The following is a 143052-nucleotide window of genomic DNA, read 5'->3' on the forward strand; positions in this document are numbered from 1 at the left end:
TCCAGGCACCCTGGGCTCTCCTGGCCGATGCTAGGAGGGCAGGGGGCACTGGAGGAGGGTGAGGATGACAGACCGGGGAGAAGGGCCTGGAAAGCTGAGGAAGACTCTCCACACAGGCAGTGAGAGGGATGGTTCCAGGGTGCAATGGGGGTGGGGCGTGGTGGGGTGGGTGAGGCGGGGCCCTCGCTGCCCTGGGAACGCCTCGGGCCCAGGCTTCGTCCCCAATTCTCCTGCCAACACACGCACTACTCCCATATGCCTTCAGAAAAACCAGAGCCCAACACCTGTCCTCCCATCCTTCCCCTCATACTCCTTCTTCACCACGACCCCGTCAGGTACCTCGCCAACTTGTCCCAACACCACCCCTGATGTCAGGGCACCTGAGATCATCTCTCTCCCCAAGCACACAGACGCCTATATTTTCCAAGCCCCGAAGGGGGACCAGTGGTTTGACTGTGGACGGAGTGTCCGGAGCGCTACTGGCCAGGACCTGCTGCACCTGGGCCATGCCACACACTCACCGACACCTGCTCTGAGCAGAGAGTCCTGGGGGGCTCAGCGCACCTCCGAGAAGGGGAGAGCTGAACCACGGTCAGCCAGCAAAAGCGCAGCCCAGGTCCCTTTGTCATCCAGGCCTTGGAGAGGCTGCCAGGGCACCAGTGTCCCCAGAAAGCGTTTGGCTGTGAATACGAAGGATCGCTCTGCAGGCCCTGGTGGGGCACCATCCGTCTCAAGGTGATTCCTGGGTGGGGACTGTCTTAGGGCTCTCAGGAACCCAGAGGTTCGGGATCATGAAGAGCCTCAGATATAATGGGATGCAGTCCTGCCACCATTGCTTGTGGCTGGAGGAAAATCCTGTTATTGAAAACTAAGCCTCATCTCAGATCTGCTCAGAAGTCATGGGGACTGGTCTTCTTTGTGGGGGGGGCGGTTCCACTCTGTCTATGCCATCCTTAGCGAGCATTCCTCGCCTCTCCTTTGGGAGGACCAGGGAGGTCAGAGGCCCATCCCTCAGCCGCTGCCCTCCCAGCCTGGGAGCCCCTGGTTGGGGTGCTAGTGGGGGTGAGGAAGCCCCTCCTCCACGTGACTCAACCTCAGCTGTTATCTGCCCAGCTGTCGGCATTAATCTGGGCATCCTGCCCCCGGCTCCAGCTGGGTCCCTCACGGAGAGGGTCCACGCAAACACCAGGCAGCCGCTGGTGGGCCAGGCACCCTCTTGGGGGTCAGAGACCTGGCAGTCACCATTGTGACTTGTTCTCCAAAATTTCACAGAAGGGGGTTGTCCTAAGTCCTTATAGTAGCTCCCTCACCCCTTCCTGGCCTCAGCTTCTTGACTGCACAGTCTTGCCAAATACTTAGGAACCAAACCAAAAAAAAATTAAACTCTCGGTGGCAGTCTCAGAACCTCCCTTGGGTCTAGAACCCCCTGGCATCCCTGATGAGAGCCCTGTGCTGTTGGGTGAAAGTGCTGGACTTAAGGTAAGAGGACTTGATTGAATCTACTACTTCCTGCCTTGGGCAAGTTATTTCATTTTTTTTCTGAGCCTCAGTTTCTCCATATGTAAAATAGGGCAAATGGCAGCTTAATTTATGTGAGGCCCCCAGCCAGCAGAGCCCAGTAACTGTCTTCTCCCTTCCCTCCTCTCACACCTCAGGGATCCTAAGAGCTGTTTATGTGGCCTCCAGTGTAGACCTTGTTCCCGGATCTGCCACCAACCTTCCTGGCTGATTCTCTGCCTTCCTGTTAATAACAACAGCAACTACCTGTGGGGAGTCTGTGGTTGGCCAGGCACTGCGCCACGTGCTTATTTCATGCTCGCATTTACTCAGAGTTGGCACAATCAAAGCTTGGGATACGTGATTTGCCCGGTGCTGAACATCTCTTTGGGGCAGAGGGCGAATGCTAAGTCAGGGGCTCTCTCTCTTGGGCATTCGTGGTCCTTTCAATGCCCGGCCCCAAAGTGAGTTCGTTGGCCACTGGGCTCTGAGGTTCTCTGGAGAAAACCGAGTCCTGGGGTGCCTCCTTCCCCAGCCAACCCCAAAGCTGGAGACCAAGAGTAATGGTTTATTGAGTCATGTGGCAATGGTGGGTTGTCTTTAAAAAAAAGAAAGAAGCGTCAAGGGGAGAAGCCCAACATGGCAGGGAGACAGTTCACTGAGAGGAAAAGGGCAGCGTGACTCAAGCAGAGCCTCATTTACAGTATTTACAGTCAGGCCTGGGGAGGGGAGGGCAGGAACGGTGGGAGCCAGAGAGGAAACCGCCATGGCTGGCTTTGGGGGGGTTGTCTTAGGGTCTCTCGGGTAGCCGTGGGCTTGGCAGGGCTGTTGGGAGGGGGAGGCGGGTCCCCGGCCATTGTGCCTGGCTCTGCCCTGGGCAGGGCTGCACCCCACCCCCAGGAGCCCGGGGGCTTTGGAATGTCTGTCTCAAGCTGTAATAGGCTCAGCCAGGCTGAGGTCTGGCTGCCAAGGGGTGGTTCCATGGCGGGGAGCACCTGGGATGGAGCTCCTACGTTCACAGCAGCAGGTAAAAGGAAGGCGGATGACCACCTTGACCTCCGGGTGGAGTTCCTGGTTGGCTGGACCCAGTGTTCAGCCTGTGGCCGAGTGGGAGGGGCAGGAAAAGCCAAGCAAGCTGCGCAGAGAAGGTGGTGCCTCTCAGGACGGCGGTGCGGGAGAGCCTTCGCACCCGCTGTGGCTTGTGGGCTGGACGGAAGCGCTTACAGCCCACGGCTGCTAGAGCGTGTCGGTGATGGAGCCACAAAGGTGCCTCTGTGTGCCCCTGACCCCGTCGTGGGCCCCATGTGCCATCCCTCTCAAGCCTCTGGCTGTCCCCTCTTCTCTCCCCATTTCTCCTCCAATTTTGTCTCTTTGGAATGGGACGGTTCTGTCCCCCTGGGACTCCTGCCCCTCATTAAGGAGTCCTGGAGGACAGTGTGGTCTTCTCCAACGTCGTCCGGTCTCTCATGGTTCATTAAATCAACCACACAGGGAGGGAGCCGTGATGCTGGATTTGTGGTTATTTTTCATGTAATAAATAAAGATTCCTTTGTGTGACTCTCTGGGGCCCGTCCCAGGCCGAGTCCTCCTGTTGATCAGTCGCTCCCACTGTCCCCATGGCAACTACAGATGGTCAAAGGCCGCGGCAGTGGTAGGTGGCGCGCTTGGCCTTGATGTGGAACTGTAATAATACGGGGAACCTGGACACGTTCGAAAAAAGAACAACAACACTGCTGGTCAGAAGGGGAAACTGCACCACAGCCTCTCCCTGCCTCTGCCAACCCTTAAGACAGCACAAGTTAATCATTGATCCCTCGGGCCTATCTGATCATCAAAGATTAACTCCTCTCTGGCCCTATTTCCTCCTCCTCTGGCCTCACCTTTGAGTTTCTGGCCAGAAGGAGAACAGTGGCTTCTTGCCCCTCCCCCCATGACTCCTTTGACCTTCAACACCCTTGTGTCAGGGAGAGGGCAAGAGAGAGCAGTTACATTTGGAACCCTGAAGAACCAAGTACACACGGGGAGATCACTGGGGTTTTCCCCAGCCTTGCCCAAAAGGTGCGAGGTCAGAGGATCTTCTTCTTGGGAAGCAGGGGGATTGGGTCCTGACTGGTCAAGGGGGATGCACATTTGAGGGCCTGCACCGGGCAGCTCTGCACACCTGCAGGATGGGCAGCCCGGGAAAGTTCCATGGGAAGGGCATGTCTCAAGGCCCTCAGCCTTTCCGGCTAAACTGAACAGAAGGGTGGCTTGAACTTATCTGGCAAACAGAACCCAGCTCAGCCAGCCTCCTAGTCATTTCTGGAACATCAGGAGGTAACAGGAGGAGAGGGGGCGTCTTGGGAATGGACGGTCCTACCAGGCTTGCGACGGCGCCCTTGCGGTTGGCCGTACTGCACTGCGGCTTCTGTCCGGTTCAGGTTTGCTCCGAGACCCTTAAGGCCATCCCTCACGGAGACTCCAGTGGGACCCCTCACGTTCCCCATTAAGGGGCCTGGTTTCCTGAAAAGCTTCTCTACCCAGCCCAGGCCCAGGGGGAGACAGGGACTGATGAGCAGCCCCACAGCTCACTCTCTGTTTCTCGATCCCGAAGGCTGTCCATATCTCAAGCCAAATAACGGGAATGTGGTGGAACAGAGGATTTCTGCGTAAGGGCCCTGGTGCTGAATCGTGAGTATTTCTGAGTCGCTTAGATGGTTAATGCGGGCAACAGGATGGCATTGTTTGCAATCAGGGTGCTCCCCAGCAGAAGGGCAGCTGGCACTCCCGCGGGGCGCCCCTGCGACAGCGTCTGCAGCTGTGGAACTCTAAGTCCCTGAAGGCAGGGAGTCCCCCTCCAAGACTTTTCTGGAGTCCACTCACCACTGCCCTCCCAAAGCCTGAGCCCTGAATCTTACACAAAACAAAGATTTAATAGACATGGCCTTGGGATGGAGAAGAGAGAGAGTGAGGCACGGAAGTCTCTCTTCCTTCTGCCTCTTCTCCCAGGCAACCTGGTACCCTGCCTTCCCTCTATCTGCTTGGATTACAGAAAACACCTGTCTTCCCGGGCCCTCCATCTAACTGGGGCCTCCCAGGGCTCAGACAACTTTTGGCTCAGCCTTGCACCCCAACCCGCCCCGCAGAGCAGAGGGCCTGGGCGGCCCCAGAGGCAACTTACTCAGCAAGCTGGAGTTGGGGAAGCGCCAGGCCTCGCTGTAGGAGGAGTAGGGGGTGTGGCCATAGGCGTTGCCAGAGTATTCGCTTCCTGTGGGAGGCACACAGGTGAGAGACCCATGAGGTGGACGCACCAATGGAAGGCTGGGGATGGGGGACAAGGGTCTGCAGGGATGGGGGACCAGGGTCTGCAGGGCTGGCATCGAGCAAGTCCTCCTCCATCAGTCCTTCGGGGGCCCCTCAGTCTGCATCATTTGGGGCAGTGCCTTTTCCATCAGGGACTGGAGGTACTGCCCCATCAAGATCAGCCCTCACAGGAACCCCAGGAGGTAGATGTTAGTATTGTGCCCATTTTCCAGATGAGGAAACAGAGGCTTGGGGATCTGCAGAAGCTCACACAGCTGGAGGGTTTGGTGGAATTTGGAAGCTGTGCTGTGACCAGGGCCCAGGTTCTAACCACTTCTGCTGCTGCCTGGACCTTCTGTAAAAAAGGTCTTTCCAGGAAGGGCCAATGGGAGTGAGAGGGGTTAGGGGTCATGGAAGGACTCAGTAAGGATAAGCTTTGTAGCCTCCCTAAATATGGTTTGTTAGGGAGGGGCGTGTGGTTGGTGGTGGTGGGGGGTTGCTGAGGATGAAGGGAAGGAGAGGGGAAGGCATCTGTGTCCTGGGACTTGCTCCATAGAGATGCTTGTCTCATTTCAAATCTGCCACTGCAAGCAAATTCAGTGCACGATTTACACAAAGCAAATCAGATCACCTCTTTCTGCGAGTGGATTCTTGGCTTCACCGAAGGAATTACTTATCAAAAAAATTACTTAAGAATTCCCTTAAATAACAAAGCAGACCACCACAATTACTGCTGGGGCTTGGGACGGAGCGTAAAGTTGGCAAAACACTTTCCCACACAGTAAGCCCCTTTATACTCATAACCTTCCGATGAAGTGCTCATCAGTAGCGCCAATTTACAGAAGAGGAAATTGGAGTATAGCACGAGTGAGTAGGGGGCCTGAAATCACACAGTTGGGAAATGGCAGAGCAGAAGTTGACCTGAGGGCTCTTAACTTGAAATTCCAGATCCTCCATTTATGTACTTAGCAGACGATTTCATCCACAAAGCCAGGTTCCCGCCAACCCTGAGCTCCGGTGAATCCACACCACCTTCCAGAATCTGATCTGCTGTTGTGAGCCTCGTGCTTTCTGTGGTTCCTTCCTGATCTCCTTCCCAGAGTCTGGAAGAGAGGCTCGAAGCCGCCTGGCTCTGGAGCTGGCCTGCCTGGAGCCAAATCTCCATGCTCCACTCCCTAGCTGTGCAACCTTGGACAAGTCACTGAACCCCTCTGAGCCTTGGTTTCCTCATCTGTAAAATGGGGCAGGTTATTGTCCCTATCTCATGGGGTTTTGGTGAGGATTCAATTTGATAACACACGTCAAATGCTTATGAGCACCATGCTTGGAATATAAGAAGCAGTCAAGAAATGCCAGCTTTTATGATTTTCCCATTAGGTAGGTGTTAAAATAAAGCCCAGTAGAGCCTCACACCAGTCATCCAACCAGTGTTAAAGCCTGAGCTGGAGTCAGTAGGGGCTGCTTCTCTGCCAGAGAAGAAGGTAATTGCACAGCAGGAACGGAAGCGAGGGGGAAGAGCCTGAAGCAGAGGAAGGTTACTGGGTCCTTGTCCAGGGAGTCAGCGATAGGCAGTAGTAACAGGAAGTTCCTTAGGGGCGGGGACTAAGTCTAACACAGGTCAGACTCACAACAAATACATGTATAAGAAGGGAGGGGAAAAAAAGCAAAGGGATAAATATAGAAAGGCAGAAACTAAGAAATGATCTCATCCAGGGATTTCCCTGGCGGTCCAGTGATTAAGTCTTCGCCTTCCAATGCAGGGAGTGTGGGTTTGATCCCTGGTCGGGGAGCTAGCATTCCACATGCCTCGTGGAAAAAAAACCAAAACATAAAACAGAAGCAATATTGTAACAAATTCAATAAAGACTTTAAAAATGGTCACATCAAAAAAAATTTTTTTTAATTAAATAAAGATAGTAAAAAAAAAAAAAAAAAAAAAGAAATGATCTCATCCAACCATTCATTTCACAAATGAAGAATATGCTGCCCAGAGAGGGACATTTGCCCAAGGCCACATGCTCCCTTAGAGCCTGCTAGGACCCTAGCCCCCAGTACTTTTTCTTGTATTCACAATGCGACCTGTCCTGCTTACTGCTGGGTTCAGCGCACCCTGGAAGAAGCCGATTCTACGTTGGCTGCCCACAACGCCCTCGGGCTTTGATCCCACCTCACCCAATGCCAACCTCAGTGGCTCCAAAGGACAGGAAGAGAGGTCTAAAATCCAATGTGTTTGCCCTCTTGCTGTGTTACTTCTTCGTGCATTCACTCACTCACTTATTCACTTATCCAACACACACTTACAGAGTACCTATCTGCTTCGGTCACTTAGAAGTTGGAGTAGGGTACGGGGCTCAGGAGGTGGTACACCCCCTGGGTGCAGCATCCTCCCACCATCAGATCTGTCAACCCACCTGCAGCCAAAGCAGATGAAATGTCCCTGCACCCATGAAAGGCCAACCCATCCTCTTTGCTCTGCATCCTGCCTCACTCCCCTTTCTGAGGATTTGGTCCCTACAGTTTATCCCTTCTCCTTACTCTTCATCAACGTCTCCCTTTCCAATTCATCACTCCCTTAGCCAGCATACATGCTCTGCCATCTTCTCTTTTAAAAATCCTCTTCTTACCCCACATTCCTTGCCAGCTACCAGCCCTTCTCTGCTCCATGGTCTCTGCCCTCACCTCCTCATCCCCCTCCAATCAGGCCAATGCTGATCTCTTCAAATCTCCACAACCTCTACCCCGATCACTCCAGTGGTCACTTCCGTGTCCATCACCCCCCTCAACCTCTTAGCCGACTTTGATTCAGTTCATCACTCCCTCCATGCTTTTGGGTTTCATGATGCCAATTCTCCTGGTTTGCCTCCTAACCCAAGGGCCTTTCCGACTCACTGGCCTTGCTCGTTCCTTCTCTGCTATGTCTCTGAATGTTGAAGAATCCCAGGGCTTCATTTGTGAGCCTTCTGTGATTTTCCATTCACATTCTCTTTATAGTGATCTTGTGTAATCCCTTGGCATTAAATAACAGCTTGGTACAATGGCTGAAATTTATGCCCTAGTCAGGATTCTTTTCTGACTTCAGACACACATCATGTGCCTACTGATGTATTAAACTGGTTATCTAGGCGGTGTCTCAATCCTAATATGGCCCAATAGAACTCTTGACTTCCACATGCCAAATACTCTACCTCTTCCTCTTCTAACCTCCCACATATATACTTGTCACCACCATCCATGCTGTTTCCCAAGCCCCAAACCAGGGACTCATCCTTGTTTCCCCTGTCATTGAACCCCTACAGCCAATTCACTAGTAAGTGCTGTTGGCTCTACCACCAAAATACATCCTCAGTGTCTCTGTTCTCCTCCTTCCCTGCTACCTCCATGGCCCACACCACTGTTATGTCCTGTATGAACTACTGCAACTGTCGTTCAATTGGTCAGTTGGTCTCTGTGCTTCCTCTTTTGACTGTCTACAATTTGTTTCCCCAGTGGCCTGAGTAGTTTTAAAATTCGACCCATCCACAAACAACATCTCTTCATTCTGTAGTGCTTTTCCCACTCACTCACTGTTCTTGGATAGTTCACCCTCTTTCTTTGTGTGATCATGCTAAACTAGTTCCTGCCTTGGGGCCTTTGCACTTGCTGTTCTTTTGGGCTGGGGTCGGTCTGCCCCAGTTTATCACTTGGCTGACCACTTTGAACACCTTCTCAGAGAGGCCTCTCCTGATCACCCAATCTAAAGTAGTTACCTTCTCTCCCTGTAACTCTTTATTACATCATCCCATTTTATTGTCTTCCCAGTGCTTATCACTATCTGAAATTATCCTGTTTATTCATTCACTGACTTTTTTACTACACTTCTTTCTCCACTATTAGGCTGTCGGCTCCATAAATAGAGGGACCTGTCTTGTTCACTGCTATATCCCCAGCATCCCAAACCATAGATTCTCAACCACTATTTGTTAAGTGAAAAGTGGTGAATGGATGGTAGGATGCAAGGATGGTTGAAAGGGTGGATAACGGATAGATGAAAGAATGAATACGTGAAAAGATGTATGGAAGGATGGATAGAAGGATGGATGGATGAATGGAAAGGTGGATGGATAGATGGATGGAAGGAAGGATGGGTGATGGAAGGATAGAAGAATGGATGGATGGATAGAAGGATGGGTAGATGGATGGGTGGATGGATGGATGGATGGAAGGAAAGATGGATGAAGGAAGGATGAATAGAAGGATGAATGATAGAAGGATGGAAGAATAGATGAGAAGAGACACGGATGTATGTAAAAATGTGTGTAAAGATGAATGGATGGAAAGATGGAGAGATGGATGGATGGATCCATCTATCGGAGCTGTGGGTGCAGCTCCAGAACTGGTTAGAGGGTCATTAACTGTATCAGTGAGATAGGAACAACAGCAACAACAATTAGAAGACACAACAAAAGATGAATGGATAAGGGAAATCTGTGCCCTGATCTGGTTCCTATGTCGCTCTCCTATAACACATGCCATTATTTCTGGTATGGTGGGAAGCAGTGTGGTGTACTACGCTAGATTTGAAAGAATGCTAGATTTGAAATCAAAAAAACTGTGTTTGAACAACCCAGCCACTTAGTATGGTTATGACCCCGAGCACACTACTTCGCTTTCCTATGCTTGTTTCCTTATCTACATAAAACTAAGATCACACCAGCTTCCCAGTCTTATGGTGAGGATTAAATGAGAAATAAACGTCTACCTATGAATGGCCAGGCACACAGAAAGTGCCTGACAAATGATCTCTTCCTTCCTTCCACAATTGATTGAAGAATGTCATTGGTATGCCTTGCTTTGAGCATTTTGTATGTACCTAGCACACAGTAGGTACTCAAAGAAGGTTTGATTTTAATGGAAGGAATCTCGCTTCAGTCAACTAGGAGATTGTAACCACTGGTAAGAGATGGACACGAATACTTTTTCTACAAAAAAATTCCTTAAGAGTTCATTTGCACCATGGAGTTATTAGGAACCAGGGACGCATTTAAATAACATTGCATTTTCTGAAAACTGATTTGCATGTAACTTACTGGGAGCCCATCCACCTTGTCAGGCAAGCCCCCTCTCGGAATTCACTTTGCAGTCCATGCTGTACTTGTGTTATTTTTTTTTTTTCCACAACACCCACTCAGGGTGAGGTCTTTATGGAAACAACCTGGGGGCCTTTGATGAGAGGCCCAAGCCTTCCAGCTACCTCACAGGTCAGACTCTGGGCCCCAGGAACCCCTTGCCCTGGGCCTGCCCCCGGGAATGATCCATAATTAAGAGAAAAGCCCTGTGCTTTATGTCTCCTCCTCCTCCTCTAAGCAGGCGGCAGGGAAAGGTGGAGAGGTTGGAAGGGGAATGGGGGGGAGCCGACTGGAGCCCGGGATTTTGATTGAGAGGCCCCATTATCCACACTCTTAAAAAAATAACCAAATCTTTTCCTTTTTTATCTGGACCAATCTCATTTCACGCTCCAGAAGAGGAAGGGAGGGAGGGAGGGGGTCTGGGGCCAGGAGGGAGAGAGGAGTCAGTATTCTGTATTTTCAACGCTGCATTAAGCACATCGCCAGGGCAACCAAGCAGCAACAAGTGCCAGCTCAGCGGGTTCCCAGGGAGAGCAGAGCCTCCTTCCCTCCTGCACTCCTCCCTCCCCTCCCTCTGCCCAGGAAAGCCCAGCCCACCTGCCTCGAACAGGGCACCCGAGTGGGTGGCTGGTAAAGAATAACCCCTGCCAGTGGGGGAGGGAAACAGGCCTGGGTGAATGCCTTGAGTCTCTGGAGTCAGAGCCAGAGAGGCTGGTCCAGGGCTGGCAGGAAGGTCACAGATGCCCTGATTGATCAGAGCCCCTTCCAGAAGCTCCAGGTCCTCAGGCCTCTCTGGGCAGTGCAAATGGCTCTATTCTACCCTATCCATCCTGGGGTCCTTCCTATATATTTCCTGAAAGATTGAGACTCGCCCAGAGAAACTCTCATTGTCCTCACTTGTCCAAACCTTGATACCCCGGGTCACTGCTGGGTGATGACCACACTGGTGGACAAAGAGACCCCAATGACTGGCAGGGAGGATTCCAGGACAGTCCAAGTGATGATGGAGAAGTACTCCCAGCTCATCTCACACTTTATAGTACCTTTGGAGTTCTCAGGCCACGGGTCCTGCCCGTGCAGGGTTGAGTGAGCGTGAGGTGTGAAGAAGGATGTATTTCAACCATCTTCATCACCAACATCACCAACACCATGCAGACTCAGATTTTACAGAAATGGTAAACTGGGATTCACCAGAGTTAAATAACTGGGAGACCACGGGTTGCTCATAGGCTAGGCTTAGGTTTAGCTCACAGTGTTTCAATGGCCCCCAGCAGCTTCTCCATCAAGGCTCACTGAATCACTGGAAGAAATGGCAGAGTTCCGATTTGAACACCAGTCTGTCTCAGCCCCTCCCTTTTCATCACGGTGGGTAATACAGGAGCATCCGGGAAGAAGGGGGCTGAGCTGGAGAGAGTTACGGAGCCAGGACTGCACTGAAGTCTTTTCTCCAGGCATTTATAAGAAGATGCACCTCTCAGTCTATCCTTCCTTGCCCTTCGGGAAGCCTATGTGAGGGGCACACAGCTCACCTCTCGTCCCCTCTTGCTCCACCTGGGGCCACCACTTCTTCTTTGCAATGCTTCCCCTCCTGCCCAGCCCCTCCCCTTACCTGCCACCATGCCTGCGATGGCAGAAGAGGCATAGCTGCCCTGTCCACTGGCGGGGATGTGAGGTGGGTATCCAGGCAGCGTGGGCCCCACCATCTCTCGCCCTGGAAAAATACAGCAACGTGTCATCAGGTGGGCCATTGTGGGCTCCTGTACTCACTGTCTGGCTCCCCTGAGGCTCAGCAAGCCTTCCCTCTGCCATTCCCGCTCTCTCCCAAGTCATTCTCCAAACCCACTTCCTCCCCCGCCCTCCTCCTCCTCTGAGCCCAGGCTCCTCTCTCCTCGGCTGGCCTTGACCAGACCACAGGCTCCACCATGCAGGGTGTCCTGGTAACTGCAGTCCTCTATTGCTCCCTGTTCTCCAATGATTTTATTCACACAAATCTCATTCATCCATAAAGATGTCATGGTACTGGAGGGAGGCTGAGGGCTATGTCTTCTGGGTCTCTGTGGTCTCCCATGGCATCCACATAGCAGCCGGCACAGCTTGACCTAAATAAATATGTTAAGAGGCCACTGGACTCAAAGCTCACATCTCCAGCTCCGAGGAGAACCAGGAACAAGGCCCTATGAAGGGATGGCAAAGGTGTGGCCTGTTGGCCCATCACTCTCCTTTTTCAAACCTGTGGCAGATATTGCTAATCAATCACTGCACTCTTTGCCGCTGAGCCAGAGGGAGGTTCCTGCTACTGGACCTGGCCTTTCAGGTGGATACAGCCTATCAGAACTGCAAGAGACGTGAAACATATTGCCTTTTCCTGACCTGGAAAGGAGATGTGGGCTGACAGACAGTGTTTACACATGCCCGTGAACCACTGACATCTGTCCATGCCATTCCTGAAAAGAACCATCTCTCTCTTTGTTTATCTATAATTTGTGGGTAATACTCTGGCCTTGGTGACACAGAGGCTGCTCTGTGAAGTCCTGATTTCCCTGGCTTTGCCTCTCTTCTACGTCAGGTAGTCAAACCTTCCCATTCTGGAGACCCCACCTGACCTGCTGAGTTTCTCTCCATCTACACCACGTGCCAACAACCACAATGCTTCACCCTTGTCCCTTCTTCCATTGCCCCATGTCCTGCAGGCCCATGAGATTCTGCCTCATCCAAGGATTCTTGGCCAGGTGACAAGACATCCTGTTCTGCCCAGGTCATGAACACTGTCCCAGCATATTTATGAATAACGCCCATTCCACTCTCAAAATGCCCCAGTTTGAATGATGAAATTATTTGGTCGTCCTAGTTCTTGGTGATGTTTACAAGGTTTCTGAACCTCAGACCTACTGACACTTGGGAAGAGATAATTCTCTGTGAGGGACTGTCCTGTGCATTATAGGATGTTGGGTCTACCCACTAGATGCCAGTAGCAGTTCCCAACCAGTGTGACAACCCAAAATGTCTCCAGATATTGTCATATGTCCCCAGGGGGGCAAAAATCACCTCTGAATGAGAACCTCTGTGTTAGATTATCACCATTACCAGAATGCCTTTACCTTTTCCACACTGGGGGCTACCTTCTCTCCTAGGACTTACATAGGCTCCCTGTGAGCCTCTGTCAACCAACTTACCAAGTCCACCCCCTCCATGGCACTGTTTGTCCAACTTTCCTCCCATCCGTCCCCCCGAGGTCCTTCATATGTCGGGCCCTTCAGGGGGTGCCTAGTAACAATGGAAGGGAAGGTACCTCGCATGGAACCCTGTAAGTTGTCAGTACAGCAGTAACTCCCTCCTTACCTCTATTTCTAGAGATTCCCTGAAGACAGTTCATTCATTTGACAAATACTGATTGAGTAACTCTGATATCCTAGGCACTTTTCAAAGCACTTGGGGATACAGCAGTAAGCAAGAATGCTAAATTAGCAAGGCTAGGTGCTAAGTCAAGATGGGGATAGACTGGGATGGGCACTGGAGCCAAGTCCAAGTCTGGGGGGGATCAACAAACAAGACCAGGCCTACAGGACTTCTGCCCTTCCTCTGGAGGGAAGGGTCTAGGAACCAGAGGACTTTGGCCCTCATTCCGCTTCTACAACTAATTTTCCAAGTGCCCTAGACCAGCCACCTACATACCCCAAGCCTCAGTTTCTTCACATGCAAAATGGGATACAAAATAAGAGTGGGCTTACATACCTTATTACTATTACCAGAATATTATCAGCATAATTCAGAGCTAAGGTTTCATGCCACAGATGAACACTGATTCGTGCAATGGACACATTCTATAAATTGTTACATGTCAGGGGAAACCTTATAGAATACATCCTGTTGGAAAGGAGCCATTGGTTCATTATTTAATACTGTGTGAATGTTTTGGTAAAAATGAACAACACCCTCTAATTTCCTAATTTGTTTGAGTATAATGTCCAGCAGTGGTCGGTGCTGGACCAAACAGAAAGGAACCCACTGGAGTTCGACAGATGGGTTCAGTTCACTTGACACAGGCCTGAACAAATGAGGGCTTGGCCACACAGCTGAGGAAAGGGAAATTTTAGTATATTTAGAAGGAGAGGGAGAAGTAGGCAGAAGATATACCAAGGGAAAATCTGATCTTTCTTCGAAAAAGACTGCAATACGATCAGCTCTCAGACTCAGCCCCTTGGACCCCTGGATGAAGCCCCTGGTCAGGTACCAGAGCCCATGAGAGGCAAGGAGTGACATGAAGCCTGTGTGGGCAGGATGAGGACACAGGGTGTACGTGACATGAGTAGGAGAGTGATGGAAGAGGGTGGTGGCTAATTCAGGCCTGATGCCTTTTCCTTTTCCTCTTCCCTCCCTACTTCCGAGAGAGAGAGAGAGAGAGAGAGAGAGAGAGAGACAGAGAGAGACAGAGAGAGACAGAGAGAGACAGAGACAGAGACAGAGACAGACAGACAGACAGACATCTAGGTCCAGATTGTGGCTGAGGAACAAAGTACTTAATTTTCCTGACCCGTACCTTCCCGTCTGTCTCATGAGGAGCTAGGCTAGATGAAAGATTAGAAATTGGGCTCACCTTAATTAATATTTGACTGATTGGTATGGGGCTTCCTGGTGCATTGTGTTGAGAAGGATTCTGAGGCTGCATCTGTGTCTGCTGTGATTGGGGTTGGTGGTATATCTTGGCTCTCAGGCCACCTATTGGCTAGGGCTGGCCTAGGTGCTCTACAGAGCTCTTTCCGGCCCTGGAGCCCTGTGGTCCCACGTTCCCCTTCATTCTACTCTTATCCTGTCCCTTTCCATCACCTGGTCCTGCTGCTTCTTGAGCTTTGCAGCTCAGTGGGCAGAGCACCAGGGCACAAGCTCCCCTTAAGCCACAATTTAATTTAGTCACAGTTGCCCCCATGGGTCCCATCCCACGAGAACGAGCTCCCAAACTGCTCTTTGGGAAACTGAATTCACCAGCCTCACTCCCCTGTATTCTGAGATTTTTAATCTTCGTCTCCCCTTAGTCATCTAACTTTCTCCCAGTGGGACGGAGGTTTCTGAATCAGATGCTGGAGCAAACTCCTGAAGGCTTCCTCCCCTGAAGCCTGGCCCCCTTGAAAAGCCTGCTGAGACAGTCTTCAGGACGGCCTTCACCCAGACTCCGTACCATCAATTTTCCCACCAGTCTCACAAGACTCTGCTTCAATTCCTTAAATATGTGGTTTTCTCCCAAAGCCAAGAACTTTGCAACCTTCTTAGAAATGAAACCACAGAAGCCAGAAGGTGGAGGCACTCTTTCACAGCCTATTTTATGGACTTAATTGATTTTTAAGGCTCTTCACCACAAGTTTATCTTTGGTTTGTAATTCCATCTCCTCTGCACTCAAATATACTTCCAATATAGTCCTCTTTTTAAGAAGCTGACACAGACACAGGTCTACGTTGACTGGCTGGGAAATGGGGTTTTAGAAGAGAACACTAGCACCCCAGAAATACTGATAAATGTTCTAAATATCGGTAGAGGCCAGGATCAGAGCCAGAACTTGGAGGAATTCTGAGGGTAGAGGTGATTTCAGACCATTTTATCCACTCCCTTTGATGTCTGCCCTCTATGTGACCTCTTTTCAACTCCTTATCTTGCTCTGATAGCAAGGAGAATTTATGGCAATCCAGAAATCTCTTTGGCAGGATTAAATATAATTTTGCACAAAAGGATGGAGGCGGGTAACGGGGCTCTTTGATGATAAAACCGAAGTCAGGGCTTTCTCATCAGCTGAGCGGGACTCAGCCCTGGAACAGCCAGGACAAGGACAGCCTCAGTACTGCTCTCGGCCAGTGTGCGGGGACCCCAGACTGGGGCATCCTTTCCTTTTTTTCAAGCTCATCTCTTCCTCCTTTGAATAGGTTGCCAGTCCCCAGACTCTTGAGATCATTCCCCTCTTTTTTTTTTTTTTTTTGGCTGCGCTTCATGGCTTGCGGGATCTTAGTTCCCCAACCAGGGATTGAACCTGGGCCCACGGCAGTGAAAGAGCTAAGCCCTAACCATTGGACTTCCAGGGAACTCCCAGATCATTCCCCTCCTAAGCTGCTTTCTCTCTGCCGTGTCCCCCCAGTCCGCTCACTGTGGCTCAGCCACGTGGGAAGTATTTAGGTCCAATCTTGACCAGAGGCGGCAGGGGTGGGGGGACACTCTTTCAGGAGCTCCAGGCCAACCCGTGGGCTCAGCACGGATACTGCCATCATGGGCCTTGTGCCTGACCCATGGGGCGGGCCTAGCTCTGTGAACTGCGGCCTTGACTTGCCTCCTGTTCTTGGCAACCTCCTGGACCCAGCCCCGCCAGGCCTGGCCACTGCCTTCTCAGAGCCCCTGCCTCTGGGCGGGGGGGAGGGGTGCCTCTTCAGCCCTCAGGCTGGGCTCCACAGACTTCACGGGGGTCACACCCTGCACATCGGCCTCACCTGGGCCTGGCTCCGGGGGCCAGCTGTCTAAATGACCACTGGGTGTCTGCTGACCACTGCTTTGCCCCATGGGGGCATGACCTCCCAGTCCTGCAGCTGGCTCGGAGAGAGGGCACGTCCATTAAACTAAGAGCGCACAGAAGCTGGAAGCATCACCCCTGATGTGATCGCATGGTGGCTGGGGGCGCTTGAAGCCCTAAAAGGGTGGCAGGGAGGGGACAGAGTGTGGGAGCTTTGGGGCAGGGACTTTGCACCGTGCTGTTCCAACCACACTTCACACCACCACCCAGGTCTGTGCTCTGATATATCTGTTTCCCACTGCCCTCTGTCCTTCCCGCTCCTCTCTGGCTGGTCCCGCCAAGCCTCTCCACAGCTCCCACGGTAAGTGAAGAACTGCTCCTCATCACCGCATGTTTCACCCACACCCTCATCCCTTACCTGCCTCATCCCTGCCCTCCTGGCCCCGGCCCACCACGTGCACAAGGCAGGCAGTCTTGCCCGGTGACTGGGCCGGTCCACCCCACAGTGGATGTGAGTCTCTTCTGTTTCCCCCCCTCCCTTCCCTCCCCATCCCATTTTCTCTGGCTGACATCACTTCACTCAGCTCACAGAGTTTTCTTCTTTAATCACTTTGGTCAAAACAAATGACCCATCTCCGCTGACTTCACCCTCTTTTGAAATTCTGCACTGAGTCAACACTTTCCTCCTTGCTTCAGACCCTTACACATTGCCTCTCTGCCCACACACTGGGCTTCCTTTATGAATCCTTTGCCCCTGTGCCCACCTCTTCCAAGAGGACCTCCCTCATTAGACGCAGGGATGCACAGAGGAAAAAAAAAATCCTAGGTGCCAGACAGACATAAAACATACAGACAGTTACAAGAAAGGGTCAATGAACTTGAATAAGAGGACCGTGCGGTCCCTCTGGACGGGCAGAGGTCTGGTTCTTTTGGTGCAGTGATTTTCAAGTCCAAGGGCTTTCCGTGGGCAGAGCCCCTACTTCAGACAGAGCAGTTCTTCATTTGTCTGGTTTGGATACCTGGCTTCTGTCAAAGGTTTCATTTCAGGAGAGTGCTGCGAGGTCCAGCAAGTTTGAAAACCACTGGTCCAGAAGGGCTGGCCCACCCCTGGCTTCCCCCGTGGGTCCTGGTTCAGTGCCTTGGACCCACATCTGAAAGAGTTTCATCTCTGTGGCAGCCCTTCAGATACCTGAAGACTGTGATGGGTCTCTGCCCCCCATCCCTACCCCTCACTCCACCTCAGGCCTTCTCCCTGCCCAAGCCAAACACCTCTGACTTTTTCAGCCACTGCTCAGACCCTGGCTAGACGGGCTGATGTCCTTCTGCCAGGGAGATCCAGCTCTGCTGGGGTCTGACCCACACGGTGCGTGCAGGCGGAGCCCTCACCACGGTCCTATTCAGGGGCCTCGGCCAGGCCCTTTTCTCTGGGCCTGTCGCCCATCAGTGTAAGGAGAGATTTGCTCCAGATGCCCCTAAGGTGCTTCCAGCTTTACGTGTTTTGAGTTGGATGAGGTCCCTGGTGGGAGGTCCCTGATCCCCCCTCTCCTGGGTTGGTGAGTCACTCAGCTTGCGTGTCCTCCGAGGGTGACACTCTTAAGCGGGCACAGGAGAGTTACCCTCTGGAGGCCCAGCTGGGGCTTTTACCCTCTGTCTTTAGAAATTTGATCCAGAATTTGGCTCCCGAAGCCAATGCCTTTCTCCCCCCAAAGTTTTCTTTTTTCCTTCTTTTGTATTTTTTACCCAGACCAAGTGTTCAGGGCTTTCCCGAGCCTGGCTCCTGGCCTTAGGGTCCCTGTTTTTCCATGGGGCCTTGGGTGGAGGTTCTGGAAATCTGCCGGGCACCCCCAGAGTGCCTGCCACCCCGACGGCCTGACTCTGCAGGCTCGGAAGGGGCACATCTTGGCACCTCCAAAAGTTGCCGGAGGAATCAGGAGATGGGGGTGATGGTGGAGAGGACTGGGGGCCAGAGAGGGGGCTGGACCCACAGCAGGGGACCGGCGTCCGGCCCTGAGGACCCCCCCCTCCCTCCCCCCACGATGGCTGCACAGCCCGGGACCTCCCTGTCGTACCTGAGAGGAGGGCCTGGCCCGTGAACTGCCCGTACACGGAGGCAGCATGGGGAAAGGCATTGAAGGGCGGGACCGAGGCACCGGCTGGGACCCCGGAGCCGACTTGCTGCAGATCCAAAAAGGCGGAGCTAGATAAAGAGGAAGGGGTGGAGCTAGAACTGGACACCTCGGGGGTTTCCTGCTTTATGGCGAAGGGTGAATGAGGATCTGCCGGAGGGAGGGAGACAAGGAGAGAGGGGTGTGAGATGATGGGGTGGGAACATGCACAAACCAAGCCATGAGGTGCGGGAGGGGTGCGGCGGCGCGGGGCGGCTGGGCGGGCTCCTCCCTGAGGCTGGGCGTGGAGGGGGGAGGTGGGCGGGGCTACGCGGTGCCCCTCAGGTCTCGGGAGGAGGGGAGGGGGCAGCTCTACCTCCCTGTTCTGCCTCTGCGAATGTAGACGCGGCTGGCTGCGTGTGCCCCGCGCTGAGGGGCAGGCGGAGGAGAGGGGCCGAGGATAGAAGGCGAGACCCTCTGGACCCACCTGGAGGCCCAGCCAGCATAGCCCCCCTCTCCTCTCCAGGCCCAGGGCCGTTAACACCTTCCTTCTCTCCATCCGCCAGCTCTGCCCTCCAGCCCATCCTGGCAGCTGGGGCCACATGGCCCAGGAGATTCCGGGCATCGTACCTGCCACCACGGGGTAGGTCTGATGAGTCGAGAGGTTGCGCCCCAAGGGTGTATTGGAAGGGGTCAGGGTGGCCTTCCCGTCGTCCAGGGCGCTGTTGAGCAAGGGCAGCGGGTAGAGGCCCTGGCGAACAAAAAGAAGTCAGTGCACAGAGGCCGTGGATCGCAGGCCCACCTAGAAACCCCACAGCCCAGTCTCCCCAGGAAACACTCCCTTCCTCTGTCCCCTCTTCCCGCTCAATCTCGACTCCACTTAGCCTGCTTAATTGGCTCTTATTCTCTGACTCACAGCCCTTCTGTTTTTCTCCCAGTCCCAGGCTCAGGACCTTCCCTTCTGCAGCCCCGGAATTCAATGCCGGCTGGTGGTGCACAGGCCAGGCACAGAACAGAGCAGTTCCTTCCAAGGCCCACGCCCTGCCTGGATGCTGGTCTCCTTCCTGGTCTCCTCACCCTGTCTGGGCCCACAGAGAACAGGATGCAGGGCTGGGGCAGTTGGCACATGAGACTGTTCAGGGTGCTTCGCTCCATTCATTAAGTTATTCTTCTCCAGATCAAAAATGCAGGCACAGAGAGGTCAAGAAACTTGCCACACTCTCATAGGGGGCAGAGCCAGGATTTAAACCCCAGGGGTCTGGCTCCAGGGCCCATGCTCTCAACCGCTGCTCTGCAGTGGATAACATCATGACCACCTCTTACACTTGCAAAGAGCGGACATTAGGTTTTGCCTGTGTTATCCTGATCCGTTGCCCCCAGCAGCCCTGTGACATGGCTGAGCAATATTACGTCTGTTTTATATGCCGAGAGCCTGAAGTCCAGAGAGGTAAACGTCCCAGGTGCGTATGAGACAGAGACTAAATCGAGGACAGCAGTTCCTGACCCAGGCATTTTCTCCTTCAATAAAATGACACACCCGATACCCCAGCAGAATAGGTGGATTTCTCTCCCCCCGCCCCATATCCAAGCAAATATAAATGTGCACATTCAGCTTGAAGATTATAGGGGTTAATTTGTTTAAAAAATTCTTTATCAGGTACCTGGGGGTTTTCTTAGTTATGACCTCATTTTCGATTTCACTCGGCCTCCCCTCACATGAGCAGGCCATCTCCTAAGATGGCCTCCAAGAAGAACTTGTTCAATTAAAGGCAAGGGTACATCACCCCTCACCATGACTCCCTCCCACCAGGGCACGAGACAGCACACACCTGCTCCCCATACACAGATCACACACGTCACAAATGCACTATGTGAATTAGTGTGCAAAACTGAAATCAAGGCTTGCTCCGTGGTTGCATAACGGCTCCTCTAAAGGCAATCGCTTTCAGTGATTTGCATCGAGCTGGGCTCTCCAAGGAGCCACAGCAGTTTCTGGTTGTGTGCCAGGCACTTCTGGAAGCTGCAGTCAGTTCTGGAGGCCGCAAGGGCACCATTATCATGTAGCAGCAATTACTGACTAAATGGCGCTCTGGTTCCATGCCTTCCGAGGGGGCTTCCTGCTTCTAGGCAGGATGGAGTTGCTTAGGGCCTGGCTTAATGAAATTGAACAAAATGCCTAATTTCTAGAGAGTGTAAGAAAAGTTTAAAATGCTTTATGGGTACGTTGATTTGATACCAAATACTTTCTCAAAATCCTATAACTTTCTAAAATTTAGGCAATTCGGTGGAAAACAAACCAACCTATATAGTCAGACATTTTGGTGATGTTTCACTGAATGGCTTAAACGTCCCCATGATGACTGGATTTCTTACTGGGATTGAACTTGAATTGGGGTGCAGAGGGCACAATGCTTTAGGACTTGGGTGAGTTTGAGCCCTGGATCTGCAAGGACCAGCCAAGTAGCTTTAGTCTCCTTGACCTCTCAGAGCCTTGGCTTTCTCACCTGTATAACAGGGATAATAGAATCTGCTTCACAAGGCTGATGTTAAGGATTAAATGAGATCTTATATACCTACATTAAATGCTTAGCCCAGAATGCTTGGTAACACAAATGCTCAATAAATAGCTATTTCAGAGTTATGTGAAGAGTCATAGGCTCCCCAATTCTTGAGTCTCCGTCTTCATAATATTCACATTCTGTTGATCTGCTTCTTGATGCACTTGTAAAATAGAGGAACAAGGGCTGTGCAGACTCCTAACTACGCCTGGTGGTAAAATAGCAACCAGAAATGAGGCCACAGGACGTTTCTGTTGAATGCTTTGCCCCTTGTTGACTTTACGGAAGAGATGGCCATGTCTTCGCCCCATCCTGAGGTCAGGTGTGAGGACCTGTGCTTCTCTCCTGGCTCCCTAGGCCAGAGGGCCTTCCTGTGCCCAGTGAGGGAACACGGAGTGTTCCTCCAGCAATGCTGACAGCGCCAAGGGCGGGAAAGGTAAGGAGCCCCGGGCACAGGCTGGGTTCTCCCTGCCGCTCACCACCGAGCAGGGGAATGAATGAGGGAGTAGATGATTGGCTGAGGGAGGGAATGAATCAATTATGGACACGGCTGAGCCTCTGTCTCCTCATCTGTAAGGTGAGGGGTTGGAGTAGTTCCATGCTTTTCAGGCTCTCTTTTTCCAGTCTTCAAATAAGAACTCACATAGGAGCATCGTATTTAAAGCAGGTGAAGTGAACGGATCTGAGTGAAACCAGGGCCGGCAGGTCCGAGCTCCACAGCCATTCGCTTCCCCAAGCCCTCTCTACCTTCTCTGGCCCTGGGTCATCTCCACACAAATGGAAAGACTGGACTTGGTGGGCCCTGCGGTCCCTCTGGCTCAAGACTCTCCATTGCATGACTCCCCACGTACATATGCCAGCTTGGTGCTGGGTCTCCGGGCTCCTTGTAATCAAGCAGGGCCCCTTGGGGGGCTCAGGAACAGAGCCAGGAAATGGCTCTGCGACCCAGCGGGTCTCAGCAGCAGGGTTTCTCTACTCTACCAGGACACTGGGCTGTGCAGGTTCTGTCTCACACAGCGGGTTCCCGCAGGCCCACCCCTGTGGCCCCATTCGGCTCCCCCCCCCGCCCCGCCCTGCCCTGCCCCGGGAGCCATGTGCTGCCTTGCGGCTGAGTGCCCGGGCCCTCTCCCCAGGTCTGCTGACGGCCAGCCTTCTCTGCAGCCCTCCTGGTTGCTACAGCCCGGGCTGATAAAATCGCTGACGCAGATTGCCTGCCCAGCTGCGTTGCTGGCATCGGCCCAGCAGCCCAGACGGTCACTGGCAACGGTTCAGCTGATTATTGGCATCGTCACCATTGGCCTACTCAGATCTTAAAGATGTACGGGCACGCCTCACTCCTGGATCCGATGACAGCGTGTGCAGAGAGGGGTGAGCAGACACCGGCCTGGAGAATCCTCAGCTGGTTGACCAGGTGGGGTGAGGCAGGGAGACACTGCAACTGCAGTGTCGATAAAAGATAATGAACCGAGAGGCCAGCGGGCCTGGAAGTTCAGACAGAGGTGTGGAGTCTTTGTTGGGCTCTGTGGGAGACCTTGGATGTCTCTGCCAGCTTTTCACAGAAGCCAACCCACGATAAGCCATTTCACCTGCCCTGAGCACCGGAAATAAAACTTCCCTTGTAGCTGGTAGTTTATTGTGCTGGATTTCTCAATGCGTTCACTCAATCTACCTTTATGGAGCGTCTGTTATAAGAGGGGCACAATGTTAGGTGCTGGAGATAAAAGAAGATGTTTTGAGATGCTGCCCTGTCCTTAAGAAATCTGCTGTGTCTTTACATCTCTGTCCACTAGGCGATTACACTACCCCGCGAGTTCTGGGGGGCAGCAACCCGGACGTGCAGAAGCAGGGGCGCGGGCGAGATGAAGCGTGTCTGAGGAGCAAGGAGGGATTCGTGGACCAGGTGCTGCTTGAGCTGAGTCATAATGGCCGAGCGGTATTTTTCCAGGCGGAGAGGTGGGAGGAAAGGCATTGTGCGAGGAGGGCACACCATGTGCTGGGGCAGAGGGGTGTGAACAAGAGGGGCGTGGTGGGGAGCGTGAGCAGGGCTCGCAGGGGTGGGCAGGCGTGAGTGGCCCGAGGCGGGGCTGGAGGTGCTGGTAGAGGGCACGCTGTAGAGGCCGGAGCTGTGGCTTTATTGCTGTGCGACCTGACCCTGCCGTCTAGGGAAGTCACCGCGGCAGGGGCATGGCATGGCTGGTTGCATTGCCCTAAGCTCAGAGGCTGTGGGTGAGGGAAGGCAACAGGGCTGGGAGGATGAGGAGGAAGAAGCTAGCGTCTGGTGAAACAAAGCCTGTGACGGCCTTGGAGCTGCAGGAAGCACGCGCCTGAGCCCAGCAAGGAACTCCTAGCTGCTTCTAGAACCGCAGGCTGATTAGGGAGCTTTCAGAGCCCGTGCCTTGCTCCAGCAACACCCCCCACCGCCCCTACCCAGCCCCCCCCCGCCCCCGCCCCGGCCTGTCTGCTAACCTCCCACGCCCGGCTGGCTCCTCACCTGCTCGCCTTTGGTGTGGCTGGGGGAGACATAGGCCTCTGGGTAGTGCTGCCGATCAAAGGGGCACTCAAGCGGCTCAAGGTGGTGCTGGCTGAAGGCGTCCGTGCGAAGGTGCTTGCGGGGCCCACTGCCGCTGCTCTGGGAGTCAAGGCTCAGCCGACAGCTGTCCTGGTCACCTGGCGCGTGTCCCCAGGGAGGGAGAAAGCTTTCAGGAGCCCGTCCACCCATCCCCCAGGCCAGAGCTGGGGAGCACACTTGCTTCAGGGGAGGGAAAGGACCAGGCTCCCGGGGCCTCAGGATGGCTTCGAGACAGGCCCGAAACTCCTGGGCCGAAGGGGGCTTGTGTCCCATCAGAGCCTCAGCAAACCGCCCTCCTGCGCCCCCCAGCCTGCCCTCTGGTTCCCACAACACTCACTGTCATCCAGTCTCCTCTTGCTGTCGCTGCCAGGCTGCGCGATCCCCAGGAGCCCGTTGATGGAGTAGGTTGAACCCAGAGAATCGGACTGGGGAGACTCTGGGGGCGTCACGGCTGAGCTGGGGACTGCAGTGGGGCGAGACGGAGGGTCAGGACGTGGAACTGACACCCCTCAGAGCCCCTGCTGCCACCGTGGAGGGGTCAGGGGTGCCGCTGGTGCCAGGGTTCTTGCCTGAGGTGGTTCCACCCCTGAATACTTCAGAGCAAGGCTGTGTCCCAAGGGAAGGACTCAGTCTACACATCTGGGTGTGCCTGTGTGGACGTGTTTGTGTGTGACTCTGGGTGTGTACGCAGATGGGTGTGTGTGTGCAAGGGGCTGGGTGTGCCTGCAGGACCCTCGGTACTCACTCAGCGTGTGTCCTGGGCTCAGGGACTTGGCGGCCACGCAGCCGTCCATGGGAAGGTTGAAGGGTTGCTGCACTTTGGTCCGGATGATTCTGTAAGGGAGACAAGAAAGGCCCTTAGAAGAGAAGAAAACAGGGCTCCTGGATGCCCCACATCCAGTTGCCTTTTTGAGATCCCACTTGGGTATCTAAAGGCACCTCAACCTCAGCCTGTCCACACTCAAACCCGAGACCTTACTCCTCACGCCTGGTCCTTCCCAGTGTTCCCATTTCACGATTAGTCCCCCTGGTCACTCAAGGCAGAAATGCACGTGGGGCTCAGCATCTGCCTCCCTCCCTCCTCCATCGAGCCCGTCATCAGGTTCTGTGGGTGTGACCTTGTAAATCTCTCCAGCATCCATCCCTCTCTGCATCCCTCACTGCCACCACCAAACTCTCCCTCCAGGGTCACTCACCGGCCCACCCCTCTCTGCTCTTGACCCTTTCTAATCTTTTCTTTCTATTGCAGCCAGAGTGGACTTTCTGAAATGCAAGTCAGCCTCGGGCTTAACATCTGCCAAGGTTCTTCGCGTTGCTTCTAGGTCAGAGGCAAGAATACGTAGCACGGTCACCAGCCTCTGAACTTCAGCCTTTCTTCACATCTCCACCTCAGCCGACTTCATACTCCCCTTCCCTCCACCTACTGGCTTTCTTTCAGCTTCTTGTATAAGATCCTATTAGCCACAGGGCCTTTGCACGTGCTGTCTCAGAGCTCCTTTCACCATCCCCCACCCCCCCTTCACCTAGTTAACTCTTATTAGTTATTTCTTACTCCAGGCATCTTTTCAGAACCTCCCTAAACAAAGTCACCCTCTGCCAGCTCAGTACCCTCATATTTCTCTCCTTAGCCAAACTTAGAGCTGCATTTCTTACAGTTGTTTGCATGGGCACTTGATTAGGGCTCGATTAGTGTCTGTTTTCCCACTGGGCTGTAAGGGCCACATGGAGAAGGATTGTGCATCCCCAGGGCCTACACGTGAGTGACGTATGTGTGAATGAACGAGTGAGTGAGCAAGTGAATGATTGATTGAGGTGGTGAGTGAATGATTGAATGACTAAACAAATGAGTGGGTGCCTGGATGAGGGCCCAGTTAGGGCGCCTTGTGCCTCGCTCAAGAAAGGATCAATGCAAGAGGAAGTTTCTTTTATCGAGTGAAAGAGGATGTGCTGTGTGGGGAAGGAGACTGCAGTGAGTACAGTCTGGGTTGGGGACGGGGCGAGGTCGGGGTGCGGTGAGGAGAGGGGTGAGGGTGGGGATGCCCCATGGCAGTGAGGAGGCTGGAGGGGTGGTGCCTGCCCTGGGCCCGGGGCCCTTCCGGCCTGACTCTTCACCATGCCGCCCCTTTCCAGGCTCCGTTCCACTCGAGCCAGGTCTCCGTCCTGATTCCCTCAAAGCCCAGGCTCCCCGGCCCCTGGCTGCGGTGTCCCTCTCACCTGTTGATGGAGCTGACACTGGGCACAGTGTCGTTGTCACAGACGCCCTCGGCCAGGAGCCGGTCTCGGATCTCCCAGGCAAACATGGTCGGGTTCTGCCGCTTGTAGTCCCCGATCTTCTCCACCACCTTGGGGGTGGCCACCTTGGGCTTCGAGCCCCCTATCACTCCAGGCCGGATGCTGCCAGTCTCGTAGTACCTACTCCAATAGAGAACCCCAAAGAAGTACCCAGTAAGCAGGTGGGGTCTTCGGGCAGGAACTTAGCCAGAGACTCTCGTTCCCCTCCGAGGCTTCTGGGGAGGGGCTGGGGGGGGGTGAATCGTGCCCCCAGGGCCGGCCTCCAACACGATGTTCCCGGCACTGCCTGTTTCCCTTGCATGGGTAGGTTTATGCCGCTGCCAAACCAGAACTCTCTTCGATAGACCTCGCCCAGGGATACCTGGCTTCTCTCTTTCCCGTCGACCCTCTGGCCAGTCTCCTGCGTCTGAGCGCCTGCAGGAGCCACCTTATGGGGCACAAAACACCTCCCTTCTTAGAAAGGGCACTTTGACGCATGTGCTCTGCGGGTACATACAGGTTCACGGTGGCGGTTTGCTCTGTCCAGCTTTTCTTGGCTGAAGCATGACTTACTGTTCTCCTTGGCCATCCTGGTTTTACCCCTCCCTCCCCAGGAAGCCAGCAGGGGTCATTGGGCCCTCTGCCCTGTCTTGCTGGTTTCACCTTTGTTCTCCATAAAACCCCTCCACCCCTCCACCCCACCCCATACCCCCAGCCACTGGTTTTCCATCAGGTTACACAGTTCAAGTTGAAGCTGCTCCTCGTGGACTCTGGAACCCCAGTCTGGCCTGGAGCCCTGGCCACGTCCAGCTCCCTAAGCTGAGCCTATTCTCCCAGGGTCTCCACTCCCCTTCCCCACATCCCTCAGCAGGATAGCCTGCCTCCCCTCCTTGGGGGAACTCTGGTCTCTTCTGCCATGAAATAAAATCTGGCTCTTTAAAACTCCCTTTATGTGTCACCACCCTCCAGCGCTCATCCCCTTCGTGGGATACTGCAGCCCATCTTGGGAACCCCTCTCCTGACCCCAGCCTGGGACCACGCTTTGCCCTGACAACTTCGGCCAGGAAAGCAGGGCTTTCCACGTTCAATTAAAGATCAGGCTTTGGTCTTTCTGAGCCAGAACTCCTCGTGAATCCACTTACAGGTTGGGTAAGGGAGACGGGTACACTGAGCTGACAGGAAGCCCCGAATCCCCTGCGTGTGGGCACTTCCCGCCAGAAGTGACCCTCTAGACTAGACTACGCGGCTGCGTCAGTCCGGAGCTTCGCTGCTCATGGTCCCTCCTGAACCTTTGGGCTAGCAGTTCTTAACTCTGGCTGCAGGAAATTAGAGTCACTCGAGGAGGGCTTAACACTATACCGAAACTTGGACTCATTCCCCTAAAGTTCTGCCTTAACTGCGTTGGGCTGGGGCCTAGACATCAATTTCTTTTTCAGACTAAGATTCCCCAGGTGACTCTGCCGTGTGGCCAGGGCTGTGCACTGCTGCTCTGAAGTTAGCGTCCGTAAGTGTCACCTGGTCAGCTCATAAAAATCACAGCGTCCGGGCCTGGCTCCTAGAGAGGCTGCTATAGGCCTGGCCTGGGGCTTAGGGATCTGCATTTCCTCAAGCAACCCCGGTGCTTCTGTGGCAGATACTCTGGGAGTTACGGTTTGAGAAACACAAACTCAGACGTCCCTCAAGCTGGGGTTAGACCTCGGGCGTCAACTCTGATAGCGTGTCCCCTCCCCAGTGGCTCCCTTCCCTTGGTCTCAGCAGGGGGGAGGGCCTTTGGGGAAGATTCTTCTGCTTTAGGAACAAAGAAGTCTATAGAAAATGGGACATGGGGCAAAGGAGACCACAGGGGAGGGAGAAATGAAAGGAAAGAGAAATGGACAAATGAGGAAGGAAGGGCAGGAAACCACAGAAGGGCAGCAGATGGGGGAAGCCCAGAAGCACCACCACATCCTGTTCAGGTCCTGTTCAGGGGCCCAAGCTGGACACCCCACGAGTCCCCGAAAGGGAGGGTGGTGAGGGGTGAATTTCGTGCTTACCTGCCAAGGATCTTGCTGACACAGCCATGGCTGACTCGGAGCTGGCGGGAGATGTCGCAGGGCCTCACGCCCTGGTGGGCCAGGTCCACGATGCGCTGACGCACCACTTCGGGCAGGGGTCTGCCATTCACAAAGGCCCCTCCCAGCTGGTTCAGCCCTCCGTGGCCTGAAACACAATATAGTCCGGGGGACAGTTGTCAGGGCCACCAGGCAGAGAATCAGCCTGCGTGTGGACATTGGATGTTGAGAGCCCCTGAACTTGAACTCCCACCGTTGGTCACACCCTCTGGTGCTCCCGGTGCACCCCGTCCTGCTTCCCACCTCTGAGGAGGGCTAGCTCGGGTTGGCGGGGTGAGGGGCATGTATGATGCCACAGAGGGGGGACATCCCACTTTGGGGACCTTTTGGGGGGGGTCTCCTCTCAGACCCTCAGCACCTCACTCCAAATAACAAGCCCACCACCTCCCTCCCTCCCTCTAGAAAGTATCTAAAGAGTTGAGGATTCAGGCTCTTCCTACTCTGATACTGAGCTGTGTGACCTTGGGGAAAATTCCCCTGTCCTCTCTGCGTCTCTGTTCCTCATCTATAAAATGAGGGCATAGGATGAAATCAGTGGTATTTAAGTTTCTGATTCTTGTTCTTCTTTTGAAGCATAGGGCCAGATTTTTCAGCACAATCACATTGAGAAACACAGACACAAAACAATAAAAGGAGAGCTTCTCTGGTTGAGCTTGGACAGAGTGGGCCCTGTCCATGGGTTCCCGGCCTGAATGGCCCGAGCAATGTTAGGAGCTCTGAAAGGGCAAAGGCAGAGACCTCACTGGCCCACGTTCCAGGGCTTCCAGGACTGACATGTCGGGCTGTGGGCGGTGGTGCAGAACGTGGACACGCTGTGATGTGCGCCTGTCTCGTTAGCTGCCTTCCTAACTCGACCTCTACCCTCTGGCCCCAGCCTGTGTTTCATTCTGAGCTCATCCACCTATTCAACACATATTTATTGAGTGCGTACTACGTGCCAAACGCTGCACCAGGCCCTGCAGATGTTGAGGTGAATAATGCAGATGTGATCCCTGCTCTGGGCTCATAGGGTTCAAGTAAGGATCTAGACCGGCCAATGACCGTACCACATGGTCACTGCTGGGACCGGGGACATGCAGGGGGTTATGGGAACCCCTGGAGGGGACCAAGCCCAGGCTCAGGGGACCATAGACGGGTTTCTGAAGAAGTCTAAGTGGAGACTGAAGATAAAGAGACGTCAGACTAGAGAAGGAGATGAGGAGGAAAACTGTTCCAGGCAGTGGGAACAGCATGTGCAAAGGCTTAGAGGCAAGAAGGTGTCTGTTCGATTTATCAACATACTTAACTCTCTAAAATCCCTAGATACAGGTTGGGCTAACTTCAGGCCTGAGATCTTCCTTTTGCCGATGAGGAGACTGGGGCTTAGAGATTTTCAATGACAATTTATGTGACTGATGTGACTCAGCTTATATGAGGAAGAGCCAGGATCTAACCAGGGATTAAGGCTCCCATCAGAGCTGCTGGGTGAGCCCCATTCTATGGCCAGAACTGACCCCGGAAGCTTGGCACCAGCCGTGCAGTTCCACACTGGAGGTGCCACTGCCCAGGAGCCGAGGGCGTCTTTTCACACCAGGGGCATGATTTGGTGATCTGGCTGGGATGTCCGAGCCCTGGGGGTGGGAGTCAGGGGGAGCGGGCAGGGGAGGAGGAAGAGCCAATGCCAGGCTTTCTGCGTCAGCCCGTTAAGGGCTATTTATGGCCGAGGGTGGGATGTACCTCTGCTAGGCACACCGTGCCCATTACGGCCCACTGACGTAGCACGTTCAAAACTGCCCCTGCAATGTCTCCTCAGGGGCCCAAGCTATTTTCAGCAGAGCAGTGAATATCTGGTTTTTTGTTGTTTTTTTTTTTAAAGAGTCTATAAGCGCCTCTGGCCTGGGCACTAAGTCCAGAGGAAAAGCCCGCTGGCCAAACACCCAGCAGGAGGGACACGATGAACCACCTCCCTGGTGGAGACAATTGGGTGACCTTGGGCACTGCTTCCACCCGTCCCGTTCTAGGCAGCTTGTCCCAGCAAGTGTGTTTCCACCAGGGCTGGGCAGACATCCCAGACGGTCAGCAGAGGGGCCTGCATCCACTCCTGAGCCCGCTCCTCTGGCTTCTCATTGGCCACAGGCTGTTGGTGGAAAATAGCTCAGCCATTTGACCCTCGCTCCATCCGTGCTACTTTTCGGCTCTTTTGGGTCCGGACACTGAACACAAGGGGGCGCCAGACAGCCACCCAAACAGACAAGGCCTCCCAGCTTTGTCCCCATTTTCCAGAATTTAGGCTCCCACGTGATCCACCGAGCTTAGATGTTGTGCTAGGTTCTCTACATCTAGAAACGAGGGTTCCTACGGGTGGAGTTCTTCACCCCTAGAAAGGTAATAGGTTTAAAAAACCAAACGCCATTTCTTGGTGGCATGAACTGGGAAATGTGCCTAAAAACAAATCTACCCTGTTTCTCCATTGAAGCGTGCGGGCCATCGTCCTAAATCTTTCTGAAGGGCTGCTCAGGATCCTTAGAAACCCAAACTCTCAGGAACCCTCCTGAAAGGTTATTTACTAGATCAGCCTGCATCGGTATGAAGGGAAAGATGTATTCATAGTTCTGGCTCCTAAACTGTGAAGTCTCTGGTGCTTTATTTTATTTTATTGGCTTCTGAGTTCTTTGTGTTACTGTGCAAAGGGCGTTGGGCCAGACTCCTGTGTTGACTCTGCCTGTTTTAATTTTTTTTTCACCAGTTTCTTTTATTCTGTAAAGTTGCTTAAATTCTACAAATCTCCTTTTGAGGAGTAATTTCTTTTTTTCGCCAAGGCTTCTTCTTCTTCTTCTTCTTAATTTGTTTATCCCTCCACGTATATTTTTTTTATCATGTAGTCTTTTTTATTTTTATTTTTTATTTTTTTGCAGTAGGTCCTTGTTAGTTATCTATTTTAAATATAGCAATGAATGTGAACATGTCCATCCCAAATTCCCAATCTATCCCTCCCCCCGCCCTTCCACCCTGGTCACCATAAGTTCGTTCTCTAAGTCTGTGAGTCTATTTCTGTTTTGTAAATAAGTTTATTTGTATCATATTTTTAAGATTCCACATATAAGTGATATCATATGATATATGTCTTTCTCTCCATATATTTTTAATACAATTTTTTAAGGGTTACACTCCATTTACTTCCTGTTTTAATTTTATCATTTGAGAAATTTGGGGTTTTTTTCAACCATAGTGTTTCCATCCACTGAATGGGAGCTAAATAACACGATTTGCAGTGTCTGCTGCTGACCTAGGCCAACGGCTGGCAAAGAAAATTTCAGAGAATAACTAACTACATGTACACCTCCCACCTTAGCCCCATCTTCTTAGAATAATAATTCTTATTGTTTGTATATTACAGTTTTCATCTCTTTTGATCTCAACACAGATATACCAAGTACCTACCATGAATCAAAGCACTGAGGAGATCCCTTGAACAAGACAAGAAACCTGGCCCTCCAGGAACTTACAATCTTTGGAAGGATGCAATCAGATAAATTGGAAATCACCATGTTAAGGGAGAAGTTTCTTGACAGAGATAAGTCAGATGCTAGGGGAGCCCGTAAGTGGTCAGAGGGAAGCTGAAGGGTGGAATGACCAGGAGGTAACCAGGTGAAGAAACTTCCACAGGAAGGAAATCCACACACAAGACTTTGGTGCTCTCAAGAAATGGAAAGACATTTCCTGTGGCTGTCGGAGAATCAGGGTGGAGGAGTTGGAAAGAGCCTGCTGGCTGCAGAGGGAGACGGGACCTCTGGTTTGAGGTTTGGAGCTCAGTCCCCATCACGGAAGGGCTTTTGTCCCTCCTGTGTCCGGTGCGGGGGAGTAGACGCCTTTGGGCGAGTCACCATCAAACGCCCAGAGGTGGGTGCATCCTTCCTTCCTGCCCCAGGGAGGGCCCGGCCACCCACAGTGCTGACCACCTATCCGTGTGTACAGGGTGGGCTCTGAGGCCGGAAGCCAGGAACGAGTGGGAAGGGGGGAAAGGTGTCACCCAGGAAGAGGTTTGATGCTTCCTGAACAAAGGCCCTTTGTATGGTCTGGACGGTGGAGGAGGAAGACGAGACGGCCTGGCCGGACCCAAGTGGGTTCTGAGTGTGAAGTCCGCACACGAGGGGATGCCAACTTGCCTGGGGGCAGAGAGCACTGAGCCTACAGCGAGGGAGTCTGCAAAGCTCTGGCTGATGCCTGCTGTCCAGAAATGTGTACTTTGGAAAAGTGACCATCTGGGGAGGTCTTAGGCCTTTCTTTGGTCATTCTTCACTCCTTCCAGGGCTCTGAGGAGCAGGGAGAGTAGGAGGACAAGAGAGAGGTCATTGCCCCAAACTCTTGTTACGTGTATGGATACCCAGACCCTCGAGATGTAGGATAATTTCCCTGTGCCCCATAATCCTTTTTTTAATTTTAATTTTATTTTTCTTGGCTGCACCATGTGCACAGCATGCGGGATCTTAGTTCTCCGACCAGGGATTGAACCCGTACTCCCTGCAGTGACAGTGCAGAGTCGTAACCATTGGACCACCAGGGAAGTCCCTGTGGCCCATAATCCTTTGCCCAAGTCTCAGTCACAGCACTGGCTGTACCGAACTGCACCTTGATCTGTTTAGATTCCTTTATGAGTTCTCAGGGGCAGGGGCCCCATCTTTGTCTACCTAGCACCTGTCACAAAAGTTTAATTAATGTTTCAGTAAATACACGTGGCAGAAAAATGCTTTACAAATGTGAGGGGCTATTGTGATGGTTGGTGAGTGGATTCCCCACCGCGGGACCCTCGAGTCCCATCGTTGGATACTTTCCCCTTTCACCTTCTGTCTGATTCCTCACGTCACTTGCCCAGTCCGAAAGTGACAATGGTTCAATGTGTTGTGCTGTGAAAATTTCCACTTAACTACCTGGGGATTTTTGTTTCAGCCCCAAAGAGTGTCAAGGTGAGCATCTGAGCCTTGGCAGGACTCTAGTAGGGGATTCAGCAGCTGCTCTGGGATGTCCTGTAAATCTCGCCACCACGCCTACTCTCGCCCCCCAAGGAACGGTGGTGCCAGCGCTACCCAGTCTGTGACAATCTCAGTTCAGTGATGTTGTCTCCCCAGCATGCTCACCTGCAGGCCTGTGATCTCCCGCTGTAACCTCACAGCAGCCCCCGTTGGCTTGGTGCCTTCTGGAATAAAGGCCAGGGCCTCTGCCTCAAAACAGTCCTGAAGAAAATGCTCCAGGACCATGGAAACCCAGTGTTCCAACCTCTTGTCCCACCTTCCACCCCAAGTCTACACTCCGGGTCCCTCCAGCATCTATGAGGTGATAGGTTACCTGGGCACATTAGGCCCTTGGATTAGGACAGGGGGGCCAGCACACTGAGAAGCAGCATTGTGCATCTGGCTTTACCCTCAACTTGCTGCATGACCTTGGTCTCTGTGCCTTGCACTTCTCCCCAGGGTAACCGGAGAAGAGAGACAGTCGGTTGGTAAAGCTGCTGCTTTGTGCTTCTCATCCCTTTCTCACTGATGCCTCATCCTCTCACCTGTTCTGGAACCCTACTCCATACACCATCCTGCCATGTCTTTTATATGAGTTACGTCTCCCTTTTTACCAGGTCCATCCCCTGGACCTACAAACACAATTAAATCCATTTATGCTGCCTCCCCAGCCCCTGCTTACAAAACAAAATGAAAGGAAACAAAGCAAAACCTCCCCTTGACTATGAAACTTTTCCTTCCTATTGTTTTCAACCAAATTTCTCAATAACTTGGCTGTTCCTATTTCCTTCCTTTCCTCCTTTGCTGTTCGGGGATCACCTCACGACACGCCTCATGCTTAGCAGGTGCTCGGATGCTAGGAACTAGGTGAACGGCAGGTCGTGGAGGGTGCTAAGTTCTCCCTCTTAAAGAGGCTTCCATACAAGGCTTGGCCCTTGGTCCCGGTTCCTTGCGTTTCTCTTTAATGCAGTTCTCCTCCCTCATTTGTTCTGTGATATCTATTTTTTCCCCAGGCTTCTCTCAAATCCCAGCGCAGTGCCCACTCTACACCATCATCCGTGGTGATCCCACCTACTCTCATTGTTTCACTTACCACCCCTGTACTGATGGCATCGTGGGCATCCAGGTATCTGCAGCCCAGATCTTTCCTCCGTTTTTATAGTCAACTTCCTATCGGAAATCTCCGGGTGATAGAGGCACCGCCTCTAGGGTTGTCTTGGTGGGTCACGACACCAGCTGCCATGCAAGCATAAAACCTGCCCTTCAGCTTCATCGCATGCCACCTTCCACCACAATCTCCGCTCCACACCCTCACGGGTCTTGTGCATGACCTTGGAGCTATTGGTGCAACCTCCTGCTTTGGGGCCTTTGCACATGCTGTTCCCTCTGCCTGGCTTCTTTATCTCTGAAACCCTAATATCTGGTGTAATGCTTGATGCACAGTAGGTACCCACTAAATGCTGGTTAAGTTAATTACTGGAAGGAAGGAAGGAAGGAGGAAAGGGAGGGAAGAGAGGGAGGGAGGGAGGAAAGAAAGCAGGTCCAAAGCAAGCTGAGTGAAGCCCACACATTCTTTGCCCTCAGCAGAATTCTGTCTCTTTCAAAGACATATAGTCTTAGACATGAGTTGTTTAAAAAAAAGAAAGGAGTCCAGACATCATGGCACAGGAAAAGAGAGGTTTGCCTTCCTTCTGCAGGAGCCATGGGATGAATGCAGGGGTCTTCCTGTTGGCTTTTGCATCCAACCTTCAAGGTCAACGTTAAGTGTGTGACACTTGTCGGGCTGACACCTTTGCAGGGAGTGTTACAGCCCACACACTGCCGTGTTGGTCCGGCAGGAGCACTCTGTGAGATGAACGCTACTGTCACCAGTTTACACGGATGAGAAAACTGTCACCAACTTGAGTCTTTGGGTTCTAAGTTGGGAAGCCTTTTCCTTCTAACCCTGGCTGTAGAGGGTTATGGAGAATGATAAGGAAGTTATAGCTCTGGTGGTGAGATTTCAGCATGCACCGAGGGAAAGAATCATGAGAGACAACTCCAGCTAGGGAGGACCTCAGTTGAGTAGCAAAAGCTATCCCACCTGGGAACTCAGACATCCCAGACTCAGAGGCCCACTTGACACATTTCTGACTCAGGGCTGCAGGGTGATGCTACCCCTTGATGTCTGCCAGGGTCCTCTCAGTAAAAAGATTTGCTACCCCAGATCTCACTGCCAGGGAGCTCAGCACTGTGTTCTGGGTTCAAGGCCAAGTACACGACCAAGCCAGTCTTGGAATCCTATTTCTTCAGACCTTTAAGTAGAGCATTTAAGTAGCGCATCAGTCAGGGGCCAGTCAGAAAACACAAACCTGTTTCTAGGTATCTCAACAGAGGGGCTTTAATGGAGGGACTTGCTTTTCTAGGCGTTGGAGGCTGTAAGAGCGCAGAGGAGCACTGGGGTAACCCTGAGACGGTAACTGTGGAAGAAGCCACCATTCGTAGGACTGGGGAAGAAAAGGAAGAGGCTGGAGTTATCAGAACCTTGACATTTGGAGGAGGGGCCCAGGGAGCTGGGGCTTGGAACCTCCGAGGTGTTGGCACCTCCTGGCTGCTGCTGGTATATCCGAGGGGCACAGGAGGCTGGTTCCGGGACTGATGGTCTCTGGATCACCTGCTGCTGAAGCAACACTGACAAGAACCACATGCAACAAGAGGAAGGCCCTGTACCATCCTCCAGCCTTCTACCCCCTGTCACATGGCCCACTTATCAGTCCCTCGTAGAAGCCCAAACTGATAAGCAGCTTGCAAATCTGTCCTCTCACCCTGATGAGTGGCTGCGGTTCATCTATTCATTTACTTTCATGCACTGAATCTGTGTAGGTCAAGGTTAGAAGAGCAGGCTCAGGAGACAGACTGCTGACGTTCAAAACCCTGTTCCACCTCTGAATTTGGCAATGGACTTCACCTCTCTCCGCCTCTCTTCCTAGGTGTGTTGTGTGATCTACATAACACAATGCCCATATAGCACTCAGACAGACATTCTCCATCACCACCTGACCATCACTGCTCCCCTGCCAGGCACGGCTCCAGGCTCCGGGGATACATAGGGATCAAGACAGGTGGGTCTCCGCCCTCTTGGATGTTATAGTTTTCTGGGAATGGTTTCAATTTAATGAACTTACTTTCTCAGCAAGTGACAAAGCTCTCCCACCCCATCTACCCTATCTTCCTGCCTGGGTCATTTTCTGCTCTTCCTCTTCCAAAATCCTTAGTGATGGAGCAAAGGGCAAGGTTCTGGAATGCCCTGAGGGGCAGGAAGTAATCCCAGTTCCTCTCTCCCCTCCTGGGTTCCCTGCTAGGTGGTTATTCATTGATTCCTGGGCTTGTTCTTGTTGATTTGTTCTCCTGGCCTGTTGGCCACTGTCCCTCTTGTGGGGCCTCCATGCACTTTAATTCAGCCCAAGAGGCCCCCAGGTTGTGAGGCCATGAGGACCAGCTTCCAGCCTCCTACACTCTGAAGTTCTGGCAGGTCTGAGGGTCCCCCAGAGCCCTTGGAATAATAGGTAAGAAGTCTGGCTTCTTTGGATGCTCTTGCCTTAGATCAGCCCAGAGAGTAGGAGGGTTCAGCCCTATTTTTTCATGTCCAACAGGTAGAGAGGGCTGGCAGGGACGGAGGGAGGGAGACAGAGGGGGGATAAGGAGGGTTCCCCTGGATTAGTCTCTAGGTGGGAAAGAACCAAACTTGGCTGGTATTTTACCAAGATTGGACTTAAAAAAAGAGGAAAGAGGGGAAGGAGGAAGGGAGGAAGGACTACTTTCAGTATTCACCCCCTTTCTCCCAGGAGTCAATGCTTCGGAATAAGACTGACAGCCAGCATGGTGGGAGGGACTCACTCTGGAGCCGGCCTGAGCTCTCGAAGTGCATCTTCTCATTCAGTTCTCATAACAGCACATTATCCCCATTTTACAGATGGAGGGATGAGAGTAGAGACTGTCTGTAACTTGGCCCAAGGCTGCACTGGGGCAGAACTGAGACTCAAGCTGAGGGCTCCCGGATGTCCCGGCACTGCCCCTGGCAGCGTGTGGTTATTCCAGATGGACAGTCAGACCCTTCTCTGAGGGCGAATGTGTCTTCACATCACCTACCAAGCATGGGTGCATTGCGAAGCCCACTTCAGAAGCCTCTCTGGGTTTTCATTTGGTTGGGGCTGAATCTTTCCTTTTTTATGATTTTCTTTAGCCAGAGAATGAACCGAATTACATTATATTTCTCCCTCTTCCACGTTGGTTTATCCTCCTCCATTCTCTTGATTTCCATCCATCCGCACTCCCTTTCTGCCCAGTCTTTGCGGCTCGGGTGTTTCTTCCTCTGTCCTCGGTCTCCTCCCATTGCCTTGCTGGCTTTTATTTCCATCCCTTGCTGATGGCTCCTGCTCCTCTCAGCCCCTTCCCCAGTCCCCTCCACTCCTGGTCCAAGACAGCAGACCTCTCCCCTGCACCTCTCTCCCACCCACTCACCCTGAGTTTTCCCTCCTCTCTACCTTCCCCCCGCCCCTCACTCCTTTGGCTGGTCCCCCCTCCCCGCATCATCTTTATCGCCTGCATGACTGCTCTGGTTCTTTATCCCATCTTCCCCTCAAAGGCGTTCGCAGCTCAGCTGTTATTCTTGTATTAGCACTGAACCCATTAAAGCTAATTTGTTTGCCCTAATCTCCATTTATTTTTCCCTAGCTGATATTAGATTTCCCTTTCTATTGCTCCAGCATGATTTTCTCTTTGTCTTCCTAATGGTCTACCCCCCTCTCTCTTCTTCTATTAATCTGGTTGGCTTTACTGTGTGGTTTCAAGGCCTTTCTCCACCTCCCCCAGCCCTTAGATTAACTCTGTCACTTCCCTCCCAGGAAGGGCCCCAGGGAGTGGATTTCCAGGGTTGGAGCTGCTGTAAATGTCAGTGGATCTCTAAGCTCCCTCAGAAAAGTACTTGATGAGAGGCCCTGACTTGTCCCGAAAGTCTGGAAGGCTCGGAAATGAGGGGGCTGAAGAGCTGGAGGCAAGTGGGACGAAATGTGCTGTTCCGGGGCCTGAGGGGTCACCCAGCCCAAGGCTTCCCAGGCTGGGCTACCCTTTGGGGCTGTCTCAAAGATTCCTGGAGACCTCTGCAAGCTTCTCAGATCCCATAGATTGTACCAGGATGCCAAGCAGCATTGGGCCACTTTCTCCCTGTGATTACTATTGGGCACCATCTCTCCTCCATCCCTGTTTCCCAAACTGGAGACATATTCCCTCCTCTTCCTGAAGAGGGGAAGGCTTCTCTCTGCGGATGTGGCTTTGGGGCGGCTGAAACCCATCCTGGCCATCATGTTTCCAAGGACAGAAGCCTCCCTGGAGCACCTCTCAGGAACCTTCACCCCCTACCTTCTTCTCCACTGACCGCCCTGGTTCACAGCCCTCCATGTGAGTGTCATTATTGACCGTTCTTGGGGCCAGTGCCCTGCCTGTCCCCTGGACGCCTAGCTCCTCAAGAGCAGGTGCAGTGTCCTATCTGACCGTATAAGCTTGCATCACGGAGCGGAGAGCGGTGCTTCCTGGGGCATTCAGAAACCTTCCACCTCTGGTCACTTCAACCATAATCTCTTGGCATGGTGTCTGTGTTTTTAAAAAAGTTCCTCTGGTGATTGCCCAGAGTTTATGTCCTCTCATTAGATGGTCAATAAATATTTATTGAAAGCATGAATTAACTGATTAAACATGAACTTCCAGTCAAAGGCTGCAAATGGAACTTGCCAGTGCTTGTTGGAGGTTTCCTAGAGGTCATTCTTGGCTCCTTCCCTCCCACTGAGCCTCTTAGATGCCTCCAGACTCCTGGCATCACACACCCGGGGCTGCAGTGGGAAGGCCAGGGCCTCTGCATTTGGGGGAGAGTGGGCATGAGGCAGGTGTGTCAGCACCCACTGAACCTGCCCTTGGAAGCCCAGCATCTGCACAAATCACTGCTCTGTACCTTCAACTCCCCCTGGGGTCAGAGGCCTGCGGATATTAATGCTGTTTTTTTCTTAATGATTCTATATTAAAGCAATTTTCAGTTCATTAGATTTCAATTCAATGAGCTCCCACTCTATGTCTAATAATATTCCAGGCTATATGTATGTGGGGAGATGGTTTCTGAGTAGAAGACACCGAGCTTGCCCTTGAGAAACTTACAGGTTGATCATCCCTGACACCTTAAAGAACCTTAAAGTATTGAAATCCATTCACAAGCACTATCTCCTTCAATTCTTTTCACAACCCCATGGAATACCCACGGGGTGTGTGTGCACATTTCTGTGTGTATGAGTGTGTGTGTGTCTGTTCCTGACCCTGTGTGTGTGTGTGTGTCTGTTCCTATCCCTGTGTGTGTGTGTGTGTGTCCGTTCCTGTCCCTGTGTGTGTGTGTGTGTGTCTGTTCCTGTCCCTGTGTGTGTGTGTCTGTTCCTGTCCTTGTGTGTGTGTGTGTGTCTGTTCCTGTCCCTGTGTGTGTGTGTGTCTGTTCCTGTCCTTGTGTGTGTGTGTGTGTGTGTCTGTTCCTGACCCTGTGTGTGTGTGTCTGTTCCTGTCCTTGTGTGTGTGTGTGTGTCTGTTCCTGTCCCTGTGTGTGTGTGTCTGCTCCTGTCCTTTTGTGTGTGTGTGTGTCTGTTCCTGTCCCTGTGCGTGTCTGTTCCTGTCCCTGTGTGTGTGTGTCTGTTCCTGTCCTTGTGTGTGTGTGTGTGTGTGTGTCTGTTCCTGTCCTTGTGTGTGTGTGTGTGTCTGTTCCTGTCCCTGTGCGTGTCTGTTCCTGTCCTTGTGTGTGTGTGTGTCCGTTCCTGTCCCTGTGTGTGTGTGTGTGTGTGTGTCTGTTCCTGTCCCTGTGTGTGTGTGTGTTTCTCTGTTCCTGTCCCTGTGTGTGTGTGTGTGTTTCTCTGTTCCTGTCCCTGTGTGTGTGTGTTTCTCTGTTCCTGTCCCTGTGTGTGTGTGTGTTTCTCTGTTCCTGTCCCTGTGTGTGTGTGTGTGTGTGTGTCTGTTCTTGTCCCTGTGTCTGCTCCTGTCCTGTGTGTGTGTGTGTGGGTGTGTCTGTTCCTGTCCCTGTGTGTGTGTCTGTTCCTGTCCCTGTGTGTGTGTGTGTTCCTGTCCCTGTGTGTGTGTCTGTTCCTGTCCTTGTGTGTGTGTGTGTGTTCCTGTCCCTGTGTGTGTGTGTGTGTGTCTGTTCCTGTCCCTGTGTGTGTGTCTGTTCCTGTCCCTGTGTGTGTGTGTGTTCCTGTCCCTATGTGTGTGTGTGTCTGTTCCTGTCCCTGTGTGTGTGTGTGTGTTCCTGTCCCTGTGTGTGTGTGTGTGTGTGTGTGTGTCTGTTCCTGTCCCTGTGTGTGTGTGTGTGTTCCTGTCCGTGTGTGTGTGTGTGTGTCTGTTCCTGTCCCTGTGTGTGTGTGTGTGTGTGTGTGTGTGTGTGGTGGGTATGGAGCCCTGAGGCCTGGTGCGGGGGCTGGAGGGGGGCCTGGCCACCCTGAGGAGACAAACAGGGACAAACGAAGAACAACCGCTCTTGTGAGCCCGACACACTGAGCAGAATCTGTGACAGAACTGCATATCTGTGGCTCCCGCACGTGTGGACAGCTGGTTCTCCAGAACCAGGCACAGTAGCAAAGCGGGTTATACGCTGTGACAGCCGCTCACGGCTGCCTGAGAAACAGGAAAGCCCAGAGGAGCAGACTCAGCCTGCAGGCTGTGCTTTCAGGGAGGAAACGGGGGGCGGGAGGCTGAGAACTAGGAGACCTGGGTCCTGCCCGCTCTGGGACCCACCTGTCTGTGCCTCAGTTTCCTCATCCGGCTTGAAGGGCACAGATCATCTCTACTGTCCCTTTAGTCCTAATATCCACACCTGCGGGACTGCCCTCCGGTCTGCGAATAGAGGCCAGGAACTACCAGGAGGGGTGCAGATAGAGCTCTGTGGGGGGACTTTGGGCAACTCTTCCATGGAGGAAACCCCCAGGGGGTGGCCCTGAGGCCACCTGTAGAAAGACGAGGGAAGTGGCACACAATGGGCCCTCGGGCTGTGCGTGACCTGCATAACAGTGGAGAGAGATGCTCTGATGACAGACGACTGAGGGGACGTGTACGTGTGCAAGGCTGCGGGGCACGTCTGAGAGGGTCGCTGGCCAGGAAGGGGAGGCCACCTGCCTGATGCCACAGACTCACTTCATGGCAGAGCCAGGGCGGAGCTCACATTTTCTGACCCAAGTTCCCATTCATTCCACATCCCAGGGGGGCCATTTGGGACCTCAGTGCCATCTCAGCTGGGGCCATCTTGGCCACAGTGAAGGAAAACGGTGGTGGGGATTGGATAGAAAGTGTTCCGAGCCCAAGCACACCCTGGAAGAGTCCTGATTCTCTTATCATTTTGCTTGTCATTTGATTTTCTTCTGTGGTGAACCCAGTCTTGAAGCTCTTTTCTGGGGGTTCTGGGTCTGGGAAGCAGAGTCCTTTCCTCTGTGGAAGCATGGGGCTGTGAGAAACAAGAAAGGCTCTCGAGAACACGTGTCGCTTCTCCTCTCTCTGTTAGTCCCAAACCAGGGCTTCTACAACTAGTGTTACTCGGACCCAAAGCAGCTAAAGGGCTAAACGGGGGGCTGAGCTAGACCCACCACCTGCAACACTCAGATTGTTATGCACTGAACTGAGTCCCCCCAAAACTCACACATGGAAGTCCTAAGCCCCTGTGCTTCAGAATGTGACCTTATATGGAAATAGGGTCTTTGCAGATGATCGAGTTAGGGTGCGGTCATTAGCGTGGGCCCTAATTCAATGTGGCTGTGAACTTTTAAAAGGGGAAATTTGGACACAGAGAGAGACACACAGGGAGGGAGAATGCTATGTGAAGACTGGAGTTATGCTGTCACAAGCCAGGGAACACCACCGACGGCCAGCATATCACCAGACGCTAGGGGAGCACAGAACAGATTCTCCCTCTCAGCCCTCAGAAGGAACCAACCCTGCCAACACCTTGTTCTCAGACCTCCAGCTTCCAGAACCCTGTGACAATACATGTCTGTTGTGTGGCCCCCTAGTTTGTGGTACTTTGTTACGGCAGCCCCAGCAAACGCATGCACAGATTAACGAAGTTCTAGCTCAGAACTGGACACAGGAGGCTTGGGGAAGCCCCCTTGGGCTCCTCTCCTGGATGTCTGGCCGCCCCTCCAAGTGACTTTCCAGTGTAAGGCAGGCTGGGTCACAGGCAGAGAGCAATCGCCTTCTAACGTCTGACCCTCTCTAGGTGCACCTGCTTCCCTTGACACCGCCATCCTCCCTCAGAGCCGCCATCCCGCTCCATTCCCGATCTTTCCATCAAGCAGCAAATTCTTCTTTAATGCAAGAGCATGAACACATCACACAGCAAAGCTTCCTGTAGGCGTCCATCACTCTTGCCCAGCCAGGCCGTGTTTCCCCCAAGTCCACCAGGACTTCCAGGCTTCTCCTCCTTTCACGAACTTTCTGGATCCAGTCTAAAGGTTGGTTATGAACTCACTCAACATTTGCAGCGCCCTTTCAAAGTGCTGTCAGGTAAGTGATTCTGAAATTCAATTCAGCAAATATCAATTGGGCCTTGGCTGTATCGGGGATGGATCTTCACAATCATTCTATGGCAGGGGGAGGGGCTGGCACTTTGAACCCATCTTGTAGATGAAGACACCATCTTGGAAGGTTAATGGCTTGTGCACAGCCAGTTATGAGCAGACCCGAGACTGCACCTGAGTCCGACCCACTCCTGTCTACTGCCAGATGGGAAATCTCTGGGTGGAGGGGGTGCTGGGCAGGGAGAAGGGCTGTCTCTTCAGAAGGCTGGCATGAGAGACTCCATGTGGGATTGACCTCTGGTTGGGACTCAAGGTGGGCTGACTCCAGATCTGTGGTTCTCCGATGCTGATCTACAGCAGAATCACAGGGAGCCTGTGAAGGATGCAGATTCCAGGACCCCACGTTGGTTAACAGAGCCCCAGGAGCTTCTGATGCTAGAGACCACGCTTGAGAAATATTTGTATAAAGCTAATTTTCAAAAAGGTTCTTTCATTTAGCAAATATTTATTAACCATCTAGCATATATCTACTGTGTGCCAGATATTGTTTGGGGAATTTTATTCCCAATCTACAGAAGCTTGTAACTATTGGTCCTCACAGATGGATCCTAAATCTGGTCAACCGCCCTGCCAAGCTGATACCCAGTGTCTACCGGGAAGGCCCGCTACCGGGTGAGTCTTGCCCAGGCCTGCCAGTGTTTGCCACTCCCAGTGGTCACTTCTGCCCAGCCTTGCTACCCTGTATCGGAGCCCAGGCCAGCAAGATGCCCCAGGACCAGGGAGGCGACCTGGTGGGGCAGCTCGGGCGTTGATGGCTGCCTCGGTTTCCCTAAATGGTTTCTATCCTTCTTTCCTCAGTCCCATAATGACCACTTATTGTAAAGAAAATAAGAGTAATTACAGCAATATCATGGGAAAAGATCAAGTGTACTTCTTGTTGGGAAAACTTCATTTACAAAATTCAAATGTACAAGTTAGGTTAACTAGTAAGACAGTGAAACATGTTATTGGAGAATTCTGTGAAAACTACCATCATGGAGATCTATGGAGCCCTCACTAGGTCATTAAAAGTGAGGGTATCAGAGAGGGTCTGGTTAAGGAAGTAGAACCTGAACAGGGCTTTGTCAAGGGGGTGGGGATGGGGACGATGTTCCAGGCAGCTGCCACTGAAGGGGCAAAGGCACAGAGGTGGCGATGTACATGGTGTGTTTTGGAAACAAGACTACTTAGCTGGAACATGGGTTTGCATACGGAAATAGTGGGAAATAGGGTCAGAGGGGTGGGATCGAAACTTCTCGTGTTGTACACCAGCGGTTTGCCCACAAATGCCTGTTAATGATTGGATTAAAAGGAAGGGCAAGCAGGACTCTAAGATTATTTCGGAAAATCACCAGGCTTGGATTTTCTGGAACAGGGCGGGGAAAGGCGGGAAATCAGAACATTTTGATAATGTAAATCATCTAGCAATCACAGATTGCTGTCCTGGGCCCTGGAACGTGTCCACACTCCTAGGATGTCACGTCTCTGCTCCTGCTGGCCCCTCCTGAGTCCCCTGGTGGATTCCTGCCCCTGGCTCAGGTCACGCTCCCCCTACAGCACCCCGACTCACAGCCCAGCTCATCGCCCTCTCCCACTAGCTCAGCATTTTGTGTCTCTCTGGACTGAAGCCTTTCCTTTCTCTCCCCACTTGTGGCTAAAAGTCCAATTTGCTTTCCTCTCTCTCTAGAATGTCAGCATGAAAGCAGAAGCATGGTCTCTTGAGCCCTGTAACCCCAAAGCCTAACTCCATGCCTGCCATACCGAAGGGCTCGGTGGATGTTTACTTACTGAACTGAATATTAGAGGAATGATGCCCTTTGAGACAACTTGGAGTTAGAACTCCAGGTTTCTGTGGCCAGGGGCTGCATGACTTGGGAGAGCACGTCATAAGAACTGGAAGTAACTGAGCATGGTTGAGGAGGTGAGTTGAGGGGACGTTCATGATGGGATTAGTGCCCTTATAAGAAGAGGAAGAGGGGCTTCCCTGGTGGCGCAGTGGTTGAGAGTCTGCCTGCCAATGCAGGGGACATGGGTTCGAGCCCTGGTCTGGGAAGATCTCACATGCCGCAGAGCAACTGGGCCCGTGAGCCACAATTACTGAGCCTGCGCGTCTGGAGCCTGTGCTCCGCAACAAGAGAGGCCATGATAGTGAGAGGCCTGCGCACCGTGATGAAGAGTGGCTCCTGCTTGCCACAACTAGAGAAAGCCCTCGCACAGAAACGAAGACCCAACACAGCCATAAATAAATAAATAAATTAATTAATTTAAAAAAAAAAAAAAGAAGAAGAGGAAGAGACACCAGAGCTCTCTTTCTCTCCAGGCTCATGCACTGAGGAAAGCCCATATGAGGATACAGCGAGAAGGCAGCTGTCTGCAAGCCAGGGAGAGAGCCCTCATCAGAACCTGACCATGCTGGCACCCTCACTTTGGACTTCTAGCCTCCAGAACTTGAGAAATAAATGTCTGTATTTTAAGCCAACCAGTCTGTGGCATTTTGTCGTAACAGCCTGAGCTGAATAAGACACGTGATTGGGATGGAAATTTCAGAGGTGACAGGATCTTCAGAGAAAATCTTAGGTAGAGGTGTTATGGCTCTAGGTGTGCAAGAAGGAAGTTGAGAATGAGACAAAGGGGCAACTGCTCAGAGTGTGATGGGCGAGTGGATGCAGGCCCAGTGAAGCTGAGTGACAGGAGACCCGGATCCAGTAGCCCACCTTTTCTGTGTATGTCTTTACAACCCACAAAGCAACTGGGCTCCTTGAATGACTGACACTCACGTGCTATATTGGACCATGTGCCTGGGAAGGAGTGGGTTTGTCAGGAAAAGTAAAGATGAGAGGAGGGGGCACAGGGATGTGGCTCCTTTCTTTGGATGGTGGCAACGTAAATTCTGCACGATGGAAATGCTCCGGATGCCTTCCGACGCAGGCATGGGGACCTCATCATTTCACAGAATCGGGGCGTCGCAGCCACTATGGGGACATCAGGCAATTCCAGCCTCACATGCAGTCCAGCTGTTCCCAGGGAACGGGGCATCTGGAGGGCCCCACAAAGTGTTCTGCCGAGAACGCCACAAAACAGTAAGCTCAACATAGCGAAAATCAGAATGTTCTGCTAAATCCGATCCTAGGTCTTAAGGAAAACATGCGGTAGTAGCCATCATATAGGGAAAAAAATACACCTTTAGCTCAAAGGTATTTTATCCACAAATGTACTTTTTCCTGCCACCATTACTCTGTTCCGCTATATCAACGAGTGGGCACCTCTGCCCGCTAGGCAGAAAAACATTGCTTGAGAATCACCGATTTATGCAAGTTATACAAGTGTTTGTTGATCAAATGCACAAAGTATTCCTGATGCACCACGTTGTTTGTAATGATTAGTTCCCGCAGTGCTGCAACAAGCATGGCATTGTGTGTCCACAAGACTGCGGTTTCTGCTCACGTTTCCCCCGTGGGTTTAGTGCACGGGCGTGCTTGTTCCTAAAGACCCTGGGCAGGGCCCCCGGGGATTCGGAGTGAGGACATTCCCGTGGTCTGAGCAGAGGATCCCACTGGTGACAGCCCTCAGCCACCTGCCTTCCATGTTGTAATACTCGGTGGACCAAGAGGCCAGATTCTAGAACAGGCAAGTCCTGCTGCTGTTGTCTGCCCTCTTGGTAACTCTGTCCCCATCTGGGAAGAGTCACCATAAACCCCAGAGCCCAAGCGTTGCCAGTGGCTCCCACACTGGCCAGACAGGTGACCTGTCCCTGGGGCTCATTTGAAAACAAGATCTCTACCAGGCCTCATGGCTACTGACGTCCCATAACTCAAGTGGGGGACCTGCAGGGGTCATGGCTGGACAGGGAGTTTCTCTGCCCAGACCTCAAACCATACGTTTCAAGAACAGGGAGGTCACACGTCAGTGACCCCATGCTAGACCGACTACAGTTGATTCCCAAGACAGAGCAGGTGCCCCGGACCTCTGGGACCTCGCTTTCCCTACTATGTCCAGTGTCGTGGACTCAGTCCGGGATCATCAGCTGCTCCTATAATTTCATGGCTGTGTCTCTCGGGGTGTCTGAGAGTATGGACTTCTTTGGCCGCATTTTTTATCGCCCCCCAGACCAAGGACAGTGTTCCGTGCACACGCGTGTGTTTATGTGTGTGAGAGGGTGAGTCTTGTATGCACATGTGCATGTGTGTGTGCGTGAGTACACGTCACCCACGTGTGTAAAGGAGGCGCTTACTTTCAGGGCCTATCCTGCCCCTTAATGAGCCCGAGAGTGGGGGCCTCCTTAAATTTTGCACTCTGGGTGGCTTTGTGCCTCACCCTTGACCCAGCCTTGGTTGTGTGTATGTGTGAACGTGTGAGAGTGTATCTCTGTACGTTGTGTACAGAGTGTATCTCTGTACGTTGATGTGTATGGTAGTGTGTGTTGTGTATGTATGTGCATATGTTTGAGTGTGTGTATGAGTGTATATGTGTGTGCACTTGTGTCTGTGTGTCTTGGCAGTTCTTACTGGGCTTTGCCATTTCCATCAGCAGCTGTAGGGGCCCCTTCTCATCCTCCTGCGTCAGCCTTCCCTCTACCCCGTGCCACCCACTGAAAGGCAGCACCCTGTCACAGAGAGCCCTGGTTATACTCATGGGGTCTGGGGCAAGGCACAGCTCTCCCGGTCTCAGTTTCCTTGTTGGTAAAATGTGGTGTCAGGGCCTCACCTTTCTGGCCTTGAACAACTCCGGGTCTAGGTAGACTACTTGGTGTAATGAAACCTATAAGGCTCCTGTGACACGTGATCCTCAAGTCTAGAAGGTGAGAGGCACAGAGATGAGCGTTCCTACACGAAGTAGGCTGCAAAACATGCCATAAAACTAAAGTGCTAGGGACCTTGGGGAGGAGGAAAGGAATCCAGGAAGGCTTTAGGGGGAGGCGGCACTGAGCAGGGCGGGCTGAGGACGGCTGGGCTGTGTGCATCACAGACATGAGGTCCATCGGGCCTCCCAGCAGCCCGCTGAGCCAGCAACCACGGGTCCACTTCACCAGTGAGGGAAACGGCTCCTGAGGTCACACAGGTGCACGTGGTTGAATGGGAATTCAAAACCACATGTGTTGGGCTCTCAAGGCCCCACCTCTTCAGCCACCTCCAGCCAGGGGGGAAAGAGGCTCCCGGGCCTCAAGATGGGCAACATCTACATGGGGCAGACTGATGAACACACACAAAACAGTCTGCAAACCACAGAAGGCTGTGTGCAATCGCGTGTACACGGCGGGACAACGAGTGACTTCCAGGGAGGTGGGGACAGAGAGCCGTGTGGGCGGGGGCATGACGCGCTCCTGCCTGGGCTCTCCCGGAGAGGTGGACGCCTTCCAGCCAACCCGACCCAGCCAGGCTCCGAGGAAAGCAACTGTGACAAAGCCATCAGGGCAGCGACTGTGTGGCTGCAAGCAGGACTATGAAGATGGGGACACTCACAAGAGGGTGGATCCCGAGGCCCCAGGGCAGATCTGTCTCAGCTGGGGGTACCTATCCAACCAGCTCTGAGGCCAGCAGGAGACAAGGGGCTTGTAGGGCTCTGGATCTTTGGGGCATTGTCATATCACCAGAGGACACGGGGACTGGAAGGACACAGGCCTTGTCACACTGTCTAAAGGGAGATGTCTTATAAAGTCTGCAAATCTCTGGAGACACGGGGATTAAGCATTGGATGTGTCCAGCAAGGGTTCTGACTTGGCCCAAGTGGGCACATCTCCACGGCACTTACACCTACAATTCTGCAACATTTTGCCAGCCATTTGGAGCCCCAGTGTAGACCATCGTGGAGTTGGCTGATCCAACACAGCCTCACATGCTGCCTTCCTGGAAAGGTGAGTGCTCCAGGGATCAACCAGACTCCAGAAGGCTTGATGAGTTTTATCTGTTATCGGTGTCCACATGGTTGTGCCGGGGCGGCTGTTGGTGATAAATGACCTTTGGTGCTCCCACCACCTGTGTTATTAATTTGCAGTCCTCGTCCCGCCACTGAATTGTTTTGTCTGATTATTTCCCCTCTCGGCGCTGTGGGTCTGCTGCCTTTGAAAGGGAATCTCAAGACTTCAGCTCCCTGCCCTGAGAAGGTGCCTCTCACCCCTGTCATTTACCTGGAATAACCTGGCAGTGGATGCCACCATCACTGGTGTGATGCCCTGCACACAGCAGGTGGCATCCATGAGGGTTTGTGAAATTGAATGAAACCGCTGACCCTCAGATTCCAGCTTGACTCCAGCTCCTCTCCTGCCCCAGCATCCTCCCTCCTAGCCTCTGCCTCCAATTGGAAGTCACAGCCAGGCGCCCGAGGACATGTCAGGAGATCACCCCATTCCTGCCACCTCCATTTTGACAGTCATCAAGAACAATCTCAGGTTCGAGGGAAAGAGCAAAACAGAGCTGGAGTCAGGGATTTGGTGCTCAGCTAATGCCAGACTTTTAAATGTCAACCAGGGTTTGCTATCATGCCAAAGCTGGATTATTATTTCACAAAGCTGGAAAATACAAGACAGGAGGTAGGGGTGGGGCTGGAAGGAAGGAGAGAGAAGAGAGAAGAAGGCAGAAGATTTGTGGAGTTTTATTTTTTTTAAATAGACATATGGTTCTGTGTCAATTAAGAACCAGTACACAAGGCACGTCTCCCTGTGGTCCTGTCTCAGCTACACACATAACATAGATGCATGCCCACTCTAGCCCATCTTTCCTAAGACCAATTCTACCAAAACCCTAGAATGTTCTGGATTCCAACATAAAGTCCACGGGCAGCCCATTCTATCATGAGCCTACTGCTTCCCCTGTGATTGGGTTTTCTGGTAAAATGAAATAAGGAATCCTTTTCCAGACTGGGCTGGAGTAGCAGGTGATCATAGCCACAGGGTTCTAAGTCAGCACTTCCCATGAATTCTTTCATTGAATCCAACACCCCTAGGTTGTAGGCCTATTATTTTATCCAGGTGGTATATTAAAAGGTCTGTCCTAAATCTTAATTGGAGCAAAATTTTGACGCTGGGTTTCAAGTTCCTAATGGAGAGTTTCAGAGGAAATACTGAGACAATGTAATGTTTGGACATCTGTGCTGGAGAATTTTGGGAGACCCTCCTCCCTGGGGACCCCTGTACTGGAGCAGGGAAAAATTCTTGAGTAGCTGCTATGTGCCAGGGGAGGATACTGGTTTCACTTTCAGTATTTCCTAGAAACCCTGCAATATCCCCGTGTTTTATACAGAGGAAACTCAAGCCCAGAGAGAAAACTGACTCGCCTAACGTCACACAGGGAGAAAGCAGCAAGGTCTGGTTCACAGGCAAAGCCTCTGAGGCGTAGCCCCTCCTGCCGCCTGTAGAGATGGAGAGGCGGCCGCAGGGCCTGGCTTCACAGTGACTTCAAAAGTCTCTCGCCCTCCTGATGCCTCACGGCCGCCCCTGAGTTGATCCGAGGAATAATAGTTCTCCCAGAGAAGCTGAGGAATCAAACGCAACACATACAGTGGGCAAACACGCAGTTCACACGATGACAGTAGATTAAGCTGTTTCTCTTAAATGCATCACCCAACCAGCTCCCGACTCCTCTGCTGTGCTGGTCTGACAGCAACAATACGTCGCAGTGGGCTAATTAGCACTAATGACTCAGGTCACTCCAAGGCCACTTAAGTGAACAAGTGCAGAAGAGAACACGGATGAGCACTGGGGCCGAGGACAGGAGAAGAAAGAACAGTTTAAAAAGAAGGGAGGGAAAAAGTGGTCTTTCTCTCTCCATCTCGCTCTCTGCTTAAATCAAAGATGGGTTTGGGGGCTTCCCTGGTGGCGCAGTGGTTGAGAGTCTGCCTGCCTGTGCAGGGGACACGGGTTCGAGCCCTGGTCTGGGAGGATCCCACATGCCATGGAGCAACTGAGCCCGTGAGCCACAACTACTGAGCCTGCGCGTCTGGAGCCTGTGCTCCGCAACAAGAGAGGCCGCGATAGTGAGAGGCCCGCGCACCGCGATGAAGAGTGGCCCCCGCTTGCCGCAACTAGAGAAAGCCCTCGCACAGAAATGAAGACCCAACACAGCCAAAAATAAATAAATAAATAAATAAATTAATTAATTAAAAAAAATCAGCTTGAAAAACCCTGATTTAAAAAAAAAAAAAAAAAAAAGATGGGTTTGCATCCAAGAAATGCAACCAGCCAGGAGCTGGGGGGCTACTGTCCACAGCCTAAAGGGGCAACATGAAAATTTACCCCCTTTCCAGGTACTGGTACAAGTGGAACCTCAGCCGAGGCTCCAAAGGAGCAGATGACTTGATTTTGAACCCCTGACTGAGAGGGACCCCCAGGAAGCAGCAGAGGGAATGAACCTAAACTTGGGGAAATGAGATCCAGCACCTCAGGTGCTCCCCACTTGCTGCCTGTGGATGGGGCACCTGGCGACAGCCCCTGACTTCATGGGTGGGTCTTCCCAGTAACTCTGGAGCTGTTTCCATCACACCCACTGACTCCAAAATCTCTGAAATGCACCCAGTCAGGGAGGCCCTGTGTGGTTTGGAGATACCAAGGGAGTATAGTATAACTGTTGGCCTACAATTTATTGAGGTGCCTGTGGGTAACTGCTTTTTTTTTTGGTGCAGGTGGAAACACAGCAGCCTGGGGGGATGTGTTGAAAGAAAGCTCCCTCTCTCTGCCTTTTCTAGTGGCTGACCATCTCCTTCCACCTCACAGAACCTCCAGGAGGGACACCAGATAGGGACCACTGCTCCCATTTTGCAGATGGGAAGACTGAGACAGCCTGTTTTAATTGAGCTGGAGCCTTAGGGACACTGATGAAGAAACCAAGCTGACAGACTGAAGGTCCTACCTGTTGCTATCGGTAGGAGCCCTTGAGCCTCCTCACCAAGGATGCTGGCCCGAGTTCCCAATGGAGCTGCAAGCGTGAACCCATCTAGTGCTACAGGGAGTTCTGATGAGCTGGACTTTGGGAAGGGGGGCAGTGGAAAGGCAGCTGGAGTCAGATCAGCCTCACTGAGCATCAGTTCTCTTCTCTGCTGTAAAAACGTCCATAACAAACCTGCCTGGTAGACTCCTGAGAATTAAATGAGACAATGGATGTGCCCTCTCCCAGCAGAATCCCACACCTGTAATAGCCCTTGGAGAAAATAATCAGAGCTTCCATTTACCGAGGGCTCACTAAGTGCCAGGGCGTGCTCAGCACTTTGTGTATTGGGTCTCTGTCTTTGGATACGAACGTGGCATGGGCAGAGCTGGAGCGGCTGTGGGCTGGCTGTGCTGAGCCTTGGCAATCCTTGGCATTTTATATGGCATCCAGGACTATGGGAGGATCCTCAGGAATTAACACAGAAACAGGACCCATATATCCCTGGGGGACTCCTGAACTTCCCTCCCCTTCATCTTGGACATGCCTCAGCAAGGAGACACTGGGTTCTACCCAGGCCCTTTGTTCTTCCTGGGGAAGGAGCCCCAGTCAAGGTAAAGCCCAGACTCAGTGACATGAATTGTGGGTTTAAAATAGAAACGTTCCCATGAAGATTTTTCTGATCCATAGTCCAGGTAAGAGACATTTGTTCATCTGGGCCACCTGGCCAAGGGAGAGGTATGGAGGGGTTTTCAGAAACCCAAACAGGCTTGTCAGCCCTAACTCTGGACCTCAGGACATAATTACAAATGGTCAAAGATATACTTAAAAGTGCCATGACCTCAGATACATAAGGAAGGGTGGATACCCCAGCCCACTCTACCCTGACCCAGAAACTCTATCCCAGGGTCCCTGACTGTAGACTGGAGAAACTGAGATTGGCCTGGGAGGGTGAAGTTTTCAGGAACCAGGAGACGCTTGGACTGTATTTCTCTGTCCTCCTTCCCCCAGAGAGAAACACCTAGCACCTCTGCTGGAAGCAGGCATTGTACACACTTCCTAAGCAGACTATCTTTTAGCCCCATCTCCAAAAGAACCTGGGCTAAGGTGTTCCAGAAAGAATCACTCTCCCAAAGAGCTCTGAGTGTGGGATTGCATTCTCTTCTTTTTAGAGAGTGCATTATACCCCCCAAGTTCTATCTCTGAAGGGAGTGTGGGCTCCTGGGGGCTGGTAACTCAGTCTTTCCCCAAGTCTCAACTAAAACAAAAGCAAACTGCAGTCTGAAATGGGGGCACATTCCCCTGCCCTCTCCTTTTAAGATCATCTTTTTTTTTTTTTTTTTTCTTCTTAAACGAAATTGTGTCTTTTATCTTTTGGCTCTTTGTGTACTCAGAACCTCGGAGCTCAAAGCTTTCTCAATGCAACTGAGAAGTCGGCACCTCTTGGATTGATAAATAGAGCAGCTTTAAAATGCTTAGAACTGAAGACAGACCAACTGTGGCGAGAGAAAGTAAACACATGCCCGCACCAGTCAACCCTAGCAAGCGCCTCACTGAGATTACAAACTGCAGTTCCTGCCTGAGCTGGCAAGGATGCTGGAGCAAGCTGGGGTGGGGAGGGGCAGAGCCCCAAAGCAGCCTCCCTTTGCCTCAGTCAGTTGTGTCCCAGAGGAGATGGGTCACCTGGGAGCCTACTCAGGACCCGGTTTGGATGTTCCTAAGCGTAGCCTACTCTGCCAACTGGTTTCACGCCTGGAAATGTCCCAAGAGAAGAAGGAACCAGCTTCCTTCTTTGGATCTAAAGGGGGTTCCTCTCCTTTACCCCCACACTCCCCGTGTGCAGGTGAAATTCGCCAGTGAGAGAATTGGGATTTTTCACAAAATAGACTGTGATCACTACATAATTCGATATGAATATTTGAGGAACTTTTCCCATGAAAAAATCCATACTTCAAACACTCCCCCCCCAAACACACACACAAATTGTTTTTATGAGAACCAATTAATAAATGCTAATTCATCCAGGCATATCTCCACTAAATTACTGTTTCGTTTAATTGCGGGGGAATTTTCCATTACTAAACTCTCCCTTGCTGTTTTTTTTTTTTTTTTGCATTATTTATATATTTTTTTCAGTTTCACTAATAGTGAGGTTGGTATGCGATATTATCTGCTGTTTGTACGTCTTAAATTTCTTTTTCATTTAAAATGTTTCCTCATTCTTGCAGCTCCACGTAATCTTGGAGAAACATCATTAAAAGCAGACAAGATTTTATACGTAAATGATGGAAACAGGCACTGGCTGAAGAAACGGGGCACAGGAGAGCGTCTTGTCTGATGGTGCCGCTCTGATGTCAGGCGTGCACGGGTTTGCGGGAGCGTGTGTCTCCACTTTGGGTTAATGTGGAAATGTTTTCCTATGTCAGTGAGTCACAAGTCAATCCACGAAAAGACTTGTGGGTACACAACTAGGAATGAAGATCACAGGGGCTTGAACAATAAAAATAAACAACACTTCAATCTCTTTTTAAGCCGCCAGCGGACAATGTGTATTTTCTTGCTTCCTTTTCATGGACACCAAATCCAAACTTTGACATCTAGACACCCAAAATCCAGACCAGCTGGTCCCCAAAGATCCTGCCTCTTTTATGCATAGAAAACTGGGGGGGTTCCAGTGATGGTTAGGGGTGGCTTAGGGACTGTGGTTGAGATTACATTCAAAAGGACATGTTTTGAGGTAGAATTTTGATTTCCTTATAATGAATGGCAAAGTTTCCGTGCACCTGGCTACCATCGTTTCTGAAATAAGTTCTTTGATTTTTTTCTCTCCAGCCACCTTCTTCCCCTCTCCCCTCCCCTCCCCCACTGCCTCCTTTCAGTGTCTTTCTTTTTCTCTTTAGTCTTCCCCTTCTTTTCTTTCACGGTAACACATTCTGGAGGATGTGAATGATTAAACTGTTTACTCCGAGGTTTGAGGTTTAGGTATGAAAAGGCATGTCACTGTAAGTAAAGTTTCACCTTTATACCCAACTCTATCAATAATTACAGAACAAGGATGACTATTAGTAAATCTTTCTTACAGTTAGCTCTTACAAAAAGTGATGGCATTTATTCTGAGTGTACTGAGTTCTACTGATCTTACTATTCACAAAAAGTAATTACAAAGCTGAGTAACCTCCAAAAGGAAGTCAGCATATAAAGGGATCATGAGTATATCCCTGGGAAAATGCATACCCATAAAACATGTGCCACATTAAAATTCAAGATTTGAGGTCATAAATAGAAAGTTTTGACATGTTATTAAAATAGTAGATGCTTTCCTTTGAACCAAAATATCTCTTAATAATTAAAATTCCGAGATTGATTTTTGTGTTGTTTTTCTTCACTTCCTTTGTCCGCTTCTGCAAAATTAGGTAGAGTCCTTTCGGGTACAGACTGATAAAATTAATTAACTTTTCCTTCCACCCCCAAAATGTCCCAAATAAATGCTTCCAATAAACATCAAAAAGTGTCAATTAGAAATAATTACTTCTTATCAATCAGTAGGGCAATTAAAGTGACAAAGCTTGAAAAGATACTTATCTTAAAACTAATTCACAAGGTAGCTAAATTATCTCCTAATTAACTTGTATTGAGGAGGGTGGGAGGACGGACCATCTTGAAACAAAGATGAATTGAGGAACCCCAATACCTCTTTATGGTCTTCAAGTTCCTCAAGACTGTTTTTCATCCTGAGACCTTATTTTCAACCCAGGCAAGAAACCTGGGCAGAAAATAGATCTTTGGCCCCCTTTTTAAAACCAAGAGTAGGGAACAGGGGTTTTACATCTGTGATTTAAGGAAGTTAAGAGATATGCTCCTCCTTGATCTAAAGTCTCCTTTGACTTCTTGAATAACCTATTTTCAGGAGCTGGGGAAGAGGGTTTCTCGGAAGTTATTGCGCATAACTTTTAATGACAACCTGCTTGCTTTTTACTAAACTCTCTTCTTCATGGATACAGTATTGTTTACGTTTTAATATTTATGTGGCTTTTCTTGTACATCTTTGACTGTTTAAAAAAAACATTCTTGCTTTAGAGGATCTTTGTTCCCTGATGCTACAAAATTCCCAGTAGATTTTACAGACCATTCCATTGCTGACCATCGGCAGGTCAGAATCATTCACTCTTCGCTCTCCACATCCCTTCAGAAAAAAAAAAAAATATATATATATATAATATATTTTTTTTCTTTAAAGAGCTCTCTGCGAAGCAAGATCAGCCGAGAGCGAGCCGCAGAGGGTGAGCCAAAGCGGCCTGGGAGGCGGAGGCCGCGCAAAAGTTTTCTCGGGCGTCTCGGATTTTTGGAAACCTTGCGCTTGGCCTCGCTCCCGCGAAAAAAGGCCCGCAGCCGCCTTCGCCCCGGATTCTGCTTCAGGGGAAGCTTCAAGGGGCGCTCTCCAGGCAAGGCCCAGGCAAAGCCGAACTCAGAAATGGAAGTGCCTGGGGAAAAGAGGGAAGTCTCTAAGACCTACAAGAGAAATGGGCTTATAAAAACAGGAGGGCTCAGCTTATGAATTTAGCTCTAAATATAGGCAATGGTGTCAACTGATTAGAAAGACAGAGGGTCTCTCGCTCAGGTTTGCCTAGAGAGGATTTCGAAAAGAAACAGGGGACAGTCTTGAACATTCTGAGCTATGTTTTAGGCAATTTTCTTCTGTTTCATTAGCACTAAATTAAAGGAGAAAGTCTTATCCTCCCTCTGCCTCATATTTTTGTTTTTTATTTGTTTTGGGGAGAGGACAGAAGAAGCCCCTCTGACTCCTCTAGACAGAAAATTACCTCTGTCCCAGGCCCTGCCAGGGGTGGACGGCTCCCTCCCCAAACCCAAGGGCGAATTGCCTCGGAGCTAATGGAAAAGCTGTGTCTCCTGATCTGGGTCTGTTGCTGATTAAAAATAAAGTGTAAATAATTGTGTCCTTTCTTCTTTCCTTCTTTCTTTCCTTTTATTCTAACGAGTGCTTCTGTAATGAAAATCGGTAGCCAAAACAAAATCAAGCCAACCCAGGGGACCGTGACATCGTCTTATTTCTCGAGCAGCGACATAGAGGAAAGGGTCTGGTCCAGCACGGTAAATTCGAGGTCCGGGAGCACCCACTCCCATCACCGCCAGAAAGGTCAGGGGAAGGTCGGGGGTTGGTTGGGGCTTGGGGGTGAGAAAGGAACCCAGAGCCCAGCAGAAGCGGCCGGGACCAGCCTGGCGTGGGATCTGGCACCGGGCGCCGCGCGCTCGGCCTCGGAGACCGTCCTGATGATCCCGAGGCGAGGGGATTGACGTCTCTCATTATACCCGCGTTTGGCTAAAGACTAAGGGACTAAAACCTGGTCCTGGCCTCCAAATGTGGTCAAGAAGCTTGCGTGGCGCCCGGGCGCGGGTGGGGGCGGGGTAAGGGGTGCCAGGCGCTCCCCTCGGTCCCCTGGCTCTTCGACCCCGCCGCTCCCGGGGAAGGGCTGTGAGGTCTCCACTCCGCGCCCCTGGAGGCCTGGCGCCCGCAGAGGGCGGCCAGGACGGCGGTGGCCCCAGTCTCCTAGGGGCACCGGGGTGGGGAAGGGGCGTGCCGCTGACTCCGTCTCCGGTGGTAGAGCGAACCCGAAGGAGAAACCTGCCGGCGCCCCCGGAGGGGGGGGCCTGCGCCTCTGCCGGTGGAGCCTCGGCCCCCAGACCCGAAGCAGCGCGGGCGCAGCTCGGACCCGCGGCGCTCCGGGCTAAATTGAGATCTCAGTCGCGCGCCGCGCCCGATTCCGACCCTCCTTATTATAACAAATGTCCCGTTTGCCGAGCGGGACTTCATATTCGCCGAGAATTCATCTGAAATATTGATTTCCTCTCACTCCACCGGCCCAAATCGATAGCGCTGCGCCCTGGCCCCATAAATCGCCTTCCCCGCGGCCGGCCCAGCTCCATCCATCACCGCGGGCCAGGCCGCGCCTCTGCCCGCTGTCCACACTTGCTGAGCGCCTGGCCGGCCGTGCCCACCGCGCCGCCCAGCCCCGACCCTGCGGCTGCTTCCTGGCACAGACCACCCCGGCCTGGGCCAGGAGGTGGGAGAGAGCGGGAGTCGCGGCCAGGGACCCTGGGCGCTTTTGAAGGGCCTGGGCCCGGACGCCGGTGGGGAGGGGAGTTCGGCCCGTTGGGGGGCTTAGTCCTCGCAGGCTGGACGCCCCGAGCGCGGGTCGCCGCCTGCCCGGTGCTGGGCAAGGAGGAGTCCGAGAACCCCCCAGTGCGCTCTCGGCTCCCAGGCCCCGGACCGCGGGCTCCTTTCCATTTGGCTGGAGAGGTGCGCTGGGCTCACGGTCCCGCCCGGGAGCCACGGGCAAGAGCTGCGCGCACCCGGGGACGAGGGCTTAGAGGTCGGGGGCAGGGGAGCTTCAAGTCCAGCACGGCCGCGGCGCAGGGCCTGAGAGCGTGCAGGATGCCCACTCTCATGGGCCGGGCAAGACGCGGCTGGGGCGCGGACACCCCTCTGACCCCACGGAGAGGTCCTCGCCGCTCCCGGTGGTCCGCAGAAACCCAGGCCTGCGGAGGGCAGCTCCGCAGGACCGGGAGGGATCTCAGGGCCCGAGAGCGGCGAGACGGCAGCCGCGGAGAGAGCCAGGCCGGAGGCGTCCCCAGCTGCGCCCCGCACGCACGGGGTCCAGCGAGCCGCGAGCCTACGCTCCCCAGCCCCACCGACCCGAACGGACGCACGGACGCACGGCGACGCGAAGGCTCGGGGGTCCCGGCCACTCCGCGTCCTTACCCGATCTGATGGAGTTGTGAGGCATCGCCGGGGAGTCACTCGCAGCCCGCCGAGGGCTCAGGGCTTCCTCACCACGCAGGTCCCCGCTGCGCCCACCGCCACGCCGCTGCCCTGCACAAACCCAGGGGCAGGGACATGAGACTCCCTACCCGCTGCCTTACACCTCCTCCCCAGGCCCTACCCCTGAGGCTCTCATCGCGAGGCAGGAGTCGCAGGATTTTTCGGTGAAGTGTGGCCAACCTCAGCCCGGCCTAACACATGCGCCCGGCCGGAGGATCCGGCGTTGGCATCCTCTGAGCAGCCCCAAACTCCAGCCCGGTGGCCTCTACCTCTGCCGCCCCAGCCTTAGCCAGTTTAACTTGAGAGCAAAAAGGCTACCGGGCTTCCTGGGACCCTCTCCCTTCTCGAATCACCCCTTTCTCCCAGTCAACCCCTGGGCGGCATACCTGCCCGGCCGGCCGGCCACAGGCCTTCACTGCCCGGGTCCGCCCGCGAGGGTGCCCTGGGCCCCGCGTCTCTCCTCCTTCCGAAGTTTGTTCCCATCCACCCGGCATCGCCGACCGGTTTTATCCCGCCAGGGCCCGGAGAGATGGGTCTGGAGAGGCTCGCAGGCCGCGGATTGGCTGGCTGGGTGCAGGGGGGTGCAGGAAGGGGAGGATTTTGCAAGGGGGGACATGGCTGAGTGGACTCAGGAGTTAGAAACATTCGCTGGAGCTTCTGTTTCCAGTGGAGAGAAAGGAGAGGGAGGCAGCTGAGCCCTAACTCAGCAGGCCTGGAAAGATTTGAGGAGTGGGCGATGGAGGCCTCAGGGCCTGAGGATGAGGGTCTCTGGGTCCCCCCGGGGTCAGTGACACCAGAAGTGAGAGACATGCCACCTCTGTGCACCCTGCGTCCCCTCCTCTCACCCCTAGTCTGCTCAGGGGATCACCTTTTCTTTTGTGGGAGGGCACTTTGTTCTATATGCCTGGTTCTTAAGGTAGATGCCTATTCTCAGGGCTGGAGGCAAGATGGTCTAACCGTCTCACCACTGGTGTGGACCTCTTCCAGGGCAAAATCCTGAACAGCCCCTGGACCCATTCCTTCCATACCAGCCAGAATCCACACCTCACATTGTTAAGTTAATGAAAATGGTCACCTAACCTATTCCACAGGAACACCTTTCTCCTTCTAAACACACAGCCGCCAGCCTCCTTCCTTGCTCCCTGAGGATTTTGAACTTGGGAGAAGAGTCCAGAGGACGGGCCATGAGGGCCTAGATTTCCACTCAACGTGGAAGGGTGTTAGAAAGGGACAGGAAGAGCTGAACCCTTTCTTGTCTGCAGGAATCAGCAGCCTTGGGGCCGTGTGGGCCTGGGTGTGGATAAGAAGGGCTCCCTTGGGGTGGGAATGAGAAGCCCTTAGTGGGGGTGAAAGCTGCTCCCTTCCTTCCTCACAGGTCTTCTCTTCTGTCGGGGGAAGCGGGTACAGGGAAGATTGTGTTGGTGAACAAATGTCCTGCAGCGCCAGCAGGCCGGTGGGGCAAGGCCTGGGCACTCCCCAATCTCAGGCTGTGCTCTGGACTCAGGATTATATCTGAGCGGAGTGATGTCCCTGGCCTGGGCGGTGGGGGGGGGGACAGCTCTGGGGTACAGAGGCTTATAGCTGCCGGAGTGAGAGGGAAGGGATGGGGCAGAGGCAACTGGGGTGATTCAGAGGGATGTGTGCGCGGGTGTGTGAATACACACAATTTTTCTTAATTAAAACAAAAAGCTCTCTCTTTCAGGTTAATCCACTTCCTCCTCCCACCCAGCCTTGCTCGTTTCTCGATTTAGCAGAAATTAATGATTCTATGACAAGCAAAACACTATGAATGTTCCAAAATGGATCCTCCACCCCATACGTGGCTCTAATCAAAAAAACAATTCGTGCTTTATTGTTTTAAATGCGTCTCAGAACTTGTTATTTAAAATCGCTCTGTGGTTTCAAAATGTCCAGATATTCCACTTCTCTGGTCAGACCTCCCCCCAACACACACACTCCAGAGAGAGAGGGAAGAAAGGTGCTGGGATGAGAGTGGGCCTTGATGTAGGTCCCATGGACCCCACAGGCCAGTTTGCTGCTCTGGTGCCTGCGCTGTTGTCCGTAGGGGAGCGGTGGAGTGCGGGGGCCACGGCAGAGACTGTCCACCCAGGCTCCCCTCCCACTGCGGAGGCAATGCTCCAGGGTGAGACTGACAAGCCCTCATCCAAACAGTTCTGCAAACCTCAGAGCGTCTGCCCAAGCTGAGGGGCTGACAGGTACCCATAACCTTGAAAACTTCTGCATCGTTCTTGGCAATGCTTTCCTCCTGTTCAACAAAACAAGGTCCCCTCCTCCCTCCCCCCCGTTTAGCAAAACTTCTCAAAGGACAAAAACAGCAAGTTATCAAAACAGTCAGGTCCCAATTGTGAGTTCATTTTTTAAAAATTCATTTTAATATGAAAACTTAATATGAAAAAAAACACACCCACACACCTTAAAAGCACCCCTTCCCCAGAATGCAGGTGACCGCTGATGGCCAGTAGGAGGCTCCACAGAGAAGTTCTTCCAAAGCCAACAAGCCAACAGGCAGTAAGAACACAGGGAGCGCCACTGCCTCTTGGTCTGGTCCTGCTTTCTAATTACAGGGGGATTGGAATAGGACCTAATTATTTTCAACTAAGGCCAAGAGAACGGTTATTAACCAGTATCCCAACCCTTTGCAAATGTAGAGGTTGAAATGATACATATATAATTATATATATATATATATAATTTTTAAAAATGCCTTTTATCACTGTTTTTTTGCAAACAAGAAAAATTCATGATCCTTTCAGTTAAGCATAAACATCTCAAGCCTTCCTTTGATGTAATTAAACTTTCCAAATAAATTTAGCATCCTGACTATGACACTCAGAGCAATGGGAAATTGAGGACATGCTTTTAAAAACTAAAACACCTTCTTCTGCCCTCTTCTCAGATTTGATGTCCGTAAGGCTTTCAAGCTGAGACTATCACCTGGCAACCTGTGATTGAAAGCCAGTTATGATTTTTTAAACTCAGTGTTTTCCCAAGAATATTTAATTCGTTGCCAGTATGAAAATAAATCGAGAAGAGAGAGTAATTCTGGTTTCCTTTAAAAATTTGACAGATCTGGCCACAGATCTAAGTGTTTCTTTGTAGAAATGAATTACCTTGCAGTTCAACATTCAAAGAGTTTAATATACATCCCAGGTAGCTGCCTAACCCCAGTGAGTATTCTGTGATTTTTAAATTCTAAGTTGATCCACTGAAGTTTCAAAAGATGGTCTTTCTTTCCACAGTTCAGCTGAAATCCACCGAACTGGTGGTAGGGTTTGTTAGGGTTGAGACTGCGGACATTCCCTAGATGTGGGATTTTGGGTGCTAAAATACTGAACTGTCCCAGGGAAACCAGTATGAGTTGGTCATGTTAGCTGATAGAGCTGGGAAGGAAGGGGTTTGGGGTCTTTTAATAAGCAGCTCAGAGTTTACACTGTGTCTGGGCTGGGTGTTTAACTGTGCAGGTGGAATCCTGCCTCCTTCTGGATCAGGCCCTTGAACCTCTGCTTGGTTCAGGGGCCTCTCTTTCCCCCTCACCTCCCTGTATCCCAGGGAGGGGACCCAGGACCTCTTCCTCCCCTTTGATATAAAGTCTCAGAAGTTTCTCTGTGCCAACTGCCCAGAGGCCAGCCCTGGGGGAGATCCCTGCCCCCAACAGCCTTGGGGGAGATCCCTGCCCCCTGCTTACCTGCCATGTCACCTTCCCCTACATGGTAAACAATCCCGGGACTAAAGTGCATCCTTTGGGGAGGAAACAGCAGCTCTCTGCTCTGAGTTAGAAGGCAAGCATTTCAGCCCTGGCTGTGTGAAATGGGACCATTCCCTTTCCCTGAGCCTCAGTTTCCTCTTCTGTAGGATGTGGGTGCGAGTGAGGAGTGGGGAGGGTGAGACCCACCTCATAGCCTTGTTGTGACGGTGAATAGAATTATGATGGTAAAAGCCCTTTGAAAACTGCAGCTCTGTACAAAAGTTAATTATTATCAGACAACAAAGGCAGGGCCATACTTCCAAGAAGGGTAGAGGTAACACTCCTCTAAAATTTTGTTGTAGATGTTGGTTCCTTTAATCCTTTCCCAGCAGCACCGTGAGTTCTTCAAACAGCTGTGTGAGCTGCTGGGTGATGGACAGGTGAGCCGTTGAGCAGGAAAGGGCCAGTGAGCGTGTGTTCGTGCGTTGGGTGCAGGGTGGGTGTGGGAGCTTCTGTGGGACGGGGGTGTCTGTGAGGGGAGTGATGAATAGTCCCTGGCCCAGAAAGAGGGAAGCAGAACCAATGGCAGAGGGGGAGGGCCAGCGCCGGGGCAGAGCTTCGGACCCCCTGACTTCACCATCTGCAGAAGGCAGAAGCACTCAGGGCACCACCCTCTCCCCCCGACAGACCTGTCCAATTGTGCCCCAGCCACACGGGATTTCTACCCAGTCCCACACCTCAGGAAATGGCCGACAGCCTGCCCTGAGGCCTCCTGGCGGCCGTGTCAGAGAATCAATCATTAATTACCCTGCGCTCCTCCCCCCACCCCCAGGCTTTCAAAACACAGAAATAGAAATACAGGTCCTGGCAGGTGAAAGGAAAGTGGAAAGCAGTTTGGAAAAAGCCACCCGTGGCATCTGTCCAGTTGCTTTTGGGGTTGGAGATGTGTCCTGGGCACAGGTCTCCGGAGATCTTTGCCCACCCCAAAGCCCCTAGTGGCTGCCACCTGGGCTGCTGTGGGGGACATGGTATTTTCGGGGTGGAGTAAGAAAGAACCCCACTGGGGAAGCAGAGAGAAAGGTAACAGAAGGAGAGGAAAGGAGCAATGTATAGAGGGGATAACACAGGTCAATTGTTTTTTCTTTTTTAATAGTTTTTTAAAAGTTACAAATAATGACCTAGGCCCCTTGGCAACCCATTTTGCAGATGAGAAGACTGAGCCCCAGGAAAAGTGAGTACCAGATCTGAGGTTACCCAGCTGGTAGGTGGCAGACTCGATGTCCAAATAAGCACTAGAGACCCAGGCCTGGCCTTAATGCTGGAAATTCTGCTCACCCCAGCCTAGTTCCCTCACTCCCCAGCACCTACCCCACATCCCGTCAGGAAGGAAGGTTCTGGATCCCAGGGAGTGGCCAGGGTGAGGTCGGACTCCCATGGCCAGAAAACTTTCCTGCCCCAGGAGAAAAGAGCAGCTCACCAGGCAGGAATGCCCTCCCCTTGGCCAGGCCCCTGAGTCCAGCCCAGAGCAGCGGGGGTCAGGACACAAGAATCCTCTCAGGCCAACGCGCCAGGGCGCTGGAGTGGGCTGCCGTCCTGACAGCTGTTCTTGGGGAGGCGCCAAGGAAAAAACCCAGGTCCTGGGCTTTGCATCAGACTCAGGGTTGGCTTTGTTCTCTGTGGCCTTGGAAGGCCAGAGGTTCCTGCTGTTGGCACAAATCACAGAACAGAGCCTGGCAGTGTCCAGGGCCCTGATGAAAGCACCAGAGACCCTGGTGGTAGGGTGGGGGGAGAGGGGAGAAGCGGAGGAATAGAGAAGACTTGGGGGCTCTAACCTGCCTCTTGCCCCCAACCTTCACTGCCTGCCCCCTGGAAGGCTTCCCGCATTCTGATCTGAGTAATCCTGGGCGACTTGCCATGCTTTAGGCCTTGGCCGGCTTCAAAACTCTCCTCCCATTTAGACCTCTTTCATTCTCCCGCAGACCCTACAGCCCCTGCCTTCCCTGCGTTTGGAGGAGCAGGGCTTTGGTCCCCTGTTTTTGTCTCCATGCTCCAGTGTCATAGCAGTGTGGCCACCCTTGGTCCCCATAAGAGGGTAGACACACCATCAGGTTGAGGGAACTCTACACACGGTGTCTCCTTCTAAGAACAACAGCTACCTCTACTATTATTTACTAAGTATTACTAAATGCCAGGAACTGTCGAGTGCCTTACGTATAACCCCATTTATTCTCCACAACACCCAGTGAAATTGAATTTTGAGGCAACACGGGCATAGAGGCCGCTCTGGGTCACCCCGTTGCTGGGCGGTAGAGCTAGGATGGGAACTTGGGCTCATCTAAGACCTGTGCCAGCATTCTCTCTACTCCCCCATGGGCTGATTACAGGCACGACAGCTGTAGTAGCTCCAAGAAAGCTATTGGAACAAACTAGGGAACAAACTAGAAAAAGCGTCTTGTTTGTCAGTTTTGGGGGCCACCAGTGGCTTATTGGGAAGCTTGACATCTAGTAATGAGATTTATCCTTCCGAGGCCCACGGACAGGCCAGGTCAATGAAAGAATGAAAAAAAAACCAAGGCGGGAGTCACGGTGACTGTATTCTCACTCACTTAGCAGAGCACAGACACAGAACACATTTGAAGCAAGTATGAGTTAATCACCCACCTATACATTTTCCTTTTTTTTTTTCTGTTTTTTTCAGCTGTATTGAGGTATAATTGACAAATAAAACTGTAAGATATTTAAGGTGTGCTTTGTGGTAATTTGATATACGCACACATTGTGAAAGGATTCCCACCATCTAGTTAATTAACACACCTATCATCTCATTTATTTGTTTGCTTATTTTAGTGAGAATGTTTAAGTTCTACTCTCTTGGTGAATTTCAATTATATAATACAGTATTATCAACTATAGTCACCATGTTTTACATTAGATCCTCAGGAACTTATCTACAGAACAGAAATTGAGTTACAGATGTAGAACATGAACTTATGGTTACTGGGGGGTGGGGTGTAAAGGGGGGGAGGGATAAACTGGAAGATGGGAATTGACACATACAGACTACTATATATAGAACAGATAACTATTAAGGACCTACTGTATAGCACAGGGAACCCTACTCAATACTCTGTAACGGCCTATATGGGAAAAGAATCTTTAAAAGGTGGATATGTGTATATGTATAACAGATTCACTTTGCTGTACACCTGAAACTAACACAACATTGTAAATCAACTATATCACAATTAAAAAAAAAACCTATACCTTTTCTGAAACTTCTTAAAAACTTCTTTCCATTTTTAGGTACATCATCTTTACATAAGGTAGCATTTCCTTTTCTTTGTCCTAAACTCCTCGTTTTGAACCTCAGGGCATGCTCTGTGGGCCTGATAACTTCTGTTCGCTTCATCCACTTTCCTTATCTCTTTACAGACAGTCATCGTGTTGCTCTGAGACTTCAGTTTTCCAAGCAGAATCACTTCCCTCAAGCTCACTCCAGAGGATAGACCCCAGAGTCCCGGGGAAGGATCTTTTGCCCCTTGAATCCTGGCACCTACCCCTCCACAATTCAGAGAAAGGGTAGGAGTCACCATTCTCTGTGGGGCTGGGAATCTGGCGCTCAAAGCTGGAATCCTGGCACAGTCCTGCACAGGCTGTGTGACCTCGTGCTGAGTACCCACCTTCTCTGAGCAGAAGTTTCTGAGTCTGAGAAGTGAGACTAATAATGGTATTTCTCTTCTATTATGTTGTGATGTTTAGGTCAGACAGAGCGTTTGGAGCACAATGAATGCTCAGAAATGGTTAGTAACTGAAAATAAAACTAGTCACAGGGACTTCCCTGGCAGTTCAGTGGTTAAGACTCTGCGCTTCCACTGCAGGGGGCGCAGATCCCATCCCTGGTCGAGGAACTAAGATCCCTCATGCTGAGTGGTACAGCCAAAAACCAAAAACCTAGTCACAATACAGGTGATAGAGAGTGTTGTTCATGGACCTTGGGGTGGTGTCACTGTCACCATACCCAGGACACCAGGAGACACCGAAAGATTCCAAAGGACAGTGGGGCGAGGGCACTGGGGAGAAGAATTGAACTTGCCGGTTCCTGGGACAATCAGAGCACAGGGTCCCCAGGCACTTGTGAGCTGCTTCAGCCTTTTCCACCCCCATCTGTGGGTGTGCAGTTACCCCAGTGTCCCTGAGACTGCCCACATGGACCAGACCAGCTCTGCTCCCTGAAGGGGCTGCCGAGTTATTTAGCCTGAGAACTGTCCTCCCAGACACTGTTCCCTTGGCTCCGAGGGTGGCGTCCAGAACATAAGACATCGTTCCTGGAGGGGCAGGCATGGGCCTCAGCTTCCCAGTGGGGGATGTCTGAGCTAACTGCCACTTTTCTGATTCACTGAGAAGCCGGAATCTTCTCTAGTTTTCTTTGTTTTTATTTATTTTACTTTTAGCTTATACACATAATAAATCATAAATAAACAATAATGATAAATGTCTCCCTTCTTCCAACCCTTAGCCTGAGGTAACCCTGTTATCTATTCAATATTTGTTCTTCCAGACCTTTTCTATTCATACCTTATGTCCGTAACTATAGAAATAATGACCTCTGTTTTGGGGGAGTGTGTGTTTTAAGATGCGTAGTAGCATCCCGGAAGTAAGTTGTGCTCTGCAAGTTGCTTTTATTCACTCAGCAATGTCTGGAACATCTTTGCATTTCAAGACATATAGCTCTACCTTGTGCTTTTGAACTTCTCCATCAGAACCCAAAATGTGAATGGGATAGAGTCCAAGCAACTATCCTCCTTTTGATGGATATTTATCTCTCATCTGTTTTGTTATATCAAAACTGTTCTGCAATGAACTCTTTGTGCACATACGTGGATATTTTCCTGGAGAAATTGAAAATGAGAAATGGGATTGTGGGAACACTGGGTGGGCACCTTTAAAATAGGGATGAATTAATTGGCTTCCCTCAAACCTAGTCTGGCTTCTCTTTTCATGACTCTTGAATGTCCCTTTCAAGAGGGAAGGTAAGCAGGATGGGCAGAGTTAGAAGGTGCCTGTGAGGTTTCCGGATCCAGGGTCATTGCCATCCTCCAGGCAGTGACCACAGCGTACAGAAGCTCTGGGTGGGCATCCTGACTGGGGAATGTTCTTCATCCCGAGAGCATTCTGGACTGCCTCAGTCTAATAAGGGAATAAAGAGAGGGTGGGTTTTAGCCCCCTGGGATCCCAAGGTCACCTTCACAGGTCAAATTGGGTGACTGAGTTTAGTGTTATTGTCTCTCCTTCAAGATTCAAGAGAGAGCTGGACTCCCATGGTTGGGACTCGGCCTCTCCATTCCGGAGCCTGAGGAGTTGTGAGAGACCTGAGTTTATGATACAGTCCTGCTCTGAGCTGTGTGATGTTGGGAAAGTCACTCACCCACTCTGATTCTCAGGTTCTCATAGTTGGTAAAAAATGCATATAATATTCACATCCTATCAGCAGGGTTGTATGAAAGTGATTTGTAAATTGTTAAGAAATGTGAGGGATGATGAATTTGAAGCAATTATGATGCTGAATATAATACCATTGTACAAATATTTATTGAACATCTATTAAGTGCTGAGCACAATGCCAGGGCCTGGGAACACAGTGGTGACCAAAACAAGAATCATGTCTTCAGGGAACAAATAGACAGGTTCTGCAGGGAGGCGTGCTCCCTGCTGTGATGGGGTTGGAGTGGAGAGCTGGAGGCATGGGCAGCCCAGAATCTGGAGGGCACCTCACAGAATCTTGGCTGTTCAGAAGGGACCTCAAGCAGAGCCCTGAAGGAAGAGGCAGAACCAACCAGGCAAACAGAGGAAAGGGAGGAAGTAGAATTTTTCTGCTGACATGAGCAGAAAAAAAGATAACACATGTGAAGGTCTGGAGGCTGGGGGCGAGAGGGGAGATGGGGCAGGCACAGCTAGGGAACCGAACTCACTGTAGTGAGAAGCAAAGTGGAATTGTAAGGGGTGTGTGTGTGCACACAGGTATGGTGAGGGCTGAGAGATGGGACTGGGAAGTGTGCATGGTTGGATCACAAGAGTCCTTAGGCATGTTAAGGACTGCGGGACTTTATCCTAAAAAGCAAAGGGGCGTGTCTAAAGGGATTTTAGCGGGGGCGGGGTGGGGGCGGGGAGGAGTGGCCAGACTCGTGTTTTGGAAAGCTCTTCCTGGTGCAGGGTGAGAATGGGTTGAAGGAGGCCAGGCTGTGATACGATAATTCCCTGCGGGCTAATGGGAGCAGTCAGGGTGGAGAGAAGCTATGATGGGGATGGCGTGGTGGAAATATTGTCATGGTTACCTGTTGACTCTCCGTTTCATATTTGGTCTGGTGGTGATAAGCTGCAGCCCCGTGAAGACCAGATTGAATATAAGTGCTAGCCCTATCCTATCTTCCTGTGTTTTCTGGAGGGCTCAGACCTTGGGTCCCCCGAAGTGCAGGCAGATCTGGCTCTTCTGACCTTGAAACCTCCCAATGGCCAAGGGGACGTTTCTGTCTGATGACAGATCAGACACGAGAGAATGGAGATGTTGGTCCAGAACCCAGGCTGTCATTGATGGGCTGGGGAGGAGGCATGCACGTAATGTTGCCCAGGATTTTGGATTTCAAATCCCACCCTGATCTGGACACAGGTAGCACCCCTGTGGCTGAGTGACAAAGAAACAGTGACCACGACAAAGGAGGGGGTGGAAAGTTACACGAGGGGTATCTTCCTCTATGTAGGACAGTAACAAAAGAGGATTGGCTGAGAGTCAGGAGCTTAGGGTCCCAGACTTGGGACCAAGGCTGTGGGACTTTGGGGAGGTCACTTGGTTTATCTGGGCCTTGGTGTCCCCAACTCTATAAAGAAGGACTAAGTGGGAGGTGGAAAGTGCACTGGCTTTCAAGTACCAGTGCAGAGGAGTATCTCCTGGAGAAGTGTCCTGAGTGAAAAACACTCAATATCTCTATACCATGTTTTCTCATTTTCAATACAAAGTGCTTAAGGACATCTTCCTTGCTAATCTCATCGACTGGCTCTTATGAGCCAGTGTACGTGGAAGCACTTTGAAACCCTAGACGTTGTAATAATAGTACAGACTAATACAACTCTTTTTTTTTTTTGAACCCAGCCTAAACCCAGACTGGGGCTCAAACCCACAGAGCCGGGACTCAAAGCCGGCCAAAACCCTGACTGGGACTTGAACCCGGCTTAAACCCATTGTCTTCCAACTGAGATCACACACCTGGTCTCAGGACTTAATGAAGCTCAGGTTCTGATGTCTCATCGCAGAAAGAATTCAGTGAGAGACAAAGTGATGGGTAAGAAGTGGATTTATTTAGAGAGAAACACACTGCACCGACAGAGTGTGGGCCATCTCAGAAGGTGAGGAAGGCCTGATACAACTCTTTGCAGTGAATAAATGCTACCTTATCCATTATCTCATTTGGTACCTACGTATTGCTATGTGTATCTACTATATAACACTATGTATAATACATATTATATGGTATCTATTGCTATATATAATATATATTGCTACATATTATATACATATATATGTATGAGATTCTACTATATTCCAGTTCACATTCAGTGGCTCGCCAGCTTCCCCAGAGAAAATGACAAAATTCCTAACTGTCCTCTAAAGCCCTACTCTATTGGCACCTGCCACCCCATCACTTCCCTCATATGTCTCCTTCTCTTCCCCTATTTTATTCTGCTGCAGCCACACTGATCTCTTTGCTTGCTTCACCTACGCCAGGCTAGCTCTCACTCTGGACTTTTCCGTTGCTGTTCCTTCCCCGGTGAGCCTGGGGCTTGCCGCCTCACCTCCAAGTGTTGGCTCAAATCACCTTCTCAGTGAACCTTTGTCCAGTCCCCCTACGGCAACCCTCTCCCCCGACTCGTTCTCCTTGTTACTCTGCTTTATTTCTCTCCACCATCTGACATAGTGTGTATGTCACTTATTCATTTGTTTATCGCCTGTCTTCCCCCAGGAGCAGGTAACAGGCATGAAGCCAGGGTGTTCCCATCCATTTTTCTCGCTTCAGTGTCCTCTGTACCTAGAACAGTGCCTGGCACACAGGGGGAGCTCAGTAAACATTTGTGTTAGTGTGAGTATTTGATGGGGCATATGTGAGCGGCAGGGATAACACAATGACCTCATTGTGACAGCGTGCTGCTGGGCACTGAACGCACAGCAGCTAACAGGACAAACTCTGGACAAAAGTCTCAGCCGTGCATGCCCCTCATCGGCTCCTGGCAATTAGTGGTGGAAGCAGAAACTCAGTAGCCCTTAACGTTTTCCGTGGGGATGTTGCCTGCCTCTCTCTTCTTTGTTCCGGGCAGCTATAGATCCTCTGAGTAGAATCTGGGTGGGAGTTGGGCTCAGGTCCTGGCCAGGGTCAGTGGGAGGTGTACAGGGAGTGACCTCCCTGCACCCCCATCCCAGGGGCAGTGAGAGTCAGCCAGACCCCCTTCCTCCTCTTTGGCATTCAGTTCCTCCATCGAGGGCTCCAGATCTCTGGGCAAGGTCACAGTACCTCCTGCCCAGGGGACATGTGACCATGTGAGCACTGCTGGGTTGGAACAAGCCACACTATCAGGTTATTGTGCTCAACATGCAGGTCCCCTTGCCAAGCCACCACACCCCATTCCACCACTGCCAGAACCTTTTGGGGGCCCTAGTTTACAGGGGCCTGAACTGGGTGTTGTCCCAATGGTCCTAGGGAAGGAGGGGTCTTTTCTATGAGACCCACTTACTCCGGCTTCCTCTGAGATCCGGGGAGAAGGAAGCAACAAGCCCACCTTGGCTTCAGGCCCCACAAGGAGTGGCAGACATTGACAAGACCATGACTGTTTGACTCTTGGGGACACTTTGGCATTAACCATTGTCCTGCAGCATTTGCTTTGGGGGGCAAAGACTGTTGATCACTAACTTTGATTTTTTAGGAAATCCAGAGGTGTTCCTCCTGTTGTGACTGTGTCCAGGAATTCCCAAGAAGTCCCCTCCTGGAGAAAGATCTTCCTTCACAGAACTGATCCTCAGCAGGCCACACAAGGATTTGGGGCTACCGAAATCTGGGTGAAGCCTGCTAAGCTCAGATAGAGCTTGGAGGGGTGGGTTTCTGGGGAGTTAGACTGAGCTGTCAGGGGGGACAGTCCATGTTTCCTACTTTCAAGCTGAGTGGCCTTGGGCACGCTCCTTAACCTCTCTGAGCCTTAGTTTCCTCATCTGTGAAATGGGGATGATAACACCTATCATACATGATTGCAGATGATCTTGAAACGAGGTCTATAAAATACTGGCCTGCACAACAAGACTGCTTTTGTTACCGTCCTTCTAGGAGTGAGCGGTCCTACAGGGCTTTGGACCGCGGTGACACTCAGGTAAAACTCACTGTCAGGTTTTATTTCACAGGCATTTAGTGACTGTAAGGGATCCCAACCTGCTTAGGCCATTTATGTTTTTCACTAGAAGTGATTCTGAGGGAGAGGGCATGATGAGGTAGCATTCAGCTTGGTGGCTGCAGCAACCTCAGTTTTAACAGGGAGGTGAAGAAGGAATATTCCTTTGCTTAGTGCACTGCAAGATGCTCGAGTGCCTGGTATGTAGTGAGTGCAAAAAAGAGGTGAATCTGAATCAAGGAGCTTGAAGTCATCCAGGCCACCTTGGGCTCCAGGTACTCATGATGGGTTTAGAGATCCCAGTTCGGCTTTGTTCTAATCCTCCGCACAAAGAGGATCTAATCCTCCCTTTCCACAAAGAGGGAGGGAGAGACAGTGACCAGCATTTACCCTTCTCCATCTTACATTTGCAGGAAAGACGTTGGTCCAGAGGCTGGGACCCAGGTACCCGAGATACCCTGGCCCATAACCCTGGCTCTTAGGGCCCAGCAGGTGATTTCTGCATCCCATGTTTTGGCTCTCCAGAATCATCTTCCAGGGGAACACATACTCCCCTGCCATGTGAAGGGAGGTCTGGGCACGGGACGAAGAGCATTGTAATTTTTGAGCTCCTACTCTGGGAACACAAACTATGTGTCAGGTGCTATGCAAGGTACTGTGTGTATGCCATTTCCACTGTTCCCGGTTGCCCTCACCCCTAAAGAAAAGGACCTGAGACCTTGAACTTTGGAGTTGGTTAGTCTTGGAGGCTCTGCTCTGCCACCAACTGTAGGGTTTACACATGTGATTTAGCCCTCTGGGGGTCTCAGTGGCTGAGATGGGGATAATTAGAACACCTACATGGGTGTGTGAGGATTAAATGAGATAAGAAAAGCATTTGGCCCAGGGTTTAAAAGCAAATTTTAAGGATGATGATGATGAAGATGTTGAAATAGTGTGGGCTCTAAAAGGCTCCCCTAGATGCTACTCTTGACCTCATGGCTACTTGGGATTTCCAGCTGGCAGCAGAATGGCCCTGACACTGGCAGTCCTGGGGGCCTGACTCTATTTCTCACTTGCTTGGTCACCTGGGGCCAATTATTTCCTCCAGACAATTTTGACTGGGGTCTGAAAGTTTGGTCCTAGGGTGCTGGGCCAGCGGCACGAAGTCAGAACTATTGCAAAGGACAGAAAACCCCTCTCCTTCTCCAGGCGCCCAGGCCTTGCCCCTAAGGCGGCAAGGTGACGCCGCCCGCGCTTCTGTTTGGAGAGGAGAGAGGAGGTAACGAGAGGAGGGTGCCGCGAGCAAAGGGCGAGCCCCTCGTGGGCCCGTCTCCCCCATCCCCCAGCAGCGCGGCAGACTTGCTCCCTTCCCACCGGCTGGGTCTCCAGGTGCCTTCCTTTTAATTAAAGGTACTTAGCCTTCCGCTACACTGGCCTGCATTTGCATGGCATCCTTCCCTTTATGCAGCCTCAGTATCACAGTGAGCCAGGAGGTTAACGGAACATCATCGCGCGGTGCCCTGGAAGGCGGGACAGAGCCGGCTGCGCCCCGGTTCCCTGAGCGTTGCTCCCCGGGACTCCGCACGGCGGGCGGGGAGCTGCCAGCTTTCCAGCCCCTTGGCCGCCGCGCCTGGCTCGGCCCCGGGCCAACGGAAGCAGAGGGGCCGCAATTTACTAAGCCTGCGCGGGCGTGGCCCCAGCTTCCCTCTTCAAAGGGCCTTTACAGACCGAATCTGCCTTGGTCCCTGAAGCCAAGGCGAGTCCTCGAAGTCTCTGCAGCCTCAGGGCTGGTGCTTGGTGCTGTGCGCATTGAATCCACGAGGAAGGCAGGTGTTTTCCAATCACCCATGTTTGCCGGCCCCTGGACTGAGTTCCTCTGGTATTTCGGGACAAATCACAGCTCCTATCCCGAACGAACTGATCGCTGATCAGGAGAATTGTATTGGAGATTACACAAAGAACCGTGATGTCGGGCAGAGGGTGGGTAAAACTGCAGGAAGGCTTCACCTGAAGGGCACTGGAGTTCAGAGGGAAGCAGGACGTGAACCGCCAGTCAATGCCAGACACTTACTGATTAGTATTCAAAAGAAGATTCTGATGCTTCGAAGCATCAAGGAAATTCACCACAGTCACGTAGATGGCTTAAACTCAGGCCCATCTTTTCTCAGGAAGAGAGGAAGCTCCACCTTGGAAAGACCAGACTCCTTCCGTTTCAGGTACTTATGCTCTAGTGAGAAGATAAGACACAGACCTGGGAGACTCTAGATCAAGGTCTTTTCTTCTGACCTTACACTTGCCTCTATCTCGTGGACCTAGCTTCCTCAAGACCTGATGTTTTCTCCATAATCTCCCACCAGCCCGCTCAGTGCCCCACTCACCTGAGTCTCCTCCATCACCAGGTCTGTACCCTGCTTCTCCCTCTGGATGCCCTAATGTCTCAAGGCCAGGGAAACAAGAGCAAGGTCCACCCTCCTCTATGTGGCTGGCCCTGTCCCTAAAGATAAGGAACAGGAGATGCAGAGCAGGCTTCTTTATCTCTGCTAAGTTGTTATCCCTTTTCCCAGATTGACTCTGATGATTTACCTCCCAGCTTCTGTGAACCAGCTCTTCCTTTTCTACAAATCCCTTTTCTTTTCCTTAGACTAGGAGACAGACACCATGGGGTGGGATACTGGGGGTTGCTGTGATTTCTTCCATGTAGTGTCTGATACAGAGAAGACAACAAATAGTGAATGAATGAATGGGCTCAGAATTAGACTCAGTCTTCCATGTTAAAGACAGAGGAGAGGGCTTCCCCGGTGGCGCAGTGGTTGAGAATCTGCCTGCCAATGCAGGGGACACGGGTTCGAGCCCTGGTCTGGGAAGATCCCACATGCCGCGGAGCAACTGGGCCCGTGAGCCACAATTATTGAGCCTGTGCGTCTGGAGCCTGTGCTGCGCACCAAGAGAGGCCGCGATAGTGAGAGGCCCGCGCACCGCGATGAAGAGTGGCCCCCGTTTGCCACAACTAGAGAAAGCCCTTGCACAGAAACGAAGACCCAACACAGCCATAAATAAATAAATTTTAAGAAAAGACAGAGGAGAAAAGAGACATAGACCGGAATGTGGAAGGGTTCAGAACCTCTTATTCACTGGCTCGTGTCCCAATAATCTTCCCGAGTGTAAACCCAGGGGCTGTCATGACATCAGCCCCTCCTGCAATGCTCCAGAGGAAATCAGGCAACATTCCCACTCAATTTATCATGTGAAGCTTCTGGAACTGGGAGCCCAGGGGATTCCTTTGCCTTCTGGAGCCAGCCCAGACAGACAGACGGTCAGTCAACACCATTCTAGGCCCAGGAAAGGGCAGGGTAAGCTCAGGATTTCCTTTAGAGGTTTGTTTTCAGTGCAAAAATGTTAGTACCTCATTCCTCTTCTCTACCAGATGGTGAAGCACATGGAAGATAAAAGTCTTTCATTAGCATTTTCCCAGCCATGCACCTCGGAATGGGGTGAGTGCCCCCCCCGTTCTCCATCTCCCTTGCCATGTGTGCCTTGCTGAATCGGGGGAGGTGGGGAGGCTGCCATGAATGATGGCAGCAACCAACACCCACAGGGCACTTTCCAGTAGCATAATCTCATATCACCCTCATAAACAATTGATGAGGTGAGCGTTGATCTGTTTCACAGGTGAGCAAAGTAAGGCTCTAATGGGCTTACATACCCAAGTCCCCTAACTATGAGTGTTGGGGCCAGGATATGGACCCAGACCCTCTGATTCCAGAGACCAGGGGTCAGTGACCAGGAAGACTATCTGAAAGACAAGTGGCTGGGCAAGACCCTTGAATCTCCAGGCTTTGGCCTCTGGACCAAGAACACTTGAAAGAACAGCTTGTTTGAAATGACCCTCAATAGGTGTCTCCTCTAATGAAGACACTGTGACTCTAGAGGTGCTTGTCTTGAGAATAGTATGACAATATCAATCCAAAGGCCCATCGGACTTGTTAGCAAACCCTGGGCCATTCGATTAGCTTACTGTCACCCAAAAAGCGGAAAGCATGGCCCTCAAGGGTTAGATCTTTAGGGCAGGTACAATTTGCAGCAGAGGCAGGGTTGACAGAAAGATTATAGTCTCAGGTGGCATTCGTAATAATAGCACCTCCAAGATAAAAGTGCTGATATTCCCTCCGCATTCCTTTTGAGTCCCACCATACCTGGGTTGTGGGCTCAGTTCTAATGACCTTCAAAGGAGGAGGATGAGAAACAGAAACAGAGGGGACCAGGGGAGCATAAAGGGACTCTAAACCATACCTACTGAGGATGAATTAAAAGGATAGAGGATATTTTACCCAAGAAGAGAAGACCGAGGGTGAAATGGAAGGTGTAGCAAGGAGCTAAGCCCCGCCCCCACTCTGCCCATCAACAACCATGTGAAGGAAACATCTTGGATGTGGATCTTCCAGACCAAGTCCAACCTTTAGATGACCGCAGTCCTGCTTGACAGCTTGGCCATAACCTCTGAGAAACCCTGAGCCTGAGCCACCCAGCTGCAGAGCCCCTGGATTCCTGACCCTCAGCAGCTGTGTGAGATAATAAATGTTTGCTGCTCTAAGCTGCTAAGTTTGTGGTACTTTGTTACACAGCTCTAGATAACTAAGACTATACTCATTCTTCTATCTGCTCTGAGAAATTCTATTCTTGGCCGTAAGAGTGTTTTGTCAGCAGACGGCTCAGAGAATATTTTCACTGCTAGAGCAAAAAAATAGAATTTCTTCTTCTTTCTTTCTTTGTCCTCAATTGACTTCATTGAGCTTTAAACCTGCCTCTAGCCCTGATGTGGAGATTTGGTGAATTAACACATCAATTCCTTCTTGGCATTTTAAATGTAACTGTGGTCAAATTCCCCAAGGGAGCCTGTCCTCCCAGAAGCTAGTCTGGAGATATCAGGGATGCTCCTCTGAGTCCAGTAGTTGCTTTATTCTGCGTTGGCTGGACCTTCTGGATGAGACAAGGAGTCGTCCTGGGGGAGAGATCACATGGCCTTTCCTAGAGAGAAGTTGGAACAAATGACAGCAATGGGAGTGGAAGGCAGTGGTTGAGGTTGGTAAGACTCACCTTTCAGAGTCAAGGAAAAAGAGAGAGAAGGTCCATCAGGTATAGCGTCTCAGTCCCTGCACTTCGTATCTGTGTGTGGCTGTTCATCTTTCAAAGAATTAGAGGCCAGGACCAGCGCTGGACAAATGTCACAAGTTTTGTTAATTTCTTTCTCCTTAGTTCTGATTTCCTCTTACAGGAAAGGGAGCTACAGAGCGGGGAACACAGTGTGGGTTGCGGGAGAGGCAGGGACAGCAAACATGCCGAGTCTCTGAGGACTAAGGCAAAGGAAGAAAAAAGTCCAGGAGAAGCTGGTCTGCGTCTGTGAAGGAGGTCTGGGCACTTCAAGTGTCCTTCTGGGATTCCCAGACTGTCCTCTGCTGTTTCTTCCCATTGGCTAGACTCTACCTGTAATTCAGATAGATGCCACCAGGTGGAGAAGTGTCTGGATTACAACCTCTTGACTCGCAGGATTTCCCACCGCCATGGGTAACTAAGAAGACAGAGAGTTGGACTATCAGGTTCAAAACTGTCCACAAAAAAAGCACAAAATGCTCATTACTGAGGAAAGACTCCTCCACTAACAAGCACTGTAAATTTATGAAATTACTTATCACTAATTCTCTCCAGGACTTTGTTACCTTATCTTTAAAGTGAAAGAGGCAAGCAAAGTGATTTCTAATGTCCAGCTCTGAAATCCTAGGATTCCAGGGACTTCCCTGGTGGCACAGTGGATACGACTCCACTCTCCCAATGCAGGGGGCCCAGGTTCGATCCCTGGTCAGGGAACTAGATCCCACATGCATGCCACAACTAAGGAGCCTGCCTGCCGCAACAAAGAGCCAGTGCAAACAAAATAAATAAATAAATATTAAAAAGAAAATAAATTCTAGTATTCCATAATATAACATTTGTAATAAGGCTTATCTTAGTTATCATTGATTTCTCCTACTTCCTTAAGGCTGAGGGGTCTCAGCTGTATTCCCCACCGCTTCCTTTCCCATGGTTTACTTGAGCTATGTCTTATCAATAACCATTCAATGTCAATTTCCTCACCTTTTCTCAATAAAATAAAACAAGTTTCTGTATTTCCATTCATCCATTCTCCCCTTTTACTTGGTGTACAGGCAGACCTTGGAGATACTGCACATTCAGTTCCAGACCACCACAATAATGTGAATATCACAAAAAATGAGTCATACAAATTTTTTGGTTTCCCAGTGCATGTAAAAGTTTATGTTTATATTCTACTGTAGTCTATTAAGTGTGCAATAGCATTATGTCTTAAAAAATGTACACAACTTGATTTAAAAATACTCTGTTGCTAACCATCATCTGAGCCTTCAGTGTGTCATTTTTGCAGTAGTAACATAAAAAAATCACTGATCACGCATCACCAAAACAAATATAATAATAATGAAAAAGTTTGAAATACTGTGGGAATTACTAAGATGTGACATGAGTACATGAAGTGAGCAAATGCTGTTGGGAAGATGGTGCCGGTAGACTTGCTTGATGCAGGGTTCCCACGATAATTTGCTAAAAACACAGTATCTGTGAAATGCAATAAGGTATGCCTATATTAGCCACAAGTTTTGTGTGCTTTCTTGGATTCCTCCTTTCTCTCTCTTGTTTGGTGCCCATTCCATTCTGAGTCATCCGTCCACTTACGGACTTGATCACACCACGAGATTTGGTGTTTTGGCGGACCAAGATTGAATGAGGCGATCCAGAAGTTCAGGGGCATTTGCTCACTGTTGGATAAATCTTGATTGGTGGGAAATGAGAGACTGGAGGGGGGTCAGATAAATTCCTCTCCTCCTTTCAGTGGATACTTCAAGGTTTGATTTCTCTTTGTAACTCTTACGGAGAAGCTCAGCGCGTTAAGCAAACATGCCTCATGGGTGCCCCACTGTGTGTCTTCACAGCTTGTTGTGAAGTTGCACAATAATGCATTTCATCAAGTGCTTCACATCTTCCCTTCCTTTCCTTCTGATTTTTCCTAACCCTCACTGTCCTGGGCTTGTACATTTCTCCTATATAAAGTGTGAGCACTTCAATCCTTGCCTCAGGCTCTGCTTTCCATAGAATTGAGGCTAAGACAGTTGGCCTCAGAGTACAAAGTGCCTCCCTCCCACTTTTTAAGGCCAATTCTGTCGCTTGGGTTTTCGATTCAATCTCTTTCTGCCTCCTCTACACTTCATTAACTATTCTTCCTTTTTTTTTGGAGATATAATAGTTACACTAATTCTTTCATTGTTTTGAGTTTCCGACTTCTCTCTCTCTATGGACTCCATTCTCTTAGTCTGTGAACACACTCAAGGATTTCCATGAAAATGAGCATTCCCTTTACTAAAAGTGTTCAATTCCATCTCTTCGTGAACAAATTCTTATAGTTATACTCACTGCCTGTATTTGTTTTCTAAGGCTGCCATACAAAGTGCCACAAATTGAGTGTTTAAGGCAACAGAAATCTACTTTCTCATGGTTCTGGAAGCCAGAAGTCTGAAATCCAAGTATCGGCAGGGCCATGCTTCCTCTGAAACTTCTAGGGGAGGATTCTTCTTTGCCTCTTTCAGCTTCGGGTCACTCAGGCAATCCTTGGCTTATGATGGCATAACTCCAATCTCTGCCTTTATCCACATGGCTGCCTGCCCTCTGTGTGTCCTGGTCTTCACATGACATTCTCCTCTCTCTTATAAGAGCACCAGTCATATTGGATTAAAGGCCCATCTAACCCTAACACTAACCCTAACCCTAACCCTAACCCTAACCCTAACCCTAACCCTAACCCTAACCCTAAGCCCTAACCCTAACAGTAACCTCATCTTAACTTGATTACATCTGCAAAGACCCTATTTCCAAATAAGGTCACATTCACAGGTACCAAGGGTTAGCACTTCAACATATCTTTTGTGGGGACACAAATGTTCTCTCTGCCAACTCATTCCTTGGCTTTTTGTAGTTAGGTTTCTTTCCACACCTTGTTACTCCCATGGTTCCCCTGAAGGTCATCAATGTCAAATTCAATGGCTTTTCTCAGTCCCTATCCTTGTGACTGCCCTGCAGTATTTGTCATGGTTACCTTTTCTCTCCTCCCTGAATCCCTCTGCTGAGCTGACATCCGGGTACTGTGCCCACCTGCGGCTCCTTCTGTCTTCCCTACTGTTGCAGGTATACCATCTTCTGTGTCTTTTCCTTCTCTCCCCATCTCCAATTCAAAGTGCATTTTAATGCTGGGGCCTTGGTCGTATTCTCTTCTTTCAACTCACTCTCTCCTCTGGCCTACTCCCAACCTTCATGCTTCAGTGCCCTCTTCGAAGTAGATAACAAATATGTCTCTCTGGCCCGACTGTCTCTCGAGCTCAGGGCAAGCATTGCTGCTTGGAAATCACTGAAGAGCCTCAGAGGTAATAAATCCCAAGCACAACACATTCTCTTTACATACACACAGTCACACACACATCACACACACAATCACACACATCACACACGTCCCCTGATCAAAGAAACAGCTGTTTCTCTTCTTAGCTTCCCTATTGCTGGTACTAACACCACCACCCTCCTGGTCTTTATTTTCCATGCATTCATGTCAGTTTCTGTGAACTTGTTCTGAGGTTTCCAGAAATACTATGGCCCTTTGAATGTGGACAGGCTCCCACAAGAGTGGGTGTGACCCATCCAGTGACATGTGCCTTATTGCCATTACTGTGACCCCAGCTTTAGACTCAGGCTATCGAGGCCTGAGAAAGTCTGGTCTACACTTGATTCTGCAGGCTGAGACTCTCACAGCAACAATAGCAAGAGCATGTGTAGCAGACAACTTAGGCATATAGATAACTCTAGGCCTGGTTTCAGGTGCAATGAGGCCCAAAGTCACCCTCTCTCTCATATGCTGTTTGTTTGGGGATATATGATTTCCACACTAATTCTGCAATTTTTTCAGAATCTCTCGTAGAGAACCTCACACATTGCTAGCTTCCTATAAATGTGGTTGAACGATGGAATTTGCCTGCGTGCTTATCTCAGCCATAAAAGTCAATACACTTGCACTCAAGGATCTGTAAATAAGCAGCTGATGCTACTTCTCGGCAGCTCAGCTCCCCAGAATCTTCATTCCAGGCACAGCCAGGGAGCATAATAATGGTGATGCTTAAGATTCAGGGCTGGAGAAGACTGGAGAGATGACCCTTCACTTCATCGACAAGGAGGCAGACATTCTGAGACATTCAGGGACTTCCCTGGGGCCCCCTGTGTGGTCCCTTTACATGCTTCCTGCTTTTATTTACTTTCTTTTTAGAAAGGATAGCATTGACCTCTGATGACCATTCCTGGAATGGGCAGAAAGGGCCTCAAATGAGCTCACCTGCCTGAAGTGTGTTGCGGGGGGTGGTGAGGTGCTGTCTCACACTGCACCATGGAAATACTGCCTGGCGGCAAAGCGTCTCGGGATAACTTTAGGGATATTGTTCCGGGGTGGATGCTTGGGGTCTGGAGGGCTCAGTAGAGGGAGGAGGGGAGAGAAGGAGTGTTCAGGGGTTGTCATGTGTTGGGAAATAGAAACCTTTGTGTATGTCCTGGTTCATATGGAGCCCAAGTATATGTTCTGTTCTCAAGGACTCTGCTGGGACCTTATGGCTTCTTTCAATAAAGGAAGCCTCACCCAATAGCTGAAAATTTGGTCAGTCACATATTCAGCACTTCTTTGTTGGCGGCCTATTGCTGTGCCTTTTCTTGATATAGCAGTTCATACACAACAAGACAGACCAGGAGTGCAGGTTTTGCTTTATCTGATGTAATATAATTTATTTTATGAGAGCGAGAGAGAGTATGGGATGGGTGCCTAGATGTGACCTGATGTCCAGGCTCTGCACAGGAAGCTGACAGCTCCAGGAGATCCTGTGTGGTCTGGGAAGGTCTTTGGAATCTGGGAGCCAGTGAACAGCCTCGGGCAGAGGTGGAGTCCAGGCAAGGAGGAGGCAGGCTGCAGGCATCACAGAGGAGCGGGGACCACATGTCGCCAACATTCAGGTCCCCCGTTCCATGAAGCCTTCTTGGTCTCAGTGACCTTGTTCTCTGACACTTGGTACTCACTGCATATGGCCTCATTGGACCACTGTCACCTAGGCTGGGGCGTCAGAGGGACTTTCAGGATACAAGGGAGGAAATGGAGGGTTAGCCAGATGGAATCATCTACACAAAGTCCCACACGTGGATGCAGCAGAGCCAGGATAATACACACTGAGGCCCCCCCGAGTGCACATCTTCCCCTGGGCTGCCTTGCCATCCCCTGCACCTGTCACCCGCCTCCTTCCCATCTAGGCTGGCGGTGCCCGCGGCCGCAGGGACATTTCCTCCAGCTCCGTGCTGGAGATGAGAAAGCAGGGAAGCTGGTTGTAGACCTACTGCACACCAGGTGATGGCTGAACAGCACCCAATTTGATCCTCTAACAGCCTTACGAGGCCGCTCAGGTTTCTTAACGCTGCAGTTCAGGACCTTGAACTCAGAGTGGTGTCGAGTGTCCTCAAGTCACCCAGTCACTTGCTGGGATGCAGGTCCCAGGCGCCCGGGGCAGGCAAGTGGAGACTGCACGGCCTGCGAGTGATACATGGAGAGCGTCACCTCCTGCCTGACAGGCGGAAGATAAACAGCTTCCCGTTAAATCTCACTTAATGCTGATATTTATAAATGTATTCAGCTTGTGTTTACTGAATCGAGAGAATGCCTAATAACATAATGTGCTTCATCTCACATGTTCCTACTAATGAGAATGCAAGTATTGCTTAATTTTTTTTTTTAACATTTCATTTGCTTTCTATTCCCCCCACTTCTTCCTCTAGTTGTTGGCTTGGATTTTCCTCTGTGGCCAAATTCTGGAAAGTTTGGGCTTCTTGGGTGTTGGTGAGGAGAGGGCCAAAGTGGGCCCAGGGCAGAGGGCAGGGGGATAGTGCCCTGGGCTCTGGAGAGACAAAGAGGATGGTTGGAATGACCACGGGAATATAGGCAACGTTTGTGGGGTTGTGGTGCGGCTGTGTGTGAGTGTACGTGTGTGTGAGTGAGTATGTGTGAACGTGTGCATGTATGTATGAGTCTTTGTAAGAAGAGAGAGAGAGGCTCCACTTTTACCTTAGTTTGATCTGCTCACTATGGGTTTGTTAAAATGAAGGCCTCCCTCTGGCTGTTTATCCCACTAAGGTCAAGTGTCTGGCTTCTGAGAGGGCAGTTATGGGATACACCTGGCAGCCTTCACCCAGCCAGCGGGAGCTCCAAGAGCAGGGCAGGGAGAGAATGCCACAGATCAGCAGAGCTCGGGAGGGCATCTGTGGGGACAGCTAGGTGGTCTCATCTGGGCTTCCTTGGGGTATGCTGGGTGGGAGGGAGAGGGGACGGAAGGGCGAGCTGTCAGCCCTTGGTGGCCTGAGGGGACGGGGGCGCCACGCAGAAGTCTGGAATCAGGGTGGGGTGTGTGGGGAGCTGGAGTTTGGGAGGAGGAAGGCTGGAGAGACGCTGACGGGGGGTGGGGCCGGACCAGGAGGTCTCCATGGAGGGGGCACACACTGAGGGGAAGAAGAGAGGGAGATGAGTCTGATTCATGGGACCGGAAACGGGATCTGGGCGAGGAAGTGGAGAAAGCAGACAGGATGCAGGCCTTCCTGGGGCCTTTCCAGCTGCACGCTGCCCCAAACTGGCTGCACTCTGGTGCCTCCCAGCTCCATGTGCACGCCGCATACTCTTAGATGTTTCTCTGCTGGGCCGGCAGAGCGGGGGTCCGGCTCGGGCGGTAGCAGCTCTGGGAGCAGCTCTCTCTGCCTTAGTCTCGTTTGAGAGGCAGGACAAGGCTGTCTTCCCCGGGCCTGGCATCTTAGGAGGGCTCGTGCCTTTTGGCCTTATCCAGGAAGCTGGGGCTGCCATGGGATCTCAGGAAACTGGAGAAGTCTGCGGCGAGGATGGAGGCTCCAGGCGAATGCTAGAGGCCCTCAGGCCTTCTCCCCAGGGCAGGAAGTTCCACTTCTGCCCATCACTGGGTTTGTACCCTACATGGAGTCCTCTTCCTGTCTGGGTACCAGTTTCCCTGTCCAATGAAAGGCAGGTGGTCACCAGCTCTATCTATGGCCTAATTCCCACGGCCACCTGCCCAGGCAGCCCTAAACCATGGTGTCCTTTCCCCTACTGCCCAGAGCAAGGCAGGCAGGTAACGTGGATATCAGATGTCCTGGGGAGCAGACACCTGCTTTAGGAGGGAGTGGGGAAGCCCTAGGCCCAGCCTCTGCCACCTCCTCCTGTTTCCGGTCGCCCAGGTTTAGTCCTCGCCCCTTGCAGCCTGTGTCCCCCTCTGTGCTCCCACCTCCAAGGCCCATCAGGATGGCCAGCCATCCCAGCCTCCTCTCTGCTCTGCAGCAGCAGCAGAAACTTCCTCTTGACACCCCCCCAATGCCTCCCTCTGGGCTCAGCTCTGTTCGGGGTTCCTTCAGGAGGAGGGGGAGAGGGATGGGGGCTTATCCCTCTCTTTTGTGCTCCCTTTTCCTCCCACTTCCGCTCCCCTCGCTGCTCCGGGTGACCTTTCACCCCTCCCTTGGATGTCCCTCAAAGGCAGCTCCTGTGGTTAATAACTTCGGCTGGCAGCCCCACACAAAGCCGGGGCCGGAAACCATTGTCCTGGGGACAATGGCCGAGCAGCCCAATAATGAGGCGGCCACAGTGTTGTCTGACATCCTACGTTGCCCTGGCAAAGGAGGAGGGGCAGTGGGGCTCGCTGTGCCCTCACCTCCTGGAGCTGAATTATTCCCCTCGCACATGGCAGTTCCTCTTCCCGAGGAGGCACCAGGCACCTGTGCCCTCCCATCAGCTGCAAGCCCCTGTGATTGCAAGCTGGGTAGCTGCCCCCTGGAGACACCCTAACATACACCACCACCGCTCTGGCTTATTTTGCTGCTCCCATGTCCTGAGTCAGGGCACCACAGAGTTTAGCAATTGATTGGTTCTGGCAAATTGATAAGGTTGGGGAGATCTCAGCCTGTACCTGATGGGAAGCATGACATCTGGCCTGGGTTCAAGGCTTCCCTCCTCTCTCCCTAGCTGCATGACCTTGGGGAAGCTGCTTAACTTCTCTGAGTCTCCACTTATTCATCTCTAAAAGCAGGAGTGGGATGGGAGTCAAGGGGAGGGCGCTCAAAAGTTACCTGACAGGTGAGTACCTGCCACATCCAGGGGCTGCCCCGCCCTTGTCACCCCTGTGGGGGACATGAACTTCTCCAGTTGTGGGAGTGGCCCTGCCTCAGTTACAATTTCACTTCTTTTTTCTGAAGCCCCCTGTCTTGCATCCCAAACCAGATTGTAAATCACTCAGGGACATGAAGTGCCACAGGCTTTCCCCCCATCTCTCCCGCTTCTTCCGTCTGCACAGTGTTGGGTACTCAGGGTGGTGTAGGGATCCCACTGAAGCCACAAGAATTGGCGGCTGACACACGCAAGAGGCTCTAGAGTAGTTCTCAGCCCTGCTATCCACTACAATGACCTGGAAAGGTTTAAAAAATACTCAGAAATTTTGACCTAATTGGTATGGGCTGGGGCCTCGGGACTGTGTGTGTGTGGTGGGTGTGACAGGTAAGAATATTTTTAAAAACAGGTAAAGAAACACTGATTTGTCCCCTTGGAAAACATGCCACCTCACATTCACGCTTGAGCATAGCCCTTCTCTAGAGGAAGAAGTGGACGATGTCCTGAGACATCCTTGGTATCCTTGAATACAGTGTTCTTTCTTACAGCTTTACTGTAAGTGAAAGATTTAGGTTCAGCGATAGTTTTCTTTTTAATTCAACTTTACTGAGACATAATTTGAATCTAACAAAATATACTTATTCAAAGGGTACAGTTCACAAGTTTAGACAAATATGTACACATATAGAACCACTGATCCAATCAAGATACAGAATAAGTTGTCATCCCAGAAAGAGCCCTTGTGGACGTGAGACTTTAAGACCTTCCCAGATGATTTTGGGGTGCAGCAGCATTTGAGCACTGTTGCGGGCCTGACACTCATGTTCTGACAGTTTCTGCTTTGGAGTCACAGAGAGGCTGTCCAGGACAGCATTACTCACGCTTCAGCACACACAGCATCACCTGGGGATCTGGTTAAATGATGATTCGGTCCCAAGGGTAGGCCTGGAACTCTGCATTCTTAATAAGCTCGGCCCACCCTTTGAGACACCGGTTCCAAGTGTCTCGTTTTGCAGATGAAGCTCAGAGTGTGGATGTGGGTACCTTGAGAACCCTGGTTTCAAAGCTGCTGGCCTAATGACAATCATGTCCTTTGTCTTCCAATCTCTTTTTTATCTCTACCCAAACCCTGAATCCCAAACAAGAGGCACAGCCATGATAAGGGCTCTCTCCTCTTTCCCTTTGAGTGTTGTCATCCCTTCCAGCCTTGGACCCCCTTGAGTCACTTTCCTGGGAAAAGGCCTCCTACTCTGTCTCTTTCTGAATGATAAACCCACTCCCTATCAACATGTACCCTCCCCATTCTATTCCATGGCTCGATATGCATCAATTCAACTTAACGAGCAAGTGTTTATTAAGCAGTATCACTGGGCCAGGCCTGATCATAGCTTTGAGGAGGAAGATAAACCAGAAGCTGTGATTTAGTTAACCCAGAAGTCAATTGATTAACAGCATAGATGGGCTGGGAGAGACCTGAGTGATCACCCCTTATTTTACAAATAGTGTTTAGGAGAAGCCACCCACCCCTAATCCCAAGTGAGGAGTATATAGCGTAGACCTCACGGAAGAGGAGGGATTTGGGAAGGACTTTGAAAAAAGTATAGAAGAGGCTGTGAGAAGACAAGGCGGGGTGTCCTGGCCGAGGGTAAGAAGGAGATACTGCTGATGCAGACTGAGCCCCATTTTCTAAGAAAATTGGGAAGAGGTCCTGTGGACCTGGCTGCCCAGACAGCTGGCATAACCTCAGGCTGCCAGGGTGGTCATCACTGCTGGGACATGGAAGGTGACACTATGGTTCCCCCCTATTCAGGTTTCTTCCGAGCCCTGTACATGGGGTTTCCCTTCCAGGAGCTTAACCAGGGTGTGTGTCTGGGGTGGTCTGGGGATTAGGTCCCATGAGTACTGGGATCTGGGGATGCTTGGACACAAGGAGAGGAGATATTTGGTCTGGAGGTACCTGGGGTCACGTTTAAACATTAGCAAGGCTATCACGTAGAGTTAATTAGTACTGTGGACTTTGGAGAGATGTGGGTTTCACTACACCCTTGGGCAAAACTAGGTTCTAGCACCGCTCCCCTGAGATAGATGGAGCCACATGGGGAGAAAGGGATCTTCAGTCCCTGAATGTGGACAGCTGTCAGACATCTAAGCTTCTCTGCCCACTCCCTGAGCTTCCACCAGCGGATGCCGATCATCCCGGTGGCCTCATGTCTATCTTTGTGTCTGAGGTGCAGCCTGCACAGCAATTCCCCTGTGGTTATCTGGCTGCGACCAGAGGATCAGGTACCCATTTTCTCCCAGAATAGATCCACACCCAGAATTTAACGGTTACAGGCAGGAACACAGATGACAGTATAGCTTTAGGAAAGAGGAAGACAACAGGGTTCTATCATGTGCATCTGAGGGATCTTTAGGTATCTGAAAAAATAGCTCTGGAGTTTAAATAAGAGGTCGGTGCTGATCCTGTGGAAAAAGAACAAAACTGGGGGCATAACCCTTCCAGACTTCAGGCAATATTACAAAGCTACAATAATCAAAACAGTGTGGTACTGACACAAAAACAGACATATAGATCAATGGAACAGAATAGGGAGCCCAGAAATAAACCCACACACTTATGGTCAACTAATCTTCAACAAATGAGGCAAGAATATACAATGGGAAAAGACAGTCTCCTCAGCAAGTGGTGTTGGGAAAGCTGGACGGCTGCATGTAAATCAATGAAGTTAGAACACACACTCACACCATACACAAAAATAAACTCAAAATGACTTAAAGACTTAAATATAAGACATGACACCATAAAATTCTTCAAAGAGAACATAGGCAAAACATTCTCTGACATAAATTGTAGCAGTATTTTCTTAGGTCAGTCTCCCAAGGCAAAAGAAATAAAAGCAAAAATAAACAAATGGGACCTACTCAAACTTATAAGCTTTTGCACAGCAAAGGAAACCATAAACAAAATGAAAGGACAACCTACGGAATGGGAGAAAATATTTGCAAATGATGTGACCGACAAGGGATTAATTTCCAAAATATACAAACAGCTCATACAACTCAATATAAAAAACAAACAACCCAGTCAAAAAATGGGCAGAAGACCTAGACATTTCTCCAAAGAAGACATACAGATGGCCAACAGGCACATGAAAAGATGCTGAACATTGCTAATTATTAGAGAAATGCAAATCAAAACCACAATGAGGTATCATCTCACACTGGTCAGAATGGCCATCATTAAAAAGTCTACAAATAACAAATGCTGGAGAGGGTGTGGAAGAAAGGTAACCCTCCTACACTGTTGGTGGGAATGTAAATTAGTGCAGCCTCTATGGAAAACAGTATGGAGGTTCCTTAAAAAACTAAAAATAAAGTTACCATTTGATCCAGCAATACCACTCCTGGGCATATATCCAGAAAGGATGAAAACTCTAATTCTAAAAGATACATGCCCCCCAATGTACATAGCAGCACAATTTACAATAGCCAAGACATGGAAGCAACCTAAATGTCCATCACCAGATGAGTGGATAAAGAAGATGAGGTATATATATGCAATGGAATATTACTCAGCCGTAAAAATGAATGAAATAATGACCTTTGCATCAGTATGGATGGACCTAGAGATTATCATACTAAGTGAAGTAAGTCAGACAGAGAAAGACAAATATCATATGATATCGCTTACATGTGGAATCTAAAAAATAGTACAAATGAACTTATTTACAAAACAGAAACAGACTCATAAACATAGGAAACAAACTTATGGTTACTAAAGGGGAAGGTGGGGGAGGGATAAATTAGGAGTATGTGATTAACAGATACACAGTACTGAATATAAAATAGATAAACAACATGGATCTACTGTATAGCACAGGGAATTATATTCAATATCTTGTAATAACCTATAATGAAAAAGAATTTTAAATTGAATATATATATTCTTTTTAATATATATATTTAATATATATAACCTAATATATAAATTTTATGTGTATATATATATAAAAGCAAATCACTTTGTTGTACACCTGAAGCTAACACAATATTGTAAATCAACTATACTTCAATTTAAAAAAAAAAGAGGTTGGTGCTGAACATACAGAAATGAGGGTTAAGATAGCAGTGAGGCTTATCTAGGAAGATCATGAGGGTCCAGATTTCTGTGTATTGAATGTCTTGCAGGGTTTTGGGGAGGATCAAACGGGAGTGGAATGTGGCCATGACCAGCCCTGGGAGTCAGCGCAGCCTTGCCCCAGCCAGCTGTGTGTCCTTGGTTATACCAAGGGTAAGCTTCCTCTTCTGCATGATGGTGACATTGCCCTCAAGATATTTAAGGTTTCTTCTAGCTTAGACACACTAGAATTCAGTGGTTTTAGGGATTCAATCCAAATTCCCATCCAGAAGTGGAAATCAAGGCTGAGCTGGACCACCTCAGGGTAGTGGTGGGGTCCATGTCCAGCAGTGCTGGTCATGGGTACTCTGGGAGGGCCCGGAGGGAGAGGGGAAAGGACGATTAGGATGATGTGAGATGGGGAAGAAAACAGTGGATTGTCCTCAGTCCCTCCAGCCAAGCATTGCAGAAGCTTTGCCTGCCCGCCAATTGTCTGCCAATCAGACTTGGAACGTCCCCACAGGACGCTGCCGGGGTGGCCTGGCCCGTGTTCCACAAAGCAGCAACAACTGCTGGTTAATTACGCAGACACAAGGTGAGGAGCGCAGCTGTCTTTAGAGCCAACTCATAAGGAGCTGCAATTTCTGCAATCAGCTCCCGGCCACATGTGGGGAGCTGGCTTTTCAAGTCCCAGGGGAATAGATCCACAGGGCTTGTCCATCCCACACCGTGCTGTACACTTGCTCTCTGCTGGGAGGGCAGAGCTTGTTCCTTTTTCTGGCTCCATTGCCCAAGGAGGGACGCAGCATACAGTCTGGGCTCCAGCACTTCAGCACTTTGCTCAGGTCGTGTGTTCATCTCTCCAGCTCAGATATTCACCTCTGAAAAAGAGCCTAGACCTCGGCATGAATGCATTCTTAGCAGACAATGAATAGCTGGAGAACCCTTCTGATCAGCAGACCTGAAGGATGCTAGGATACAGCCTTCGAGATGGAAAAGCCAGGACGCCAAACACCCATCTCTCTCCCTGCCGGGTCCCAAGGCGTTCTTTCCCACTGCTCCACATTGGCCCCAGAATACATCTTAACACATGACGCCAGTCAATGGGATTGCCACATTCAGTGAACACTTGACCATCTCTGGACTAGAGCGTTAATCCTGAAACTAGCAAATGACTTTGCGCTTATCTATAGGATATGTTTCCTCTTGCAACCACACAGAATCATCTATAAATATCACCTCTGCGGGTGGATGGGAGCAGCATGGATAATATAAAATATCCGATGGTCCCACTGCCATGATACCTGCACCAAAGTAAATTCACAATTTCTTCAGAAATTGATTACAAAAAGTCACTCATTATCACCTTTCTAGTTAATTTCAAAATCACATAGGGATTCCTACAATTTTGGTTGACAGTCAAGTAAATGGCACATAGCAGGTACTTATCAAGTACTTTTGAATGAATGAATGCATGAATGAATGAAGAATGAATGAAATTAAAGCTCTTCCAGTTTTTCTCAATGTCACCAATACTCTGTATTTCTTCCTGAAACTTTAGAGTAAATTTGATAACTTTTGTCAAGTGAAAGCCTTCTCTCTATAAGCTGCAACATGTAGGTGATGAGTTTTTGCCATGGAAACATTTTCCACCCCTGCAAACCAAGCCACCCACCCTCTTTTTCCGGAAGCACATCTCTCTCAGGGTGAGACTTTGCAAGAAGAGTGCCAACCCCCCAAGAGGTGAGAGTTACAGCTGCTTTACCTACTTGCTGCCCCACATGCCAAGGTGCATGGGAATGAGGTGGGAGGCCCTACCCAGGGCAGAACATCTTGGTCATTAACTTTGCAAACTGACTTTTGGAACAACTGTAGTCTATTGAGCTTTGGCGTATATTCACTTAACTCTTTCCCAGTATGTTTTCTCTCCCAATTGTCTTTGCTTTGACTCATTGTAGGACGAGCGTGCAGCTCCTGAGATGTTCTACAGGATGAAACAATTGAGTGTGTTGTGAGGCTTGATACAAATGGACCACCAGCCGGCACATGGGAGCCAACTGCCTCAGTGCATGCTTGGACCTACCTGGTGAGGGTTTGGCATCTAGGTAAGCAGCATTCATACGTCCACCTGGAAAGAGTCACCGGCATTGGCTAATGCTGCCCATGGGTTCCAGAGACTCTGAGTGACCCTGGGTTTGCTGTCAGTCTTCATCTTCCCTTTCCTGCCATCCCTGGCCCCCGACCTGTGTTGCAAGGGCGTCATCCCCCAGGGTGAAGTGTGGAGGTGGCAGTTGGTAGGAATGAGGGTGGAGTGGAGGAGGAAGAATCCTTTCTCTTGAAGGCACTGGATATCATAGAATTCTACACGCCTCGGAGGAAAGGGATACTAAGGAGTGTCCAGTCCAACATCTCATTTCAAAAAAGAGGAAACCAGACCCAGAGTGGGGAGGTGGCATGTGAAGTTACAGAGCTCATTTTGAGAAAAACAGGACTGCAATCCAGGTGTCCTGAAACCTTGCTTGTCCCAGGGTTGCATGCTGCTCCAGGATGGACGGTGAATGTTCGTTTGAGGTTCTCTTGAGAGCATCTACAGTCTCTTATGAAACCCTGGGGACTCAGGTTGGGCCAGGCAAACTGTGAGGCTGTTGGAATTGGCCTTGGGTTTCTGGGTAAACGCCCTTTATCATCACCTTTTCAAGGCTCTGCATTCCTACTGAACTGGAAAATATCGTGCATTTCAAAATAGTTTACAAATATTTATCATGTCATTTAATCCCTCAAACAATTTTAGGGCAGAGCTATTTCTTCTATTTTGTAGATGAGAAAACTGAAGCCCAAAGATGGGAACTTGTTCAAAGTCACACAAATAGTGAGCAGCTAGATGGGAACCAGCCCTGGGGCCTTGCTCCTCTCTTGCAGGGCATCCCGCTAGGTCCCCCTGCACTTGTCACTTGCATGAGACTTCCTATATAGATGGTCAATGATGGCTTCTCCATGGGGTCAGGAGATAAGGGTTATAATCTGTTTTAAACCTCAAGACCTGATCTCATTTGGACTTCTCATGGCCTGAAGTAGATGTCCTGTTTCTTTCAGGGAGTTTTAGAGTTCAAGGACTGATGGGGGACATTTCATCTTATGCACTGAAAATAAGAGTCTTACTGTCATACTAACTTGGGGTTGAGACCAGCTCTGCCACTTAAAAGCTGTGTGACCTGGGGAAAGTTATTAAACCTCTCCGAGCCTCTATTTCTTCATACAGAAACCAGCCTGTTGGAAGTTTATTGTGGAGAGTTTCTGGGACCAGCACCTTGGGAGGAAGGGAAGGAAGCAGGATTAGGCAGAGACAGAAGCTGACTGTGGTATATTGCACACAGAGCTCTAACGCTGGGATAGCCCTGCAGAGTTGTCCTGAGTTGGGGTGAAGGGTCCAGGGCTTTAAAGCCCCATATTGACCACTCATGGGATGTGGGGCTTGACCTTGGGTGAATTTGGCTTTCTTCAGCCAAGTGTAATTCCAGAGAGATCTGAGAGCTGGCACATGAGCCCTTCACTCTTGAAGGGGGATCGGGGTGAGGCAATACTTTGCTGTGCTGTTCTAGGACTAAACAAAATAATGGGAATATACATAGAGCACAGGGGTGAGAATGGAAGTGTCCGTTTGACATCAGGTCCTTTCTCCTTCTCCAACCTCTTTCACTTGGTTACAGACTCTCTGCCTGTCTTCCAGCTAAATCTACAGGGGGCAGAATCCACAGACCTCACAGAGACCTCAGAGGACCAGAGGGCAGACACCTCCCTGGAGAACCTACTTCCATTCAACAACCTGGTCTGGACTACTTGCTGTGGGGCGTGGAAGGGTGTGCATGTGTGTACACGTGTGTGTGTGTGTGTACGTGTGTGTCTGGGGTCTGGGCATCTCTGCCAAATTACCTATAAGCTCCCAGGACAGGAACCATTTCTATTATTTCATGCTCATCTCCCAAGTAATTCCTTAGCTTACTGTTGCAGGTCCCAGTGGATATTTGTAAACAAGATTTAAATCTCTTTTTTGTTTATCTGCTTCAAAACATGCTATAGAACATACATATTTAAGAGAAAGGGATTTAAATGGTAGATTGAGGGCTACAGTATCCAACCGCACAGGTATTATAAGACCTCAATGTGGCCACACATATGTAAGCTGAGGGGCTCAGTGCAGCCCCCATGAAGAGGCTCCTGAAAGTCCTCGGACAATTGTGAAGCACAAACCACATGGAAGACGTTATTATAGTCGGTGGAGGGGGACTGCGGTTGATGTAGTGATGGTCACAGCTACCTTGCCAGGTACAATGCATTTGATTTTCCTCAATCCTGAGAACCCTACACGGTGGGTGCTGTTTCTATTTACCTTATGCAAATCAGGAAGCTGCGGCTCAGAGAGGTCAAGCCACAAGACCACGCTGACCCAGCTCATAAGTGGCAGAGCTGGGACCCCCATCTAGCCTCGGGCCATCACTGTGCTCCAACGCCTCTTTAGCCAGAAGTTCCCTATTTTGGGGGGAAAAGAAGGTGCATCTGGGCATCCTGTGGAAAAAGAAAAAGCAGGATTGTGAAAAGTTAAAATGGCTTGTCAGCCCACAAAGAGACTATAGGGGATGGTGACCACCCCCCTCCTGAAGTGAGGGTGTGGGATTGGGGGCAGAGGAGAAAAAGTTTAGGAGCTGAAATGAGTTTGTAAAGAAGATTGTGGCTCTCCTTCCCCGGAGACCATGACAAGTAGGCCACAGCAGCCATCGGTGGCAATAATCGGTGGTTCGCTGCTCATCAGAAACCAGGGTGGGCTGATTAAAATATCGACTGGGGTCAGCCCAGGCATCCCACTTCCAGAAGGCTTGCTTTGCCAGAACACAAGCTTGCAGTCCAGAATGCCTGGGGGTGGCTGGTTATTTAGTCGTCTTAAATTCCTTTATTCCACTCGTGGAACTTTAACAAGTGAATCTCCCCGGTGCATTTAAAATTGGACTTGGGTCATTGATATAACATCTCAGAGCCCTCACAACTGTATAAAGGTGTGTGTGCCTCCATGCTCAGAAGTTGGCTGCTCCTTCCTGGGAGGGGCCGTGGGCTCTGCCTCCTTGGGTGTCCCAGTTGCCCTGAAATCTGTGACATGACCGAGTAAGTGTGTGCCGCTAGAGATCCAAGCTTCTCAGCCCCATCCTAATTCTTGCACCTGGAGATGCCTGCTCCTTACTTCTCACCTTTCCCTGCCTTCTAGCTCCAGATCTATTGGCTGGCTTCCTGGCTATGGGCTGTCACCCCTGTGACTGGATCCCTGATAGTTTTTCTCTAGGGCTCACCTTGGCTTCCCTTCTGTATGTGTGCCGTGCTCGCCATTTGGGCTTTGTCTACTCTGGACTCTGTTGTAAAGTACCCCCTTGGATAAGGAACCCAAAAATGTGCACCTCAGCCCCCAGGACTGGGAGAGACAGGAGATGCAGGGGCTTAGAGGGAAGAGGGATGGGGGAGACATTGGGACCTCAGCTCCCCTACCCAGCCTCTGTCATTTAACCTGAGTTTCCTCATCTGCAAAGTGCGGACAGTCATTCCTACTTTACGGATTGCTTGGCAGTGTTTGCAAAAGATGTGGCACATGCTTTGGAGATGCTTAATGAAAGATGGCTGCCGTTGCTGCATTGCCTTGTGATTTTTATTAAACTGTGACTGCTCCCTTGAGGACTGAGTGGTGGTAAGGAGAGGTGGTGAGAGAGGAGAAGTCACCTCTACCCAAGAGACAGGCAGACAGAAGGCTCAGGGACAGGGGTGCCCTCAGTGGGGTGGAGACAGAGTTCTGGAAGTATCATTGTTGCTGCTCCCGGAGGCTTTTCATGAACCTCATTTGTCATGGACCTCAGGCCCTGCACAGCTGGGAGCTCTGTGTAGATCCCAGACCAGAGACCCGACATTACCAGCACTCTTTTAAAATTTGGGGGCTTCCCTGGTGGCGCAGTGGTTGAGAATCTGCCTGCCAATGCAGGGGACACGGGTTCAAGCCCTGGTCTGGGAAGATCTCACATGCCGCGGAGCAGCTGGGCCCCTGAGCCACAACTACTGAGCCTGCGCGTCTGGAGCCTGTGCTCCACAACAAGAGAGGCCGCGACAGTGAGAGGCCCGTGCACCGCGATGAAGAGTGGTCCCCGCTTGCTGCAACTAGAGAAAGCCCTCGCATAGAAACAAAGACCCAACACAGCCATAAATAAATAAATAAATAAATAAAATTTAAAATTTAGGTGGTCTTACCTTCAACAAATCTTCCCCATGATCACCAGATTGCTTCCAACTTCTCAGAAGGAAAGATGAAAGTTATGAAGGAGTTCAGGAATCTGGACCTTTTGCATAGAAGAAATATTATTAATCTTTAGAATTTCTGCATCAGTCAATCACAGTGTAGCTGAGATCCTGCGCGTCTACAAGGAAAGGAGCTATCATATAATATGATTGCCATGTTAGTAACTAAACAATGCGTCTGAAAGTTGAATATACTGTATCTGCATTTGCCCTGAATACTGAACTCGGAAAGAAATAGAATTGCCTGGGGAAAGCAGAAGGTGTAAACTTTTGTACGAACTCTGGGGAAGGAGGCGAGAATGTTCAAGCACTTTTTCAGGTTGGTTTCTTTATGGCATCTAATTCCACTCTCCTTTTCATTGATTCAGATGGTTCACTTGCGCACTGCTCTTACATTTATCAGTCATGATTAAGGTCAATTTTTGGCTCAGAAATAGAATGACTAGAGGAAGAAGGGGATAAGAAAGGGAGGTTTGAGGAGGAGGAACGGCAGACGAGAGAGGGAAGGAGGGAAACACACAGATTTCTTTAAAGACGCTAAACCATTGCTGATTTGATCAAATGGTTTAGGGTCTTCCGCACTAGCTCCTGAAGGAGAGGGGCAAAGAGGTAAGGAAAACAACATGCTCAGGAAGAGAAAAGACATGGTGGAGAAACAGCAGGAGGTGGACAATTATTCATGCCTGACATTAGGGTGCTGTTCACACAGGACACCCTGGTTGGGTAGATCAGGGGTGGGCAGTGGGCAGCTGGCAGAAGGAATGAAATATTTGTAAGGTCAGGTGTTTATAGTGAGTTTATATTACCTGAAAATAAGGGTCGTATGTTGGGGAAGGGCATATGGTGGTGGGCATAAGCTGTTCTTCTATTATTATTATTATTATTATTATTATTATTAATTAGGTGGTGTCATCCCATTTTATATCAGTTGATTGGCTTTAGTCCTTCACGCCACACATATTAATTGAGCCTTCCCTACATTCTACTTCTTGGGGTTCAGTGATGAGTACAAACAGACAGCCTCTCTTCTCAGGAGCTTATAGTCCAGTGGAGGAGAGGAACACGAATGAAAGCATCACACAGATGCACATACATCTGCATTAGTGATAAATGCGGTGCTATATGGTCTTTAACGGAAGCATTGGACCCAGCTGTTTCTGCAGTGAGGCTTCTCTAAGGAAATGATGCTTGAACTGAGATCTGAAGGACGACGGATGCCAAGTGGGCTGAGAATTGAGAAAAAGTGAGCGGGCAGAGTGGGCAGCAGCTACTGCAGCCGCGTGGTGGGAAGAAGCCCGGGGCGGGGGACGTGGCTCCCCAAGAAGGTCAGATCCGCTGGGGTTGGGCAGGAGGAGAGTGTGGGGAGGACGGAGCTTAGGAGGCGGGCCCCTTGCAGGAGCTACAGGGGATGAAACTGAGGCTCAGAGAGGGTAAGCGGTTTGAACACTGTCACAACTCATAAGAACCAGACCTGGGATTCCATCCTCATGGCTTGGAAAGTCAGTGCTCTTTGGCGAATGTTTTCACATATTCGGTACTTTGTTCAATGTGAGGACTTGGGGAAGACCATCCATCTTATTATCCCTCATTAAAACGTTAACAGTATTATATATTGCTAATCAAGCATCTAGAATCCACATACAACACCGTGTTGCAATGTCTTATACTAACATGAGCATTGATTACAAATGTACATATAAACAGTCAAATCCTCACTTAACGTTCAAACGTAAGTTACTGGAACCTTTCTGGTTAATGATACCACAACAGAAGAATAAGCAGGGCTCTGTTAAGTGGAAAAGCACACCCCCAGGGGCATGGGCAGAAGATCACAGCCACTGCCTGCCACGCTTTGTAGGGTTGGACATTTGCAGACCTCCTCACTCTACACAGTAGACGTGTTCTGGAAAACTCATCTCTAAGTTGAACTCAGGCAACTCAAAACCTGCAGGAAGCCTGAAGAATCCCTTCTTCCAGAACCAAGCTTCATGCTTTTACACGTTTGTATGACACGCTTCTTTCTTTTTTTCTTTTTTTTGTATGACAAGTTTTCTTAAAGCGGGACCTACCTGGAGTATTCCAGGGCTGATTGTTGAACATTATAACAACACTTTTACTGTCTTTATGTGAAAAGATGGTAGGTGTATAGATTGCAGGTCTAAATTATATATTTTCCTTTTTCAATTTCCTTTTTTATTTAAAAAAAGTTTATACAATTTTTAAAGGTTACACTCCATTTACAGTTATTACAAAATATTGGCCATATTCCCCGTGCTGTACAGTACATCCTTGTAGCCTATATTACACCCAATAATTTGTACCTCCCCCTCCCCTACCCCTGTATTCTCCCTCCCCCACCTCTCCCCACTAGTACATATTTTTCTTTTTTAACCTGTAGTTACCATATAGGGTCTCTATCTAATGATCTATACGAATGGAGTGACTTTGGCGTCCTGTGCTAAGCTGGGAGGCTTCTTGGCAGAGCTAACATGGGATGATGGAAGCTGGGTGTCTGACCTTCAAGGTCTCCTCCTGTCCAGCCACACGCAGCATCTGTAATGAACTGCCCTCCCCCTGGCAGGATGTGCCTTGTGCTAAAACCACCTCTCAGCGCAGCTTCCAGTGTCTTGCACTTGGTTTCATATGCCTTGCTCTGGCTCCTTACCTCCGTGACCTCCAAACCCGTTGCTGTCCCCTTGTGGGTTTTTTCTGGGCCCTTTGACTCACCACTGGGCCAGTCTCTCACAGCAATCAACCTCCACTTTCCTCTTGTCACCATTTCGTCTCTCCCCGTGGACAAGGTGAAGTTGTTGATAATTTACAAGGAATGTACCTATCGCATTCCTCCTTGAGGGAGGGCCAGGGTGTGAAAGGGGTGGGGTCCAGATGATGGAGAAAGCACTTCGGAAGCAAGCCCACCTGGGTTTGAATCTTGGCTCCACCCATTACCTGTATATGACTTTGGCAAGTTATTTCATTTCTCCGAGCCTCAGTTTCCTTAGCTATAAAACAGTGAGGACAATTCTGATCTCACAGGGGTGTTGTCAGGATTTAGCAAGATATAGTATGTAAATCCATAGTAGGTGGTAACGCATGATAACTCTCATTTTATTATGATCAGGGTGGCACACAATAGGACAATTTGGAGGGTGAGCTGAGAGTTCAGCAGAATTCTGGACATTTGTCAAGTCCAAGGGACAAAGGAAGAGTCAGAGCTGAGAGATGGTCCTCAAATCTAAGGGAGGCAGATACTGAGCAGATTATGCTGCTTGAGGAAGGGTGGGGAGCGGTTTCAGATGAGGCTGGAAGGCAGACCTCAGCCCCTATTCACTGACCACAGACTGCCTGGCCCCAGGGGTGACAGTGGTGGTCTTTTAAGGACCCAGGAGTAGCCAGACAGGAACACACTTCGGTGACTTAATTCATTTGCAATGTCCCTTCCCTGCCAGGGAAGTTCTAGGGCAAGCTAAAAATCATCCTCTATTTAAAAAGCTACCCCCAGCAGTCTTGGGGCAGGGGCTAAATTAAAAAACAACAGCAAAAAACCCTCAGTGAGTCCTAATATTTTTTTGAATACAGAGGCTTGGGAAGGAGTTGGTCACTGGGTTCATGACGAAGGCGTGACTTCTGTGTAGTGTTGGGGGGAAAAGCCCTCTGGATTCCTCTTTGGGTACCAACCCTATCCCACAAAGCCCCCTCCGCCATCTGATTGGCTCGGGTTCTTCCAACCCTGAGATCGTTTCATGTGTCACTCAGTTTCTCCCTTGGCTGTTCTCATTTCAGCCCAAATAAGTTTGAATCTGTGTCACTTTGACTAGTACGGCTCTGGCAGTTACTCGTTAGCTCTTTTTGTTTCTAAGACTGAACTTCCACTTGTCTCCTCAGTAGCATTGGCCTCGGCAGTTCCCAAGTTTCATGCTATAAAACTGTGATGGTTTTATTGACCAATTAAGATAGGTTAATGATGATTGTTTTTATGAAAGGTGGTGGGTCACCCTCTGGACAGCCGGTTGAGCAATGTCATCTCAGTCTTAATCGTAGATCATAAAATGTTAGAGCTGGAAGGGTCTCAGAAGTCATGTAGTTCAGCCCTCTCATTTAGCAGGGGAAGGAAGTGAGGCCTGGAGAGTTTAAACTCTGGATTTAAAAGGCCAGCCAGATAGAGAGAGTAGTGGAAGCACCAGGAAGGGCAGGCATTTCTCTTAGATGATTTGATAAAGAAGCTCTGATCTCTTTCTTATGATCACAGAACTTAGGCCTTCCAAATGCTGGATGCAAAGATGATGATGTGATCGTATTGATAAGGCTGATACATGAGAAACTGTGTATTTTAAAGGCTAGGTGACCTCTAAGATTTTGATCACCTCTGACATTAGAGGGCATTATTTTGTATGGAATGCATGATGCTGTATATACAATAATTGATTTATTTGCTTAACTTCTTTCTCCCTTAAAGAAGCTTCTTAAAGACAGGGCTATGTCACCCATCTTTGTTTCCCTTGTAGTCTTGCTTACAGTATGTGCTCAATAAGACATTTGATGAACGAATGAATGGGTGAAGACATTTTGAACGTGTGACAAAGAGTAACCAGGTTCTTGAGTGAGTTTGAGAGCAGAGTATATTCTCATTCGGTTGGCAACACTTGAGGAAAGACCAGAAGTATGTGGAGTGGAAGTGAATTAGTTCTGAATTTAAATAAGGGCTGCAGCCTAAGATTTTTCTGCAAAAAAGAAAAAAAACACATCTTTCCAAATCCCACTGAAGCTTCTTGGCTCACAGAGTCTGTAAAGACCGAAGATGGGACATGGGACCACCTTGAGTGGGAAAACAGGTTTTCCGGATGAGGACAAGGATGGCTAACTAAGTGGTCCAAGGCCATGCTGCCAGCTCTTAACATCTCTGGCACTAGAATCCAAGGCTCTGGAAAAGTCTGCTGCCCCTTCCCGGGCTTCCACTCACCTCTGCATGGTGCGGTGAATTCCTCCTCTGCTTGGGAGAAACGACCATGGGAATATGAGGTCCCCCAGTTCTCAGAAACAAAGAGAGAAATGTGGGAGTACATTTCCATTCAATTGCACTTCAGCAGACTCCATTCTTAATACCTCTCGCTCTAGACTCAGAGGCCCCACCTTCCAGCCATCACCTGGCTCTGTCCTCACCTGGAAGCCCCACTGGTCTCTTGGCCAGAGGACCCTGGCCGCTGGCACTCCCCCTCTGCCCAGCAACCTCCTGTTCCCGAAGGAGGTTGTGCTGATGGATTTCTTCTATCTGCTGGATCCTGCTCAAGGTTGCTGATCTGAGAATCTTAATCATCCAAAGGAGTTTGCAGCTGTTACTTCTCATCAGAAACACATATTTAGCGCTATCCATAAAGTGTTGGGTTCCACACAGGGTGCTGGGAGACAGGGGATCTATACCCCGAGGGTGACAATCGAAAATTCAATCTGTTCCCCAGGTCCCCTTGTCGGCACTTGGGAGGGAGAGGTGAGGTACAGAGAGCCCCTGGCTTTGTTGATAGAGTATTGTTTCCACCCGAGAATGTATCCAAATCCTCCTTCCTTCCCTCCTTCCCTTCTTGCTCCTCCCTCTCTCCTCCTTCCCTCTCTCTCTTCTCTCTTCCTTTTTCCTTTCTCTCTTTCCCTTCTCCCTTGCTTCCCTTCAACAAACATTTATGGAGCACCTACTAAGTACCAGGGGTTAAGTCAAGGTGGATGTTGTGGAGAGAGGGGCTACAAAGTTTGATAGACCCTGGCCTCTCTTCGGGAAGAATTTGCACAACTGAACTGCAGAGAGAAAGCAAAGCTGTGCACAGATGTAAGTGTGCAAAACTCTGGCACAGAATCCACAGAGCACCCCTGGCAGGTGTACACAGAGTGGGGTGTTTCCGTAGGTGGGGATCAGAGCAGTTATCGGGCGGGGCATGGCATTTTAGCTGCTCCTCCAAGGGCAGGCACGTTGAAGGTGAGCAGAATGACGGTGGTTTCTCTCCGGATTCTCCACATCCAGAAATAGCCTTTTTAAAAAAACTGAAGTATAGTTGATTTACAATGTTGTGTTAGTTTCTGGTGTACAGCAAAGTTATTCAGTTACACACACACACATGCATACATACATATATATATATATTCTTTTTCAGATTCTTTTCCATTAAAAGTTGCTACAAGATATTGAGTATAGTTCCCTGTGCTATACAGCAGGACCTTGTTGTTTATCTATTTTATATATAGTAGTAGTGTGTGTCTGTTAATCCCAAGCTCCTAATTCATCCCTCCCACGCCCCCTTTCCCCTTTGGTAACCATAAATTTGTTTTCTATGTCTGTGGGTCTATTTCTGTTTTGTAAATAAGTTCATTTGTATCATTTTTTTAGATTCCCCATATAAGTGATATCAGAGGATGTTTGCCTTTCTCTGTCTGACTTACTTCACTTAGTATGATCATCTTTAGGTCCATCCATGTTGCTGCAAATGGCATCATTTCATTCCTTTTTTTTATGGCTGAGTAATATTCCAGAAATGGTCTTTTCCTTCTCCACTGTGCTTTGTCTCCTCTCTCTGATAGCATCAGTGAGGTTCTGGAGCTGGCTCTGTGGGTACCTTTCCCCTTCTCCCCGAGGCAGGTCTGACGGCCCACCTCTGCCCCTGCCACCGGTGGCCTTCTGAGTCTTGATTCCCCACGAGTCACAGGGAACTGAGGTCTGCCTCAGTGCTTAAAATGCAGTCCGACAGCGGTGTGGACTTCTGTATTAAGGGAGCATAGACAAGACAGCATTTTAAGAACTTTAATTTTTTTTTTAGATAATAAAAATTTTATTACAAATGTTTGTTTGGCTTTTATAAAGGAAGACATCCTATCAAATGCAATTAAAACACTGGCACAGAAAAAAAACTTTACTAAAAAATGTGAGCCATAGTAACAGGGAGAAATGTCCGATTTTAAATAGGAGGTAAAAATATCTCACACATAGAGAATTTCCAGATAGGAACAGCACCATTTGGGAGGATTTAGGAAGCAGTCTTCCATCAGTGGGAGAGCTTCCTGGAGGAAGCGGGCTTTAGGGACTGAAGGAGCGGGTTTGGGCTGGAAGGCTGGGTGCTCACGCACTACACCGGAGCTCCTGGAGGGCAGAGACCACGCACACATTCCTGGTTCCTGCAGCCAGTGGGAGGCCCGGCACAGTCGTGAATGAACCACGAACTAATTGTGTGGGTGACAGGTGAAAGCTGGGCAGCATATTAGAGGAGGCTGAGAGTGAGGGTGAGTGAAAGGGGCTGAGAAGATGGTCTGGGATAGAGCCAGGCTTTGGGGGCACCTTGCTAAGAGCTTTGAGGCAGTGGGTTCTATAAGATGGGAAGCCAGTTCTGGGCTGTGAGGAATTTAATAGCCTACCAGGGCTTTGGGTGGGGATAATGGAAAGGATGGGCCCCAGGAGTCCAGGAGTCTAGCAGTGGCTCTGATGGTAGCACCCCCATGACCTTGGGCAGGTCACCTCTCCTCTCCCACCTTGGTCACCACCCCATCATTGTGGATGGCTGCTGTGTTCACCTCCTCCTTTTTTGTTGTCGGGCACCCTGGGAACCCAAGGTGGTTTTCACCTTGGTCATGAGGCCAGACCAAAGTTGAGTGGGTGGTTTGCAGGCTGGGAGGAGAGGCACAGCTGAAGGAGGAGAGAAGAAGGATGTGGGCTAAGGTACCAGCACTGGAACAACTGAGAAAGAGGCCAGAAGCTACAAAGTTTGGCAACTGATTTATTGTTGAGGAGTCAAGACAAAAATAAGGGGAAATGACAATCGTAGCCATTTACTGGGTGCTTAATATACATTATCTACCTTATAAGATAGTTATTATTATTATTGTCCCATTTTATAGATGGCGAAGCTGAGGCTTACAGAGGGAAAATGATTGTCTAAGGTTAACACTGTTAATAAGTGGTAGAGCTGGAATTTTAAAACTTGGTTTTTTAATCCTACCAGAGCTCTTAGCCACTGCTTTAATCTGCCTTCTTTAAGTTGATTCACGTATGAGGCTTCATCTGGGTTTTTAAATGGTGTCGTGCCATGATTCCTCATGAGGGGCAGGCTGGGAGGCATCGTGGTCCTCAGGGTTCAGACCATGGAACTGAGGATCGTGTGCACATCGGGCTGGGAGGGCAGGGCCGTCAGGAAGGAGAGCTGGGGATCTGCCGTCAGGAGGAGGTGGAGAGTAAGAGGGCTTTCTCATTTGTAAAGTGCTTTCCAGCTTTTGCTTTAAGGGATTCTCATGACAGCTCTGGGAGTTAGGCATGGATTTTTTTTTCAATCCCCATTTTCCAGTTGAGGAACCTGAGGCCTGGAGAGGTGAAAATAATTGACCAGGGTCATCTAGCTGGTAAATGGCAGACGGCAGACCCCCGTTCTCTTTTCCCTGGGCTGTGCTCCTTGCCAGGGTTGGACGTGAGGTCCCCAGAGGATGCTCACTTTGCTGGAGGGTTAGAGGGCACGGGAGCAGAGCAACCGTGACCCAGGTCCTAAGAGCTGAGGGCAGAGAGGTTCTGGATTACATGACCTCATCCTCAAAGCCCCAAGCTGGGCAGAGGCCTGGGGTCTCAGTGTCTGTCTGAGAGTGGCATAGCCTGATGCCCAGGGCTAGAAGACGACACCAATGGCACAGGATCCAGAAAGGAAAGATTCATCCCCAAATGGAGTTCCCTGTGGGGTCCCGTCTCCAGGATCCCAAGGGTAAGGAGAAGGCAAGGCAGGCACCGCAGGTTTGGGGCTCTCTGCCATCTCTGACCTTGGGTATCAGGAGGCCCTTGATCAACATAGGCTGTTTGAAGAGTAATGTTGATGGGCAGAATGCCCAGCGCTGGGCTGCAGTGGAAGGAATGTGTGCTTTGGAGACAGACTGCTTGGGGGTCAAACCCCAGCTCTGCCCCTTCCTGGATAGGTGATTTTGGGTCTTAGTTGCCCTTTCCATAAAATGCAATAACAACAGCTTCTTTACTGCCATAAAGCGTGAATGAGTGAATACATATTCATGATATTAGATGAATTTCATTCATTTTATGAGCCTACTATGTGCCGCTGCTGTGCTAGGGGCTGGGGATAGTAGTTCTGTGATCCACACAGACAAGAGGCCAGCCTTCACAGTGGGGACCCCCACAGGTACCGCTTCCCTCTTCCCGTCTGTAAAGGTACCCGGAGAGCTCTCCCCGAGGTCGCTGGCTCCATCCCAGCAGCCAGGGAGGAGGAGGAGGTGAATGGGAGGAGAAGCAGAAACTGGCGTTGGGGATGGAGTGGAGGGCAGGCAGCTCCGTGGTCTTCCTTATCTGGCTGCCCTTGCACCAGAAGCCCAGGGAGCCTGACAATGATGATCTCACTAGTGTTCAAAGCTTCCCAGGGGAGACCAAAGGCAAAGCAGAAAGCACTGGAGTGTGCTTGTGTTGACAGCTGAAGGATCGGAGTGCCTGGCTGGGGATCACAGACTGCGGGGGTGGCAAGGCACTGCAGAGTCTGAAGGCCCCACCAGGCCAAGTTCACCGACCACAGACACTCCAGGGAGGCTCCTTTTCCTAATCAACAGCCTGCACTGTGTGCTAGATGCCTTTCCATGTGGGTGACTTTTTCCAGTCCTCCCAAGCCTGGAAATAGGGATTATCGTTCCCATTTTCTAGATTTGGAAACCGAGGCACATAGGAGTCAAGCAGCTTGCTTAAGGCCACATAGCATCATCATAATAGTCGGGATGCAGGTTCCCCTCCCCTCTCTATAACACACACACACACACACACACACACACACACACACACTCAATGCAGTGACTGGAGACTTTCTCTCTAGGCTGGCTAACATAGTGGACCAGGATGACCCCACTTGACCTCCATCCTGCATCTGTCCACCTGGAGGAGGCAGCAGCGACAGAGGTGGGGAGAAGGCCAAGGAGACAGACCGCAGGTTCCCCAACAGCGCAGGACACAGAAGGTGGAGGAGGGCAAGGGGCGCCTCTGTTCACCATCCTTTTTCTGGTCTACCTCTTTTTTTTTTTTTTTTTTAAATATTTATTTATTTAAGGTCTTAGTTGCAGCACACAGGATCTTTTTTTTTTTTAATGGGAATTATTTATTTATTTATTTATTTATTTTTCGCTGTGTTGGGTCTTCGTTTCTGTGCGAGGGCTTTCTCTAGTTGCGGCAAGTGGGGGCCACTCTTCCTCGCGGTGCCCGGGCCTCTCACTATCGCGGCCTCTCTTGTTGTGGAGCACAGGCTCCAGACGCGCAGGCTCAGTAGTTGTGACTCACGGGCCTAGTTGCTCCGCGGCATGTGGGATCTTCCCAGACAAGGGCTCGAACCCGTGTCCCCTGCATTAGCAGGCGGATTCTCAACCACTGCGCCACCAGGGAAGGGAAGCCCTCTGGTCTACCTCTTGACCAGACATCTCACGACCCCTTTGGAAATTCATTCTCTCGTCTCGTTTACTTTCATCTCTCCCTCTTCCTGATTCATCCCTTGCTCTCTCTTTTCCTTCCCTCCCTTCCCCCCCCAGCACCCCGCCCCGCCCCCCCCCACCCTTCCCTCGACTTCCTCGCTCCTTCTCCGTTCCTCATCCTCCCTCGTTTTCTACTCTTTGTCTCTCTCTATCTCCTTCCCTCCTTTTCTGTTTGTTTTTCTTCCCCGGGTGCCCCCATCCCCACCCACCCCTCCCTCTCGCCCCCTCCCGCCAGGCTGCCTGCATCTGCGCCCGCAGCCCTCCCTCCGCCCCCGGCCCCGCCCTCCCCTCGCCCAGCCTCCCCCCTTCCCTCACCGCTCCCGCTCTCGGTGATTTATTACTTGCCCAGCTGCTTCTGACAAACTATTTGTAGGAAAATGAGATTTGGTCCGCGCTGGATGGCTCCTCTGGAAGGCAGGCGTGGGGGTCGGGTGTCGGAGCCCCCGTGCGGGGCCCCCCACCGGAGCCCACGGCGCTTACGGAGCTCTTTAAGATAAATGAGCAAAATTAAGAGACTCACTGGGGGAAGAAAACACTGGATGGCAGCGAGCGAGAGCGGATGGTACACGGTTTCCTCCCAGAAATTCATCCACGTGCGCCCCACTGGGGCCTCCCCCATCTGCCGCAGACTCCAGGGAACTCCCTCCCCCAGAAGAACTTCCAGCCTCGGGGTGCCTTTCTCTCTCCCCCAGGATGTGGCGCTGAAAAGGGCAGAAATCTTCCTAGAAGGGCACAAGCAACAGATTGGGGCTGGAGCAGCAGGTCTCTGGGGGTGCCTGGGAAGAAACCAGACAAAGGCGGAAGGGGTGGGGAGGAGACGGAAGAGCGTGGGTGGGCAGGTGGCTGTTCGAGGGCACGGGCGGCCTTGGATGGGTGGGTGCACGTGGGCACCCGCCTCTGAGGTCCGGGCTACTTCAGTCATACCCAGATCCCATGGGAGCTCAAACAGCTTCATGTCCTGGTCACAGGGTCACAGGCACCACTCAGGACAGGATGGGAGGCAGTGGGAGGTTTTGGCTGCCACAAGCCCGAGGCTTCACCTCCAAGGCAGGGGGTTAACTCCTCTGGTTGTCTGCACAGCTGACTGTAAGATCCCTGAGGGTAGGTGGTAGGTCCTGGGTTTTCCTGCCCTACCTTAGGGCTGGCTCGTGGTTGTCCCTAAGTACTATCTATGGAGGAAGTGATTGCACCAACCCAAGAATGTGTTGCAAACTCAAGCCTCCATTTTCACCTCCCATGGGAGGTGCACTGGTGCCAGTTTTTCAGACGATGTTTTCCCTTATTTTAAAAACAATACACTTATTAGTCTGTCAAACATTAAGAAAATAGAGATAAGCAGGAGCAAGAAAATAAAAATCACTTGTTAATTCTATAGTTTGGTATCTATCCTAGTTTGAAAAGTCGTGTTGTACACATTGTTTTGGATCTTCTTTATCCACTGAATATTGCACATACCTACCTTTTTATGATACTAAATATTCTCCTAAGATATAATTTTAAATGGATACAGTTTATTGATTTTACGTTTGTATGTTCTGTGTACGACTTCTTTAAGGCACGCGTTTTTGTTCGATTATTTCTAAATTTTTGCTATTATAAAGATATGCCAACCTTGGCATGATCCAAATTATCCTATTTTTATCATAGTCAGTGATAAAAGCAATGATCTCTGCTCCTTCCTGGCTTCATAAGAATAAGATGTGACATATTTTAAAAGTCGACAACTCCAGTGGGCCTGATCTGAGAGTTCACCCTGGATCGGCCCTTCTAGAACTTTATAGGATTTCAAAGACCACCGGAATCTACAAACCAGGGTGATCTGAGAATGTTCTGCCAGCAAGACAGGCAAACAAGTCTCCAGCTTCTCTAAGAACCAACAAAGACACAGTATTTGAAGAAAAAGTGTTGTTTAGCTTGAATCTTTGTAAGACATTTGCAAACAAAATGGGAGCCAAATTAATTACATAATTTAAAAACCTACTAATTTCAAAGTGTCCTAAAATGTAAAACTTGAAAATGGTGGGATCATCCTAAGAGTCTAGTATGAAGAGGGTCTAGTAGCATATGAGTGGAGAAGAAGAAAGGAATTTGAGGTGTAAAGATGTTGCAGAAAAATTTGGAATTCAGTGACCCCACACAGGTAACCCAAGTGATAGGCACTTTTGAGGTGAAGGTTCATCACCTTTCCTTGGAAAACAAGGTGTCCATCTTTATGTCTGTCTGTCAGCCTGGAGCGTGGAAGGCTGAAAGATGAGGCAAAACAATCTGATCATTTGCTCTTTGAGTTCGTGCTGTCATCAGCACTTTTATTATAAACAAATAAAAATTTATGTGTACTGTAGTGAGATCTCTACGGATGCAACACTTCCAATCAATCTACTTCTTGGGGCCTTTGAGGACACTTTACATCACTTGTTATAAACTTCAGTGTCCTGAGTGGCTCTCTGAGGCAGTAATGTGAGGAGGGAGGAGTCCATGAACTATTTTCCATATTTGAAAAAATATGTGGATTACTTACTGTAAAGCATCTTGGGCTAATACAATGTCAATTTCTTTGCTTTGGGTTGATTTCTACCAACTTATGATACTTCTACGTATTATCTCAAATGGATTGCTCTGATTGACATTTTTCTAGGTCTTTGATTAATACATGGAAGGGAAAGCCAATTGTTTAATAAACTCAGTCTGTTTTCCCTAATCACGTAGGAGTTCACGGTGTAGTAAAGGGGGTCTCTGAGGGAACGAGCTTGGGATGCAGAGTAGAATGTCATCTGTGGTTCTCTGTGCCACTGCCATTGAGGCAAAACCTGCCCAAACAAGAGGACACTCTTGACCCTGCAGTTGACAGCATGGTGGGGATTTCCTAGGAAAATCCATTCAAATCTCTTTCTTTTAGATCATGAAAGAGAGAGATGACATCTATGGAGGGTGGGTGGGGCGGAAGGCATCCACTGATGACTGGGGAAGAGGCATGAATGTGACAAAAATAGGGACCTCAGCCAAAAAAGATGATTCATGGCTGATTCAATCTGGAGGCCCCTCATTTGATTTTATTAGTAGGAAGAGATGCAATGGGGGATATGGGGGTGGGGGAGAGAAAAGAATTTAAAACAACGTGTTCCCTTTAATACGGTCCAAGATTTACTCTGCATAATCCAGCCATATATTTGATAAGAAATTCATGGCTCCTCTGTCCCCAGTAACAGAACGGTGATCTTTATGGGGCCGGCGTGAGGAAGGTGGTGGGCACAGCCCCTGTCACATTAAACTGTCTCATTGAAGAGGCAATTTGTTTGATATTAAGAGTTATAAAAATATCAGTGCAGAGCGGTTATGCTGGGGATATTGCACAAGCCAATCTGAATTTTAATGTAGTGTGAGCCATAAGCACCGTATTTCCCGTGCCTACGCCATACTCCCTCTCTGCAAATATTTGAAGAGAAAAAAATAGAGTTTTTGAGTGTCTTGCTCTTTTCCACTTCTGCCTCGTGTGGGCTCATTCCTCACCAGATGTGTGGGAGCTGGCAGGGGTTTCTGGGTGCCTGGGAGCCAACAACATCCTTGAAATTGTTAGCAGAGAGAATTAGAAACATGGCCACGTGGACCGGCTTCCCACACCCGCTGTTCACGCCCCTCTCTCACGCAGGCATCCATCCCAGGGCTGCTCGGGACTCAGCCCTCTCTGCCCACCGGCCTCTCAAGATTGTCATTCCAGGCATCCTTTGGTTTTCTTAATCTAGTGGAATGCCATTTCCCAAGCATCCCACCCGCCTCAATCGTCTAAATCCACCCTAAAATGCTCTTCTTATCTTCTCACCAGGCCCTGGTCCCATCCCCTCTCCTCAGCTAGCTTCTAGGTGCGTACTTTGACCTCTTTTCTCTGTCTCCTTCCATCAGTCTTCTCATTATTTCCATTTACTGTCATTCCTCTTCCTTCACCTCCCAGTCACCTCGTCCCTGCCTCTTCTCCCATAAATATCCATTCAGCCTTACAGATAGATCTTTCTGAAACATGCTACCCAATTAATTTCACTTCCACAGGGCACCTACTCCACATCAGGCACTGGGCTTGTAGCTGAAGGAGACACAAACATGAATGACTGGTGGTCTCCGCTCTCCAGGGACACACAGTGTGGTTGGGAGGGGGGCTGGAGGGGCCAGACAAGCACTCTGGTCATTTTCCTTCTTTTTTAATTAAAATTTTTTATTCTTGATTTACAATGTTGTGTTAGTTTCTGCTGCACAGCAAAGTGAATCAGCCACACATATACATATATCTACTCTCGTCTAGACTCCACTCCCGTATAGGTCATTACCAGAGCACCAAATAGAGTGCCCTGTACTCTACAGTAGGTCCTTATTAGTTATCTATTTTATATATAGTGTGCATATGTCAATTCCAATCTCCCAATGAATCACCCCCCTTACCCCCTTGGTAACTGTAAGTTTGTTTTCTGCATCTGTGACAATTTCTGTTTTGGAAATAGGTTCATTTGTACCATTTTTTAAGATTCCACATATAAGTGATATCATATGATATTTGTCTTTCTCTGACTACTTTACTCAATATGACAGTCTCATTTGGAGCAAAATGAGGTAAGATCCCCAAGAGAGGTCCAAACAAAAGCAGCAGAGGACCTAAGGAGAGAAAATCAGAAATACGTCACAGAAGGGTTGGCTAAGCAGCTGGGCCTCCAGAGGGGATGAGGGTGACAGGTGGCGATTGGAGAACTTGGTGGAGAAGAGTGTATTTCAGACAGAGTGAAGAAAGACTTGGTGGGAGGGATTCATGGGGAATTTTTAAGAGATAGTGAGTCACCCAGTTTGGTTGAAGGGGCTCAGAGGAGTTCAGGGGTATGTCCAAGCTAATGAGAAGTAGAGTATGATCTAGTACCTGGGGTTGTCTGATCCCCAGTTCAGGACACTTTTCAATATACAACAGCAGTGATTGTCAAAGTGTGGTCTGGGACTCCGGGGCTACCTGAGACCTTCTCAGGGGGCCTGTGAGGGCCACACTACTTCAAAATCACTTGCTTCTGCCTTGCTCACTTGTTCCCGAGTGTACCATGGGTTTTCTATTGTACATTTGGAAGATCTGCAGAGATCAGTGAGCTAACATTTTCCAAGTGACCAGTGCGTGATGTTACAAATCACGCTTGGGTGAAACATCCACTCAGGATGCAAATCAGATCAATGCATTTAAAAGTAGGAGGGAACAAAAACCTCGTTGATAGGGTTTCAGATTCCACATCGCAAATAACCTTTAAGAAACTGCCATTTGTTGAACTGTGAGGTCGTGTCAAAGAAGAATGCCCACAATTATCTGAAAAGGAGTTAATAAATACTCCCCCCGTTTTCAACTACATGTCTGTGTGAGGCCAGAGTTTGTTAGATACACTTTAGCCAAAACAACATATGGCAACACTGAGCGTCAAGGCAGGTGTGAGAAGACAGCCGTCTCCTATTAAGTCGAACACTAAAGAGATGTGCAAACATGGATACTAATGACCTTTGGCTCACTCGGTTTTCAAAATATATTTTCCATAAAAATATATTACCTATATTAACATGAATGAGCTTATTATTACTTTAAAATGAATTAATAAATATATCTTTTGAAAATGTGCCAGTTTTGATTCATAAGACAACAAATATAGATACCTGTAACCCACATAAACAATGCTCTCGGGCTGCTCAGTAATTTTTTAGAGTGTAAAGAGACGCTGAGAGCAAACTTTTGAGAACTGTGGGACCAGAGCGTTTCTCTGAAATTTATTACTTATACGTTTGATTGAATTTGGCTTAGAAATACTGAGCCCACTCCTTCACTCCCCCTTCCCTACCCCCTCACCCCTCTCTTGCTCTCATACTCCACCCCCTTCATTCACAGCAGCCCTATCCTTGAACCCCTCCCCTCCTTCTGGAAGTTTCCTTCCTCTCCCTTCTACCCAATTTCCCTTTCACAGCACCTCACTCCTTCACTTTCCCCAGATTCCAGGTCCAAACTACTTACATTCCTCAAGCTTGCCTCCCTTTCTCCATCCGCTCTTATCTCCTTCACCTCAAACTCCCTCTCGAATCTCTCATCATTCTTTCGCAGACAAGCTCCCTGTTCCTTCTGGACATTATTGAGGCCATCCACGCTCCTCATCTTTCCTCACCAGCTTCTTCTCAAAAGGCTTTATTTGTGGCTGTGAGAAATGTCCGCGCCTGGGCTGAGAATAGAACTCACCAGTTTCTTTTTGGAGTCACATGACATTCTTCCTGCTCTTCCCAACCTAGCCTCTGGCAAAGGAGGAGGGATGTCTTGGGTACAATGGAAAGAACCCGGGCTTGGAGGCAGAGCCCAGCTTTGCCACATATTAACAGGATGCCTGATAGCAACCAAATCACTCCATCTCCCTGAACTTCAGGTCCTACCTTTATAAAGTGAGGATAATACTACTCACCCTGCAGAGTTCTTTATGAAAATGAAATCAGAATATACATACATGGCAGAGAGTAAGTCCTCATGAAGATCCACTATTATTATCAGAGAGAAACTTGACAGTAATCAAGAAACGTGACTTTTACAAACTAGTTAATTATTTGTCTTGATAATTATAAACTAAGGTAAACTATAACCTAGATCATTAGTTCTCAGACTTCCACGTACAGCAGAGTCACTTGGGCAGCTTGGTGGGTATAGGGAGGCGCCCCCAGAAATCCCCATTCAGTAGTTTATGGATGGGGCCCACACATGTATATATATATATTTTTTTATAAATTTATTTATTTTTGGCTGCATTGGGTCTTCGTTGCTGTGCGCGGGCTTTCTCTAGTTGTGGTAAGCGGGGGCTACTCTTCGTTGCGGCGCGTGGGCTTCTCATTGTGGTGGCTTCTCCTGTTGCGGAGCACGAGCTCCAGGTGCACGGGCTCAGCAGCTGTGGCTCACTGGCTCTAGAGCACAGGCTCAGTACTTGTGGCGCACGGGCTTAGTTGCTCCGCAGCATGTGAGATCTTCCTGGACCAGAGATCCAACCTATGTCCCCTGCATTAGCAGATGGATTCTTAACCACTGCACCACCAGAGAAGTCCCATGTATATATTTTTAAATGAATTCTCATGCACACCAAACACTGGACCAGGTATTTCCTGAATTGTTCTGAATCTCATATTTTCTCACTATTTTATGGCACTTCCCAGTTCTTAAAAATCTGCCCAATTTGTGTTTGATAATTTTTTAAAATATTGAACATGTTTTCATATGCATCATATTTACTGATAAAGGGGCTGGCTCAGTATTTCACAAAGTTCTCATAACCACCACTCCCCACCCCCACCAAGTTCCCCCTTTTTTTTTTTAACATCTTTATTGGAGTATAATTGCTTTACAATGATGTGTTAGTTTCTGCTTTATAACAAAGTGAATCAGTTATACATATACATATGTTCCCATATCTCCTCCCTCTTGCATCTCCCTCCCTCCCACCCTCCCTATCCCACCCCTCTAGGTGGTCACAGAGCACCGAGCTGATCTCCCTGTGCTATGCGGTTGCTTCACACTAGCTATCTATTTTACGTTTGGTAGTGTATATATGTCCATGCCACTCTCTCACTTTGTCACATCTTACCCTTCCCCCTCCCCATATCCTCAAGTCCACTCTTTAGTAGGTCTGTGTCTTTATTCCCGTCTTGCCACTAGGTTCTTCATGACCTTTTTTTTTTTTTTTCCTTAGATTCCATATATATGTGTTAGCATACTGTATTTGTTTTTCTCTTTCTGACATACTTCACTCTGTATGACAGACTCTAACTCCATCCACCTCACTACAAATAACTCAATTTCGTTTCTTTTTATGGCTGAGTAATATTCCATTGTCCTTTAACAGGTGTGCAGGGAAACCAAGGCACCTTGGGTATTACTTAATGTTGCTGAACCTTTATTTCTTAGCTTTAAAGCGATGACAGCCATATCTCTTGAGGATATTGTGAGAATTACGTGGACTAGTGGGGGCCTTGTGTGATGTGCTATCCAAATGCTACTTTTAATTATTTCCTTTTGTGCAAAGCCCATTTGCCCATCGATGAAAAGGAGGAACTGGAGTCACCAGTCTCCAAGGCGTTCACTGTTTTTGGACCGCCCTGAGCTCCCCACGACTCTGAGCACAGTGATGGCTCCAGGTGGGCTGGGGGAGAACCAGGGACTGACTTCCTGCCGCATCCTTCCACTCCCATCCAACCCCAACCAAACTGAGCCTCTGACCAAGTACTGTCTGTACTTAGCTGTCTCAAATGTGCTCAATGCTTTGGAAGCCCTGTCGTCTTGTTTTTCTTTTCTCCCTGCTTCATTCTTTGGACTTGTTTGATGTACTTTGACCTGGAGGAGTCCTTATGTAATCTGAATGCTCCTTCACCTCACTGCCTGTGGGTGCAACGAGGTCACAGTGATCTGTGTGCCTGGTTCTTGGTACTGGAGAGATCACTTCTGGGAACTTGAGGCCATCATCCCCCCCCTCACCCACCCCCTCGCCTTCCCATGGCTCCTCCCATCCATCTCAGGCAGTGCCTGGGGTGCCATGATTCTCTCATGAATCTCTTTGCTCTCCTTATCTGCTGAGGCTGCTTGCTTCTTGCCGGTGCTCCCATTGTCACTCTGCTCAGGTGGCTTGTTGAAGTGTGGCCACCACCTGTTGCTCTGGATGGCTCTTTGCTGAGCATCTGCAAAACAGGAGAGGAAAAGGCTCCTCTCTTCTGTGATTCCCTTACAGCATGTTGGAGCAGAATTGCTTGAACCCTAAGACTTTGCAGCTCATTTAACTGTGCATATACACAGCCTTTTCTCTGTGGAAGAACATCCCAGCCACCAGCAAGGCTGGGCAGACTGAGTGCACACAGTGGAGGTCTCGCCCTGTGTAGAGTCCTTTCCATCAGCTTCTCAGGTCCCATGTCCAGACTGATTCAATGGTGACTGGAGTTCCTCACCACAATCTGGCTTCCATGAAGACCCCATCAGTGTCACCTGTGTACGTCCAAATCCCAAATTGTTTTCTCAGGAAGAGTCTTAGCCCTGCATACGTCAGTCAACATAGATAGACTCTGAGCAGTGTGGAAGGGGAGAGTGCAGGGACCCCAAAGCCTCATCCTGGATGTACAGTTATACCCAAAAAGCATGCTAAAGTGGGCAAAAATCCTCTCCCCCATTCTTCGTGTGAGGAGCACTTTTAGGCAGATCTAGGGTTGGAGTTTGCAGGTGGGTGGTGAGAAAAATGAGCTGGCCTTGCCTCTGGGGAGAAATTTTTCTTTCTTTCTGTTTATTTATTTGGAAGATAGCATCATAGGATGAACATTGAAGGGAACAGGAACTCTGAAGTGTTTTCTAGACAGAGGTGAAGAAAAAGTCTGGGAAGTCCAGTAGCAGGAGAAGGTGAATGAACTGGACCATCTGTTCCCACAGGCAGGCTGTTGAGATCACCAGTGATTCCCCATCACGGACCCTTCCGCACCTGTCATGTGGATGCCACTCAGTGAAGGGCAGTGGTCCAGAATCAGGAGAAAGGGACAGAGAGTGGATGGTGTGAAGGTAGGGGAGCAGGGATATGTTTTCAGATTGGTTTTGAGGATGAAGGAAACTTGAAGAATTAAGAAGAGCCTCGGAATTACTGTGTCCACCTTGGGAAGACAGGACAGAGAAGACCCCTCTCCCCAAGGAGAAGCCAGTGCGGGGATCATCCATCCAGCACCCAACACTCACTTTGGAACACATCTGCATCAGGGAACTGGCAATGGAGATGCCTGATGGTGTCGTGAAGGAAACCTTCTGGGGCTCCCAGCACAGAGGGTGCGCCTGGATCAGGAGTGGTGTGTGAGAACGGAGAACTCGGAATCTGGAGTCCTTGCTGAGAAAGAACAGTCAGGACCCAAAGAGGGAGTAAATGCCAAGAAAAGAGAAAAATGAAGAGCGATGACTGTGCCGTCCTAAGGCTAATTGAGCTGCCAGCAGTAATAGGGAAAGTGGAAAGGGGCTCTGGTTTGGAAGGAAAGATAACAAGCTCTGCTTTAGACAAGTTTTGTTGCAGGGGTTGGAAGGTCAAACAAATAGAGATCTTCCGTGGACAATAAGAAATATGAGATAGGAGAGGGCCAAGGGGTCAGGGTTTGAGATGGACGTTGAACAGCCGTAGGATAATGGGAACAGGGCAGAGCTGCTTAGATAATTCATTTCTCTGCTTAAGAAATATTCACTGGGTGCCTAATGTGTGCCAAGCATGGATCTGAGACCTGGGGATATTGCAATGAATCTGGCAGGGCAGGCATCTTGAATGATTTGTGTGGATGAAGAGAGTGAGAGATGTCGACTCCAGGGGAAAGAGCGAGCGTCAGACTGAGAGGTCAGCCTGTGATGCAGGAGGCCAGGAGAGGAATGAATAGCATGATGGATCAGGTAAGGCCAGAGTTGACCCGCATGTAACACGAAATCCAAATAAAGTGGCCTAAATAAAGCAGGGGTGTATCAGTCTCTCCCAAAGCAAGGAATGTGGATGTGACAGCCAAACACTGGTGCAGGGACTCCACCAAGTTACTAAAGACACAGGCAACCCACCCCTCCAAAGCCATATTGACAACCGCGCACATCATGTGATCTGAAGGTCAACCATGGTCCCTCTGTCTCCAACTTCAAAACTCTACATTTCTTCCTTCTCTGGTTTAAGGCTGTAGTTTTCAAAGTATATTCCGTGGAGCCCGAAGGAACTATGGAGGTACCTCAGGGGCAGCAGAGGGGGCTGGTCCTCACACACACTTGGCCACATAAACAATGATATATGATTATACATATTTGACACATGCCCAGAAAAAGGAGTGTTTCCTGGATACCAGGTTGCCTGAGAAGCTCTTTTCTAGAGTAAGCAGGGGCTCATTTGCTGACATCACTACTGCCAGAGGTGTGCTCTAGCCAGGCCCCTACTGGTGTGTGTGTGTGTGTACACATGTGTACATGCATGCTACTCATGCCCAACTGACTTGTGTGCACTCACCTGTCCATCTCTCAGTGCCATGTGCCTTTTCTCCCCCTCAGTGGCCTGAGCCCTTACCCATTCGAAACCTGGGTCTTCTTTTAGATTCTTGCCCTAAAACACAGTATCACATTGTAAATCCATTTAGGACTTGCAGTTAAGGGGCATTTGAGGTGGGGCGGGAGGAGCAGAAAGGGGAAAGGAGAAAGGTAGCCCAGAGAAGAGACACAGGATGCCAAGACATGCTTGCTTCCAGAGAGGAAGTCTTTGGAGAGAGTTGGAAAAGACGTCAACGTTTGTTGAAAGAGCAAATTCTGTGCCTGACTCTGTTCCAGGGGCTTTCCCATAATTGTCTCATCTTTGTACCAGCCCTGCAAGGCAAGTGATTTTATGCTCATTCTATAGGCAAGGCAACATACCTCTGTTTATAGATTTAGTTATTGTGACAGCCAAAAGAGAACACATACAAGAAAACTTTACAAACCAGAAGTGTTGTCCATGTGTGTGGGTTGTTGGCATTGGCTAAATTTCTAGTTGACCAACTTAAGGGAACTCACTCACCCTCTTTCTGCCTCTAGTCTGATGATTAGGAGAATGAACCATGGAGGGGAGAAGGCCCAGGGTGATGTCTCTAGCCCCAGGGAATAATGAGATGCAAGGGCTATGCTACGAGCCTCCAGACAAGCAGTGTAGAAAGATAGGCAGACTCGGGTTTGAATCGCAGGTGCACTGTATACCTCTGGCTGCCTACTTAATCTCTCCAAGCCTTAGTTTTTCATCTGTATAATGGGATCTATAATAGGACCCACCTCGTTGGGTTGTTGTGAGGAGTAAGTCAGTGAATGCATGTAAAGAACTTTGCAGTGTCTGTCATATCGAGAAGTCTCAGTGGCTGTTAGCTTTGATTATTATCGTTTACAAATGGGGAAACTGAGGCACACTTTTCCCAAATCCCAACCTGGGAGAGGGATGCTTCATCAGACTTTGGACTGAGATCCTTGGAGTTCAGACTGATGCACACCCCCTTTCCTCCCCTGCTCATGTCCCAGCTCACTGGAGCCCCTTCTGTTGTTTACACATGTTGTGTGGGAAGTGCCATTGTGGGAGGGCGTGTGAGTGAGTCTTTATGGCCTGAGGAGGGTTTGGAGTAGTGTTTCCCGTCCCCAGGTCTCATTTCCTAGTCCAGAAACATTTATTCTACTCCTCACTTTTCTCAGTGCCCCCCTGTAGTCCTCCCTGCCCTCTCCCTTTGTGAAGGGTCTGTTTCTACTCTTGGCTTTGAGACTAACAGCTGGGAAATTTTTTCTATCCCAAATTTCTAATTTTAGTCATTTATAACCATCTCAAAATTTATCCAGAGGGATGAAATGTCCCTTATTTTATCACAGCCCCCAGATGGGGTCTTTAAAGTCTTTCTACTTTTAACTTTGAAAAAAATCCATGGAACTATTTTTGAGGCAGGTAAGCATGAATGAGGGCCTATGACAGAGAGAGAGAGAGAGGTGGAGGGGTACGTAAGTTCTTTTTTTTCTTTTTCACCGCTCTGCTTGGCATGTGGGATCTTAATTCCCTGACCAGGGCTCGAACCCATGCCTCCTGCAGTGGAAGCGCAGAGTCTTAACCACTGGACCGCCATGGAATTTCCAAGTAAGTAAGTTTCTTTCCTGGCTGATGTAACCAGAACAACCAGACACTATGGACTGGAGACAAAGTCCTCTGGGGGTGGTGACTGGCCCCAATGTGGGGAACCCCCAGGAGCTGTGAGGCTGAGACACTGACCCAAACCTGAGACTGATCAGGACATAACACAAGAGGCATGGAGTAGGTGGGGTGTGTCTCTCAGGGGCACAGCTCTCCCAGCAGCTTGTTCATGGTACTTTCCCCAGAACTGAAATATGCATGTCTCAAGTACCTCCTAGTGAAGAATTTGAGTGGAACTCTCCTCCCTTGGTGACTTCAAAAGGCCTCAGGAAAATGTAACCCATTTACTCCTATTAGCCATTAACATTTCAACCCAGGAGAGTTTACAGAACCCAGAATATTGGAGTCTGAGACGAGCAGGAAGCAGTGGGGCTGAGGAAAGAGACGGGGCCGAGTCCAGGGCCAGGTTTGGAGGCATTGGTGACCCAACGACTTGGAGGAGAGAAATGCTGAACAATTGGATGGGCAGACTTTGTATGGTCTTCACGTCCTCCTTGGGCCAGTCCATTTTTTTAAGACTGAAGGCCTGGAAACGGAGGTGGGTTGGATTGTGAAGGAGATGAGAAGGGAGAGAAATCAGGATATTCTACAAAGATCTGTATGTTAAAAGGCAAAATCTAGAAGACATAATCCGAAGGAACTCATATTTGATGGTGAAAAGTCAAGGGTTCCATAAATAGCACAAAGACAAAGAAATACTGGCTGTGCCCAGGCCATAGGAACAGACACTCATACATACAAAATTGGTGCCAAGCAGAGTTCTTGGCTGGACTAACCAATGACAAGGGGCCTGCCTTCTTCGAGACCCTTTGAAATCTCTTTCTGTTGATGCTGAGGGGCCTTCCGGGAAGGAAGAACAGTTCAGACACCCTTGAGGCAGACTTTGAGCTCTGCCTCCCGCTCTCACCAACTCATCCTCAGTATACTTGACTCTCAGGGCTGAAGCCAAGTCTCCCAATTGGAACCTCTCGCCTTTAGGGGGTAGATGTCCCTGTCGCAGAGCCTGAACTTAGACAACAACACGGCTGTGGGTGTCATGACTTGAATCTGCCAGTGTTATTTTCTCCTCTCCTGGCCTGCACCATCACCCTCTGTGTTTAAACAAACAAAAAAAATGTTAGAATGACAATGACAACTACAACAACTAAAGAGAGTCTCAATGTCTCATTGAGAATGTCAGTCCTCAATGTCTTGACTCTCACCTGTCTGTGGGTTCAGGTGATGACACCTTAATAATAATTTTGGAGCTTGCTAACTTTGACTCCCACTTCTCCATGCAATCTTTTCCTTCTCTCAAACATTTTTGTACTACCCAAGGGGTAGTGTCTGTAGGCATTTTAGTTTGGGCAGCTATGGTGCTGGCTTCTGTTATTTTGGTCTGTCATCTCCTCTGGTCAGCAAGAACCTTTGCTCTTCCCAGAAATGCCACCACTGGGGGCTCTGTCATCCGAAGCCACTGCTCAACCACTAATGCTCTTAGGAAGTGAGAACACTGTACCCTCTGTGCTCAGTTGGGGGAAATCTCCAAGCAGGGTTGCCTATACCCCCAAAGAATCAAAATTTACTGAAACACCTCTTTCAATTTATAGGAACACAGAGCTATTTTTTCCCTTGTGTCCTCAAGGTAGCTGAGTTGGGACAAGTTCCTGAAGTAACTCATGCTGCACACAATACCATGATCCTCTAACCCTTGGTGCTGCTATTGAGTCTGGCTTGCTTTGAAAGATTTTCTTCCTAATGGTGAATTATCTTACGAGGTCCCTGTCATTCCTTCCTACAAATGGGCTTCCAGGGGGAACCACCCAAGAGCTCATCCGACATGTTTGTTTATATACAGACTCCTACAGACTCAGTTCAAGATTTTTCTGGGAACCATCTCAGCTCTGCTATAAGCAAGGATCCAGAGGGATTCTTGGGAGAGATATATTTCTCAAGTCTATCTACCAGATTGTACCAGAGTCTCTGCTCTGGCTTAACTGGGAGACTCTGTTATTCTAGTTAACAGCATTGACTAGGCAGATGGCCCAGGGTCAGAGCTTTCCTGAGGACCAACTCTGCTGAGAACTGGCACCAAGGAGAGTTACTCTGACTTATCCTGACACCACTGTGAGGCCCAGGATCACCTTCTCTACCCATGGGCTTAATAAATCACAATGCCAGGCAACACACTCTCCCAAGTCCCTGTACCAAGTTATCCCATCACTCAAGATCTCCAGCCTTCATGGAAATACTCTCTTCTCTCTTATACAGAAGAGGACCTCAGGGTCCCAGAAGCGAGGGAGATTTTTGCTTCAATCAGCATGACCTATAATGCAAGGAAGCTGTAACCATGTTCCAGAGTGGATGTTCCTAAGATAAGGCAAAGATCCCTGTCTAAGACCCATGAAGTCTCACAGAGTGCCTTCTTCTTCGTCACTTACTACTTGCAGGCCATGCATATGTCCCTCATCAGTTTCTTGTCATAATACCCTCACTGCCCATGATTTTTCCTCTTTTCCTTCCTTCCTGTATCCCTTCCTCCATCCCTCCCTTTCCTCTCCCCTTTCCTACTAATTAAATACTTACTATATACCTTACACTCTGCTGGATACTAGAAGGATGAGAGATGGGTAAGACATTATCCTTGCCCTTGACGGGCAAACACATCACACGGTGGGGAAGGCAGATGTGTACACAATTAACTATAATAAAATATGTTGAGTGATATAATGGAGTCCTGCCCAAAGTGTCATGGGAGCACAGAGGAGGGGGTGAAATAGCCGACTTAGAGGTCATCAGGAAAAGCTTCACAGAGAGGGTGATTTCTGAGTTGCCTTTTGAGGAGTGAATAGGAATTTTCCAGATGAACAAAGATGGAAAGGGTATATATCAGGCAGGGGGAACAGTGAGAGTTTGTCATGGCCAGAGCAAAGCATGTGGATTGGTTTTGAGGGTTTAAGAAACATTTTGAAAAGGTAGCTGATGATCGGGGTGTGATGGGCTCTGAGTATCATGCTGAGGAACTGGCATTTCATTCAGTATGTGATAGAAAGCCATGCACAGGATCTTTCTTTCAAGGACAGTTTTTGGGCTGGCAAGGCTGACAGAGCCAGACTCAAGGTGGGCAATGATATCGTGTATATACTAGTGGTTAATGAATTAACTGATCAAATATTTATTAATGGTCAGTGTGCACCAGGGTCTGTGTTAAATACTGTGGAAGTGCAAAAGAAGCATCATGATCAGATCATCAGGTCACGAGGGATTCACACTTAGAAAAATTTGAGGGTAAGAGGAAGGAGTACAGTATGAGATCATGTGGTTGAATGGCTGTGAGTCAAGGGTGGGAGAGAGCAGAGAAGACTGAGTGGGTTTGAAGGATCAACAAGAGGCCATTCTTCACTCCAGAAGCCACATGGGCGAAGAGATGCATTGAGCATGGTGTGGACAGTGCAGAATCTAGCCTGTCTGGACACATACTTGGAAAGAAGATGGATACAGACATGAGGTCAGGCAAAGGAGGGCCTTGAAGTCAGGCAGAATAGTTCTAGAAACCTTCTGGGTGAGGAGGAACTTGTTAAAGCCTTCAAGGAAAAACTCTTCCTACCTTCTAATCCCACTACGTGGGGCTCGTTTTATGATAACCCTACCGGTATCATCAATCTTTGGTGAAAACATATATAGAGACAGGAGCAGACAATTTCATCCTTAGATGTCTCTGACTGTTGGCAAGGTCTCTAAAAGAGAGCAGGAGGAGGGAGGGCTGAAAGTGCTTCTTGGAGGGAGGGGGGGTGAGGTAGGGAGCTAGATAGAGTCTCCTCTTCTTCCCCATTTTTCTTCTTCCTTTCCTTCTTCCTTCTTTCCTTCCTTCCTTCCTTCCTTTCTTTCTTTCTTTCTTTCTTCTTTTCTTTCTTTCTTTCTTTCTTTCCAATTCTTCTTTTCTTTTCTTTCTTTCTTTCTTTCTCTCTACCACGTGGCATGCAGGATCCTAGGTTTCCAGCCAGGGCTCGAATCAGTGCCCCCTGAATTGGAAGCACAGAGTCTTAACCATTGGACCACCAGGGAAGTCCTAGCTCATGATCTCTTGTGTCCTCTGGTTCCAGACATGTCCCTCTGTGTCAATCAGCTTCTGATCCTCCTTGAGGATTTTCAGATTAAGCTCAAATGTTTAGCCTCCCTTCTTCCAGTTTGGAAACTCTCAGTTTCTTCAATCACTCTTCCACAGGGAGGCTGGAGCCTGGGGTCTCCTCCCAGTTTTGCCTGGTACATGGTGCTGTTCCCCCAGGGCTGATTCTTCTTTCAGGTGGGGTCTGCTCGGTGCTGTGTAGTCTGGACACAATTGAGTAGGTGGTGACCAGCCTCTGTCAAATGACTTAGTGGAAATGTTGTTTTGTGAAGATGAGTCTGGCCTCAGAGTTCAGGGTTGGGGGCAGATAAAACCTGGGGGACCTTGGCAGGAGTCCAGGCATAAGAGCTAGATCAGGGTGATGCTGGGTCAGGGGATGAATAGGAAAGAGTGAAGCCAGGGGACATTTCAAAACTGATAAATGAGAGATGAGACAATGATGACTCTAAGTTTTCTGATCTGAGAGCTTGGAAAAATGGCATATGCATGGGCAGAAATGGGGTGGGGGAAGGGCGGCTGACTGTAGGGATGAAACTGAATGTGCCTCAAGAGCTGGGCACTTATACTGAGGTGCTTAGAAGTGGTTGCCAATGTGTCCTGGGAGCCCAGGAGTGTGGTCAGACTAGAGATAGCAGTTTGGAGTCATGAAAGGCAGGAACCTACATAGGGAGTGAAAACACACAGAGAAGGAGTGAGCTCCCAAGAAAGTGCCCATAGAAAGTCTAAGGTGTGTAGACGGGAGGGGAAAAAGACACACACGAGGGATACAGGCAATGAGCTGTCAGAAGTGGAGCCGTGTCAAGGATGCCAGAGGAGTAGAGGGCTTCCAGAAAGAAGTGGTCAGTGACATCAAATGCCCAGGAGGACAAAGAAAATGAGGCCACCCATCTTACCCAGGGCGAGAAGGGGGACCAGCCTCAGTAGGATGGAGGGGGCCAGAGCAGCCCTGGAGGAGATGCAGAACGGACTGGGTGATTACCCCCTCCTCACACCGTCACACTTAGACGTGCATTTCCCCAACTACCCTCAGCTCACCACCAGCCCCTTTGTCTACCTTCCTACCTTCTCTCCCAGTTTCCAGGTGGCCATGCCGGCCCACCAGTGGTTTCTTAGGTGGCATGGCTGGGTCACTTCCACAGGGAAGGAAGCTGGGTTGTCCCACTGTGGGGTGCCGCCCCTCAGGCTGCCCAGCACCGCTGTGAAAGCAACATGAGCTGCTGGTGCAGGAGAAGAACTAAGGTGCTGCTCTGGCAATGATCGCCTCATGGGCCCCCAGGGATGCAGCTGAACTGCCCACATCTATTTTCCTAGACATCCGAATGCTGCAGTTTCCAGAGGGCAGAGGGTGAGCTCAGAGAAGCTCCACCTCTAGCTCTTCCTGGTCAGCCCTCTCCCTCCCAAGGCTCTCCAACTTCACCCTGCCCTCTGCCCTCCCATGCCCCACATCCCCCTCACCCCCCAACCAGTGCCTCCCATTAACGCCCTTCTTCTGTCTCCCCAGCACTGAGCAGTCATATTTCCCCTTGTCCATCAGTTTATTTCTGCCCAGGAGGTCATCCCAGGCTATGCCAGGGGCAAATGTGTCTGCTGAGGCTAAGGGGCTATTTTCAAGCTTCCCCGGCAGAGACCCCAGAATTCTAGCGACCAGGGAGGCAGGTTAGGCCAATCCTGCTTCTCCCAGGATGCACTGGGAGCCTGGGAACCAGGAGGGAGGGAGGAGGCTCAGCTGAGGAGTTCAGGATTTAATTCTATGCATCATTAAGTAGTCCTCTGAAAGTAGTGTCCCCCTATACATCATCCATGCTTAGTAAACAGCACGCTGACATTACATTAGCGGCTGGAAATGAATTTTCTCTTTTATAGGGAAATTGAGAATCCGCCAAGAAGAAAGAAAGAAAGAAGAAAAAAACCCTCAAAACCAATTATCTAGGCATTTATGAGTTCCACACTGGTCCCTTTCTCTCTCCTCTCTCACTCGGATGCAAAGAAGCATTTAATATTTAATATATTAAGAAAAGAAAGAAACTTTGATAGATTATGTGGAATCTGGCATTAATTCCCTCTGCCCCTCCTTACTTTCTCATTCTCCCCTCCTGAAAACCCACGCCTGGTTCTAGCTGACATTTAAATGGATTAAGGTGTTCCGATTTCCTTAATAGTGTTGACATTTTGGAAATATTTCTGCCTTTTCTCCCTGTCCTCGAAAAAATAATAATAATAATAAATAAATATTGGAATTGACCTTCCCCCTCCGCTTGCCACGTGGGCTCCAGCTCTGTCCTGCTCTTCCGAGTTGATGAAATTTACATTCCCCATTCTTATTTACAAGATTAAGTATGGAGAGAAGCCAAAGTCCTCCTTGGGAGACGGAAAGGTTGAGAGTGGGAGTGAGTGTGTGACTGGTCAGGAAGGAATTTTGCTGATTTCCCCTCTTCGTAGGGCTCAGGAAAATTATTTCTCTCTCCTGTCCCCTCTTTCCCTCCATCCCTGGCAGATGGCTCTTCCTTCATGTGATTGCACTGTCCTTCCTGTACGTAATGTGTGGTTTGGTTCATTTGCAGACCTGCCTTCACGTGCCAGGTCTTCTCCCATTTGGAAGCATGGCCCTGTACTCTACTGGTTGAACACGAAGAGAAGGAGATGAACCTGACTCTGCCTCTGGAGTTTGTGTAGCCTCTCTCTCATTGTGCTGTGGTGTGTTCCCATGTCTATTCTTCAAGGTACCCGAGTGCGAGGTCCATGTTACTTTGTCTCTGTATCCCACCTCAAGTGCAAAGCTTATACGTAGTAGGTGCTTGAAAATACTCATTTAATGGAAGGCAGGCAGGAGAGAAAGGAAGGAAAAGGGAAGAAGAAGGACCACTGACAATGGGAAGTTCTCATCGGCTGACATTCTCAAAGCTCTGATGCTCCACGTGGTCTCCAAACAAAATTCAGTCAGTAGATATATTGAGTTTCATGATACCCAGTTCTGTGCTGATTCCTGCCCACAAGTTTCCCATGATTTAATGGTGGTTGTTTTTTGCCCTCAAAGTGGGTAGAAGTATCTGACAATACTTGTAGAGAGCCCAGTGTTCCTTAGAGATGTCTTTTTATGAATATCAGCTGGAAGGAGATTAAATTAGATGGCCCTGGAGACAAACTGCTGCTCAGTCTACTTATCTCTCAAGACTCAGTTTTCTCATATAGAAAATGGGGTAATAATCCCGACCTGAGGGCACTATTATGACTGTTACAAGGATAATGCACGTTCACGGATTAAGATAGTGCCTGCACGTAGTGAGTAGTCAACTGGTCAACAAGTTGTAACCGCCCTGTTTGCTATTGTGAGGCATGTCATCCAGTATCTGAACAATAACACCTTTCACCAATCAGGCTAAGCTACCAATATTTGAAAATAGTCCCGAAAGGAAGAAGGAAGTAATCATCAGATCCAATTATGAGCTCTAACCTATCTCTTCCTCGAGTTCTGCCTTTACATTTGGATGCAAAGAAGCATTTAGTGTATAAACAAAATAAAGCAACTTGGATAGATTTTTCAAAGAGGAGTTTCCAGCAGTGTCTGCTAGAAGAATTTCAGCTGAGTTTTGGCTACTGCACCAGAATTACTATAGGATCAATGCAGACAGTGGCCTGAGCGGTTAGAGGTGTGATTAATTCCATCCAAGGTTCACACTTCTCTGTGCATGACTTTCCACCCGCCTCACTCACCTCGCTGTATTTCTACACGTCTTCCTGGCCTTGTCACCTGCCTCTTTTTTTTTTCCAGGGCGCCCTAATGTGTTTTCCAGGGATCAATACCCGAAAGAATTTTCATTTCAAATGCTGTATTTTCACAAAGCTGGCTTTTATTCAACCTTCTAAAGATATCTCAGCCCAAACTTTATGGAGCCACTTTATCCCCTGGGCTGTGTGTGGCCCAGGCTAGGTGTATTATGTGCATCAGATTTGCTTGGCTTGTAGAAGACTCAGCAAGATTTCAGAGCTTGGTTTAAATTGCTTTTTTACATCCTAGCCATAATCAGCCTGGAGTCTACTTTGTATTTTTACCCTTCCTTCTGATTTTGAGATCCCTACTCTGCTAATCTATTAATACTTGAGTTTTGGAGTCATTGACTTAGATTCACTGCTTTTAACGCATATCAGGATCTGTTCATTTCAAAAGAAGTATGTGTCCAACATGTGATCTGTCAAGTGCTGTAATAGGTGCAGGATTAACAGATGAATAGGACACACTTCCCTTCATCAAGCCTACAGCCCAGAAGGGCCCAGAAGGGCATCATGCTTGCAAATTAGTAAAGAATGTCCATAATCAAAGTGCGTTTGAAAGACCAAACAGGGGTCAGGGCAAAGCGCAAGTGAGTTGAGAAAGAAAAGGCAATTCTCCAAGCCGACTAGCGAGGGTGGGGTAGTGGCGAGAGGACTGTGTAGAATTAACAGTCAGTCTTCTTTCCATTTAATAAAGAGGGATTCAATTAGGCTTATGTTAAATTAGATGATTCTAATTTTATCTTATTGCGTGCATTCAAGAGGTGAGAGAAAGAAAGTTCTAGTTGCAGTTCTCAAGTCTTATTTAGCTTCCTGCTTCTTTCTCCCATTTGCCCTTGAGCTTCTATTAAATACCTTCATGTTATTTAGGCCCTGAGCTGCCCACTTCATTCAGTCTTCCATCTGTCCACCCACCCATCCATCTAATCAATGCTCTACCGTTTATTCCCTTATAAAGTTATCATTATGCATCTGTAATGATCTATGTGCCAGGTGCTGGCTGTATAGACTTCAACAAGAAGAACTTAGTGTTGGTACTGGGTTGAGGTGTGTCCAGAACACTAGATGGTTGCCCTATCTGAATTATAAATATTAATATTCCTTGTCTGGGTCCTCCACCAAACTCATACTCACAATATAGCCTGTATAGAATATATAAGGTGGAAAGACTTGCATAATGAACACCAATATAAACATCACACAGCTTGAGAGTTAGAACATCACCTGTGGAACCATTGGAGACCCCAGACCCCTTTCTCCCAGCAGGGGTGACCAGTATCTTAAATTCTGGGTTCATTATTCCTTTTACTTTTCTTTGTAGTTGGCCCTGAATCTATGTATTCCAAACAATAGATTGCTTAATATTTCATATTTTTGAATTTTATATAAGTGGTATGATGCAATATGTATATTCTTGTGCAGCTGAGTTCGTTCTCATTTTGTTCAGTAGACGTTTGTGAGGTTCTGTGTGTTGATGTTGGCATCTGTACTTTCTTTTCATGGCTGTATGCTATTGCAGTGCAGGACTATGTCAAAAGGTATTCATCCATCTTCCTGTTAATGAACATTTGCTTGGCTGATGTGTTTCCAGTATATTTTTCTATTACAGTAACGCTGCCATGGACATTCTTTTCACTGTCTCTTGTTGCAAGGGCCAAGTGCTTTTTGTGGTATATAGCCAAGAGTACAACTTCAGGGTCACAGGGAATGCATATCTTCCAATGTAATGGATGATGCTGAACTTTTTTCCGATGTGGCTGTATCAGGGTACACTCCCACGAGTAATAAGAGTTTGCTTGTTTCACTTTTTCCACCAACACTTGGTATTATCAGACTTTTAAATTTTGGGGTGCAAAATTGCTTCTCATTGTTGTTTGAATTTTAATTTTCCTGATTACCAGTGAGGTTGAGTGAAGTTTTGTATGTTTATTGGCGACTTGCGTTTCCTCTTCTGTAAAATGATTATTCATGATTTCTTTTGACTGTTTTTGTCAGATTGTTTGTCTTTTCCTCACTGATTTGCAAAAGTTCTGTTCTGAAAATCTGTTGTTGATTATGTGTTGCAAATATTTTCTCCCAGTTTTGTGGCTTGTCTTTTTATTTTCTTTATAGTGTATTTTGATGAACCCACGTTCTTAATTTCAACTTAGTCAAAGTTAACAATCGTTTCTTTATGAGCTTTATTTTTTATATTGTGTTTTCAGATAAAAGTATTTCATCTCCTGAGGTCATAAAGATATTCCCCCACAGTTTCTTCTGAAGCTTTAAATTTTACTCTCCACAGATATTAAGCTATCTTAAATTGATTTTATATATGCTGTGAAGTAGATTAAAATTTAGTTTTTCTTTATGGTTTACCAGTTGTCCCAGCAAGATTTGTTGAACTGTCTATTCTCTCTTTGTTGATCTGCAACACCAGTTGTGTTCTATATGAAGTGGTGTCCGTCCACATGCAGGCCTGTCTCTGTGTTCTGTAGTCTGTTTCACTGGATACTTTGTCTGTCTCAGCCCTGCTGATGGACTAGAAGACTCAGTGAAGCTCTTGAGTCAATATACTATGAGAAGGAGCCCCAAATAATTCATTTGGTTCACTGAGACTTTTCTTTACAAGGGTGGTATAGTGAAAAGAATATGGGACTTGAAGAAAAGAGTTAAAATTCCAGCCCTGATAGTTATTTGTATGACTTTGGGTACATTCTTAATTTTTTCTGAGCCTCAGCCTCCTTGTCTGTTAAATGGGAATACTTATTTCAACCCTAGAAGTTTCATTGAGGATTGGATTAAACTGTGTATTTTAAAGGATGTGAAAGTGCCTGGCGTCAGAATGGTCCCAGAAGATGTGCTTTGGTAGCACTCCCAAACTAAGGCCATATGGATATTTTCTAATAGCTCCAGTCCAAAGTGAGTCAAATCTTGGAAGTACCCTACATGAAAATAAGACATAGTCTCCCAAATGAATTATCAGTTTTAGTTCACGAAGCACTCTTCCTCAAACCTCCTGATTTAGTTCCAGACTCATTATAGAGGGCATGAGGTTGTGAAGTTTCGCTGCTAAAAATGATTGAGGATACCTGGCAGAAGGAGACTTGCTATGTGTTACTGAGCTGAGAATGGCAGATGAGGGAAAATGTCATGCAGCGATAGTCAAGTCATCATCAAATGTTTAAACTCTAGGCTCTGGAGTCTAACTTAAAGACTTTCTTACTATTTATTGGCAACATAATAACAATAATATATCATTTGGCCATTTTAGCAGATTGGTCTGTTTTATTCTTGTAACACCACGAGGCGCTCTGAGGTTGGAAGTTGACTCTGGGAGTCTGAGACTTGCTCAAGTTCACAGAGCAAGTGAGGTTCCCAGAACTCAGACTCAGGTTGACCAATTGGAACTCTTATTACTACACAATGGTGACTCTACCTGTATGTGCTGAACCAGTTTCAAACACGTTGTCCCATCATCCTCATAGATACAATTGTAGATGAGATTGCACAGTTCAATTTGGGGTTCAGAAAGCGTTGTTAATAACTGAGCCCAGATTTGCAGCAGAACTGGGGGTGGGCATTCTTCCTGGCAACTTACAAACTCTCTCCACTCTCAAAAATGAGAGCAGCTTTTAAAGTTTGTTTGGTTTTTTTTTTTTTTTTTTTACACAGAAATATTTTCTAATGGATTCCCCCTCATGCATTTACTGTAAAGTTCTAGCGAGGGCCAAGGTCCTCCAGGGGTATATTGATTGGGGGACAATGGTGAGATTGGTTAGACACCTGTTCACATGACAAGATGGCACCAGGAGATCCTGGCCAGGCTTTAGTAACCTCAAGGATGTGTCTGGGCACTGCATGCCTGGCAGCCAATGGTGGACGTGCTCGAGAGGCTGCTGCAGCTGTCTGTGTTGGTGGCCTTCACCTCTGGAGTGCTCCTAGCCTGGCAGGCAAGCTGGCTGCAGAGGTGCTACCTGGACTGGAGAAGGAAGAGGCTGCAGGGCAAGCTGGCAGCGACACAGAAGAAGCTGGATCTGGCCTGTGACAACGTGTGGCCACTTCGCCTCGTCTGTGGGGCTCCTGCCCCAGCAAGCCTGCCCTCATACTTTCTGCCCACAGTACTGGGCTTTTCCCAGAGTCACTTGTTGAAGATGGATATAGAGAACTGGGCAGAAAAAAAAACCAAAAAAAGGATGTAGCCTAGGTCTCCTGGCCCTTGAGTCCTACCCTGGCAGCACCTTGAAAGTAGCATTCTGGGAGGGAAGAGAGTTTAGCAGTTGCCTAAGAGAATTCCAAGTTTCTGAGGCTCTCCTTAGTGGCTGTTAGTGAATCTTTAGTATCAACTTTAAGTAATTTCTGATGCTTTATAATTCTCCTTCTTGAGGAAAAGTATTCTCCACCGAAATAATTCCAAGTCCATTTCCAGGCCTTCTGGAGGCGTTTTCCAGCCCTTCTAGTAACAGGACTTGACTTGACCTACGTTCATTAACACCAAGGTTTCTCAGTTTCTGTAGCTACTTTCACCACCATGCTTGAGCATGTGTAAAAGTTTGGGTTTAACCCTCCACAGGAACCTTCTCAGTCTACCCACTCCCATGGAATTGCCTCCATTTCCTATGGGTGTCCAAGAAGACTCTTCACTCTTTGGTCACATTCTGCCACATATGGGCACTGTCATGATTCATGTATATCTTGTGCCATCTACCCTGTCTCTGGCCACATAAAACTCCTGCCCTGAGTAGCCTACTGGTTCTTTGGCACAGTGGTACTCATTAAGCTCAGAGGAATCAATGGATGGATTATTTTTTCTCAGGAAACAGGAGAAGACTGGAGCTGGGCTCCTTTGGACCAGTACAAACTTAGGCTGACTACCTTGATGCTCTTGATGCTTTCAGGCAAACTTCCTATTCATTTCTCATTGACCCCTTTTCTGCAATTGTGTGCTCAATCTTCTCAGCTCTCCTTAGCCTCTAACACTACTCAGCAACCCACTTCTGTTGCTTCCCTTTTAGAACATGGCCTTGATTCATGCCTTACTGAACACCCTGGTACACAGAGCAATAGACTGCAGTCATAGGGTCAGAAAAAGGGCTTAGAAGTCAGAAAATCTTGGACCTTGGGAAAGTCACTTACCTTTTAAGAACCTCCATTGTCTTACATGTAAACCAGACATAGTAATACCTCCCTCTCAGGATTGGTGTACAATTCAATGAGATAATAAACATGGATAAGTTTTGCACCCCATAAAGCACGAAGTGAGGGTCCCTACCAGACCCCCCCTTCTCTGCACCTTCAGACCTTCCAATATTTCTATCTCTACTAGCAAATTGTTCTTTTTCCCTTTCATCTTGCCTGCTCCCTTCATCTTACCCTGGTTCCAGTAAATTCAATCTTCCCCTCTTCATCCTCTCTACTGAAAAACACCCCTCTTCCCACCTCCACGGCAAGTAAACAATGTTTTACATGACCCTGTTGCCTGCCCCTGCTCCCACCGGCCACTGTTTTCCTCCCTTTCCTTTTGTAACATGAAGTCACACTGCTCATTGCCTGCTCTTTCCATGACGCCTGAATTTTTTCCCCAACTGCTCTCCCCAAGCCAGCAGATTTGTCCATCTTTTCTGTTCTTATCATCCTTAACCCCTCTGCAAAAATCTCACATTGCAAGTCATCTTCCTGCGTCTTTAGACTCCTTCTTCTCTTCGTTTTCATAGCACTTTAAACTTTTACTAGAATGTACCCTTCTTGTAGCCTCCCAAACGCTTTACCACTTCATGGTTTCCTGTCTCCTTTTCTGACTCAGTATCACCCTTGTCCCCTTATAAGTGGCTTTTCCTTAAGCTTAGGTGTCTGTCTTCTGCTCCACCTCAAACAGGGAATCATCATCTCATTTTACTCCATGCTGGTTTAACCACATGTGCAATATGGTGTTTACTTCTAGGTATCATCTATGAGAATTATTACAAACTCAAATTTATTCAGCAGGGTGAACAAGATGGTGAGGGAGCTAGAAAGAACTCACCTTATGGAACACTTGAGAGAAGGGATATTTAAACCTCAAAAGAGAAAATTCAGCAGAAACACTGAAACATTTGAAAGGATGTAGAAAAGAGTTTTTGTCTACTGACTTGGTTTCCCACAGAAAACAGAGAAGTTGAAGACGGGTAGATACGGAATCACTAGCAAGCAATGCCTTCCAGTCTTGTGAAGATGTTAAGAGCACAGGCTCTGCAGTCAGATGACATGGGTTCAAATCCCAGTTCTACCACTTCTTCTCTGTATGATCCTGAGAAATCTATTTCATTTCTCTGGCCTTCATTTCATCATCTGTAAAATGAGAGTAGATAATGATAGTCATTGTAACAAAGATTTATTATTCGCTGTGCTAGTTATTGTATAGGGACATAGATACAATCATGCCCACTGATGACTCACAATCTAGTGGGAAAGGTAGGTTCACACATGGATAATTAAAATACAAAGCAGATCACTGAGATAGAGGAACAAAACATGATGAGAAAGGGGAAGATCACACTGACTGAGGGGATCAGGAAGGATTGCTTGGAGGAGGCAGAAGCAGTGTGAGTTAAGACCTGGGGATGAGGGAAGGCAGGACTTGTTTGAGGATTGGCAAATACCCCATCAAATTGCACCTCACTTGGAAGCCTTTACTACGAAGCCAGTACTTTAGTGCTTGTCCTTCTCAAAGCTTCAGCATATACCTCATGTTGCCAGTCATCTTTTCATATCAAGTTAGGCGTTTTTCAACCTACCCTGCAAATAAAACTATGTTCTCATATTACCTGAGCCCAGAAGCCAAACATTTGATCCAAGGGGCAGATGGTAGAAGCGTAGGGGAAAAGCCTGAGGAGAGGACGGTGGAGAGCATGCCTACTGACCAGGAAGCCAGCCAGAGGGAGGAGCAGGTCCAGGGCAGGCAGAAGATGTCCTTGACCTGGGCAGCTGGAGCATAGGTACACAGGTGTCCCTCATGTTCATTGTCTCGGGCAGAGCCACATGGACAGTGGGCTCCCCATGAATGAGTGAGTAAATGAATGAATAAATGAACATACAGCACCATGTAGGCTCTCGTGTATGTTATAGTATATTTTTACATATAACCTGGGTCAAGAAGATGTGCAGACATTAGAACAACCTGTGGTTCTCACTTGCTGTTTTCTGGTGAAGTGCTCGGCAATCCTCACACATTGCTGGATGTCTAAGAACATAATATCTTTGCATTCTGATGCTGTAAAATATTGTTTGGATTAAAAGGGCAGGAACACATTGATGGATCTGAAATTTTTTTTCTTTTGGCTTGGAGATGACAGGGCAATCCATCAGACAACTTCCTTGGCTCCCTGTGACATTTCAAGCTCAAATGTTATAGCTTTCTTATTTTTTCTTTTCTCTTTTATTTCACCCCCTGGCTCTCTATTGAACTGTGCCTCTAGGAAATGCATCCTGTAGATGTGGCTTCTTTGACACTTGTCATACGCAGGCACTCAGTTGAGGCTTGTCAGATGATGGCGGGGAATACTCAGGCTAGCTTAGCAGGTTGTGCTAAAGTTGAGGTGACTCCTTAATCCACCTGTGCCCTAGAGCATGCAGCAAGCAGTTCTTAGAAAACAGAGCAGGCCCTAGACAATGACAAAGGATTCAGTTGCCTATATAATGTGATTTCAGAAGCTGGATTGTGTGCAAAGAGAAAACAAGTTGCAATGCTTGGCTTCTTTACCTGTTTCTGCCACTATGCATAATGTAAACTTGGAAAGGCTACTTAACTTCTCCAAGCCTCAGCTTCTCTACTTTTGAGAGAACAAGTAAGTATAAGAATAAAATGGGATAATGACCTGGATACATTGTGAAAATATAGAACATAAGTAGGTAACATACACTCTCTGTATTAGTTATCTATTGCTGTATAGATATCCCACAACTTAGTGAATTCAAATAACAAACATTTGTTATCTCACATTTTCATGGGTCAGGAATCTGGGAGTGACAAAACTGGGAAGTTCTGGTTCACAGTCTCTAGAGACATTGTCTAGGGCTGCACTCATCTGAAGGCTTGACTGGGGCTGGACAATCTGTTTCCAAGATGGTTTGCTCATGTGGATGTTGGAAGGAGGCTGCAATTCCTCAGCACGTGGGCTTCTCCAAAAGACTCCTTGGGTGTCCTCATGACATGGCAGCTGGCTTCCCAGAGTGAGTGATCCAGGGCAGAAGTCACAATGTGCTTTGTGAGCTAGGTTCAGAAGTCACAAGTTGTGATTTCCTCAATATCCTAATGGTTATACAGGCCAGCCCCCATCAGCCTGGGAGGGCACTTCACAAGGGCATGAATTCCAGGAGACCATCTTGGAGGCTGACATCCACACCCTCTCTCAGTTCACACGGTTTGCCTGAAAAATAAAGAGATTATGGCTGATTTTCTCTAAGGTCTTCACATTATAACTTGGTCCAAATAGCTCTCCTTCAAACCCGCTATGCAACCGTTCTCCTCTCCCATCTAGCTTAGAATTCCTGCTACATTGTCAACCCCTTGTTCCACACTAAAAATTCAGTTTCAGTCTTTAATAAGGTTCTGCAGAAATGGATGTGCATTGCATCTGAGGGAGTTCTCTGGAGCTGGGTTGCACTGGTTTGTCACCCGCTCACAGGTGCAGCCCAGTGCGGTTGCATCCTCATTTCATGTGACACGGAGCCCCTTCTTTGAGAGTCAGTAAGGAGGTGACCAATGTGGACATTGAGGGAGAAGAGAGTCAAGGTCTCCAGCTTTGGCAATCTGCCTTGCATTTTATATTTTCCAAAGTGTGTTTGTTTCTGAGCTCTCTACTTGATTCTGTCGACTCTGAAGGAGACAGAGCCGGCGTTGTTTCTTCCATTTTGTAGATTGAACAACTGAGGCTTAGAAAGTCCTAATTGAGTCATTCGCTGAAATAGGGAACATGGGAGGAAAAGATATTGGATGGTTAAAATGTGGAGGCTGGCTTTAAATGTCTTGAACTTGAGGTGTCTGTAGTGTATCAAGTGAGGTTAATGTACAACCTTGAATAGAGCTTCCAGATGATTAACCGGGCAGAGAACAAGATCTAATATCCTGATTATTCTGCTTTGTCTGCAAATTTCTCCACTCCTTCCAGCTGTTCTACTATTCTCTATCTTCTCGGTCCCAGATGTCCTGGGTTGGTTTCCTCAAAGCCATCCTCCTTAGCTTCATGGACCCCATTGGCCTGGTGACACATAGGCTCGAGGGCCCTGCAGGGTGACTGGGAGATGCCTTCTAGTGGGGAGGGTTCCATGAGCCCCTTGAAAAGAGAGGCAGAAAGAAGCTTCACCAACCTTCAGCCAAAGCAGAGTTTTCAAAACATAGCCCATCCATCCAAGTGGACCGCCATGTTCTAATATTTCTGTAAGGTCCTGGGGCCCAGGTCTGCCTTTACCGCTAAGTTGGCTGCGAAGTAAAAGAATTGCAAGTAAAGGCACCTTGGGACCAACTCCCACAGACCTGGTGTCAGCTGCTGCTCTTAGGGTGCTGGAGCACCCTAAGCTGTCCCCACCCTGTCAATCCTGGCCTAGACCACAGACCCCAGTGAACTCCACTCCTGGCTTTAGAACTCTTCAGAGGATGCCCAGAAGTAGGGTTCCCCGAGGCCGGTCTCCCCACATGTCCAGTCCCACAGACCCTTTGAGCAGCTGCGTCTCCAACCTTATCTTCCCTCTGCCTCCACAGAAACCTGAGAAAGACGGAAAGGGGGAAGTGGCCTGGTTTCCCAACACAAATAACCCCGCAGAGCTTTCTCAGCAGTGACCCTTAGCCTGTTGTGTCAGCCTCAGGCTGAAGGAGGAAGGAAATAGACCTTCTATTGAGTATTTTTCTTCCCCTGTCAAGAAGATCAGAGGAGCTGAGACGAGGAAAGAAAAGGAGTCAAAAGCAGCTTGTTACCTCCTTTTTCAGGATTCGTGTTGCTCTTCCCCTCCCCTCTTGAGCTCTAAGTAAACAAACTCCCCAGCCGAGGAAGGCCCCAGGCCCCACTCCAAGCAGGCCATAAATAAGAGCCCTTCAGCCTTTCACTCTCAGGCAGCAGAGAGGGCACTTCTCAGTGGAACATTTGATAGCGGGGGAGGGTAGGGGCAGAGCGCTCGTGTTAATTGAATCCCAATTTCCTTCTCCCAGGACCGCTCTTATCTTTTTAATTATACAAGGCCTTTCATCTTCCTGAGGACTTGTCTCTGTCATTAATGCATGATCCTGATTAGAGATAGCGGTCTGCTCCGGGGTAATGGGAGCCTCGAGCGGAGGCCTTTGGAAACTCTTTTGCTTTTTTGAAACACTCAGATTTACCCAGGGCAAATCCAGGTGAGGCGGGAGATGGTCTGGGCTCCTCTCAGCTCTCAGGTAATCTTCCTCTGGCTGTCAGTGTTTGAGATGGTCGACTCTGAGGTTAGGGACAAGGGCCTCTTGAGGCCAGTCTCTGCTGTTGTGGCCCAGCAGGGAAGGGACAAATGAGCCACTTGCAAGGTAAGCAGTTCAGAGGAAAATCTGTCCAACTGTATTCACAGGATGCAGGGCACCAAGGTCAGAGACCCCAAAGAGTTGAGGTATTCTGTATTTCCTAAATGTCTGGGTATCCACTAAGTGCTTGTGACTGGAAATGGGTTCTGACGGGCTTTCCTTCACATCACAGAGATGCATTATCTCCAGGTGACAATGGCTCGGGACCCTCCAGGGTTACATTTCTCTTCCACCCCTGCGCTCCCAGCTGCCCTGTCAAATGGCTAATGAGTTGTAAACCAATACTTAGCGGTGCAAAGAACATGTCCTATTTGAAGGGATTTGGCTCGTAGTCGGTGTTCAATCAAGGTTGGCTAAATAACTTTTTACACTCAGGTTCTGAGAGCCGTTCCACTTAAAACATGAATTCCCAAGTATTTATGGAGCAATTATAGCTCCTCATTTATAGCTTTAAATTCTATTGGAATTTATTTTTCTGGGCCGCATTGTGGCCTTTGGGGTCCCTTCACCAAGGCAGTCTGATATGTCACATGTGCCACGCTGGCCCCTGGATGTGCAGAAAGATGGGTGAGGCTGAGTGCCTGCAAGGAGCCTAGTGTGCTCAGCTTGGAAACATTTTGTTAGTTTAAAAAATATGGTACAAATATATGTAAGTAAATATGTATATATATGGTAATATATATATTGTATTATATATTATACAACTGTATGTATATACACACTTAATATCAATACAACTATATAAATGTTCATACATATATGTATGTATGTGTGTGTATATATATATATATATATGGATGGATGTATATACATATATATATAGAGAGAGAGAGAGAGATTCTTATCTTCAGATAAGTCAGTTATGATTTCAACTGTATATCTATATACACACACATAACATGTACAAATATACAGTTGAAATCACAGCTGACTTCTCTGAGGAGGGGAATCCGCACAGCATCTTCAGCCAACTCTCCATCTCAGGTGTGCATTCTTGCAGGTTCTGCTCTGACTTCCGTGTCTCATCAGCTCACGACTACAATCACCTTAGAGGTTCTGGAGGCAGCCTGGCAGTTACTGATGAAGACCTCATAACTAGGAGGTTTGGGAGTCAGGATTCCAATCCAGGTTCAGCCACAGAGCTTGGCCCCCCACCCCTGAGCCCCATGGCCCAAACTTCCCTCCTTGCTTGACGCCAAGGTTTGCTCCTGAAAGAGTGTCGTTTTGGTCATAAGCCCGCAAGGCTTATGGGAGACATAATGAACCTAGACATGGTCCAGAGAAGTGCAATGAAAATGCTCAAGGGGAAGGAGAGCCTTCTGTTTGAGGACAGACTTAAAAAAAACCAGTGAAGTTTGGAAAGAGGAAGGGTGATCAGGGATGTGATGGGAATCAGTGGGTAGCAGAGGGAACGAAGCAGGAGGAGATAGGTGAGCCTGCCAAGGGCACACTCACTGAAGCCCAGAAGCAGCGGTTTGAGGACAACGACGAGAAAGTTCTACTTAACACGTTCCATAAGTTTGCTGCCTGCTGTGCCATCCCAAGAGATGGCACAGACTCAAAACATAAATAGATTCCCAGCCTATGGATGCACTCTTGTGTGTTCCCTACAGAATATCTGGTTTCCCATCGTCTGACTCAGACTACCTCAGTTTCTAATGGTCTAGACCAGGAGTTGGCAAACTTAACCCTGTAAAAGAGCAGATAGTAATTATTTTTGGCTTTGTGGCAACTCTGTCCCAATTACTCAACTTTGCCAATGTAGTCCAAAAGTAGCCATAGATAATAGGTATAAATGGGCTTGACTCTGTGTTAATAAAACTTTATTTGCAAAAATAGGCAGCGAGCTGAATTTGACCCACCAACTGTAGTTTGCTAACCCTGGGTCTAGGTAAATTCATAGGTGGGTCGAATTATACAATTTAAAACTGGGAGGAATTTTGGTGACCACACTCTCACTTTATAAAGCAGGAGAGTGACATCAAGAGATGTCAAATGAGCTCCCCAAGTCATACAGATAGATACCCATAGTGGGCTATTAGGGTTCTTTGGTTGTTCTAGGGGAATATTTATATCCTCTGCAGATGATGTTATTGAGGTTGGCAGTGAAGTGTTCTCCTGCTGGATGCAATGGTCCAATTTGGCATTTCTGATTCTCATTAAGTATGTATTCATGGTCAAAGAAAATGTTTCAGGTGTAGGAGGATCTGGAAATATAGTTTACCTTAAGAAAACTAAAGGCTACTTTTATTTATTTTTTAATTGAAGTATAGTTGATATACAATATTATATAAGTTAGAGGTGTACAATATAGTGACTCACAATTTTCAACGGTTATACTCCATTTACAGTTATTATAAAATATTGGCTATATTTCCTGTGTTGTATCCTTGTAGCTTATTTTATACATAATAGTTTGTATCTTTTAACCCCCTACCCCTATCTTGCCCCTCCCCACTGCCCTCGCCCTACTTGTAACCACTAGTTTGTTCTCTGTATCTGTGAGTCTGCTTCTTTTTTGTTATATTCACTAGTTTGTTGTATTTTTTAGATTCCACATATAAGTGAAATCAAACAGTATTTGTCTTTCTCTGTCTGACTTATTTCATTTAGCACCAATACCTTCCAAGTCCATCCATGTTGTTGCAAATGGTAAAATTTCATTTTTTTTTTTCTTGGCTGAGTAGTGCACAGTTGTATAGATATACCACATCTTCTTTATCCATTCATCAGTTGATGGATTCTTAGGTGGCTTCCATATCTTGGCACTTGTAAATAGTGTTGCTATGAACATTGGGGTGCATGTATCTTTTCTAATTAGTGTTTCCATTTTTTTCATATATATACCCAGGTGTGGAATTGCTGGGTCATATGATAGTTCTTTTTTTGGTTTTAAGAAACTGCTATACTGTTTTCAACTAAAGGCTACTGTTAAATTCTTGGAACTCAGAAAACAAGATACTCCTTTCCCCCGCTCCTACTCCCCTGGTTCTGAGCTGGGAAGACATTTTATTTCTTGACAGACTATGCAAGTGACATTGACCCTCAGAGACGAATCCCTTGATAGACTGGTGTCTGTAAATGGAGGTTGTAATTGACCTCCCTTAGGTCAACGGGTGTTCCTGGTGGGGCCTGTCCCCTGAAAACATTACCCTCTCACATTTGGGCCAGACTTTCCTGAAAACAGCTCCTGCTTTCCATGCTCTGTTGGCAAGAGTCAGAAACTGCTTGAATTAGATGACCCTCAGAGCCCTTATGGGGAAGATTTTGTGTGTGTTTGTGTGTGTGCTTGTAATTGTGTGTGTGTGTGTGTGTGTGTGTGTGTGTAGCTGGTGGGAGGAGGGAGGGAAAGGAGCAGTGGCTGATAACACAAGAATGCATCTGTGCTCAGAAAGTTCTAAGCACTATTACATTTGTGGCTTGTTTTTTTTTCCTAGGACCCATTGAAGGTCTCTCATGAAAATAACTCACTCAAGTAACCCTCTAGAAGTCCAAAGCCTTGAGGGGAGACAGTCACATCGCTGTCCCAGATTTCGTGTCTAGAACTTTTGACATCAGACTCAGTATTGCCCTCTGTGAAAGGGAACTAGGCTCTGTGCTCTTTGACACCTTAGCCAAATGGCTTCAGGTGACTAAGGCAGCAAAGGTGAGGTGAGAAAATAAGATATTTTACATTTGGATGAATTGCCTCTGAGGGTAACTTCATGTTTCATGGATAGAAAAGGAATCTATTCTACATATTTTAAATGGGAGTCCATCAGCTGGAGTTTTGATCCGCATGAGTGCCCCCCAAGATGCTTGGTGATGGGGGGGGCACTGCAGTCTGAGAATCCAGCTGGGTTCCAGCTACTCGCTGAGCAACTCCTGTCCCAGAGAGATCTCCACCCTAGGACTTCACAAATCTATGGGAGAAAAGTCTCTGTAATAAATTGCAAGATTTCCTACCTGCTCCTTGATCCCAAGAAGGGATGCAGGCTGGGCATATAAACAGGTGAGTAGAGCAGGCTTGGCTCTTGCAGAGGGAAAAGGCTCTTTCAAACATGGGCTGAAGAGGCAGGAAGTCCTGGATTGAGATCCCAGCTCTAACTGTTACCAGCTTTACATCATTACAGGAGTTATTTTGATGGTAGATCTCAGACTTGGAGCATCCTGACTATAGCAGGACCACAGTAAATGTAATTTTCCCTTTTCATCCTATTGGTTTGCACACTTATCAGCCCTCTTGTTCAACCTCCCCCCCTATCCCTGACACTCGGTGACAAGGAGGCCTCCACCTCATGGGGAAGCTGGTACTGAGCAGCTCTAGCTGCTGCTTCATACGTGAGTCTATCACCTGTTCAGCCCACAACTGCTCTTCAAACTTTTGGGGTGGGAGGGGTGTGTGTCACGCTGTGCAGCATGAGGGATCTTAGTTCCCTGAGCAGGGATCGAACCTGAGACCCCTGCAGTGGAAGCGGGGAGTCTTAACCACTGGACAGCCAGGGAAACCCTCGCTCTTCCAATATTTTTAATACTTCTTTTTCTGATTATAAAGATGATGCATATGCATTGCAGAAAACTTGAAAAGCATAACAAAATGGATATGAAAGAAAGATCACTGATAAATATAACACGCAGTGATAAACACTGTTAGTGCTTTGGTGTATTTCTTCCCATTTGTGGAAGAAATATGCATGTGTTTTACAAAATTAGAATTGTATTTCATTATCGGTTTTGTATCCCGCTCATTCTTTTCCCTGACATTGTGAGCATTTCTCATAGCACTGAATAGTCTTCGAAGACGTATTTTTAACGGTTGCCAAATTGTCTGTGGCATGGATGTATCACAATGTGTGTGACCATTTCCTTACTGTTGGACACTTAGGTTGTTTCTAAATTTTCGATATGATAAATAACATGGCAGTAAACATCATTGTAGGAAAATCTTTGCCACATTCTAAGTACTTCTTTGAACTAAATTCCTAGCAATAGAAATCCTGGACCAAAGAGCATGTGGATTTTTAGGGGCCTTGGTATGGAAGGCCATGCTATTCTCCAGAAAGCGTGTCAATTTCTATTGACGGGGTGTGTTTCTCAGCATCCGCTGTCACACCCGGGTTGGAGCAAGCATTCTTCCATATGACTCCGTGGATATTGGAAGGTAGCTGTCAAATCTCCTGGATTCCTGACTCTTCTAGGTTAAACAGCCATTTCCTTAAAAATTCTTTCAAGGTTACTTTCTAAGCTCCTCACCATATCATTCTACTGATTAAAGAATATTCTGGTTTGTAATTATAGTCTTAAAAATGGGCTACCTAAAGCAGAACACAATACACCAAATATGGCCTGACCCATTTTTACCTGCTTTATTTGGGCTCTTATACTTCCGTTAATGCAATCTAAGGTTGCATTTGTTTTCTGGGTTTGTTTTAGCAGGCTGTGGGCTCAGATGAGTTTGTGGCACGCTGGCAGTTTGCAGTCTCGATGATCTGGTTATTGGGGTCTCTTCCGTTTGATTCTTGTTTAGCTGAGCTTTTGAGCCTAAATCCAGGACTTATATTTCTCCGACTGGTAAGAGTTCAGTGCCCCAGCCTGTTTAAATTCCAATGCTGCCCACAGAAAGCAGGTCCTTGGTGCCTCAGCTGTGTTTCCAAAACACGTTGCCCACTGGACTCCATCTAGGGCTTCTGCTGGCCCTGCTCCTATGCAGAGGTCAGGAGAAGGTCGTGGGGTTGTTGAGGTCTGGGCTGCCTGGCGCCACCCTGGCCAGCAGTCTACTTGCAAGAGTTCTCAAGGGTAACTGGGATCTTGGCTTGAAACAACTCTCATGAAGAGTGCAGCTGATCCCTTGGAGAAGGACTCTTGAGTGACGCTGGGTGATTCCACCAGCAGGGTGGGGCCTCCTTGGGGGCCACGGGACTCTGCAGGTGGGGTACCCACCTGGCTGGGCTTCTATAGCCAGATCTAGAGGCAGGCCCTGAGACTTGGCCACGACTCTGGCTTTGCCTCTCTTTAGCCTCTTTCCCAATACAAATAGAATATAATTCCTTTGTGAAGCTGGCACTTCACTCAGTTTTATGGGCAGGCCTGGGGCCCAACTTGCCCTCCCATCCCAGCTCTGACCTGAACCCCCAGGGGCTTTGCACACAGATGTGTGGATGGCCTGATTCCGTTGCAGCCCTCCCCGTGACAGCTGCTCTTTGGCCACCCCCCAGGCGTAGGCGTGTGTATTGGAGCATGGTCCAGGTGGGCAGGGGGCTCCCGGTGGGCTTGTCTCCTTAGCCCCTCAGACTCCTCATCTCATGGGAAGACCCATGGCTTAGGAGGCCGGAGCAAGACCCTCGAAGTCAAAGGGCTTAGGTCAGGGGCCTTGGTTGTCCTGGGGTCAAAGGCGGTATTGCTCGTGGGTGAACTGCATTCAAGCAGCTTTTCAG

The 143052-nt window shown here is 49.1% G+C and overlaps 2 protein-coding genes across 7 annotated transcripts; one reads left to right on the forward strand and one right to left on the reverse strand.

The window, feature by feature from the left end:
* Positions 1–2045: 2045 nt before the first annotated feature.
* Positions 2046–58757, reverse strand: PAX8 (paired box 8). 6 transcript variants are annotated; one of them, XM_036873535.1, is made up of 12 exons: positions 58653–58757; positions 58207–58317; positions 27906–28071; positions 25816–26013; positions 24347–24435; positions 23939–24064; positions 23524–23699; positions 19105–19225; positions 18439–18566; positions 11494–11595; positions 4658–4744; positions 2046–3197 (listed from the first exon to the last, which is right to left on the reverse strand). In XM_036873535.1, exons 1-11 carry the CDS (start codon positions 58747–58749, stop codon positions 4658–4660), a joined length of 1401 nt encoding a protein of 466 aa, XP_036729430.1. In that variant the 5' UTR covers positions 58750–58757; the 3' UTR covers positions 2046–3197. The 6 variants fall into 6 exon arrangements, with proteins under 6 accessions (XP_036729430.1, XP_036729428.1, XP_036729429.1 ...); XM_036873533.1 differs by having other exon boundaries at positions 18439–18645; XM_036873534.1 differs by having other exon boundaries at positions 25816–26016.
* A 71238-nt stretch (positions 58758–129995) lies between these two features.
* Positions 129996–130322, forward strand: LOC118906312 (mitoregulin-like). Its single transcript, XM_036873788.1, has one exon. The coding sequence runs from the start codon at positions 129996–129998 to the stop codon at positions 130320–130322; it is 327 nt and encodes a 108-aa protein (XP_036729683.1).
* Positions 130323–143052: the final 12730 nt, after the last annotated feature.

This window comes from Balaenoptera musculus, chromosome 13, assembly GCF_009873245.2.
Source record: "Balaenoptera musculus isolate JJ_BM4_2016_0621 chromosome 13, mBalMus1.pri.v3, whole genome shotgun sequence".
In the NCBI taxonomy this organism is placed as follows: domain Eukaryota; kingdom Metazoa; phylum Chordata; class Mammalia; order Artiodactyla; family Balaenopteridae; genus Balaenoptera; species Balaenoptera musculus.

Bases quoted from the DNA above. Each gene is read 5' to 3' on its own strand.
- PAX8 (XM_036873532.1), bottom strand. From the start codon at position 58,749: ATGGGAACAAACTTCGGAAGGAGGAGAGACGCGGGGCCCAGGGCACCC. The intron at 26,017-27,905 runs GTAAGCACGAAA...TCTCTATTGGAG, and splicing joins GTCAGCAAGATCCTTGGCAG to TAGGTACTACGAGACTGGCA. The intron at 11,596-18,438 runs GTACGACAGGGA...GTATTTTTCCAG, and splicing joins GGGCCAGGCCCTCCTCTCAG to GGCGAGAGATGGTGGGGCCC.
- LOC118906312 (XM_036873788.1), top strand. From the start codon at position 129,996: ATGGTGGACGTGCTCGAGAGGCTGCTGCAGCTGTCTGTGTTGGTGGCC.